Consider the following 136,021-nt stretch of genomic DNA (forward strand, 5'->3'; position numbering starts at 1 on the left):
CTAGCCCACCAGCTATGCACGGGACCACCCTTTTCATCTCTGCTTCTAAGAAAACCACAAGTTGAAATCCCATGCTATTTATCACAGCAGATATAAATAAGCACGACTCCCACAGTGTTTGTGCCCTACGGTGGCTTTATTAAAGGTTTAGAGTTTAAACCTCCTGGCATTTTCGTACTGCAACACAAAATTAAGAAGCACATACCCCAGTCTTGAACTGACTCATCTGTGCACCAGATTGGCTCACAGATCCACAGTGATAGACTACAAGAACATTACATCAGTGCGTCCAGAGGCTCCTAATTTGTTTGAGGGGAAAAAAAAAAAAGCATAATGGTTGCAATCCCAGAAAGGCAGAATTAAAAATAAACTACCAAAACCATGAAATTTATGATGATGTTCTTATTACCTTAATAGCTTTCTACAGCAGAATAAGACACTTAATATTGACCTCACTTGCTCTGCTCATAAAAAAAAAAAACCTCTCACATTTCTTTTAATACACATTTCTACTGAGTCACTTCTACCATGCCTGTAGAAGAGTGCATTTACCCTTTGGGGAACAGAGCTATTTCCAGAAACCCAACTGAAATCAGTGACAGTATTTCCCACTTGCTTCACTTAGACATAGCATTCAGGCCTGCTAATCATAATATGTATCATCAGCCTCCTTCAAAGGAATCCTTTTTGAGTCCCTCATCACTTTTTCTGTCTTGACTGCAACAGCTGGAGAATCCAAATACTTGCTTCTTTTTCAAAGGGAACACGTTTTCATCACAAATCTTCAGTTCCTCATCTGAACTTCTGCACAGTTCTGATGCCTTGATAGGACTGAGGTGAGAGTGCTTCAGTCTTACTTTGCATAACTTCTTACTAATTCTTCAGTATATTAACTGCTGAACGAAAGCCAAAGAGTGCATTAAAGTCTAGAAGCAATTGGGAGTAGTTCCTATAATTGATCCAATAAGTTATCCAAAATGCATAGAAGTACATCAGTGGAACATCTCTTCTCTGAAAAAGCTCAATATTAACTTTACAGATCTTTAGAGTCAGACCCCAAAAAAGAAGAATTTGAATATGGGAGCTGGGGGAAAGGGAAGGGAACCTGTTGCAAGTAGCCACATCCTGAGCACTTGCCAGTGCCACCGTCATCCTGCTTCCGGAGTGGGGGGGGGGGGGGGGAAGAGGCAAACGGCTGCTTCTAATCTTTTATCTTTTTTTTTTTTTTTTGCCTAGCACATATAAAGTTGTATGTGTATGAGATCATAATATTTATTAATAAGATGAAAGTGCAAGTGAAAAACTAAAAATTGCAGGTAATCACTCATTCACCCTTAGTAACCTATGGATTCAAGGCAACATTTTTCAGACTTTCCCATAGTAAAGCTGTTTTAAAGGAAAAGTCCTGTGAACACCTTACTTACTCCTCCCTCCTCCTCTGACCACTTCGTTGACAACTGCATAGAACTAAGGCAAATACAGACAGCACTTTAGGGAGATGCTTAGTGAAGTACTTGGCATATTTTAACATGCCCGGGAAACAGAAAGTCCATCTACCAGGCAATGCCTCTACTAGCTCTCAACAGACCACCAAGAAGCTACCACCAGCAGCCATCAGATTTCACTGTGGAATCTTGCTTCATGAAAATGACACAAGATTAAAGGTTTAAAGTGTGACTGAAAACACCTTCCTGCCCACAGGAGCGAACAGTACTGGTAATCCACAGGAAGAGCAGTGGGGCAGGAGGGGAGAGGAATTCCCTATGCAGTGAAGGGGGCCTGTCACACAAGTGAAGGGAAGCTGAGAAACCAGGGTGCACCTGCAGCCCGCTGGTCAGCTAGCATTGCCCTACATGCAATCAGAGACCCAGCACACTCTGGAACAGAAGCTCTCTTGCATTTCTGTACAAAAGGATAAGGAAGGAATCTGCTGTATGCTTTATGGTTCTGCTTCCAGCATAAATATTTGCATATCTTTTTAACACTAGAGTTTACAGTAAGCTTCTGTTCACAGATGCCTGAGCAACCACTGAACTTGCAAGCCCCGCTGATGCTAAATGCTATTGCAGAACTTGGAATCTGGATAAACTGCAAAGCCGGCTGCTTGTTTTTAACTATGAAAAAGGATTTTTGTTTGATTGCATTAACAGAAACATTTTTTAAATAGTGCAGACACTCCTCAGTACTAAGTTTGGGTGGCTAAACCATCTTCATCCCTCAAAGTATCCAAAAATATGTCTAGGGGCACAAACCTACCTTATCCTTGCACTTTGCACTGGCACCTCTGTCCCACACATACTCCTTCCCACATCTCAAAACCCAGACGAGTATCACTGCGGCAGTTTAAGAGAAAGGGAGCCAGAAGCACGTAAACATTAAAAGCTTGCCCCACATTGCCAAGCAAATCATAGGTAAAACTTACACACACAGAGCCCACACTTGTCCATCCTTAAGCACGTGATTACAGTTTACACTAGTATTTCTGAAATACTGCTGAGTGTCAGCAAGAAGCAATGATCCCTTGTAATCAGAGTATTAGAATCAGGACTTTCTGCAGCACTTTCAGCCAAAGCAGTGTTATACTTGAAACGTCAGTCTGGGGCACAAGAATTATGGATCATGAAAACAGACAAATTATGCCTGAGTTTCTGTGGTTAAACTGAACTTTCCCAGTTCTGGGTCCCAGATGAACGGTTTCTTTTTAAAGAAACCTCATGAAACCTTGGGGCCCGATTGTGCCAGCGGGGCTGCACAAGGAGCTCCTGCTGAGGCAGTGGGGCTTTGCGCAGGGACAAGTCACTGTTCCGAAAGAACATTTTAATGGTAAAACTTCAATTCAAAATAAGTAGGAAAGGAAATAGTTTATTACCAAGTATTTTTTCCACAGTCTAAATAATATTAGTGAAAGTAGCAGTTTAATGGTGCGTCATCATCACTAAATCGTTACAGGCCAACAGATAAAACTAGGGGAAGCTTTTTGCTTGATCTAGGAGCAAAAAACATTACATTTAAAGGGGAAAAAAGAGACATCAAAAATGACTCTTCAGAGATTAGCAAACATTTGAATGTTATAGAGGAAGAAAGAGGGCCCACCTTCCTAATTCAAAACTGGACACCCTGGTGAATGCCATCTTCCTTAGCTTCCTGAAAGAACAATTTCAATAACTTTCGGGATTATATTAATCAGCATGAGAGGTGGCTGCATAAGTTATCTCAAGGCATTATCAAGATTCATTGCAACATGCCTATGATCACCAAGTACTAGACATTTTTCCATTTCTACTTTCCCTCTCCATAAAACGATATATTATCCATAATGGTTATGCAAATCCACACCATTAGCATAAAGAAGCAGAGAGATGAAATCAAACATCACCACCAAGTTATCAATTGTCTTCTGCCCTGACTCACATTGCATGCGTCTATTCAATTAAGCTTCTTGAGAATTAAAGGTCTTCAGCTCTGCACATATGCGTGTAATCATTACTCCACCCTATTTTGGCAGTCTTGCACCACTCTTCTGCTTAATCACTCAGCTGTGCGGAAGGAGGACCAGACAGTAGCACCAGAGCTCTTCCGAGAACACGGACAAGACAGAGGGCCCTTCACCCGTTCTCTTCAGCAAGGCACCCTCATTTTGCCTCAAAAAGGTCACACCTACCTCAGGTACAGCAAACCCAAATGCAGCCATTCTCATCTCTAAATCAAAAGGCACCTCTGCAGACTGTGGATCAAGACAGAACAATGTGCGCCATGACCTGTAGTTTCCAGAGGTTCTAGTTAAAAAACTAACTGTAAGGCACACTGCAGAGGGCACTTGGGCTGCTGTCCATCCTTACTTTACAACCTGCTCATCAGAGAGCAAAGCAACCTAAATAGCTTACCACAACCTAAGTTACTTCAAGCTGTGGTTAGCTAATTACATAGCACAGGTTTGTTCTCATACTGTAATTGTGTTTTACTACGAGGAACAACATTCCTTAACACCTCTGTAACGCTTTGAAGATGAAAACCCTTTTACTCCATGCAGTCCTTTTCAGAGGGGGGAGTAGAGGTTCTGGCCTCTTTCACCTGAAAGTTAAATGAGCTCCACTAGGTCTCTCAGTAAAAATTTCAGCAGCTTTTGACTCAAGCTGTCAAGCCGCGTTGTCCCGGTCCCAGAATGCCAGTCTTTAGAACAGTCCTGGTCATGGATCACCATCTTATACACTTCTTGTCAATCATGTCTCTGCTTTAAAATAAAACACAATTATGGCAGATCTTCGAAGTTCAACCCAACAGTTTTGTAGCCACCGGTTTCAGTGTTTAACACCCCCAAACACACAAGCAAGTAACAGAACAAATGAATACAAAGAACCTCTGTTTTCCAGCTGAATTTCTACAGAACGCAGCTGTATATTTTTTACATATTTTCTCTTCCAGACAATGATTAGTAACTTACTCTCTGAACATGCCCATTAAGACCTTAATCCTTAGAGCGCCGGGAGAGTATTAGTCTATTAACTCCCCACTGAAACCCACACTAGTTACTGTGCCAACATAGGGTAAGGCTGTACTAGGAATTTTTTCAAAAAAAGGACAGTTCTCCACCAGTTACTACTTTCCTTGTTTGTTCCTGAAAAATAAACTAGAAACAAAACATGTTCTAGTCTCTGATGGGAAATCATAAGAAGCCAGTTCCAGTTATCTCCCGCAACGCACGGTCACCAGCACGTCAACCGCTTAAGATGCACGCAGGAGTTGGCTACCTTTACTGCTACTGCCACACGCTTGCGGGATTCTATAACTAAAGGTTGCAATCAGTTTCCATCAAAATTCACCCTTTTCCAACACATACAGCTCTTGAAGCAGGCATTCACTTTCTATATGGAAGTGTTTCACACAGCCGGGGGGAGGGGGAAGGAGCGAGTAGCAGATATGGCAGACCAGGAGCTGAAACACAGAAACACTCGTTTGTTTTTGCTATTTAAGAGATTTTTAGACAAATCTGTTTTCCCTCACAAAATAGCGCTTGCTCACCCCTCCTGGCGGCTAGGACTTTCTCTCCCAGCTCGGGAACACAAGCGTTACAGAGAGCACCAGGATCTCGGCACAGGCTCCCCCCCAGGCGGCCCCGGCGCCCTGCGGCAGCGGTGAGGGCCGGGGCAGCCACGGCTCCTTACGTGCTTGAGGCAGCGCTCCTTGAGCTTCTCCACCGTGGTGTCCTCCGAGACCTCCTCCAGCCACTCGGCGCCCTCCACGGTGCACACATGGAGCCTCAGCACCTTCCCGGCGAAGATCTTCTCCTCCTGCACGAACATGGCCCCGGGCCCCGCCGCCGCCGCGCAGGCCCCGCGCCCCGCGCTACCGCCCGCCCATGAAGGTGACCCCCCGGGAGGCCGGCGGGGAGCCCGGCCGGGCCCCGCTGGGACAGAGGCAGCGCGCTGGGCGCCCCCGGCGCTGCTGCTGCTGCTGCTGCTGCCGCCGCCCGCGGCGCTCGGCCCCGGCCCGGCCGCGGCTCCTGTCACCGCCTCGGCACCGGCGCTCCCGCGGGCGGGCCGGCCGGGGCGCTCCGCCGCGGCCGGAAGCGGAAGGGGCGGTGACGCCGCCGCCGCGCGGCACGCCGGGAGTTGTAGTTTTCTGCCTCGCCGCTCGGAGGGCGGGGCAACAAAGGCTGCGCCGGAAGTGAAGGCCGCAACGGGCTCGGGGGCCGGAAGGGGGGGTTCCTCTGAGACGTGCTTTTTTTTTTTGGTTTGTTTGTTTCTTTCCGCTGTTTAGTCATTCTTGCCGAGCGCGCCCGGTATGTGGCGGCTCGGCCTATTTCTAAAAAAAAAAAAAAAAAGTGGGAGGTGCGGTCCGTCCCGCCGCCGCAGGGCACGCCGGGAGCTGTAGTCCGCTTGCCGCGGTGCACGCCGGGAGCTGTAGTCCGCGTGCCGCGGTGCACGCCGGGAGCTGTAGTGCGGGCGGGCCGGGGCCCGGCGGCGGGGTGGGCGGACGAAATTCTCCGTTCGGCCTTTAGAGGGAGACAATGAACTGTGTTTAGGGCCGGGGGGCCGGGGCGGGGGGGGGGGGGGGGACCGACGAATTCCTCACGGCATGTGGGTTTTTTGTTTTTAAGGACAAAAACGCCGTTTCCCTGCCGCTGGTGGCCGGGTTAGGGCAGGGATGGGACGAGGGAGGCGGCTGGGCCTCGCCGCTGGGGCCTGCGCCCCCCACCCCGGGCCTCGGGCCTGGTCCCTGCCCGGGGAAGGGCAGCTCGCCCCAGGGGCCTCCAAACCGGCAGGCGCTCCTGTCCGCGCGCTGCTGGCGCCCGTGCACGGAGGGACCCGAAGGGCGTTCGGGCCCGTACACGGCTACGTCCCATCCTGCTGCCCCCCTCTAATGAGGGTCTTCTACGTCCAGGCCCAAGAGGCCCGTCCAGGCTCGCTGCCGTACCCCGGGCCCTTCCGCGGGTTCGTGGGCGCAGAAGGGCGCCGGCGCGCCATTTTCCTGGGAATATGTGCTGATGTTCAAGACTAATTGGTAGCAAAGTGCCGGTCACAAGCTTTCCACCCACTTACTGAGTCAATATATATATATATTGGTTTGCTTTGCCTTCCCAGATTACTGCCTGCAGCCCGAGAGTCTGATTTTTCATGTTCAATGTACTGTTAAAAGGAGCCTGAAGTGAAAAAAGGGCATTGCAGATATAGCTGCTGTTTATTTATGTATGTATTAAACAGGGCTGTACTTGGCTGGAAAATATGAGGAATATGTCATCGTTTCATCTCTGAGAGTGAGCGCTGTAATATTCATGTTACACACTCAGCCTGGAGTTGGTTGAAAGGCAGATAAAGCTCCCTGGGAGAAATAAATCCAGACAAAATCAGAAGACCCAGAGACATTAGCAGCAATACAGCGTTACGCGAAATGGAACTGAGAGCTCCGGAGAATTAAAATTTGATCACCCCAAAAAGCAGATTTAGCTTGGGTCATCACCAAAGAAGTAAGTGCTACTCAAGCCCCGACCCACGGCGGCTGCTCGGAGATGCCCGCTTATACCCTGCAACGTCGGCGACTGCTAGCCGTCATCCTGGAGAGCCTCACGCGCGGTTCCCCGACAGGAAGGCAGCTCGTCCCTTCCTGCAAACCTCACTGGCGTGCCGCAGCCCTTGCAGCTCCTTGGGCGCCAGCTCCGAGGGACCACGAGAAGGAGCACATTCCCCCTTGGCGAACCTCTTGCCCCCACCCATCGACGCCGGGAGAGCCTGGCAGCGATGGCCCTTGTGATGGTGCCCTCGCCGGGCCAGTCCCTCACCGTGCCGGTGCCCCCCGCCGCAGCGCTGGAGCAACCATGATCTCTGTGGCCAGCCCTCGGGGCAGTCCCGCGGCCGCCCAGGGACACCACGTCCCAGGCGGTGGCCTTCCCGGTGACGCTGAGCTCCGGCTGCTCACCCACCGCGCGGCTGCTCTGCAGTCCTTGCAAGATCCGCTGCGGCTGCCAGAAAGAGGCCGAGCTCCCCGCAGCAGCCGTCAGGCTCGTTTTCATTCTCATTGCTGGCGTTAGCTGTTCAGTGGGGCTTTTACTGCTTCACTGGGGGAGCCGAAAGGCTGCCTGCCAACTCGGGAAGGCGACGCTCTGTGACCCCGGCAGCCGGCGTCCCTGGGGGGAAGAGCAACAATAACGTTTTGTTAGGAGATATTTTAAAACAGCAAAGAAACACTCAGGTGATTTCCAAGGCAGGCTGAATTCAGCTGTGAGCTCTTAGTGCGTGGAGGATGCATGGATGTTACATAGCCATAAAGCAGGCTCTTGGCAGTCCTTACTGCAAGTGGAAGCAATATTTGGAGATGAATCTGGAACTGCTGCAGAAAAAAAAGAGATTTCTCCTGGACGGCCGTATCTTGCATCTAAACAGTACTTACCTAACACAAGTGGAATACTTTATTTTTGTGCTTTCAGTGCGGCTCCTGTGTGCTTGATAAAATGTACCCATAAAACTGCAAATACAAGGCAATTTGACTACTGATGGCTAATGCATCATAACGGCTAAGGAAATGTGGGCATTAAAAAATATCCCATTTAAACGCAGGGCATTACCTGCTTTACTTGCACTATAGCAGAATAAATAAACAATGCATGTTTGTTATGTTAATATTGTCCAAAGCCAAAAGAATGAGTGCACAATGTGTTACTGGCTTTTCATGACTGATACATTATGCCCAGAGACCAATGTGTGAATGAGAGAAGGTGGAAATCAACATCTCTTTTCTTCTGAGAAATGGCTTCTATTGTTTTATGCCTCCAGTTGAATTATTTTATGTGATTGCATCTAGCAGCAGGTATCTCCTGGATTACTGAGAACAATGCAAGTCCCACTGCAAAACTCCCACTGATTTAATGATTGCAGGCCTTGGCCTGAGGGCTGCTCTGCATTTACAGTGGGGAAAGCAGACTGGCTAGAGGGGGGCACGAAGCTCAGTCCAAACCCCTTTGCAGCGTGCAAGCCTTGCTGGGTTGTGCCCTAGCTGGGGGGCAGAGGAACCGAAGAGGAGATGTCGGGGAGCAGGCTGCAGCTCCTCGAATGCTCGGTACAAATCAGAGCAGTTTTGGGGCTACTCTCACCCCTGCAAGCTGCCTGTGGCCCTCTAGGGAGGTCGCACATCCAAGGACTCCTCCGCAAGCGGCTGTGCTCCGGCTGTGCCTTCTCCTGGGCCCCGTTTCTTCTATTGCAAGTCCTTCAAGGAGCTTGTTCCAGCCCAGCTAGCGCTGGAGGAGCAAGGATCCTCCAGCTCAGGGAAGGCTCCACCAGGAACCTTTGAACAAACCCATAATCTCTTTTGAATTGTCTGAGAGTGGGAGGAATGAAAGGGAGTGGAGATTACCCCCTCCCCCTCCGCCTTTGCCTGGGCACTCTCAGGATTTATCGAGACAGCTCCTGGGGGATGCTACATCATGTCATCCAAGACTCTGGTATTGACTCTTCTCCTGCTGCTGCTGAGTGAAGAAATATGATAGTGGGAAGGATAATGAAGCAGACGTGTTTTCTTCAAACCAAAGTGATTCTTTCTTAAGATGGGATAAAAGGGTAAAGAACTTTCCCTTCACAATATTTTTCTCGGTAATGTGTTTTGACAATTTAATTTAGAAGTCATAGAGTAGCGAAGACAAAGTCACCTGGTGGGTGGACATTGGAGAGTTCAGTTGCCTTTGTGATGAATTGGTGATAGTACAGAGATGACAAAACAACACAGGGGGACAAGGAGGAGGCTGGCAGCACTGTCGGCAACATGCACAGGATAAATTGAACACTACACTTCATCCAGGATCTTCAATAGTCCCAGGCATCCCAATATAATTTATGAATTGCAATTAGCATTTTATTACGGCTAGCACTTGAGCTGTGTACCTATCGCTTTGGGTCAGCTTTTGCAGAAGTTACAAGGTAAAGTTTGTGTAAATTTAAAATACCTATTCATTTAAATTGAAGCAATAAATATGTCCTGGAAGTTGCTTTCCTGCTGCTCGGCTGCAGAGGTTAAGAGTGTGAATTCCTTGCAGAGGCTCCCCCGGGCACAGGGGAGCGCTGGACCACGTCGTGCTTCTCCTTCCCCCGGCTCCGGGCAGCGCGGGCCTGCGGCCGTCTTGCGTTCGGCAAGCTGTTCCACGGGCGCCGGGGCACCCTGCGCGGTGCTGCTAGGAGAGCAGCCAAGGGAAGCAACAGGATCCGTCTGCGCCCAGCAGCTCCAGCCTGGGATGTTCGCAGGGCCGCGAGGGCACCGGGCTCGTGGCCGATTCCCGACTGCGGGCGCGTGCTCATCTGTGTCCGATTTAACTCCCGAGCCGCTCCGAGAGCCCCCTGACTGTGCTCCAAATTACTCCGTCAGCTGTTATAAATATAGACAGCGTTTTGCGGGGATATTCATGCAATTCTATCAGTGCTTACCCCGGCTGGTAATGGCCCTGTTTAAGCACGGGCTCTATACGGGGCTTGCCAGCCTCTCCAAACGCGAGTCTATTATCTCGCTTAACTGCTCTATCAGTGCGGCGCTGGGCTCTCCGCCGCAGCTCCCCATGGCCAGGGACGGTATTAGGTGCCGCTACCTGCGAGCGTTCAAAAGAAAGTCCCAACCTCACAAGGTCTTCATTTTAAAATTCATGGAATTTCTAAGTACTAACTTTAAGCTGGGACCAAATAGCCTTGGGAAAGGAAACCTTTCAACTCTTCAGTTAGAGACTGCTTCCCGCGCACACCAGCGGAGAGCAGTAAATGCTCACGTCCACCCTCCCGGCCCTCGTCGGCCAGGTGGACCGCGGCCATCACCGTGGCGGCTGGGCAGCGGGAGGCACCCGGCAGGCGTTAACATCTCTCTTCAGCTGATCAGGAGGGTTTTCCAGCTTCCTCGTGCATTTTGGCAGGATGTCACAACGTAATTGTTGGAAACGAGAGCGGGAAATATTAGCGGCACCAGCACAATAGGATTTTAATTTCGCTTTGGGATAGAAATGGGTCTCTAGCAGAGGGCCGGGCTCCAGCGCCGCCTTCGCGCGCGAGGAGCCTGTCGTTTGCCTAATGGCTCGCGCAGCCGGGGTAATTCTGCAGGGACACGAGGGACTTAATTGGGCTCGAGCCTAAACGGCCTCGCACTGCGCAGCGCACTGCGCGCTCCGAGCGCTAGGATTGAACAGCCCATTTCACTTTTTAATGATCATCTCGGAGCGCCGTAACAGCGATCAGCAAATAATCGTGGACAAACGAGCATCTGTCTGCAGCACGAGCGCGGCGCGGGGTGCTGCGGGGCTGGGGGCCGGCCGGCTCCGCGGGGAGGGGGCCGCTCAGCGCCCGCCCCGGCATCGGGGGAAAACACGGGGCAGCGCTAAATTATTCAGCCGGTGAGAGGGGCTCTCAGGATGGCGTGTTGCTCTTCTGCAGTGTAATTAATAGTCTTTAGATTAAATATGAAATCATTCGCCGTCATTAATAATTTAGCCGCAGCGTGGCGATCTGCAGAGAGCGGCAGCACTTCATATTCTCCGCGAGTACGATGCGGGAGACGCGCTGGGGGAAGCCGGGCGCCCTTGCATCCCTCTCAGTCACAGCCGCTCCTTGCTCGTCTCCTTCCTGAGCGGTGCTTTGCGAAGGTCTAAAACTCCTTCGCCGCCCTGTTTTCGTGAGCAGCTGTTGAAAAACACCCGTGTCGCGGAAGCGAGGGGACGGTGTTGGGCATTAACAACAACTTGCATTAAGGTGCCGTCGCTCACCTGCTCCCGGCGCAGCCCTGCAAGCCTCTCTCTGTAGTTTCCCCAAAAACCTGAGCTGACCCAACTCGCCTCCTGCTCTGCCCGTCCCCGGAGGGGCCCCGCGGATCAGCCGTCCCGTTGCCTTTCCCCCTGGACAGCAACCTTCGCCGAAGCCCCAACGCGCAGCAACAGGACCGGGGAGGGCAATAAGAAAAGCGGCGTCTGCACCATTTTTGCAACACTCACCCCCAGCAGTTTTACACGCCGGGGGCCGCCAGGCTGCACGCGTCCCGAAGGGCTGACCGGCCCCAGGAGCGCAGAAACGCGGCTCCCGGGGAGCCCTAAATAACCCCGCTTCTGCCGTAACCTTTATTCAGCCCTCTTGATTCATGCCTCGGCTGTTACAATAGCATGAACTTGTTTGCACACCTGGCGGTATTTTAAATAGGTTTAATCCCTTTGTGCCTCCCCGCAGCCTCCTCTGAGGACTAAACGACTGGTCAGCTGCGGGGGGCTGGAGGCTGCCGAGGTCGGCTTTCCCGCGGGGGCGCGGGAGCCTCCGCCGGACCCGGATGGCCGGACCCGCGGCCCGCCTCCGCAGGGCCGCCAGCCCGTGCCCCCGAGAAACGGCTCTTCCCGTGGCGTCGGGGCGGGGAGGGCCGATTGAACGGGACGCGGGACCGGGAAGGGATTGCGGAGCGGATTTCCGAGGCCGGTTTCGTTGTGGGGCAACCCGCTCGTGCGCGGCAACCCGCTTCTGCGCGGCGCAGAGGGATATAAAAATAGGAACCTCCGGGAGCATATTAATGAATATGGAAACCTTCTTTTCTGGTATTGCGCGCTCATAAATGAAGCCACTTTATAGAGCCATAGCAGAGAGGAAATGACTATTCGGAGCCTGATTTATCTGCTCAAATGCTTTGTAGTACTTCAGATTAATAAAAATATTTAATAAAGAATCAAGATGGTTTATCTGTAATGCAAAGAGAATCACATCCCCTGTATTTTTATTACTGAAAAATTGGAAGCGGGAAGAAATAATGATATAAGCTACTGTATAAATGACAAAAATACCCATTCTAGTTATATGCATTGCTGTACAATCTCTTTCTATCCTATAAACATAATATATTCTTATGCCTATTTCAACTGATTCAGTAGTCATATGCTGCATTGTGCAGTTTAATACCATCCTATCCTCAACAGCTCCGGCAAGTGATTAAATAAGAAATAAATTTTGCTGTCATTGCATTTAAAATCAAATCAAGGATCATTTGTTACCCCAAACGAACCAGTTATCCTTCTCTGCTCGTAAGTAGGCTGCTGTTTGCTGAAGCATTTAGAAATGTATATATAGTAAACTCTTTGCATAATGGCTTGTACTGTAATATGATCTTTATGAGCCTGCCGCTCCAGAGACACTTGGAAGAACCAATAAACAGCGCATTGCTTTTTTAATTTAAAGTTATAGGTATGAGACATTTCATAGTCTCCTTATACTCGTCCGAGCCTCGTTGGCCGCGCCGCAGAGCCGGGGGGCGAGAACTTTGCTTTCCGCCGGCGCTGCCCAGAAAGGAGGCCGGGGGCCGGCGGGCGCTCGGCGCTGCCGCCGAAGGCCCCTCTCCGTCCCCTCGGCCGCGGGAAACGCGGGCGCCGGCAGCCCCCCGCTCGGCCAGCGGCCACGCGCTCGCGAGGGAGAGACAAACCGTCCAATTTGCCAAGTATATTAAATTTAATATCACTGCCTTGTTAATGGCCCTTCGTGTTATAATGTGTAATATAAACTTAAAAATTAATTGCGGCACCTTCTGAAGCTTCTTTAACTGCTTCTGAAATGAAACCTGGCTAATAACCGTAATTTTAAAGCCCGTTCTTGCTGGAAGGCTGGGCTTGGCCAGATTTCTTTCGTTGGCTCGTTATTTTAATCCCTCGCCTGCCCTAGAGAGTTGCCCCTTTTAGAATATCTACACGTCGTCTCTGGAAGTCACTTAAGCGCAACTGTTATTTCTTACGGGCCTTCCGGCTGGGCGGACGACCCTGCAAAACCTGGGCGAGCGATCCGTCGCGCCAGACACGCGCAAAGAAAAAACCCCGATGGGGACCCCGTCTCTTAGAAAGGTTAAAAAAAAAAATTACCATCGCGAGCTTTCTAAGAAAAACGCGGCTGCCGTCCGGTGCTGGCCGCCCCTCGCCGCCCCGGCAGCCTAGCGGCCTTTAAACCTTTCCTGCTCCTCCTCGGTTTTCCGCTTTTCCTAGAAAACAGCCCTCGGCCAGGGGGTTTTGCCGGAGGCTCGCTCCGGCCCCCCGCGCGCCGCCGACCCCGCCTGCTCCGGCGGGTGAATTATTTGTTGCAAATTATTTGCTCAGCTTTAATTATCAAGTTTTGGCACCCATTAGTTAAACCGGTTAATTTTATTACCGAGAAAACAACAAATCACAAGGCTGACAATAATGAGGATGAACAGGCATTTAATTATCCTTGTTCTAGACAGAACAATTATTAATTTTAAATTGCAAAAACTCATTTGAAAAGTTTGGAGTCTGGAGAATTATCGCGGGGAGCGTAACGTAGCTGCGGGAGAGCTGCGGCCCGGTGTTTCATTAGAGCCGGTAACTCCGGCAGATCGGTTCCTTCAGCAGCCTCTTCCTCCCCGTCGCAAAACGCAGAAATCAAACGAGCAAACTGCGGCGCTGGGGCCGTCTGCGTCGGCTGCGACGGAGGTGCCCGGGGGAAGCGCGTTAACCCGGGCGCGTCGGAGACGGCGGCCGCGCGAGAGCCGCTTCCCCCCAATTTGCTGCAGTAGGTGGAGGGAAAAACTTCGTAAAATGTGTTTGGTGGCCAAAGAACAGGACCGGGCTACCCCGAGCAGCCGGGGAGAAGGACGTGCCTCCCGGCCGCGGCGCAGGGCGAGCGAGACGGAGGGCAGGGGGCCGGCGCAGCCGGGGACGAGCCCTCCGGCTCGCCGGGATGCAGCGAGGGGCTGGCGAGGTTGTGGAAGGTCCTTAGGTGGGGACGAGGAAGGTGCGATGTCCCTAGGAGGGGACGAGGAAGGTGCAATGGCCCTAGGTGGGAACGAAGAAGGTGTGATGGCCCCAGGTGAGGATGAAGAAGGCGGTGGCCCTTGGCACCATGTCCCTAGGTGGGAACAAGGAAGGCATGACGGCCCTAGGTGAGGACGAGGAAGACGTGACAGCCCTAGGTGTGGTGTCTCTAGGTGAGGACGAGGAAGGTGGTAGCCCTACACATGATGTCCTAGGCAGGGATGAGGGAGGCACGATGTCCCTAGGAGGGGACGAGGAAGGCGCAATGTCCTCAGGAGGGGACAAGGAGGCCCTCACTAGCTTGCGCCCACCTGACACACAGCGGCACCGATTAGCTCAGCGTTGAAACCATCTATCGGCAAAAAAGGAAAAAAAAAGTTAGGGAAAAAAAGATCTCGGGCTTCCTTCTCTAAGAAACAAATGAAATCTCATCATTTATCCCCAGTGGTCAGTGGCACAGATAACATTTTTCAAAGTGTAATTGCAGTCAATTGTACTTTCCCCTCAGTGCCCGTCAGCTCATCTTAGCTGCCGTGATAAATGTTAGCTTTTAAGCAAGAATGGATTGATTATTAATAGCTTAGATACCAGTTACAGGAACTGCAATAAAACTAGATTTTAATTTCCCTCTCTATTAAGGAATCTCATGTTTCATTCAATGTAGAGAGAAAATAGGGTTTTTTTTGGTGAAGATATTAGATTTACTGCCGCTATAAAAGACCATTGATGCACCTAACTGGTTTTTATTTGACCAATTTTTAAATAACAGCTGGTCTGGTGGGTCGCGCTGTCTCACCTGCGCCGGCTGCAGCCCTCCGGGCCGGGACAGAGCCGCAGCCGGGGGACCGTCGGGAAGGGACGTTTCCACCTGCAGGAAAGCGTCTCCTCGGCAAAACAGCGCTTGGTGGGAGCAGTCGTCTCCCGCCCTGGCCGCGCTGGCGGTGAGCGGTGCCGGGCTAGCGGCATCCCCGCACCGGGCAAGTCCAGGGTGTCGATGGGTCGGGTTTCCTGCAGCAGAGGCCGATGCTGATGTCTGATCCGCTCCAACCTCCTCCTTGTGCCTTCCTGCTCACCATTAAAAGAAAAAAAAAAGATCCCTACAGAAAATCACTTAATCAGGGTAGAGATGTTTCGGGTGTGATTTGTGTCTAAAGCAGGAGAAAAAGCATAAAAGCTGCCTTGACTGAAGAACGTAGCTGTGCATTTTAATCTCTTATAACTTACTTTTATGATGTAATTCTGAATTATGTTATTGCATTTGTATTTAGAGAGCACACCAGATGGTGCATGCAGTAACACTTTAAATTAGGGTTTCCCAAATACACATTAAATTTAGATTTAATAAGACAGTTATCGCATGGGGATTAAATACCAATTGATTATTTATAAAATATCACAGCTCAGCAAACTGCGCAGCTCAGCCATCTTATTGCACCGTAACTGATACAGAGCAAATGCGCCTTTAACCACCAGCTGGGATTTCTGCTCCGGGCCGTCTCCGCTCGGGCTCTGCGGATGAGCGGCTCCGCGCCGTGGCGGCTGCGGGTTGCCGGTCCAGGCTAGCAGCAATCCCTGCAGGGCACAAGGAGACCGGGGTACCTGCTCGCCCACAGCCGTAGTCAATCTCCCAACCTTTCCGCTTGATTCCCTCCCCTGCCCGCACAGCCCAGAGCCCGGAGGCACAACCACATTCGGCCACGTACAACCGTGCACACCCCCTTCAGCCACGTGTAACCATGCACATCCCCTTCGGCCACGTACAACCGTCCGTGCACACCCCCTTCAGCCATGTGTAACCATGCACACCCCCTTCAGCTGCACACAACCATGCACACCCCCTTCAGCCACGTACAACCATGCACAACCCCCTTCAGCCACATACAACCATACTGATCCCCTTTGGTCACGTATAACCACGCACAACCCTTTGGGCATGTACAACCATGCGCATCCCCTTTGGGCACACACAACCACGGGCGTCCCCTTTGGGCACATACAACCATGCGCATCCCCTTCGGCCACCTACACCCATGCACATCCCCTTTGGGCACCCACAACCATGCGCATCCCCTTCGGCCACCTACACCCATGCACATCCCCTTTGGGCACATACAACCATGCACAGTCCTTCAGGCACATAAAACCGTGCAGGTGCTGAGCTCACGCGGCAGCGCCCCAGCCGGACCGGGCAGGTGGCTTCGAGGTGACGCTGGGCCGGCGCGGAGCCGGGACCGCGGTGCAGCTCTGCCTGCGCGGGCGCCGGCAGCGGCGAAAGCGGCCCCGGCTCTGTCCGCGGAGACAAGCGCAGCTCTGTCACAGTGCAGCGGGCCTGTTCCGCAAAAACATTTAAGATCCTTTCCTGCCACCGATTCTTTTATATTATTATTATTATTCAGAACCGCAATATGCTGCTCATATACTCTGGGTAATTTACTTTTCTAATCAAATTGATTTCCATTCAAATGAATTCCCTTGTCCATCTCTATTCCAGTAATGTTATTTTAAGCATAAGCTGTGTCTTGGTACAAATGTATAATCAAACGGCTAGATGCAGAGGGCATTGTGGTACTTTACGGTGAATCAAATAGAAGTTAAATTATAGAAGCTTTTAGGCGCAATAATTTATGTGTTGTAACTTCTGGTTGGGCCCAGCGAGTGAGATTACATTCCCCTCCTGGATTTATCTGTCTTCTCGGCTTGTGGCTCTGCATTTCTGCTTTTTTTTCCGAGTTTGTCCTTGCATTGGATAAGATTGATCTAATTTCTCTGCTGGCGGGAGCAGACCCTGCAGCGGCCCCCGTGCCCGCACCTCCCGCCCGGGGACACAGCCGCGGGAGCAGCACGTCCCGCCTGGCACCACTGCCCCGAGCACGACTCAGGTGCCACCATCGCCTCCCATCCTCCATCTGTTATCCAAAGCCACGGTATTATTATTATTACTATTTTTACTATTGCTCTTAAGCTACGCTACACTAGCCCCGCGACGGCGGTGCCCACAGCCCCTGCCCGCCTCGGCTGAGCTACGGGCCCGGCGGCAACCCGAGTGCAGCGCCGACGCCTCCGAGCCTGAGAACAGCCCGGGCACGACGGCGCGCGTTAGGAAATGATGCAGTTCCTACCCTTCACCCTTTATTTGTATTTTCTGTCCTGCGCGACATATATCAGCCCGCGCCGGGGCTGGAGCGCTGCTCCGCAGTCTATTAGGAAGCGGCTTGGTGCAAAAGCTGCATATAAATAAGGCAGGCCGTGAAGCGCTCCGCAGCCGGGGCGGCAGCGCCGTGATTTACAGCATCTGCTCGCCGCTCCTCGCGCGCATAAATCTCACCCCTCGTTCGGGCGCGCGGGGTTACGGATAGCACCGAGCGGGCAGGCGGCCGGGCCGGCCGGCCAGCATGGCAAACCTCGGCTTTTAGCCAAACCAGGCTTTTTTTTTTTTTTTTTTGGGGGGGGGGGGGAACGGGAGCAGCTGGCGGCTGCTGAGCCCAGAGAAGCACGAATTCCTGTTCCCCCCTCCTGGGGGCCGCCTCGGCCGGGGGGCTCGAGCCTGCGGCGCCCCGGGACGCCCGAGCCCGGCGGCAGAGCCCGGCGACGCGGAAAGCGGGGGCATGGGTGGCGCTTTCCGGGGGGGGGGGTGGGGGGGCTGCTTTGCCGGACCAGCCCTGCCGCCTGGCACACGCCAGCTCCTCCCCAAAACCCCCCAAAATGGGGCTCTCGGGGCAACTTCTAGCGAGAGGAAAGTTAAACTAAATAACTAAATAAATAAGTCCCAGCGCTGCAGCCCCCGAAGAGCCCAAGCAGCTGCTCCGGGCCGCTGCTCCTCTTTGCGTGGCAACCCCTGGGAAAAACCGACAAAGCAATTTGCAAAGGTGATTTTTGTTTTGTTCCCCTTTCCCGGCGGCGGCGCCTGCAGCTGGGAGGACACCGGGGCGCCGGCGCCGGGCAGCGGAGCGGGGCCGCCGGGGCCGCGGCCGGAGCCGGAGCCGGAGCCGGAGCCGCGGCCGGAGCTGGAGCCGGAGCCGGAGCCGCGGCCGGAGCTGGAGCTGGAGCCGCGGCCGGAGCTGGAGCCCCCCGCAGCCCCCCGCCCGCTTTCCCTTTCCGCATTTCTACAGCAACGTCGTTTACGTGGTTAAATAACTCATTTATCTTTTTATACTCTCTGCAGATCATAATACACCCACTCTGACAATACCGCACACCAAAGACCTAATTTTAGAAATGGTGTTTATAAGTAATCAGTTTGAAATATTGGAGCAGTCGTACGATGGGTTTTTTTTCCCCCCCCCCGAAATACTGACGTTTGCAAGAAAGCTGCTCATAAGGAAAATTCTGATTATAACAACTCATTTAGAATAAATCAGTTTGAAATGGTTTATATAACACAGCGGTATGTGTTGTACATGAGGATCCAAGTTTCTGAGCTTTTTTTTTTTTTTCCTCCTTTCAGTAAGATGAGATTAAATGAAACCCCAACTGCTAGCGGTTTTGGGCACTTCTTTTTTTTTTTTTTGGATAAGTGGAGGAAATGCAGCTTCTCAGCAATTTTATGGCCAATTGGGTTGGGAAGAAAAAAAAAAAAAGGCAAAAATTACGGCGAGCGGAATTACAGCCCTCGCAGCCCGTCCTGCTCGCCCCAGCTCCTCGGCGGTTCGGGGCCAGCGAGGCGGCCCCGGGCTCGCGCTCGCCGCCCCCCTGCGCCGCGGCCTCGAGGCTGGCGCTGGGGCCCCGCGCAGCAGCGGATGGGGCCGTCCTGCCCCTGCTCAAGTGATTCGCGCATCCGTATTTTGGGAGAAACGCTGGACATTTTCCTTTACGGAGAGGCACAAAGCGCTCGGTGAAGCAAAGCCGCCGATGCCGCATCCTGCCTGACCTCAGCCGTCGGCTCTGACGAAGGGAGCGGGTTTGGGGGGCTGTGAATTAAATAAAGGAAAAAAAATAAGGGGAAGGGGAAAAAAAAGAGCGCTAGCCGGGCCCCGTGGGCCGCCGGCACCCACCTCCGGGAGAAGCCGGCCGAGCAGGGCGGCGTTGGCGCTGGTTCCCGCGGGGCGGCGGGAGGCGATGCCGGGATGCGCTGGGCGGCCGACGGCTCCGGCTCGACGCGGCACCTGGGAGACGGGTAGCGCTTTTGCTGCCCTTTCCCAAACACCCCTTTCCGGACCCGCCACCTTGCCGGCCTCCGGCTCTTCGGTGAGCGCCCCGGCAGCCGGGTCCCCCCGGACAGGGGCACCCGTCTCCCGTCAGCGCCTCCCGCCTGCTCGTGGCCACCGTCGACTCTCAGCTTCCGTAATCCGGAAAGAAAGAAAACAGAGCAAAAGGGAAGCTTTTAATTGGAATTTACTTTATTATTTTGTAAATGTGAATTTTACAAAGCGTTTTACAATTAATGATCACATTGGGTTTTTTTTTTTTTTAATGGATTTTTCATCATATGAAAACAGCTATGAGCACAGTTCCAACTGGGGGGGGGTGTCTTAATTTTTTTTTTTTTAAGTTACTGATACATTGTGTCAGCCATGGCTACAAAATAACAGTCTTAACTATACAGAGTAAGAGCACATAAATACTAGTGAATAATGCACGATAAAAAAAAGCTAGCATCTTTCGTGGCTGAGACAGTTGAGAAACATAATTCAGTGGTACTGTGAGATTCTTCTTACAGCACAGAAAGTATTTTTAACAGTCATGAATTACAGTACTACTTAATACCCTATGAAGACGTTTTAAAAACAACCTTGTACTTTAAGTCCTTTTTCCCAAACATTCTGTCCAAAGGATTAATGTTCTATTTGAATCAAGTGCCATCCAAATGTTCAAGTCAAAAATATTTATACATTTATACTTAGTTGTTTTTTTATTTATTTTTGTCTGCTAAAAATAGTATTGCAAGTTTTGGCTTTTCTTTTTGACATAAAAATCACAATCGTGTGCAAAACGCGTAACAGTGGAAGAAACTCGTCAGAACACTTGAGGGTTTTCCAATTTGAGTGCTTTAGACTTCAGCATATCCGGGTTAGTTACTGTTGGGGTATTTTTGCTTGTTTGTTTGCTTGAAGACCCTCGTTTTTAGAGTCACTTTACAGCAAGCCCTGAATACCTTGGGCCCGGAAACGTGCGCGCTTGGCGCTTGCTTGCTGACATAATGACAAATTTATACAGCAGGAACACTTTGAAACAGTAGTTGAAGCCCAAGACAGCTATGAACTCTCAATTTGGTGTTTCGAATTTACTGCCGGGAGAAGCAAAGCGGGGCTGTCTCTGCGTTTGCAGTTGGTTAATGGGCCATACACCCTTCTCCACTCGCAGCAAGTCATTTCCATAAAAATAAGCAATCTGAACAAAACCTTAGCAGTAAAAACGACTGAGGAAATGCATCAGTCCTTTGCCGGATACCACGTCTACGATGCTCTGGTCCTTTAAACGAGTGTTAAGCCATGAGCAATTCCAGTTTTGCGCTTGCTAATAAAGCAGCACTCGGTTAAGTCGGACCCTTTTTGCTCCGCCTGCACCAAAGCGCTGGGCCACGCGCGAGGACCCCAGGGAGACGAAACGCCAGGAGCACGCCGGCTCAGCGGAGGTGCCCGGGAGCGGAGCGTGGCCGCCTCGGCCCCGCAGGACCAGACCGGAGACACGGTTTTGCCAGCTGGGAAATACTGAGCCAACAAAGTGGCTCAGGACCCATTTCTACCGCTTGGACTCACCGTGGTCCAGCTGGCATCATTGGGAACCGCTGGCCCCAGAGGGACCAGGGTGCCCCGGCATCGCGAGAACTGCTGGCCCCAGAGGGACCGGGGTGCCCCAGCATCGCGGGAACCGCCGGCCCCAGAGGGACCAGGGTGCACCAGCATCGCGGGAACCGCCGGCCCCAGAGGGACCAGGGTGCACCAGCATCGCGGGAACCGCCGGCCCCAGAGGGACCAGGGTGCACCAGCATCGCGGGAACCGCCGGCCCCAGAGGGACCAGGGTGCACCAGCATCGCGGGAACCGCCGGCCCCAGAGGGACCGGGGTGCACCAGCATCGCGGGAACTGCCGGCTCCAGAGGGATCGGGGCACCCCGGCATCACGGGAACCGCTGGCCCCAGAGGGACCAGGGTGCCCCAGTATCGCGGGAACCGCCGGCCCCAGAGGGACCAGGGTGCCCCAGCATCGCGGGAACCGCCGGCCCCAGAGGGACCGGGGTGCACCAGCATCGCGGGAACCGCCGGCCCCAGAGGGACCGGGGTGCACCAGCATCGCGGGAACCGCCGGCCCCAGAGGGACCGGGGTGCCCCAGCATCGCGGGAACCGCCGGCCCCAGAGGGATCGGGGTGCACCAGCATCGCGGGAACCGCCGGCCCCAGAGGGATCGAGGCGCTCCGGCATCGCGGGAACCGCTGGCCCCAGGGGATCGGGGCATCCCAGCATCACAGGAACCGTTGGCCCCGGAAGGACCGGGGTGCCCCCACATCGTGGGAACCGCCGGCCCCGGACGTTTGCTGCAGCTCTCAGCCAAAACTGGAAGTGCCGGGCACTAACACGAGGCGGAGGGAGGCAGAAGGACATGCTACCCCTCTGCAAAGCAACAGTCGTCGGGTGGGTGTCGCAGCTTGCGCTAAGGCCGAGGAGAGGGTCTGAGGTCTACGCTATATGGCAGCTGCATGTAACTCGTATGCTTATGCTCCGTTTTCTTTAAAGGTGCTTGGTATAACTTTAGATATATAATATACATGTAATATTGCTAATAGTCAAGCATAAGAATAAAGGTGCAGACATACCATAAATACTGATGCTTCGATTTTTTTTTTTTTTTTACACTATCAGACCTAGATGAATGCAATTTCCTATTCACATTATAAAGCAGCCCCAAATTCTATAATTTAAAATAGTGTCGTAAACAAAGAGGAGGAAGGAGTTGGTTATGATCTGATTTTGCTTAATCCGTTTTCCTTGGAAAAAAAAAAATGATCAAAAAATTCTAAGGCACTCAGGAAAGCCGCATACAATCGATGGACTGCTCTGTTCTCACTTTACATTCAATATTTTAAAGGGGTTACTTTTTTTTTTCTCGGAAGAATACAATCATTATCCACATAACATTTTCAAACATATCATTAATCCTCCACACACAGGAAACATTAGTGCAAAATGCTTGCCCTCATCTACCAGATAAGGAAAAACCCAACGCCCTTTCACATTTTAGAAGTTTGCCTTCCTAATAATAATAATTAATAAAACAAACAAACCTAAATCGAAAAAAAAAAAAAAAAGGAAAGAAAGAAAGAAAAAAAACCCCCAAAATATACAGGAAGTTGTGCTAGGTATAAAAATATATTTTTTCACTGTGCAACTTGACTCTCTTCAGATTCTCTGTCCTAAGCCATTCTACGTCATTCAAGTACTTCTGCTGCTACGTCCACCTCGGTCTCCCCGTGCGGCCGTGGGGACATCTGCCCGGGAGTCGGTTTGGTCCAGCACACCGTCAGCCACCCGCGAATCCCGGCGGCGGACGCGCCAAAAAGGAGGAGGAATCCCTTTTGGGACCATCACGGCTACCCACGGGCACAGGCGGGAGGGACGGCTCCCGGCGCCCGGCTCCTGCCCCGGCTCGTCCAGCCCCGGGCGCAGCAAAGACGACGCCAAACCTTCGGGGAGCACCGGGGGGGACGTCCGGCCGGAGCGGGAGGTTCCCGGCACAGCGCTGAGACCCCTCGGGCCCGGCCACGCGCCAGCCTCTGGCCAACCCGGCCGCGAGCCGGGCTCCACGCGGGCGTTTCATGGGGGCTAAAGACCCCGATGCCGAACTCCTGGGGAAAGGGGGGGGGGGCGGACGGGGAGCCCCGCGCGAGCCGAGCCCTGCGGCGCCCAAGGCGTCCTCTGAGCGGGTCTGCTCGCAGGGCCGCGGGCGCTGCCGAGCCATAGGCGGGCACCAGCCTGCTACGAAGCTCCAGAGATGCCTCCACGCCGGCGAGCAGCCGGCACGGCGCAGGCGGCCCGACGGGCCTTTGGGGCGGGAGACGACGAGCTTCGTTTGCCCACGTGGGTAAAGTGCAAATATCGCCCACAAGCGCCGCGCTCCTGCACACCCCCGAGGCTGCCCGTCGGCCCCGGCCCTCCTTTGCATAGGTCTAACGGGCAGCGCCGGGGCGCGCAGAGGACGCCCCGGCCCCGGCCGAAGGCCGCCACGCGGGGCGCAGGGCGGCGCGCGGCCCGAGGCGGGCAGGACCCCGCGCGCCGCGCTTCTCCGGGCGGGCCAACGCACCGCGGGCCGGGCCGCCGCGCCAGCACGATGCAGAATCGGCTTCAAGTATCGAAGACAACCACGCAAACGGCCAAAAGTTGGGTTACCCTCGCCCCCCCCTTCTCCTTCCCACCCCCTTCCTTTTTTTTTTTTTTTTTTTGTAATTTAAATACAAAGAAGGAAGAAAACCCTGAGCAAAGCGCTGAAGTCAGGACCCAGGAAAAGAGGGGGGAGGAAAAAAAAAAAAACCCCAAAAGAATAGCCACGGTAGGCTCTGAGTGACTATTTGTGCACTTTGCACTTGTTCATAGTTCCAAACTTTTGAAAGAACAAACTGTAAATGTCTTTAAAGCAGGCATTTCAGGCGCAGTAAAAATACCCATAACTAAAAAAAAAAAAAAAAAGGAAAAGGAAAAAACAGCAACAAAAAAAAACCCCAAGCCACATATTTGGCTGTCACGTCACTGTCCCCATCCCACCCAGGTCCTCGCGAGCCGGAGCCGCCGCGCTCGCCGCCGGGATGGGCTGGCCCCTGGGGCAGCTTCCCGCGCCGAGCTTGGCGAACGCGCCCCAAAGGGGGCCGAGCGCTGGGCAGGCGGCCCCGGGGGCACCCGTGCCCGTGCCCGTGCCCTCCCACCGCGCGCCAACCGGCAGCCGGTTCGCTAAGGGGTTCCCTCCCCCCCCCCCCCAGAAAAGGATGAGCAGCAAAAGCCTTCCTCCTCCCCGAAACCTCTTCGCAGAAGGGCACAAAGCTAAACTAGTTTTGCATCGCTCGAAACGGTTAAAAGCCCGTCGCAGCCCGGCAGAGCCGGCAGCCGGCCCGGCGCGAGAGGCGGCCCCCGCTGCCGGGAGCCCGTCCGCTCAGCCGGCCGCTGGTGCAAAGGTGCAGCGCGTGCCAAGCAAGAGGCGGCAAGCTACGAGGAGCAGCTCTAAGGGAGACAGAGAGAAACAAACCCCCCAAAATCCAGCTCTGTTTGGAGAAACCAAAAAGCCGGGGTCTCGTCCTGCATCCCGTGCAGCCCTCCCTACACAGACCAGTCTGACCTCCAGAGGAACCACCGGCGAACCGAAACAGCAAAACTCAACCTAGCCCTCAACGGAGAGACGCTGGAGAGCCCTCGGACCGCGGCTACAGCACTCTGCGTCGCAACGCTCGCGTGACGGGTCTTCCCGTCCTCTGACCTTCCCATAACAGCAGCGTTTAACGATTTCCCCCACCCTATCCCACTTGGCTAGAGCCGTTCTTGCAGAGAAAAACATTGCCAGGCAAACCACTTGCACCCTAACACATCTTGCTTTCCTGTTAAGTGACGGTAAAACGTTCTTTAGAGGAAAAGGTTAACGATGGCTTTACTTCTGAGCTGAGTAATGGATGGGGTGGTGATGATAGGGTGGTGGTGGTTGGGGGGGGTGTCTAGCTTTTCTCCTCCCCTTCTTAAAAAAAGAGGAAAAAAAAGAAAAAAGAAAAAAAAAAAGAAAAAAGCTACAATCTTATAGACTAACCTCAGGAATATCAAAAAAGGAGCCCAATATTTTTTTTTAAGTAGGTCGCCACAGACCTAGTCGTTTACAGTATAACGAATGCGATTATTTCCTTCATAAATTTTAAATACAAGCAGAATAAAAATCACATTTTTTTCAGGCAACAGTAGCAGTTCAGTAGGTAAGTGGCTTGATCACATTTTTGTTTTGTATTAGTAATGCATGCAAGCAGCTTTAGTATTACAGATCCCTTATAGGTCACAAAATGTTTGCTCTCTTTATAAAGTCCCTCCGTAAGTACCATCTTGTCTTCTCACCGGAGTTTCTGGCCGGCTAGTGGAGCCCGAACCTTGTTCAAAAGGTTGTGGAGTGCTTTGGGTATCTGATGCCATCGCATCCGTGGCAGCTGCCTCTTGTATAACAGAGCCAGCCCCTTCGGCATCCTCGCTCTGTTCAAAGGACTGGTTGGAGCCATTGCTTAGATCTACGTTCACTGTATTAGTTCTCAGAGCTACTATAGTTCCTGACTCGCTCCTCCGTTCTGCATAGATGCGCTGCTCAAAGACCTGAGCAGTGTTGGGCTGGAACTCGGGATCCAGGGGGACACTGTTTGTGGTGGAGCCCATGACTGTGCGGTACATCTCCATCCCTTCCGGCAGCATGGACTTAATCTTCGGAAGCCAGCGCTTGCGGACTCGGCGGGCGTTGGTGCACATATCGGCTGCTATGACATTCATCTCGCTTTCCTTAAAGCTTGGGGCAAAATTCTGACAATACACTGCAAAGACAGGGATAATTACAACTGAGGATTCGGAGAAAGCAATACAAAGACGGCCGAGTGATTGCAGCCTTTGTCCCATCCTAGAAACATGCCACCACACTTATCATATGCAGGTGCTATCAAGCCGAGGTTCACAAGGGTGGCAGAGCTCTCTCAAGGACAGACTTACAGAAAAGGACTCCTCAGCTTGGAAGACAGACAACCGGGAAGGGATACAACGTGAAGTCATAAAAGTCTCAGGGAAGGGGGCTGGAGAACGACCACTCACTTTGCGGGGAACCACTGAACCCAAGAGGTCACGTCTTCCCAGCCAGGGGACACAAATGCCAGCCAAACTGTGGCCCTGTTGTGAGGACCCCGAGTATAAACGGACAGAGAAGAGGTCAACACAAACTCCTCAGAAGTAGATCCCCTAATGGCTCTTAAAAACAGTGTGGTGCAGGCAGAACGCCGACAAGAGGAAATCTTAGAACGGCTCTCTGCCAGGAGGTGCACCCGCAGGACGATCCCCTGCACGTCCCAGACTATCGCCTGCATGTCCCACTTCTTGTGTTGGCCACTCCAGGACTAAACAACACGCCACGGACCTCTGGCCTGGCCCAGAACGAAGCCTTTCCATCCTCTGAAACTATTCTCAAGCCTTAGCTAGGACAATGTTTCAGACATAGTTTCAGACTAAGCCCAGTCTGAAACTCCAGCTACACCAGGCAGTGCCCGCGGTGGAGACGTCAACTCCAGCACTGGTGCAGCGGTGCTGGGCTGCATCCAAGCCGGGAGCCAGAGCGAAACAGGCAACTGAATTCAACTCCTGCTGTGTATCTGAGGCCTCTTTGTTATAGCAATGAATCCGGTAATATACATTAGTGATTCCCAGATTTTCCTTGGCACAGGAGACCATCGAACTGCCCCAAAGCCTGTACTGTGATGCCAGCGCATATGTGGCAACTGGAGAATATTACACTGGGAAAATGAAGTCATGCCCTACAAAAGCAGCGGAAGATGCGGCGCGTCCTCACGACTCAGCATGCCCCGGGGGCAAGCTGCTAACAGGGAGGGCTTTCTCTGGAGACCACCATACGCAAACTATGGGCAAGCACCATTAGCACGTTCTAGCGAGCTTGGCTTTGTATACTGAACGTGTGCCATTTTATCCCTTTTCTCCATGTGCTACAGATCTCAGTCTGGCTGGAAGGCCCCAGGAGTTCAGCAGCACAGCAGCAATTAGGGAGAAGAAAGATTTATCTTCCAAATCTTAAAAAAAAAAAAAAAAAGAAAAAAAAAGGAAAAAAAAAAAAGAAAAAAGCTTAAAGTTTCATTTTCCAGTGCAACATTTACATAAAGATTTACTATCCAGGATCCAGAGAGGGTGAGAGAACATATTGCTTTCCACCACATATCAAGTATGTATTAAATAGGCTTTGCTGTACTGAACTATCAGTGTTTCCTAACCACCGAGCTCCTCATGGCCACCAGCAAGCACCTTTCGCCCTATAATACACTCCTTGTATTCAAAAGAGTGACTGCAATAGCCAAATATTTAACCATTTGTTCTCTTGTGCCTGGCTCAGAGAATAGTTATCTTCATGGAAGTAAAAAACTTTTTATTTTGTACACTCTTGCTGTTGTTCTGCCAAACTTTCAAAATGAGGGGTCATCCATCAGCTAGTCCTACACACCCCAGACCTTGCTAAACTTAAGAGCGCCATTTAATCACCAAAACACAAGGGATCTTACCTGTAGGACAGCAGTTTTAAAACAGCTGAATCTGTTACACAGATCAGATGCTCTGCAGACTAGATGAACTGCTTGGTATGAAGCAGAACTTTGTTCAGAGCTCAGAGGTTAAAAACAAAAACTACTCCTCCCATACAGAATCCTTCTTTAAAAAGATTATGCACAATTATTTGCAGCAAGGCTTCTATTTTACTTATTTAAAAAAAGAAAGGAAGTTTATAAAACATATTCAATGAAATAGTCTCTAAAACTAACAGAAATGTTGACAGTGAGATCACAAAAGCAGATTATTCCACGTTACGAAGTTTGAAGCAGCCAGCAGAACTCTTGATTCCCGGAGGCCCATTTACTACCTAAGAGCAACAACAACGAAAGCCCAGAGCGCCGCAAGCACCGCGGCGTGCCGGCACGGCTGCAGCCAGGACGCAGCTGCGCCAGAAGGAGCAGCGAGAGATGCCGAAAGGACACGGTTGGGAGATGGATTTGAGCTGTACGCTCTGATCTTGTAAATCAGTGGATTTGGCAGATCCCTGCACTCGCATGAAGCCGAACGTGCGACTGAGCCCTAGGCCACGCAAGCCAGCGCACACCGAGATGGTCTGCTTCATCAGCAGCAAGCTCAGAGAGCTGCCAAATGCCTCACTTCGACTCCCTTCTTCCAACAGCTATCAATAATTAACTGCAAAATTAACATTTTAAAATATGGCAAAATAGATGAGTAGCAGTAATGTTTTACATCAAGATACTGCCAAACAACAACAAAAAATTAACTTCAGACAGAAAAAAACTGATGATGCAAAAAACAACAAAAAAATTTCCTATAGCCTGATTTCACCATGCCTAGTTCCCACTATTAGGCAACAGAGCTGGCCTTCCCCGTTCACGTTTCAGCTGTGCTCTCGGCATGCTGCTCAGTGCAGCAGCAATAAAGCTCTGCTTACGTTTCACGGCGTTGAGGACCCTGCTGTCCAGGGGCTTCCTGCTGGGGTCGCTCGTGGACGACCGGATCCCAGTCCCACAGCTGTTGGCGAGTGTGTTCCTGCAAGAACGGCACAGAAAGAGCCTTACGCCAGGGACAGCAGCCGGCCCAAGCGCTGCAAGGAGACACTGTCCTCTTCTCTTTATTTTCTTATGGAGGAATCACCCAGCTACGTGATTTTAAGACAAGGAATCAGAAAACCTGGTGTTCAGGTTGAACCATCACTGAGAAAAAGCATAGATACAAGTAAAGTATATGTGGAGGATGAAATGTTCACATACACATTACATATTAATAGACTTAAAGTACCAGAAAATAAACAGACCCCCTGGAGACAGCGTAAGCGGCAAGAGGACATACCGATCAAAGAAAGTGGCCAGAAGACGTCTCAGAAGAACCTTATGCTTGACGCCAGCACACAAGTGGCAATTCATCAGCTGCCCCCGAGTGATGTAAACGCCCGAGCCTGCAACGGGTGAAGAGGCAGAATCCAGAATTACACCCTGCACTGCTGACAGCGGCCCTCTGAGCCAGGAGCAAACTATTTCTGCTTGGCTGTTTCACCACAACTACAAAGCTGCACAGTAGAAAGCATGTTCTTCAGGTGCTGTCAAAAAAGCCGCAGAAGGCCAGCAGATTTTTTTGGAGAAGCCTCGTGAGGACTGCTATTGCAACCCTTCAGGGTTTTGGGAAGTCCCTGGCAGTAATAAACCCCTCATTTTACCCACAAAGCAAGGATGTCTAGGGAAATCCGATGAAAGGACTCAGTTTTTATAAAGGCATGCAGCATAAGGCTCTATTCTATGATTTTATATATACCTATCAGATTATTCATTCTTTCTGAAAAGAAAGTCCCAATCCACAGGTCCTTTTCTTTTCTTAGTGAAAGATTGCAGAACATACAACCAAAAGAAAAAAAAAAACTGTCTAGCCCAGAAAAGGTACATATTTATGCTACAGATCAAACTGCTTCCAAAAATCCTGGTCCATAACCTCTTGATACTTCTGGTGAGCTGGGAATTTTGTTTCTATTGCATAGGAACTGCTGACTTTGAAATATATTGACTTTAAGGATGTTCTCAGGAAGAAAAAGCAATCCTGCCAAAGCAGCTTGATATGTCCAGAGGTTTGGAAGCAGATCCTCAGTGCTTTACAGCAGGTTTCTTATCCGTTCCTTATCAAATACTTCTGCTTTGCGCACAGCTTATAAAAACAAACCACTCTATGCCTCCGAACCTGCTTGCACAGGAAGGTTATTCCATTTTTTAAGCATACTGTCGTATAAGAGTTGTGAGGGGTTTGGTATTTGCTTTTAATTAAAAATAAATACCGGGTCATATCTGGATGCAGAAGACACTATCTTGAAGAAAAAAAAAAATCTACTGGAGAAATAAAATTGCCTCCTGAATTTCCAGGAAAGCTTACAGATTGTTCTTCTTAATCTTGAAGATAAAGAGAGAGCTGAGGAACATTAGAAAGCCGGTGGACTCGCGCCTGCGGAGACGCAGGGTGGCTCCCTGCAGCTTGGCACCTGCTCCCGCTCAGAAGAGTCCTCACTTGCTCCCTGCTCGTCCCCAGGCTCGACAGCCTGGTCTGCTTGAGGACGTTAACAGGTCCATCTTTCACCAGGTGGTCATTAACTCAGTCTTGCAGGAGAGCGGAGGGTGCCGAGCACGGAGAAAGCAAGCGTAGCTTTGGATTGCAGAACATCCTCGCTTATCACCACGCTCTGCTCATAATATCTATCCATCAGTTTTACTATGATCGTTTCAAGGCTTGTTTAAGACCTTCTTAGAGAAAGCTGCTGAAGTTTGCAGAATCAATTAATGGCATGAAAAATTCCGAGACAAAAGGAAATCCTCAGATTACCCAGTTTATGGAACTTTAGGAGAAGACTCCTTCCGTGACAGATGCTGCGTTCAGCCACCTCCATCAGGTTTCACCACATCTGAAACTGCAATTAGCCACTGAGTCTTTATTCAGTAGCAGTATTGTAAGAGATAAGCCATCAGAGAGAAAGCCAGACTCTACCAAGGGTAACTTCACTTTAATAAATAAAAAATAACCAGGGCAGCCACTATCAGTTAGAGATATTAATCTACTTTTTTTCCAGATTGAAAAATGTAAATCAAGCAGAGATGCCTCAAGCCAATTTGCAGCTCTTACTGTGAAAATAACCCACACCACTTGGTGTTTTTAAGAAGCCTCACATAAAATGTAAATGGGTACAAAATGAATATTCCAGATAAAATAAATACTCGTGGTTTTATGCTGTGTTACAGTGTGCGCATTTTATTTCTGCCTTCCACTGAAGAAAGCTTTCCCTGATCAGACGGAAACCTTTCTGGGTATTTCTTGAGATTAAGATTCCTTCTAGAGACTGAAAATAAAACCAGGCTCCTCACCAAGAGATAAATGACCAGCAAGAAAGGACAACTGATTTGGATTGATTGCACTGCCACATGTGCTTTTTGCTCCAGGTGCTTTACAGGTATTAATTAGAGCTCAACAGTCTGGGCAGCAGGTAAGGGATATCGGGCTGCTCACAACACGACGGGGTATAAACCGAGAGGACTATGGCAGCAAAATGAAACTCGGGGGAATTTATAGATGCAGAATATGATTATTCAAACTGGAATTTGATCTGGACCCACAGCTGAACATTTGCCGGCTGTGCGATGCTCTGGGGTACGCAGGGGCTGCAGCGGGGCCAACTGCGGTTTTAAGGCCAGTGCATTTCATTCTTTATCCAGCTCTACAACACCAGGATCGTTAAAGGCTAAACAGCACCACCTTCTACCTCAGGCTGGCCATAAATCCTTTAGAGATGAGTAAGGGAATTTTCAAGTTACTGTAAATTCCTCTAAAACTGAAAATAAAGATAGATGAAAGGACCAATCAAAACTGATTCCTTCTTTTCCTTCCTACAGAAATGTTTGACAGTTTAATAACACCTCCAATGTTTAGAAAACTTTTGAGGCTTTTTTAAAGCTTCTTCACTGACACAAATTTTAGATCCACTACTCTGTAAATCTTATAGTGTGAGGACTTTTTTTTTTTAAATCTAGGCTTCTAAATCAAAACACAATTGTGATGCAGCCCACACCAATCAGGAAGAATACAAGCTGAGGAATTCAATTAAAATGCTAAATTAATTCAATTGAATAAATCCTGCTAATGACACGTTTTTCTATCAGCAAATTAAAGGAAAATTTAAGATTTTTTTTTTAAGATAATTAGCGATGAATAATCCAAAAAGACATAGCAAGGACATACAATATCTATGACTCCAACAATGGTGCAAGCAAGATGAAGAACACATTTCAAGAAGGAAAACATCAGCAATCTCCAGTCATCCTCAAGCAGAGGAAATTTACCCCCTTATTACCTGCGACGAGCTCAAGTTTTTCTCCAGGATCTCCCTCCGAGTAGAGTTTTGGGTGACAACGATATCCGATTTGACTGATGAGACTGGCTGGGAGAGCAACTAGATCCCTTCGTATGAGGACGCAGGAACGATTCTCTAGTGGAATCTGTTCTGGCTTTTCTTGAGCAACTTAAAAGTTAAAAGGGAAAACCATTAAAAGAGTTTATTACTGGAAACACAACATTAACAGAAGATCAGATTTCAACTTTTCCACGTTGCTCTGGGAAACACTCAGCCCTGCAGAAGCACCATCACTGGGCAGGCGAGGACATGCCCGCGCTGGGCCAGGGCAATTGGTGGGTTTGAAGGTTTCTACACACAGGGCCTTTCTTCTCACGGATCTCCTTCATGGTCTACAGCAGCAGCCTTGCCTTTGTGCCTGCATTCCGGAAGAGGGGCTCTTGGAACCTAATTACGCTTTAACTTTTTCCGAGTTAATCATTTGTGAAAACAGGCAGCTCTGAACATCTGACATCATTCTCGAAATGAGGCATCCAGAGCTAGCCTCCTCCAGACACCTGAAGAGGAGCGTCATGCTAACTCAACAGGGGTTTCTAAACCAAGCAATAAATTAACCAGGTTTGATAGATATCTGCTTCAGTACCATAACTACTTTTGCTGTTTTTTTCTGCTGAGATTAAAAGTCAGACTTTGCAGATACACACTACACCAAGAAAGGTCAAGGTAGGCAACTCGCTACCGTCACATCCACCAGTCATCTCCTGCAAGCTGCAGCACGTCTCCTGGAACGCCTTCCCTTACTCTAGCTTTTGGAGGCTAGCATTTTATCTCAATAACAAGAAAAATCCCAACCAACCGACCAAAAAATTTCATTAAGCTGTGGCTTTAAAAACAAATTACACTGCACTACTAGGACACAGCTGTGATTTCACTTAAAACGTTCCCTTACATACTATTAATGGAGCCTGCCACTGCCTATTAGCAAACGTTAACGTTGAAAAGCTAAAACAACTGAGTTTTACTACTAACACTGCACAATTCTGGGTTATGTGAGCATACGGAGGATTAGCTTTCTAAAGCACATTTACAGTGGAAGTCCACAGGCATGCCTAAAATTACAAATCACAGCAAAATAGGACCGACACAGGTGTATATCGACTCCAGTTGCACTAGTACGTATTGTGAACTTTTACAGACTTTGAACTGCATCCCAACTGTATAATGATCTTTTTCCCAAGAAGGTTTGATAACGCGGCAAGTGCTACTTGTAAAATCAAATCCAGCTCTATGCATGAATACAGATCTAAGAAAGGAAATATAGATCTAAGAAAGGAAAAAACAGCAAGCAGAGTTTCTGAACTCAAAATGTTTCCTACTTAACAGGTGTCTTCTCCTGTAGCTATTCTGATATTCTGGAGGTCATTTTTCAATTCTCTAGATAAAATAACAAGTTTTGCAAACTTGTTGCTGCAGTAACCAAGCGGAAATGCCTCTGTTACAAAGGGATTAGTGTTCTAACTAGGCCATGCCCTGCAACATTGCATTGTTCTGCGACTTCGTATGGCAAGGCACGAGGCTGGAAACATCCTCACCCTCATCACTCCCCTCCTTCCCTAGAAAGTTAGGGCTGCTCTAAATACTGATATTTTGCAAAATGACAGCTAGGCACAGAGCTTTTTGGAGCAGACGCTTCAGAAGAACCATCACAGCATCAGGATGCCTCTTGCCTAGCCAGACCGCACGGTGCCCGGACGGCTTGGCGCGTTCTTGAGCAGTTAAGGACCAACGGAGCCAGAACAGTTCGCATGATGTTTTAAAACTAATTTCTCTTGCCGTCACAGCCCAATTATCTATGCAAAGTGGAAGCGCTTGGTAGTGCTGATGGAGTCCCATTTACAGAATGGGACATGCAGAATTCTTCACCAACTGAAATATTTCCCCATTTAATAGCTCTTACAGGAAGCGCTTTGGAGCACTTGGATGCGTTGCATTCGGGGGGATGGGAATCTCGTGCTCGCACAGGGGAAGCACCTAAAAGACTCGTGGTATTTCTGGTGCTCTCAAACAGTGAGAAGCAAGTATGAGTATGTCAAACTAAACGCTAACGTTTTCCAGAGTAAACAAACGCAGAGGGGGCACTAGAAATGGTACAAATACTGGGACGAAGAAGAGCAACAAAGGGCCTACTCTGCTGTCCCTCACAGACCTTTCAGTTTTGGCAAAAGATGTTCACAAAAGCAGGCTATAATGGTACAAAGGCCACTGTGAAATAAATGCAAATCTCGGGTGGGAAGAGGAAAGAGTAGCTACTGGAGGACACCAAATTAAGTGCCCAGTTAGAGTCCTCCGCCGCTTTCTCTATTACATACAGACTGAACTAAAAGTTAAAATGACATAGGCCGTGCATGACCTCTTGCTCTGCCTATCAGCCACAGAGGCCAGACCAGGATGTCCAAGGTCTTTAGTGGAGGCTATGAAAGAACGGTAAACCATGCTATTAGGGGTACACAGATGCCAACATTGGGCAACGGCGTTCTGTGCTAAATGCATGTTTCTGAACTGCGAGGTCACAGACAGAGAGCAAGAGCAGGCCATATTATTTCATACGGCCTGGGTTAATTGCCGGCGAGCTTGGCAGGGAAAGCAGTCCATTTATCACCACTTAAAAAACTGGCAGATCTTAAGCTATTAAAAGAGGAGGGCTAGAAGCTGAGCACACTGGTACTGATACTCAAAGAGTTATTTTAAAGGTCTCCAGTTATTCTTTTTTTAAAGGCATAAAGGCTGTACGTCTCCAGGGAAAGCACTCTTGAACAGTTGCAAGCCGCACACCAAATGATACATTTCACTGTAAAAGTGACAGGCGGTGGGTCCTCTCTACTTGTTATCTAATATTTATGTATTCTGAACCAAAAAGAATTTAGACTTGAGACTGAAATGGAGATTAGTCACTGTTCTGATCACACAGACGTGTCTTCAGATGGTTTTGCTGGACAAAAAGCAGCACTCGGAGGAGGCAAAGCTAACGTGGACCCCACACAGTATTAGTAATAGTTTAATTATCCTTCGCACTTGCACCGAGGTTTCGGGCTGCAGGTTTCAGGGCACCTTGCAAACCCAGCGAAGCACCATGGAGCTCTGGGGCTCAAGAGTTTGAGGGGCCTTTTCTAGCCCAAAGTTGCACATTTGGAAATACTCCAAGTTCAGCTGTCCCTGCCTCGACCCTCACCACATCCATGTCTTATCCACTCCTTTATCAAAATGACTGAAACTGAAGAAATTAAGCACCTGCAACATCCAGCCAACAAATGGCTACAGGCAGACAGGGACAAATCTACCCACTTTACCGCTTGTCATATGCAAACACTCAATAAAACCCAAATTTGGGGCCAAACAGATCCCGATCTAGCAATAATGACGCCTGCAAGAAAAAGAACAGAACAACTACTGTATTAAAGCTAACTTCCTAGGGAAATTTCAAAGAATTTGGTGTCAAGCCTGTTTCCTGAAAGAAAAGCAGCTTTTCGGGAAAACAATATTGATGTACTGAACTCCGCATTGAGAAGAGCCAGGGACAACTCCGTCCTGAAAAAATTCTTTGCTTTTGAAGACGTTTCCTTTCACACATGTGGGGCCACAGAGAAGTTAACATTTCATCTTCTGAAGTCAAATACTTCACGAGATCAAAGACAACTTGGACTAAAAAAGACCAAGCACAACGGAATCCGTTACTATATTTTGGCTACGTCTGTCCTACTGGCCTGCTGTCTATAAATCGCTCATTAAACATGGGCACGGATCATTTTGGGAATTTGTTTTGATTAAAGCATTAGTACAAACTCAGTGGTACCGAACAAGAATTACCAGAGATTCAGGCCTTTCTAGGCTACGTCAGCTCAGCAGAGACTAATCGCTGCACACAGACCGGTTACATAAAGAAGCAGGATACAAGAGACACTTTGCTCCCATGTTTTCAAAGAAAGCAAGTCTGTTTGGCCTTTATGCTCTAAAGAAGAGGATAGTATTCGCTTCTAATTAATTTGTATCTTGGGAGGGCAGCAGCTCCTTTCCTTTGAATGCAAGGGCAAACAATGTGAAGCATTGTTTAACGCAGTTTTGTTCCCGACTAAGAAAGGAGCCTACCAGCTACCGGAGAGGCGGGCAGGAGAGCATTACAAAGCAAGCAAACATAGCTACAAGTCAAGCACTAATATACGTTGTTTATTCAAGCATATACTTTGATCTGAAACCCACGCGGATGCTGCAGCTCGCAACAACCGATTCGGAATGGGGAACGCGGCAGGTTTTTGGCCAACGAGGCAGTCGCAACGCGGCTCAGGAGGCGGCTCCTGAACGAGCAGCTCCCACTCGCCTGCGTCCTCCTCTTGACTATTTACTCAACATAAACCTCCCGCGCGCGCCAGGAGGTAGGGACCGAGTATTTTTGCTTTCGCGACGGGGGGTCTGAAACGCAGGAAGGCCAGAGGGACTGACCCTGCCGGCAAAGTAAGCGGCCGCAGGGCCGCAACACGAACCCGCTCTGAGAGCACCTGGAGCAGACCCGCCGCGCGGGCGGCTCTGCCCTCTTCGCCGCGCAGCGAGCGGCTGCTGGGCAAACGGCGACGTTTCATTTCATCTTCTGCATTCCCACGCGCCTGCCACCAAACCCGCATGCTGCCGCGCGTACCTGCCGGCTGCCCGGCCCTCGGAGCGCGGGCCGCGCCGCCCCAACCCCAAGGGTTCACGTTGCGCGCGTCGCCCGTTTGTCACCGCGGGCCGAAGCGCAGGGATGTGATTTGTGACCTATTTATACACGGCGGTAATCTGGAGCTAGTACAGGAAAAATATTACCGCTTTATAAATACCCCTATCTTGCCTTCGCCTCTGATCTCGGCCAGGAGCGAAACATCTGCCAGGCTAAAATTAAACATCTGTGTTTCACTGCGAGGAAGCAGGGACTGGACTTTTTAACGCCAAAAAAGGGCCGGCGCTGCGCGACCCCGCGGGGCGCTCGGGCCTCCGGGGGCTTCGCCGTCCAGGCGGGAGGCAGGTCGCCCACCCGGCCGCTTCCTCCGTCCCGTCCCACCGGGACGCCGTCGCTTCGCAGCCCCTCGCGCCCCTCAGCGAAAAGCCAAAGGAAAACCAAAAAGCCAAAGGGTCAATAGACAGGCTGTGCCAAGCTGGCATTTAATTTCCTAAAAAAAAAAAAAAATAATAATAATAATAAAAAAGGACTAATCCTTAGCCGGCGTGCGTCGCGTGCAGCAGAGCCCGCCCACCACCCGGGTGTCGGGGCGGCAGAAGACCTTTCCCCCCGCTGAAACGAGCCGAACTCTTCTACCACGGCTGTTTCAGACCAGCTGCTCCTGAAGCGTGCTCTTGTCCCGTTTGGTGTTTCGTAACCTCCCGGCCCGGCACGCGGCGCCGCAAACCTCAGCCGAGCCTCCGCGGCCCCGAGGCCCCGGCCGCACCGCGAGCTCTGCCTTGTTCTTTCTTTCATTTTGTTTTATTTTTATTTTCTTGGCCTGCCCAGAGCGGTTTATAAAAGGGGGGCGAACAGAAATAAACCCAGACTCCGTCCGCTCCGTCACCCGCCGGCATGCCGCGAGCGCGAGCCCGGCTCCGGCGCGGGAACGAGGAGGGGGAATAGATAGATATATAAATGAATGAATGAATAAAACCCTCCCTGAAACGGGCCGCTGGCTCCGCCGCCCGGCTCTGGGGCCGTCGTCGCGAGCGGGGCTCTCGGAAACCTTGGCCACGGCTACTGCAAACCGCTCCCAGCGGGCTCCGCTCGCCTTCTCTCTCCCATCTCACCGTGTTATTATCGGCACCTTTCGAGGGCACGGTTTATCCCCGGTAATTAAAACGCAGTTAGCCGTACAAGTCCAAACCATCATGCAATAGCGTCGCTTTTATTTTTATTTTTTTAAATCTCTCTTTTTTTTTTTTTCTGGGGTGCGTGCCCTGTTTTCCGGGAAGCCTGACGCTACAGCTGGGTTATTTAAAACTGGAAACTGCCTCGCAGCGTGCCTTGAACCGTACCAAAGAGAGATCCTCGGGCGAAGACGGGCTGCGGGAGAGGCCGCCCGAGGGATGCTGCGGGGCTGGCTCGGCCAACGCCAACACCAAGCCAACACCAACCCAACGCCAACGCCAACACCAACGCCAACCCAACGCCAATGCCAACCCAACACCAACGCCAATCCAACGCCAACCCAACGCCAACGCCAATCCAACGCCAACCCAACACCAACCCAACACCAACGCCAACCCAACACCAACTCAACGCCAACGCCAACCCAACGCCAATGCCAACCCAACGCCAACCCAACGCCAACCCAACGACAACGCCAATGCCAATCCAACGCCAACGCCAATCCAACGCCAACGCCAATCCAACGCCAACGCCAATCCAACGCCAGCGCCAATGCCAATCCAACGCCAATCCAATGCCAACGCGCGGCAAGCTGTCCCGCGGCAGCAGCGGGGCAGGGAAGCGCCAAGCGGCCGAGCCGCGGCTGTCCCTCCCTCAAGCCGGCACCGGTGCGCACCCTCCGGGCAGTGCGGCGGCTTCTTGCTGGGGAGGCCCAGGAGGTCGCTGGGCTGTGCCCAGGCCCGCTGCTACATAAAGCGCAGTGTTAGGGCACAGAAGAGGTCCTTTTAGTCATTTTTTCCCCCCTCTATAAGAACAAAGTTAAAAGGCTTTGAGGAAAGCATGCCAGCTATTCAACAAATGGGAGCTGAGTACTTGCAAAATTTAGCCCAGCAATGACAACTGAAAACAGCGGCGGTGAAAACCAGCTCCGGACCGGAGGAAAATCCTGCATCGCCAAGCTCGACAAATCTCACCAAACCTGGGGAACGCGCTCCGGCCCGGGAAGCGCACGCCGCATCCCGGCGGCGCCCGGCCCGCTCCGACTCGCCGCCCGCGCCCCTTCCCCATCGTCCCTCCGCCCGGCACAAAACCTGGGAGCGGGGCCGGCGCCGCGGGGCTACGCTGCGGAAAGGGCTTCGTGCGGCAGCAGCCCAGGGGCTGGCGCTGACCTCGCTCCCCGCAGCGGACCCAAGGGGAAGAGCGGGCGTCACGTTAGTTACGGCCACGACGCCTCTGCTACAAAAACCAGACATCGCCACGGGGCCCCCAGATTGCTTTTCCCTTCTTGACGGCAGCGTACCAGGCAGGAGACTTGCAAGGTGAAGGGGTGCTATGCACAGGCGGTGGGGACGGACCGTTTTTTTGGAGATACTCCTAAATTACACCGTCTGTGGAAATGATGTGATGATATTTGGAAGGAGGGAGAAAAACCTACTTTTTTCTTTTCTTTTGAAAGGACAGGACAAAGGCAAAGGTGCTGAATAGAGAAAGTGCACTGCACCTAGCTGAAGACTAATTTCCAAAGCGACTGATCTACCTCGGCCAGGCTGGCGGGGCTGACGCTTCTTCTGGTGGCCCTGGGATGAGCCAGGACATGTGAAACCAGCTCTCGCTGGCCAGCCGCTGGAGGACAGGGGTCTGCGCTGCAAAACGCACCTCAGTCTCGGGCCGCCTCTTGGCAGCCCTGGGAAAAAGGGGGAGGACTAAGGAGACCGTGGCCCATGATGGAGCCTCTGTCACCTACGGAGGAACCTCTAGTTTGGGGACAGGGCACGTGAGCAGTGACACTGTGGGGAACAGCCATGGGCTGCCTGAGCCACACTGGGCGCTTCCATTGCCCGGGCTGGATGCAACAGTTGTCACCAGCACCGAGCTGGTGGCATACAACGCTCTGAGCAATAAACCATGCAAATCACCAAACAAAGCCCCGGAAGACAAAAGCCTGATGAACAGCCCAAAATTAACTTTGCTGGATGGAAAAGGATGAAGCAAAACCGTAAGGAGAGCAGAAAAGCAAAGGGTAGGGCGCACGCATTACCAGAGTATCCTCCCGAGGACTTGATGTACATCTGCCCGTACTGCTCCTCCACCATGGTGTCGTAGGCCTCGTCATCCTCCTCGTCCTCCTCATTGTGGTAGGAGGTGGGGCTGTCGGTGGTGGGGAGGCTGCTGGCGCCGGGGCTGGTCCGTTCGCCCTGCGAGTACTGCACCTGCTGCACGGTGGGCAGGAGGGTGGCCAGGTTGGGCACGCCGTAGTAGGAGACGCGCGAAAGCTTGAGCGGGCCGGCGGCGGGGCCGGGGCCGCCCGCGGCGTCCCGGGCGCCAGTCTCCAGCGGCCGCTTGGCAGGGAGGCCGGCGGTGGCCTGCAGCTCCAGGCTCTCGTGCTTCACGCGGGTGAGGAGCGGGATGGGCATGGAGGGGGACATGACGTAGGGTGCTGAGGCGGCCTGCAGCTGGGTGCAGGGGCTCTGCGGCTCCGAGCTGGGGTCTTCGATCATGGCCGTTTGCGAGTCACAGTGCGGGGAGCTCACTTTGAACATCAGGTCCGTCCCTTTCTCGACGATGTGCTGGATCTGCAGGAAGCCGGCGGTGTACATCACCACCAGCTGCTCGCTCGCGGCCATGGTGAGCTTCCCGGTGTAGCAGAAGGAGAGGATCTGCTGGAAGCACGCCGGTGGCACGGTACCTGGCAGCTCGAAGGCATTTTTGCTGTTGCCGCTGAACAAGTCTCGGAAGTAGAGGCTGCTAGCAGCCAGCACCGCCCGGTGTGCCTTGAAGGCCTGGCCCTTGACCACGATGGAGACGTCGCAGTAGAGCCCCAGCAGCCGCTGCTCGTTGAGGCAGCCCAAGACGGTGTTCCCAAAGTTGGGAATCTCTATGTGCAACATCTGCGACATGGCTCAGGAGTAGCTGGAGCTCCTTAGACATTCAACGCAGGGATATCCAAAGTAGGGCACATCTGAAAGACGGAGAAGGCAGGGAGAGAGGAACAGCATTTTTAAGCAATCCACGGAAACGTGCAGAAACAAACGAGCCAACCTAACAGTATATCAAAGGCTCGGACCCTCCGAGCTGAGGTAGGAGAGCAGTTGCTTACAAAATTACTTATCAATGTTTCTAAACAACGTTAAAAATGCGATTGGTGGATGGCAAAGGATATTTCAAAATTCAAATATTTTCTTAAAGTTGTGGTTTGTTTAAATAAACACTGCTGATTTATTCCCTCTGGGGTTTACTTTAAGCAGGAAAATATGAACACCAAGGGGAGAAGAGCGAACTGTACGACACGTAAAATAGTCAGGCAGATCTGTGGTAACATTATATAAGAAACACAACAACAACCGGCTACGCCGAAACTACAGAAGAGACGTTGCTAAAACAACGTGCCCCTTTTGCCTGAAATAAATACAGAACCCTGTCGGAGCAACGACTCCCGCGAGAACGCATTTTCCCAAGGAAACCTTTACGCTGGCGCTAGAGAAAAGCAGCGTTTCAACAGTTAAACTACTTCTCGGCCGAATTATCCTCCAACAAAACGAAGCTTGTCTCCAAACTAAGCCAGATCTTTGAGCCCCAATAAAGCAGAGCAGGGCGCTGCAGTGAGCTGACTACCAAGTTGCCTGGTTATTTTCCTCCTCCAAACACAAAGTAGGGCAGCGGGCGTCCAGCGGGCAGCCAGGCGCCCTCCGCTCCCTTCCGGGCACATGCAAAGGGGCGCTGGGAAAGGGCGCGCGAGCCTCGTCCGGCCCTGTCGCCCCGGACGAGGCAGCATCGACCCCCTGCCCGACGGTCTCACGTCAAAACCAGCTTCACGTGATCGCTCCGCCAGGCTTTGCACTTTGCATCAGATTACAGCGCCCGGTACGCAGTTGAAGGACGCGTGTACCTTTTCGCCACCGGCATAATTCCTTCTTTACCCCACCGAATAAAGGCTCGCCTTAAAGCAGAACTAAGGCACCAGCGCTGCGCGAGGCCGAGCGAGTTAATTTTCGTGCATCCGACGCGCTCAAACTCCAGAGAAGCAAATCACTGCACGCTCGCCAAAACACGAGCCGTAGCCCAAGACCCTCCTCCCCCCGCCCCGAAAGCTCCACGTGCAAATCGAGCAGGTTTAAAATCTTACTCGCCTTCAATACGACTGAATAAAAACTAGTTTTTAAGTAGCACCCAAGGCTCATCAGAACAATACAAAAAAAGAAGTTTATCTGAGAACGCTTACAAGAAGAAGAAGGAGAAGAAGAAGAAAAAAAAAAAACCTGCTCCGAACAGAAAATAATAACCCACAAAGAGCTGCTCTGTTCCCAGCGCTGGGGAAAGGGGGGGAAGAAAAAACAAAAAAAACCCAGTCCTATCTGCAAGGCCACGGGGTAACAGGAAGAAAAGCGAGTGCGCCGTGAGCCAATTTTATTGCATCTGCCTGGCAGAGGGGAGGGGGGGGGGAAAGAAAAAAGAAAAAAGAAAAGAACAACCCCACCCCAAACCCACCACCCCTCGGAGCAGGCAACTTCTCCGCGCGGCCCCTGGCCGGACCGGCGCGGACGTACCTCCGAGCGGGCGCCGCAGAGCCCCGCGCCGCAGGATCGCCGCGTCCCTCCTTATCGCCCCGGCTGCTACACTACACGCAGCAGCGCGGATTGCTCGGGGACGGGGGGGGGGGGGAAATAGTATCAAACCCTGCGTTTGTATCTGCTGTAGCTCAAGCTTTTACCAAGTCCAAGCTCCACGGCAGTGCATAGCATCCAAATGAATAGGCCGGATGCAGATTAACATTCAGGCTGCTCGCGGCAATGAATAGAGCCCTTTGATTAGGGACCTGAAGTAAATGCCAGTTTCGAAGCGAAGCTTTAAAAACAGAGGGATATCAGTGCCAGAGGAATGCTCCCAGTGTTGGTACAAGACAGACTTTTGATGAGTCACTGCAATGCAAACAAAGATGGCAGAAATACTGTACTGTACGCGGACGAAACGCTTGGCGGTGCCACGGCAACTGCGACAGGTTTTAAATTTATCGCCCGCTTTTTGCATATGAATTACGCCGTAAGCCGCCTCCCCTGCCATCCAGTGCCGGCGGCGGGAGCGGGGTGCCGGCCCGCCGCCCCCCGCGCCTCCAGCCCGGCCGGCCGGGGCAGCTCCCCCCCCAGCCCCGGGGGAAAAAGCCTCTTCCAGGCGGCGGCTGCATCCGCTACAAGCAAATCCATTTGCTTAAAGCAACGAAACCCCCGTGGCGTTGCCGCCGAGGCTCCGATCTGTAAATTGCCTCGGCGTTTATTGAGCAGGTTGGGTGCTTTCTGCGGGGAAGGAAGGGGGGGGCTTCACCCTTCTTACTTATCTCTTGCCCGGGACGCCTGGGTTGGGGTCGCTGCCCCCCGGATTCGTTCTCCGGGGAGGGGCGCGCACGGCCGAAACGTAAGGGGTGGGAAACGAAGGCGCCCCTGGGCGAGGGCAGGCAGGCTCCGCGCTGCTCCCGCTCAGCCCCTCCCCGCGCGCCATCCTCTGTCTTCACCGTCCAAATCTAAATCTGGTGCGTTAACTTCGACTCCACGGGATGCGAGCAAAGTGCTGCCCCTCCGGAGGGCGCGGGGGCCGCGAGCGTGCCGGCCCTCCCTTCCTTCTCCAGCCAAAGGCATCGCGCGGTCGCCCGACATCCCCTAGGACCTGCAAGCTCATAACGACGCCTGGCCGACCCGAGAACCTCCAGCTGAGGACCTCGGAGCAGGCTGTGAACGTTTAAGAGTTTAAGTCAAACACAGTATGAGGTAGAGGAGATTTCTGTCTCAGGCTGATGAGGAAACCAAGGCACAGCGAGGTGACGCAGATCAGAAAACGTTTCTACGGGGAGGTTGGAGAAGACGACACGACAGCCAAGCCCTTGGCTTTGTCCAACCACAGCAGTGCCAACCTCTGTTTTAAAAGGCAAGGAATCTCCTCCGGCAATCTGAGATTTATTCCTGATCTCCCCTAAAAATCCCCGGAAAACAAAGCGCTTTCTGCTTGCATCCCGCCTGCCGAGGTCAGGAGGAACCTGCGTGATGAGGTTCTCCAGAGCGTCGCTGCCCCACGGAGGAGGCCCAGCAGCCGCTGCTGGAGCTGCTGGCCAAGGCCAGCAGAGTCAGCACCCGCGCCGCGCTGGCTCCCACCCGCGCGGGGCACTCCCGCCGCCGAGGGCGGAACCAAAACTTCACCGCTCGGCCACCTCACAAGGAAGCCTCGTCCAGAAGGAGAGCAAGCCACGGGTCAAGAAGGACCTCTCTCTCTCTGTTCTTGGAGTACGAGCTCCCTTCGAGAGGGGTGGGAGTTGCGGGAGGCACCAGATGGGACGGTTTTCGCACTCGGTCACGCTCCTCTGCCTCCGCAGAACTGGCCAGGGCAGCGCGAACGAGAAACGCTGCTCTGCAGAAGAGCGGCCGGCGAGAGGAGACCAGCGCGCGGCCGCTCCTCCGCGCGCCGGGCACACCCCGCGGCACGGCTTTGGGGAGGTGCTTTTTTTTTTTTTTCGGTTTGTTTTAAAGGAGAAATTCAATACAAGTTACGGTAAGGTGAAGCCAAATCTCCCAAAGCAGAGGGGTGCGAGGGGCTCCCACCCTACTGCGGCTGCCCCGAGCCCGCTGCAGAGCAGCTCGCCCACCCTGCGGGACCCAGTCCGCCTCGCCTGGCCGTGGCTTAAGAGAGTCAAAACGGGCAGCGCAGAAGGAGCTAACTTAAAATAGATGCGAATTACTAATAGTGCTCAGAATTTTCTGTATAAACAAAGCGGTCGGGCCAGGAAGGACCCACGTCTCTCCCTACAAAAATCAAAGCTGCCCTGGCTGGCGATGCGTTCAAGCCTGCGAGGAGCACTGCGAGGGTCTCCTCGCCTAGCAAATCATTGGCAGATTTCGTTTGAAACTTACCCCGAAGCATCAGAGCGGGAAGGAGGCGCTTTCTACCAGCGGAGGAAGACTAGCCCGGCCTTGCTCTGGCACGCTCCGCCCGGGATGCAGCTCTCGCCACGCTGATCCCCGAGGGATCCAACCTCCGAGGCTGCATCAGTCCAATCACCACTCTGCCTTTCCCCCAGTTGCGGCAGATTTCGGTGGCTGCTCGTCACAAACCAGGAGGGTTGGCAAGCGAGCCTTCCCATTTCACTAGGTGACAGTTTAAACCTCTAGTTTTTCTGGAGGAAAAAGGTTCTGCAAGGCACTCGCAGAGAAGGAGTAAAAAGAGCAATTGCAACACAAATCGTACTTACTGTTTGAGGTCTTGGTCTGCAAACGCTACTGAGGAGCACAATCAAATCAACACCAGTGAGATTTCAAAAGCACAAGCCATTGAAATAAACTTTAAGCCAAGACTGCTGACTTCTTGTCCCCTCTCCTCTTTTTAAATGCCCCAAAACAAACAAACAGCAAAAAAAAAAAAAGGCTGAGAAGTAAAATAAGGTAGTCCTGAAAGACAGGGAGAACCTGTTCACCGTCAGACCTCACACCCCTAAAAACAACAGCAACAACACACTCCGGGGACTAGACTGTGCCAGTAACAACCTTTGATACGCCTAACTTAAAAAGCTCCTCTAGCGCACGCGCTTTTCTAAAGAGAGCGCCAAACTACTTCAGAATGGTTCAACACGGTCTCAATCCCTTAGACACGGGAAAAAAACTGTCCGGCAAAAAAAATGACCTTAGCGCTTAGAGCTGTACACCATCACGTTTTGCAACCCTGCACGAGGAGCTGAGCCGCTCAGGACGTCCCAAAGGCTGCAGGGGCCCCGCAGCTCTGCCCCCGGGCAGAGCTCAGAGCGAGCCCTTTGGGCTGCCTCGGTCCTACGGGTGCGGGGCCGTCAGCCTGGCGACTCCGACCCCACGGGGAAAGTTAAGCACAAGTGGGATGAAAAACAAAAACAAACAAAACCTCTAATTTTGACAGATATGGGACAATTGAAACAAAACATCATTTTATTTTCTAAGGGAAGCCTCTTTCCTGAGCCTCCAGACACGTAAGGGCAATTCATACACTTACGCATGTTTCTTGTAAAGTCACAGCCACTGTCACGAAATGTCCATTAAAAATGTGGCTGTTACTCGATATAAGTGGCAGAGTTAGAAAATAAGTGGAGTTTGAGAATTTTCAGTTTTTGTGTCCGTATGCTTTAGGGGGGCGAAAAAAACGTAGCCTTGCTTTTTTTCTGCACAAATGCCTCAAAGGTCTGGGCTAGACAACGGTAAAGGAAAGAAAAAAAAAAGAAAAGACGCATGGACTGAGAATAAGATGCCGGCATCCGAGCTCCCACGGGAGTAATCGGAAAGAATTAGATAATTTATTGAAATCGTCCTTTCCTTAGCCAACACACAAAGAGACTCAGCGACCTAACCAAAAAAACAAAAAAAATTATTTAAAGAGGGTCCTTGGCACGAGTTTCTTAGAAGTCAGGTGCGCTGGACAGCCGGGACAGCGCGGAGGGGGCGAAGCCCTGGGCCCCCCCGGCCGCGCCTGAACGGCCCTGCCCTTGCAGGCCCCGGCGGTCCCAGCCCAACCGCAAACGTCCCTTTCTTCTGCAAATGGGGGGGCCCGGCGGGCGGCAGCAGCAGGGGCGGCGGGGGGGGACACGACCCTCCGAAACGCGCCCTTTGCACCCGCCCCACTGCCCCCGGCGGGCACAGGGGCATCGCCCCCGCCTGCCGAGGATGCCCCACGCGCCGGGAAGGAAAACCTCCGCCAGCACCCCCTGCCAAAAAAAAGGGGGGGGGGGAAAAAAAAAAAGGGGGGGGAAAAAACAAAAGCGAGCGAGAAGCCCCTCCGCCGGCCTTAGAAGTCCCTGTCCGGGGTAAAACCCCAGCAGGGAGGCGAAGGGAAGGGGCCAGGGACTGGATCTCAGCCGTGAAGCGCCGCGAGTGCCTGCACAGCGCTAGGCTTGGGCAGCAGAGACAAAACAAGGTTAAGTTTGGAAATCGAATGACAGTCCTATGGAGGCTGGTTTTTTTCTTCTGCAGCACTTGTTTCTCCAGCTCCAAAGTATTTTTTTTTTTTTTCTTCCCCCTAATGCTGCAAGCGGCAGGCAGCAAGCAGTGCTCACGCACCCTATTTATAGCGCGGCAGCCAGCGGCAAGCGGTGAATAACATTATTCCTGCTTTATTAAGATAGCAGAAACAGAATCCGCAAACACGAACAAGTCACACCCAAGCGAGGCACGTTTGCTTGGCGAGCCTGAAAGTTAGGGCGGAAAGCGAGGAACCGGCGGCTCGCGCAGGCTGCCTCGGCGCGGTCGGGGAAAGGAGGACAAGCTCCCGAAAGGAGCGCTGGTGAGGCAGCCTCGCCGGCGGGGGCAGCCCGGGACCGCCGCCGCCGGGCGCTTCTCCCCGGGAAGCACGCGGCGCTCCGGCCGCTGCATTTAACAAGGGATCTGTGCTGCTGCAAGGTGAGTCGCTCGCCGCCTCGGTGAAGCGCCCGCGCTCGAGGTCACCAACTCCAGCAGGAGCCTGCCCCACCAAGCGCAGCCACGCGCGCCAGGCAAAGCCCGTCATTTCCATCGCTGCTTAATTGCTGCTGCTTCCTTCTCCGCTGCTGACTTTAAGAGCTGTCAAAGCAAGGACATGCAAACACAGAAAACGCCACACTTAACTGTTTGGGCTTTTTTTCCACCCCCCCCCCCCCCGGCTAGCTACAAGAAAAAGGGTAAAGGAGAGAGACATGGATATAAAAACATAAAATACAATTATTTGGCAAGCTTGAATTTTTACAGTCTAATAAAAGCTCCTGGAGAGCCGGCAGACCCCTCAGCGCACCGCCGCCATGCCTTCTGCAAAACCGTGCCTTTCCTGCGTTCCCTCGCGGACGGTAACCCGCGGCCAGAGCACATCGAAAAGACAAGTGTCACGCTGAGCCGCACGCTCCTCGCTCCCGCTACGCAGCGGCACCGCGGGCAGCGCACAGCACGCGCGACTCAGCTCTCCCGCCGTGCCACCGCGGAACAGAAAGCCTGAAAATAAGTAAACGGTCTTAAAAGGTCAATTAAAAGGAGCTTACAAAACATCAGACGCGGCTTCTCGCTGGAGCTCATTACCTAGTATGGTGGAGCTGCCTGCGTGGTTTTTTTTTTTTTTTTCTCTTGTGCAAGTTAGTCTGTGAGTCAGCACTAACACACATGAGAACATCAGGAATCCTGCCTAGTTCTGATGCAACGCAGGTTGTAAAAAAAAAAGAAAAAAAAAAAAACCGGGCTGGCTTTGGACAGGAGCCTGTAATTCAATTGCCTTTACTTCTCAATTACTGCATAGCCTACCGTTAGCAAACTGCACGGGGGGAGGAAACTTTGCTTACATCTCCGTCTCAAAATTACGACTGCTTACTTACACTTTATTCTCCCTGCTTTTTTTTAAAAAAAAAAAAAAAATACAAAACACGCTAGGCAAACCAGGCATAATATAATCAACCCTTCCAGGGCAGCTGCTTATTCGAAGTTATCTGCACCTCCACCTTCCCGTGGGGATTTCAGGGCTGCAGAACAACGCTGCCAACAAGCTTTGGCGAAGGAAGACATTAAACGCGTCACGCTCTAAGCAGCGAAGCTGCAGCCGCGGAGCGAGGAGCCGGCCGGCAGGGCAGCCGCGGCCGCAGGCGTTTGCCCGGCCCCGCGCCGCCAGGTCTGCGGAAGCGCGCAGCGTGTTCCCCGCTCCCGCAGCGGAGGCAACGCCAGAACTCGACGCGGGCGGTAAAGCTCGCGCCAAGGCTTCAGCCGGACCGCCTCGCCTTCCGGAGAGGCCGCCCGGGATGGCGCGATGCCGGCGGGCCGAGAAACGAGCCGCGCGACAGACACCTCCTCGAGGAGGGCACGTCCGCGCGCCGGCCGGCTGCTCTAGCGCAGCGCGGGGCCGGGGAGCCCCCTGGGACCACGGCGGGGAGAGCGCGGGAGCGCCGCGCGCGGGGCCGGGCAGAGCGCCCGCCTTTCCCACGCTGCCTGCGTTTTAGCCAACGACCATCTCTCCAACGAGAAGCTTTTTTTTTTTTTTTTAAAAAAAAAAAGCAGAGCTCACAACAGAAAGCCCGAGCGGCGCTGGGCACCGCAGCCCCCCGCGGCTGCTGCAACCCCCCCCCCCCCCCGCCGAGCCGCGCTCGGAGCTGCGACACGGGAGCAGAAGCGGGAAGGAGAGAGCCAGCACCAACTTCCCATCCCCGACTTCTCTGCTCTCGCAACGGCCCCCCGCGGGCCAGGTCCAGCCTCCGCAGCTGGAGCTGGCCGGCGGGGAGCGGGCGTTTCCGCCGTGCACCCGCCGGGAAGCCCCCGGAGCTGCTGCTGCAGGGCCGAGCGCCTCTTCGCTTCGGAGCCGGCTCACGCGGGCTGAGCTCGCCGCTCGCGTCCCGACCCAGCGCTTCCCCAGCCTCACGCGCGCACAAGGCTCCGTCTGAAACCTGGCGGGTTTTTCTCGGAGGCGTGCGGGATCCTGGAATACAGATGAGTTTTAAAGGGGGGGGGGGGAACCCATCAACGTCTGTCATTTAAATAGCTCAGCCGGGAAAAGCACGCTCCGCTCCCCGGGGCAGGCTTCGCTCGCCCGCCCCAAGCCCCCTTCGTTCGGCACCAAACGGGCTCTTTGTTTTGCACCACACGGGCTGTTTGGCACCGCACGCGCTGTTTTCCGTAGCGCCCTATTTTGGGCGCTTCCCGTCTTAAGCCGTTAAGCGGCGCCAGCCCGCGCCGGGCGGCTGCCATCTAACGCGGGGCCACGGCGCTTCAGGCCCAGGTGCCTTGACGTTCGCTCTTCAGATCAGCAGCGTTTCCAGTCGCTCTACACATTGCAGCACCTCCAAACCCCCCCCGCGTTTCTGCTACGAGGGGGACGCTCCTTTAGGGACAGACGCGGGCGGCCGGGGCTGCCCAGCTCCGCGCAGCCGCCCTTTCCCGTCCTGGGCCCACCAGCAGATCTCATCGGCCGTCGAGCGACTTCCGCTGCGTCAACAAACCCCAAAATAATTCTATGCAAATAAAGCCTAATTGGCGAGGAAGGGCAAAATTAATTTCTCCCGGTCTCTGATTTTGCACGGAGCAGTGCCGCTCGGGCTGGAGCGCGTTTAAGATTCCTTCCCAGCGCCGCGAAGCACCTTGAAAGGTCGCCGAGCGCTTTCATATTCTCGGATCCATCTACGACGCTGCAGCAGATGAAGCGGATTGACCTGTACCAGAACCGAAACAGCCCCCGTGAAATAATCCATCAACGCTCCTCGCCGGCTGCAGCAGCGTTCGTCACGGGCACGTTTCAGAACAGCACCTACCTATCGCAGCCGATCCAGGGCTCGATACGTTTTAAATAACGGCCCCGCTCTCCCGGGACGCGGCCAAAGCCGGAATAAACAGCTGCAGAGCAGCGAAGGCAGCGCGCAACGTAAAACACGTCCGTATTCAAGTGTGCGCAAAGCCTGTGCCCATTACTGAACTCATTAAAGACAGTGATACTTTGTAACATACTCTAATCTTTAATATTCATAGCTCGCTTCATTTGCATAGCATGCCATAAATAGTTGAAGCAGAGGTAAAACACAAAGCGCTCCACTTGCATTTCTAATTATGCCTAAAATCAAATGTAAATCACAACACATCCAAGACAGAAAATACTAAACTTGCCGTCTCTCAGTTAAAAGGAAAAAAAAAGAAAAAAAAAACCCAAATAACCCAAACCAATTATTTCGTAAAAAGAAAAACATCAAAGGGGCTCATCTGCATGTGCAGCAGGGAGGAGGCTGCTCTGAGAGAGGCGCCCGCAGGTCCGGGGCCGCGCGCCCGGGGCCCTGCTCGGCCCCCGCATCCGCCCCGCTCGATGCGCCCCGGCCGCGTTTCTCCCGCGCGCGCGCGCGAGCAAGGGGTAAAAAGCAGCCGTTTCATACGCAGACCTAGAGTAAAGTCACCCGCGCCCTCCAGAAGAGCCCCGGCGGGCCTTCCCGGCGCCCTCGGTCCCCGCCGGCCACCCTTGCCACCTTCGCAGGGCCTCTGGGAGACCCGACGGCCGGACAGCGATCGGCAGCCTTGGGCGAAACGCGTTATTAGGGCGTGAGGCATAACGGCGCAAATGCTTTCCCCGGCAAAGCGCTCCTTTCCTTGCGGACGTGACCCTCCGGGCAGCCGGGACCCGGCCCGGCCACCCGGTGACACCTCGCCCGCTCGGGGCACGTCCCTCCTCGCCGCAGAGACCCGACAAACAGCATCGCGGCGCTCGAGGAGCTGCTCGCAGCAGCAAACCGCGGCGTGCCGGGCGCTCGAAACAGGGCTTTTACCGACTTGCGTGCAAAGATTTAATTAAAAGCCAGTCTGACTAAATTTCAGAGAGTAGGGCAAAAACGGGCTCCCATCGAAACCCGCCGGCCGGAGCGGAGGAGGAGGAGACGGGCGGCGCGAAGCTGGGCGCGCCGGCCGGGCCGCGGGAACCCGCTCCCCGGCGCGCTGGGCCTCGGCGGGGAAGAGGGCCCCCAGGCCCCCGCACCCGAGACTCGCGCCGGGGAAAGGACAAGCTAAAGGCTCCCGAGGGCAGCAAGGCAGGCGGCGGAAAACCTGAATCCAAGCGATAGACCCTCCAGGATCAGATCTTCCCGTCCTACGAAAGACTTTCGAGGGACTTCGGAGACTGAAACGCTAAAAGGGGGAGAGGGAACAGAAAAAAAAACAAAAAAACCCCAAAATCTCAGCAGCGTGGTCCGCGCCTATTCGTGCGCTGAGTTTCCAGCGCCTTGAAGCCTCCTCAGCTCACGGACTTGGGCCACTTTTTTCCCTTTCGGTCCCCCCAAGCTCCTGCATTTACAGCTGTCACTCACTCTCCTCCCGCCTCCTTTTGAGACTTATGCTCCGCTCACCAGAAACACTGTCGCAATTGCATTTATTCTGCTAAAGAGTTAAACTGCCTTGCTCTGTAACGTCGGCCTTCAAGGAAGTCCACAGAGGTAATTACATTTAACCCCAGAAGGTGAGCGCTTGCTCCCTCTTTCCCAGGGAATGCAGCCGGGGCTCAGACAGAAGTGAAAGCGAGCTGCTCGGAGCGTGCAGAGCTTTTTTGCTGTTCATATGTACCCTGGCATTTTGCCCGGACCTATTTTTAAGCCCATTTACTAGAAATCCCACAAATTAAAGGAAATACGGATAATGTTGTAAGAATCCTTTGGGCCAAATAAAAGCTACACATAATTTTCCTTGTGCATCAGAGTAAGATCCTGAACCACAAAAACCAGATTTCCCCAAAGCTCTTTTGCAACAGTGAGAGGATCTTGTTTGGTAAAAAGTTGCTTTGATTCGCGACTGGATTACAAGGGACGACGGCAGCCACCGCCGCGGCGCCTTTCAGCCAAACGGCAAAAGGTAATTACTGCTACGAAACAGCAAGGTGGTAGGAGAACACAAACGCGTTAAACAGCTACAGTCCTTCGATGGTTACTATCAACGCCAGCGAAGCACGCAGAAAGCGCCCGTACGCAGACGCTCGCGAGCGGGTGTTGCAGCGGTGACAGCCGCGTATTTTTATTTCCCAGGCTCTCTCACGGGGGCCAAAAATCCAGCCGAGCGGCCGCCGCCGACCCTTCTCCGTCTCCCGGGTCCCGCCTCGAGCGCGGCGCCCGGCGCTGCTCCCGCCGGGCCGCCGAGGGCCGAAGGCGAGCGGGCGCGGGGAGAAGGACGCTGCAGGAAGCGCGCCAGCCGGCCCGCAGGGCTCCTCGCCTTGCAGGCGGCAGCGCCAGCGCGCCCGCTTGGGCCTCGCTCCGGGGCCGGCAGCGCAGGCGCCCGGCAGAGCGAGGCAGCTGGTGCTGCTGCTTGGAGCCACGTGAAACGGCTGACGCGGGTGCGAGTCCGCGGAGGCGTTTCCAAAACAGCGATTTGTATGCAAAATAAAAAAATTAATTTTTTTTTTTTTTGTTAAAATCTCTCCTTTTTATCTGCTCTCTCTTCCGCGTAGCAGAATGCATTCTGCTGCTCAGTCGGGTGCCCGCGCGCCCTCCGCTCCCGGGGCTGCCGCCGGACTCGCCGCCCGCCGGCCCCGCCGCGCTGGCCGCCCGCAGCCCTGCGGCGTCGCAACGGGAGCTGGCGCGGGGGGCCGCGCTCAGCGCCCCAGCAGCGGCGCCCGGCCTGGGCCAGCAGCGCTTAATCCAAAGCGCGAAGCACATCCTGCGCCGCGGAGGCTCCTCCGCGATGGACTCAGCCCACCGTGCTACTAAAAACCGGCTGCAACTCACTGGTCCACCAGTTGCAATATATAACGGCGTTATTCGACCGCAGCATCTTTTGCACCGGCGGCTTCGGGAAGGAAGGGGAGAGCGGGCGCTTTAATGCGACGTCTGCAATTTTAACCATGCAAAGATACTGTCGCATTAAACAAATTGCAATAAAAGCTATTAAATCTTGGTGGGATGAAAAAAAAGAGGAAAGAAAAAACAAACTAGCAACCAGATACGTATTTCAATAAAATCCACAAAACAAGCGGGAAATGCCCAAGAAACAGCAGTAAAAGCCGCAGTTGTGGTCAGCTCTCGTGGGAGGGGACGAGGAGAGGAGGTGCGGCGTTTCCAAGAGCCATAAAGCACAGTGAAGCAATCGGCATTAAACCTGACGCGGCCTCCACTCGAGTTCATACCCAGCAGCCACTTAAAATGTCCTCCTCGCCAACACGTCCACTTCCTTTTAAACAGAAAAATAACTATGCGGGGGAATAAACAGTTCTCTTATTCTGCAAACGCACCGATCTGAACAGCTAAACACGTAACTTGGGGAACTTCTCCAAGATTTATATGTTTTGCATGAAAAGCAAATGTTTTGTTTCCTGCCTGGGAAAATATGTAAACGCTACGTTTATGAAGCTCAGGCCATTTATTCCTGTTTATGTTGCTTCTCAGATGGGACCTAATTAGCGAGCTAAGCGGCAGCGTAAGGACCGGCGCGGGCCGACGACGCGACCCGCCACCGGGCCAGCGCGTGTCGCCAGCCGACGGCCACCCGCTTTCGCTGCAGCTGGCGCTTCCCCCAGCCGTTACCTATTATCCCGTTTCGGGGGACACGGGCTGCCCGAGCCGGCGGCGCCGGGACGCGCAAGCTCCCTTTTCCCTGTGCCCCGGCCCGCAGCGCGGCCGGGCTCGAGCCCCGAGGTGGGAGCGCGGGAACGGCCGGAGCGTGGGAGCCTGGGCCACGCGGGAACGGCCGGAGCGGTTTCTCGCAGCACCCACGCAGCCACCGCGGCGCGGCAGAACTCCTTCGAGGCAAGAAACGCCTTTTCCACAGCGACGTTACCAGCAGCGGAAGCACACCATTTGCGCTTTGTTGCACACCTGCCTTCCTTACCAAATTGCTGGCCTCACTGTGCACAAATCAAAGCCCTTTTCGCCCCCCCCCAGATCGGCTCGGCTCAGCTCGCTCCCAAGCCTGGGCACCCCCGCTGCCGGGGAGCGATCCTCGCGGCTCCCGCCAACGGCGGGAGCATCCCTCATCCCACGGCTTCCAGTATTACCTTGAATCAATTAAAAGATCCTAAAGTTTTGCACAAGTTGCAGATACTTTAATGGGGTTAACGGAAGCCGTGTTCGGATACCTGGAGCCTTTTCACCGCAGAAACAAAGTCCCTTCTGCTTTTTGCAGCAATAAGGCAAGTGATTTGCCTCTTCCCTCCCCCCTCACTTATTTATTTATTTATTTTTAAATCTTCCTGGCCAGTTAGACAAGAACCATCATGTTGCGAAATCCAGGAAATTTGCTGCAACACTCTGTAATACTTACAAGGCAATTAGCCAAAAAACCTCACACAAATAAGCTTTCTTTCTTTCTTTTTTTTTTGCCCCACCATCCTAACCACCAAGCATTAACCCATTTCTTAGGAAATAGCATCTGCTGAAATAACTTCCTAATCTAGGAGCAGGCACGGCAAAAAAGTCCCTGCAGTATCTGCAGCCCACAGTAAACAAAGTCTTCAGCTGGCCCTAACCAGGGCTGCGCGAGCAGCACAAAACTCACTCAGGGCAGCTGAGCACAGGCCCCTCTCTGCAGAAACTTGTCCAGGTGGGAACCCGGACGCTTCCCACGCTTTCCTGGGAGCGTCCACCTGCTTGGGCAGCAGCCCCGACATCCTTAAACGCTGGAGCTTCCTCGGAGAAGCCTATGGAGGAGGTGGCAAGAAGCCACCTGGAGCTTTAGGGCATGAATTTGCAGGGCTGGGTTTGGCTTTTGCACAACCTGAGCTCGGGGAGACGTCTACGGCTTCGGCAATAAATCCCAGCGCAGGCGGGACAGCTTCTGGGCAGCGGTCAGGAAGGCTAAAGGAAGCACTGGGCGATAAGGCAGGCAACCTGTTTCCCTTTCAGCCCCCGGCAGCAGCTCCTACCTGCCCTTGCACAACTTTTTCCCCCGCCTCGGGAAGATGTCAAAATATAACAAATAAATAAGTAATAAAAAAAAACCCCACCAGGCTTCACAGCTTGATGGAAAAAGTTATCGCATCCAGATAAACCGAGGCAGAGCGTGATAACGTAGCCAGCATCACGCACCACACTGGGGCTGCTGCAGGCAGCTGGGCAAAACCGCGTTCTGATACCTTTCCTTTTCTCTGATTTAACAAGCCGCTACAGTTGCTCGTTACTTGGTGCAATTCATTCGCTCTCTCATCCCGTGTCCCTACTTTCCCCTCTCCCCCATCCTGAAAAACAATAAAATAAACCAAAAAGCTTCCTTTCGGGAATGCGGTGCTAACACCACAGCTCCCATGGGCTGATAAGCCCAAGGACCTGCGCAGGGAGGAAACCGGCTGCAGGGCTGAAAGGCAGTCCAGGGTTTGCAGGGTTTTATTGAGAAATGAAATCCAGCTTTAAACACAGTAAATCGGAGACTATTCTGAATCACCTCTTGAATTTTTCAATGCTACTCCTGGGAGCACTGAAGGTAAATATGTTAATTTGACTTCAATCATGGCTCAGGAAAAAAAAAAAAAAAGCAGCACACTGTATTAGTTTAGGGTACCAAGTCTTAAAACTATTCATGCATTTCTGCATATTTTATACTCAGCAAATAAAGTTCCAAGGTTCTATGAGGAGGCTGCGAAATTATTACGAGTAAGCAATAATGAGGTGTGCACTATATAAGGCTGATACTAATGGTAATCTATTATTAAAATTTAAGAGTTATAGCAGCCACATTTCAAACAGTCCTACAGCAATTTTTCGTCCTTAAAAAGGGAAAGCGGCACGTGGAAGAGGGAGGTTGGAGACACGGCATGTTTCATACGCGCTGCACAGAGCGGTGGCCTGCAGCGAGCTGGGCCCCGGCCCCCCTGGGGAAACCTCGCAGGTATGTCTCTCTCGAGCTCTTCTGCAAGGTACCACTTCTCCCGCCGCGGCTACCGGGAGGAATCCTGCTCGGCTGCCAACAGGCGGTAACAAGCCGCCGCAGGTTCGAACTCACAGCCTGTAGCTCTGCCGCAGGCGGCGGTCGAGGGGAAGGCGGTCTTCCCGCGCCAGCGAAGCGCGGTGGCCGGAGACGTGCGGTCGCCAGCGGGTGCAGCCGCGTCCCACGTCCAAATCCGTGCACAAGTCCCCAGCGAGCGGCCGCCGCTCCCGCGCGCGCGCCGAGCTGCTGCCGGCCGCCCGCGCCGAGTTTGCGCTTACTGCGCAAGCGCCTTTCGTGGGGCCGGGGCTCGTCCCCCCCCATTGCAGCATTTAAGCGCGCGCGGCCCAAACCACCCCCGAGATCGTGCGAAAAGCCGTGTCACCGCATCCACGTCGGACACGTGCACGAAAATTAGTATTTAAATGCACCACCTGAAGAATGCAGGAATCGTACCCTAGCAGCGCTAATGAAGCTAACGACCTTTGCTGTAACCACTCAAACGTTTCCCAGCTGGTCTGAGCTAGACTCGCTCTCCCTGTTGCACAGTCCCAGCCATGCCGTAGGCCTCATGTTTTCCAAAGACGACGATTTGACCAAGATCCCCAAGGTCAAATCTCCGCACGGAGCCCTAAAAGGCCGCGCGACAAGCAGCTGGCCGAAGGTGGGCACTGCCAGGCGCTGCGGGACCCACCCCGGGAAAGGGTGCCAACTGCGCGGACGCGGCGTCTCGTGCAAAGGCACCTTCCAACGCTGCTGCGAGAGAGACAAACAGCAAACACCACGGAGTTTGGCTCACAGTCCCCTTTCAGACATCTTTTGGTGAGAATCAGGAGTCGTCTCCGGGGGCTGCACATCTGTATCTGACAAACGCACGCAGAAACGGGCCCGTCAGCGAGGGAGCGGGAGCTGCAACGCCGCCGCTTAACCCGTTAAAGGCTCCATCTTGCAGTGCTCGCGATCCCCGAGGACACCGGGGCACGTCGGGGGATTCACTGCTTTGTACGCCCCTTTCAGGGAAAGACTCCATCAGTTTGTATGCAATGCAAACTTAAATTTTAGCTGTATTTTAAAGAGCGTTGCTACTATACTGCAAAATTATTATTTTTTAAATGGAATTTCTAAGTAAACTCAGATCCCAAAGGCAATGCTCTGCCCAAAACAAGGGATAACGAAGTGTAATAATCCCCAGGAGAAGCAGTCTTAGTTTGAGACCTTTCTACACGCAGAAGGATCTCAAGTAGCGATGAGATCTCCACTCTGGTCCCAGGGCACCGGGAAACGCACCAGAAGCGGGAAGGGTAGACGGGACACACGAAGTTGGCCTTTCCCGCGTTTTTAAGAAATGTAGTTACTCAGTTCGCCCACTCATGGTTGCCCCATGACCTACCTGCACTGAATGAGTTAACGGCTCTTCCGGAGTAGAGTAACAGGAGAAGGGAGTTAGTCACCGAGGCATGTCTGGATTGGTATGAGCGAATAGCCGAGAACTGCCAACCTATGAATGAAGTTACCTTGGAGATACAGCCAAGACCAGTGACCAGATATTAACTTTTAACAAGAGGCTGCCAAGGGAGAGAGAACATGTGAAACCAGCATGACAAGTGCTTCAAAGGGGGAAGCGAGCGGCAAGATGCTGCGACAAGCGCTCAGCAGGCCAGGCGAGGCGAGAGGTGAACCCCTGCTGGCTTCTGCTGCCTCGGCAGGCCATGCCGTCTGCTGGCTCTGCTCTGCCACCGCGACCAAGGCGACCGCCTTGTTTCGGAAGGGCTGCGCTGCGCCCACCACGCGCCCAAACCGCTCCCAGAGGGGCAAAGTCGGCGAATCCTGCTGCATCCCTTGAAACAGGAGATCCAAGAGCAGGGTCCTGATTCGGAGCAGGGGCGTTTCTCCCCACCAAGCCGGGCAGGCCGAGGGCTAACAACGAACGCGGCCTCAGGCTGCACACAGCGGGCAAATTACGCCGGGACGCGAGGCACCGTCTGCCCTTGTTCCGATCTTAATGTTGATAGTGAAGATGCCAACACCCAGCTTCTTCCTTCTTTCTGGAGCCAGCTTTATACGCAGAAAGATGAGCTATGGGGCACCTTGCACAACGCAGTCCAAACGAGGCACAATTACACAAAAACACTAGCAAATATTTCAAGGCTGGGCTAGCGAGGGATTACATGACAGCAAACACGCTCCTCTCCATGCAGCCTAGGCAGTTTATCTTCACTTCCAAGGGCAATTTTGAAGGTGGATGCAAAGGAGCGACTAGTCTGGCCATCTACCCAGCCTGGCACCCTGGCTCCGCCGCTGGAGCCACGCGCAGGGTTCAATCTCAGCGCAGAGCAAGGCAGCTTTCTACGGAGCAGCTCGTCTGCACCATCAGCCTGATGCCGGTGGCTGCCGTGCTTCTGGGGGAGGCTCTACGGGGAGCAGAAGCAGCGACTGACCAGAAGGCAGCAGGGGCAAAGACCACTGTCGGACCTCAGCTCACCTAGACCTCAACCCCCTCCAACCTCGTCGCCACACTCATCCGTGGAAAGAAACAGCTTTTCAACCAAAACACAAACAAACAAACAAAAAAAGGGCTTGCGCTGCCTGAGATAGATTGGCGCATCATCCACTCCGTCCCCCAACGGGAGAAACATCAGATACTGCTGAACAAGGAATTCTTTCAAAGGGCAACACCACAAACCCCTGTTTTCTAACCCAAAGTACGGTCTAATCTCCGAAGGGGGAGATGCTTTTCCTGCATTGCAATTTTGCCTGCTGACCTCACTTCGGCTCATACAGAGAATGATTTACAGGGGACGGGGGGGGTGCAGAGGAATCAAGACCTCCACAGCACTGCGGTACTTGACACACCAGACTTCAGCTGGAATCAGACCACCACCACCACCACCGCTCCTTCCAGGGGCTAAACCTCTGCAGCTCTAGCTATTGTAGAAACCCATTGTGCTCCGGGCTACTCTGTGCACCGCAGAGCTTAAAAGCCCTTGCTATCTTTCTCTGTAGCAGAGAGAGAGAGATGAAACGGACCTATTTGCACGAGTGTCTGAAATGCAGAAAACGACCATTCTAATTCACATGCCATTCCCTTGATATTTTTTCCCAGAAGGAAAAACAGAAGATGCTTTCCATAAGCAGACGATTTCAGCAGCTAATTTTACCATCACTTATGGTCGACTTTATGACTAAGATTTCATGCTGACTATATTAATCCTGTCAAATTTCAGAGTGAGAGAGAAATGATACTGTATATTTTATGGCTGCAATAACTTCTAAGCCATTAGACATGCATGCTGACATGAAAGTAATCAAATTGATTTTTTCCCTATTACAATGAAGAACTTTGTATGAGCAAATAGTCTTTCTGGCACAGGAATGAAACCCCAAGAACCCTGTGCTCACTCAGGAAATTAAGAAATCACCACAAGACATCGTTCAGAAATTTGGGTATTCTGCTTACTCACGTGTTATTTTCACCAAAACAGAAAGGAACATATTAGTCAACCAAACGAGCAACAAAAAGACAATGCAAGGAATAACTTGAGCTTCTCAAAGCAACGGAGAAATTACAGAAGTTGCAATTAATTGTTTTCCCTAGTATCGAAGGCTCCGTTATGCCTTTTTTAACCTCATCAGCCACCCTGAGCCCCTTGTATGAAACAGCAGCTCACTTGCCACACTGGAAGGTCTTAAACGTACATGCAAGAATAGATGAGGTGAAGTTCGGAGACTTCTCGAGAAGCTAAGCTACACTGTGCTGAAGACCTGGAGGTATCAGTGGCTATATTAGAGATGCCAAGATGAAGGGCTTAGGCTCTCCAGAAATAGGGGGGGTCACGGGCTCGCTGTGCCCGAGACGCACGCGGGCAGGCTCCCGCCTGGAGCGCCGGGGCCGCCTGGCAGGAGCTCCCGGGCCGGAGCACCGGTGTGTGTCCCTCCATCCACACGCGGCTGGTATCAAAGGTCAGCGGTAAGCAAGAGAGCCTGCAGCTCAAAGGTCCAGTCGGGAAAATAAGCCAAGTTGTCAGCTTGGCTTCCCCCCTATTTCTCCGAGCTAAATAGCTCGCATGCTGGCCCTAAATTCCACCTGCTTGCTTGTTTTTCCCTTCTTCTCCCCCTTTTTCTTAAAACCCAATTCATAATCACATTTGACACTAGGAAACCTTTCCTAAACTTACAGCAATTACCTAAAAGTTACAATTTTAAAGCCCCTAATCAGATGCCGACCCCACGCCGGGCGGAGGAGACGGTGCCCCCCGCCGGTCCCCGGGTCTCGCTGCCGCGGGTGCCTTCCCGGCACGCGGGTGCCAACCTGGCGCGGAGCACGAGGCCGGGCCGGCAAGCCCGACCGCGCGCAGGGAAGGTGGAACAGGTCTGAAAACCTGTTTTCTTCTCCTGAGCCATGAGGGCAAGTCAGGTAGGAGAGGATAAGATCTGCTAGCTTCAAAATCGTGAAAGCCGCGGTAACCACAAACAATTAGCTGGAGATAATGCTTATTATGTAATGAATGTTTGACATGTCACCCTGATTGGCTTTAGAAGGATTTTTCTATTAAACATGGACCTGGCACCTTTTTTCCCCCTGCTAAACTAAGCCAGAATATGATACCAGCCATTGAATCATACCGCCACTTCCAAACCAAGTAACTAGCGCACCAAAAATTTGAATAAGCACGTGCTAAGCCTACATAATACGTTAAATAAATAGGTATGTGGATAGCCTCTTGGGGCTAGCAAAAGAGCTCCAACTTCAACACCTATTCAGTTGCAAATCAACTTGCTTTAACCGTTCTCTACTGATAAGAATCAGCTATCTTTTCTTTCCGAAAATAACTTAGAAATATAAAAATCTAACCACGATTACATGGATTACTTCAACGAAGATTTGCTAAATGCCCATTTCAATTAATTAATCCACCCTACTACAAAAGATATTTTTGAAGTCGTCGGTGTTGCTATCATGTTCAGCGTGTTATAACTCATCCAAGGTATTAAACAAAATAAACTCATTTTGGATAACTTTTGCCCTGATTTTTTGAAAATTTAGCTTTTAATTCAAATTTAAGGTTTAGCACCTTTCGCAACCCGAAGTCCAGGAAAGCACGGAGACTTATCCTTACACCTCTAAAGCCTTCTTTCCAGCATTCGTTCGTATTCGCTCAGTTATGCGGTTTCTTTCTTTCTTACCTGCCTACTGAAACCAGCCTGTGCCTCTGCTGCTGTCTCTGCCGGGACAGGAGACCTCGCTCCAGCCACGGGCAACGAAACGTTGCCTTGCCGCCTTTGCCACCTCTCTTCTCTCACTGTTACTATTAGAAAAACATTTAAATGAATCCACGACTGCATGACGCAGCCCCAAAACCAGCCCCGCACCTGGGATTCGTGGCGATCCCACCGACTGCTGGACCTCTAGGAGAGGCTTCGGACGTGGGATCCGGCGCGTCCGGAAGACGCCGACTCGTCAGAGCGCGACACGCGACGCGCAGCCCGCGGTCAGGTTCACCTCAATCCGTGGAGCTTTCGGCTAGCGAGGAGAAGAGCGGGTAATTTGTGCAGTCTTCAGGAGGCGTAACTGGGCCACGACTGTTGAAACGCCGCGATTGTTTTGGGGCACTGCTGTAACAGTATTCCCAAACACCCCAGCTGGTTTGGCCCTAACAGCCTAGTTTGAAATACAAGCATGTTACTCATCAGCAAATCTGTCTAGTCGAGTTGTGTCAAAATTATGCTTTAAAGTTATTACACAAAACACCAAAATCCATAGTTTTGCAAAGGTAGAGGAGGTCTCCTGGGAGAGGCGGTGAACAATATCAATGAGTTCCTCCTGACCTTACAGAGATTGCCATGACAACACGGTTTCAATCCTCCAAACATGGATATATTCATTTGCACTCATGTGATTGAGAATAATTAGAGGGAGATTCTCCGAGCTGGGGAGACAAGGAGCCACAAAGCGCGCGCAGACACCACCGCTGCACGGCGGTCCACGGGAGCCGCCTCGGCTCGCAAAGCGGAGCGGAGCGGCCTCAGATTTGAATGCTGGATTAAAAAAGAAAACCCACAACACTCTTCAGAGCTGTGCGACCTAATTCATTACAAAGAATGTCAGCTGGCAAACCTTTTAAATAAAACATTAAGCTAGAGGTAATTTGAAGCCTTGTGGATTTTGCTTTACTCAATTATTTTCTAATGCTTCAAATTCAAGAATAAATATGCAGAAATAAAAAAATAAAATAAAAAAAACATACCAAGGGTTTCATTTAATTCTTTTTCAAAAGAAATGAAGACATTCCTACTAAAACAAAATGCCCTCAACCAAGCCAGATTTTTAATTAAAACTTTAAGTCAGACAAGATTCTTCAAGGCTGTAATATCTGCCTCCGTTTCTCTGGGCTTAAGTCTTTAATTTGGGGCAATTTTCTAAGTAAAGACCATTTGGCTCCAGCCTAAGGTGCTGACCCAGGATCTCAGCTGAGCGACCAGCAAGGGGCCCACGCAACCCCTGCGAGAAAACCCCCTCGAGAAGGCACAAGGTGGGCAGCAAGGCACGGTGCGACCTCACACCGTCGGGAAGGACCCTGCTCCCGTGGTCCGAGCGTCCCTCCTGGTCCCGCGCCAGCCCCTCCGGCACCCTGTGGCAGCTGCCTAGTAGTTTGGCTGAGGTTTCCACCCAGATCCACCGGATTTCCACTGTGCAACATATTCTCTTAACTTAAAGTAAAAACAAAACTCCCAGAAGCCCCAAAAACGTGCAGTGAACTAACAACGTACTCGCAGAAGGGCGATCCTGCAATTCACTTTTGCATAACCTGTGCTAAACGTCAGCATAATTCATTTCCAGGACACCTTTTATTACACATACTCACAAATTACACTGGGTTGAACAGTTATTTTTCTTGCTCATAATTTACGTAACCCATTGCAACGTTGACTCTGTTGGGGAAGAGTTTTCCTCCTCCAGATACTAAAAGACAGAAAAAAAGATCATATTAGCCTCCACTTTGTTTTTTTGAACACCTGATGATGGAAATGTGGTTGCAGCGCAGCAAGTAGGAATTCAAAACCTATAGGAGAGCAGCAGAGGATAAAAGACATTGTTCATATGCGCAGTCGAACAGGAGGTTAATTGGGAAATAGGGGGAAACAAAGGCAAGGATCTGGAGGATTAGTGCTGCAAATGCTCTCCTAAGAGATACTATACAATCAAATGAAATTCTCTTTCTTTATATGATGCCGAGGTTTGACTTGCCTACAGAAAGGGTAATTCAGAGTTGAGAAAACATCACCTGCATTTTCAAAGATTTGGAGATCTTCCTCCAATCCGGGCAAGATTTTCGAGGCGTTTTGCTTCTGTTGCCTCAGCGGGTTTCGGAGCGGAGCGACGGGGTTCACGCGAGAGGCACAGGCTCTCCCAAAGCGCGCGTCCCCGCTCGGCGCGCTCCCGGCAGACCCCAACCGCACCGAATTTCCGCGCTTCGGCTCAGCGTCCCAGCTCAGCCCGGGGCTCCCGACGCTTCCCTTCCTTAAGCGGTGGTCGGCGAAAATAAGAAAAACAGTTATTTATATGCAGGGATGCTATTTTATTTTCTAACTGCTGCAGCAGTCGAAAGGAACGATATTCACTCTACTCCGTTTATGGAGAATATTCCCGGATAAACGCAGCCCGTAGCGAGTGCTCCCGCTCTGCGGCACCGCGGCTGCCGCCGTCTACGGCGGGGAGAGACAATCCTTGCGTCCGCCCGGAAATACCGGGGGAAACACCGGGAAAGAGAAATCTACTGTCCAACGCAACAGATAACCCTGCTGCCCTGGTGGAAACCCCAGTATCTACAAGATGCCCAACGGGGCAGCGAAGAAGGGAGTCCTCAGCGCGGGCACCACCCCGAGCTCACCTGGAGGAAGGTGCCCACCCAAGGTGGGCATGCGTGCACACACACACACACACACAAAGTTTGGAGCTACAGATTTGCTTCTCAGTTGGCAGTGGCCAAGAGAATATCGGAAGAGATTTGCAGAAACGTGCTGAACAGTGCTCCTCTAAGAAACCTGCGCTACAAGGAACCCAGAAGATAAAAATACTCCTGGCTGCCACCGTGCTTAGAGTAAAACATCTCACTACTTTAATTCATCCTTCTATGCAAGCTTTAAAAAAAGGAAAAAACCCAAAACAAAACAAATAAACCCCACCACCCTTTCACTACAATTCGTTCAGGAGGCTGCAGCGCGCAGATGCACGTGCCGGCGGGGCCGCCGGCCGGGGCGAGCGAGCGGGCACCTGCAGTCACTCGCTAGGGCAATTATCCCAACCACACCCCGGAGCCACTTTTAGGGTAATAAAGTTCTCCTCTGTGCCACCAAAACATGTATTTCGTGCTGGCACGAGGTACAAACGCTGGCACCCAGCTGAGCACTGTAGTTCGCATCACACAGCTGGATCTGCCCCGCTCGGGGTGTTCCCCGCTGCGGCCGGCTCGCTTGGAAAGCGCTTCTTTTACAGACTGAAAAATACCGGTGGATCTTTCTCTGCACACTGCAGCAGAGAATAAACAAGGATTAGTATTCACCCGTTAATAACGGGGGAACCCTGCAGCTAGAGGTGGAGCGAGTCACTGCCCGAGCATCCAGCCTAAGTTGCTTGATGAATGCTAACTATGACTTCCAGCTTATTTATCCTATTTGGCTTGATTTTTAAAATATTGAGTTATCTAGCTAGACGCACAAAAATAGTCTGAAAATTGCCCATGCTAGTGAAAACTATCTCTGCTTTCATTTAATGCTATAATTCAATATATATAATCTGAATATTACTGACCTTTCTCAATCGCATTTATATTGTGAAACACCTAAAGATATTCCAGCACAAAGGCTACAGTTTTTCAAAACAGTCTTAAGTGCCTGAAAAATTGGGTTTTACAGTGAAGGAGCCTTTTCACCCACGGCCTGTAAATGGTTTAGTAATTTAAGCTGGTTACAATATTTATCAAGCTCTGTTTTCATCAATCTATCCAGAATAAGAGCAAACTGGCTGATACCTAAAGTGACCCTCTCAATTTTAGCAGTCGGGTTGCCATGTCAGGAGGCGCAACTCTGAGCTGATACAGCTAGTTTTTACACCCCTCCACCCTCCAAAAAAAGGAGGCGGGATGAAGTCAATGGCAAAATTCACAGTGACTTCAGCAAGGGCCAGGGTTTCCCCTGGGAACATGCTGATGCTCGAGATAGGGAGCGGGCGACGCCAAGCCCGGGGGACCCCGGGCAGGACAACCCCTCTCCCGGCGGGCGCACGCACCAACATTCGTGGTCCGGTCCCCGACCAGGATCCCTCGTTCAAAATGGTCATATTGCTAACGGAGACATAGATTATTAACACAAAAGGAAGGCAAAACATTGGAAGTTTGGGGAGCCTGATGCTATTAACTTTGTGTTGTTTGTAAAACATCAGTCTAGCCGCATGCACGCCGCTGCTCACGGGTACGGTGGTGCAGTGGGCATCTGCCCCTTGCAAGCTTGATAGAAAACCACTAAATAACTTCAAAGAGCGATGAACAGCTGAAAACCAAACACAGCTTATAGCGATTATTAGTACAGATTTGAAACAATGATCTAAAAATGAAAACTCTGCTCCTGAACCCAGGAGGTACAGTGTTTCTCCCCCTGCCCAAGCCTTATTTTAAAATTCATACTTTATCAGCTTGAGTTGAGAAAAATCCAGTAGAAAGGCACAAATGGATTGTGCTAGTAAGCAGAAAAACTGTTACATCTTCTGAATGTAATTTTGCCAAAAGCTTCTGCACAATTTTTTTTTGTCACGCTTTGCATTATGAAGGAAATTTCTTTTTAGAAGAACAGGAGAATGATTTGCATAATATTCTTTGCAAGTTAATATCAGCCTCTGATAATGATCTCTGCATAATGCAAAAACGTTTGAGAAGACTGTTACAACACTAAGTAATCATATTTTAAATTATGTTTCCCTTTATAGAAAGGTGTTGCAAAAACACACAGACATGAAATCTGTCTGTTGAAGTCCTCAGAACCACCTGACCATCTTCCCACTATTCTACTGTTACATATTGCAACACTGGCTTTCAAAAAATCTTACAAAACAAATTACCCTGCAACAGTCTGGCTTCACAGAAGGCAGAGCTTTTTCCTGTGCTGGTGCTCTGGCACATTAGATTTCACAAGAGCTTCTGGTGCACGGCGCAAGTTAAGCAAGCATCCAGAAATTAAGATGTAACACAATTAGACAGGCCGCGCCAATTACGGCGGATTCTTGCACCCGCAGTCGCGCCGCGCGGCGTCACGCGGCCGACTCGCGCTGCGCTCCTCGCGCGCTCAGCCGGGCGCCGAGACCGAGCAGAGGTGGCGGCAGCCGGGCAGGCACTAACTGCGCCCTGGTCCCAGTCTTACTCTTTCATCCAGAGCTGCTCGTTTTGCCTCGCTGACGGCAAGGCCCGTTACAGGTACCGACCGTACGACCACGGCCACCGCGCCGGCACCTTCTCCCATCCCCGAGCAAGCGGCGGTGCCGCGACCAGCACATGGAGAAAGCGTCCCCTCCGGTAGCAAAACCCTTCATGAAACCTCTCCGAGGGGATTAGGCGTTGTCCGATGCAGCACAAGATCTCACCACGTTTCTAACACCCAGCTGGGCCAGGAACCAAGGTGACAGAGAAGAGCTCCCGAAGCAGGCATTGAACCGAGCACGCATTGCATGTGGGCAGAGCCTGTGTCCCTCAACCCATACCAAAAGGGGGATGGGGGTAGGAAGCCAAGGCACTTCTGTATTAAATGCCGAATATGTGACTGAGACTTAGTACAACCAAAGTGGTTTAAAACTGAACTAACCTTCCCCAAACTGGAATAAAACTGTGAAAGAAACTCGGACGGGTTCTCAGGACAAAGTCTTGCAAAAGACAATGAGATTCAAGAGTCACGTACTTCACTTAAGCAAAGAAAGTCAACATGCCATTGAAACAAATCTCTCTCTAACCGTACGAGTGACACGACGGTCTCGGAGGTGGAAGAACGCGCGGCGCGGTGGAGCTGCCGCGCAGGCTGCGCTCCGCAGAGCGCGGCCACGCAGCACCAACGCCAGGAAAGACCCTGCAAATCAAGTTCTCCCACCTCTGCCCATACCATCTTCAGGACCAAAAAGGGAACGTGTGTAGCCCAGCTAGCGCTACTCACATCCATAAAACACGCAACAGGGTATAATTCGATTTGGATGGTTTTTTCCTCCTCACCTACAAAGCTAAATCTAAAATTCCAGCACCAGGTCTGTGCGGTCGAGGCACAGAGAAAACAGCCTCTTCCACCTCCGAGCAGCTCTGCACGGCAAGCTGCCTCCATTCAGCGGCTGCACATACAGGCTAGGAAGTTTCTAGGGGAGCATTTTTGCAGACGTTCATTTCTCGGTGGCATTGGCTATCGGCAGCGTTGCACCCGCTCGGGCATCTCTGCAGAAGCTTCAGGGCACTGAATCTCTGAACAAGAGACTGCAGTTGAAAACGCTCTGGCACCGGGGCTACGCGTCGCCCACCCCGCGCTGCTCAGCACGCCGCCTGGCAAGGCGTTCGGCAGCGTCCTGCAAGACCCCAGCACGCCTAACGGGGAACTGCGGTAGCTCGGGCTCATACTCCAGCAATTCTCCTTTCCAGCCCATGATCGTCTTTCCATAACTTTAAACAAGTTTTAAACAGTTAAAACTCAGTACTCTGAGTACAAAATTAAAACCGATCCTTTGCCACGATTACACACACATTGTGGAGCGCAGGGATCAATTCACTAACGCGCTGACTGGCCGGGGAAATAACTGCAGCAGTGCGAACACGACGACTTTTTCAATAATTGCAAGCAAATACTGCTCCTTTCCTTCCCCAAACTGCCATACCCACACCGGCGGGTGGCACCGCCAAACGCGGCTCTCCAGGGCGCCCCCGCTCCCTGCACGCCCCGTGCAGCTGTCCCTGGACACCGAAGGCCACGCGAGCGCTGCACGTCTTCTGCACGCGCGCTCGGTAGATCGCACGGGTGCTGCAAAGGCCTCAAGGCCAGGCTGCCCGAACCAAACGTTTCCATGGTCAGTGCTGCACGCGGTGTTTCACGTAACACTCGGGGGAGACAGAGGGAAACGTCACTGGCAGGCTGGAGCGTAGGGGAGGTGGACAGACGGCCGAGTCCTGCGCCAGGCACGCCAGCTCCTTCGAAAGCGCGCGCCTGCACGGGCGAGGGAGGCTGTAAGAGCGCGCTTCCTGTTGGATGGACGCTCACCGTTCACTTCAATTGCATTTATTTATAAAGCAAGAGAAGTGAATACAAACTGCTGTATGAACCCAGGGAAAAGCTCCAGTTTGGAGGTGCGAGGGTGGTATTTCAAGATGGTATAGAGAAATCGTGACTTTTGTGCACAGGGGTTTCCCCGCCGTGCTGGTGGCCAAGGCAAGGAGCAACGCCCGCCGGCGGGCTGGTGCCGGGGCGGCGCGCGCCAGATCATCTAGCGGCGGCTTCGGCTCCGGAGGCAGACGGGAGCACCGTGCCCAGGCGTCAGGCGCGCCAGAGCTGATAGCCTGCGGGAGAGCTTTTCTCATCTCTTGGGCAAGAGCTGCCACGAGCCGGCAGCGCTCCCGGCTCTAAAGTCATTACTTTAGGATGACTTTAAAAGGATCCAGTGGAGTTTGGTGGAGGTTTAGCGGTCTCCGTAAGATCTGCAGGCCAGGTGAAAACCGAACGGCTGCTGGGCGAGGAGCGACCGGCGCAGGGCAATCGCCGCCAGCGACGTTCAGCTGCAAAGCACGGGCGCTCGCCGCCCCGGAGGACGCGCACCGATTTTGTCGCTCGGCTCTTCCGCGTCTTTTCGAGCGCGTGTTCCCAGGCGGCTTCCCAGGCCCTCCGAAGAGCAAGAAGCCGAGTCCTCCCTTCTGCCCCGCACACCGGGACGACCCGTCACGCGCGCCCCAAAGACCGTCCCCAGAGCCGCCTGGGAAACCTTCAAGGCGGGAGGCCCAGAGAGCTCACCGGCGCCGGCATCCACCGCCGGCTCCGCGCCCCTGCAGGCCCCCCCCCCCCCCCGGCGCCCCAGGGGCCCAGACCTGCCTCGAAAAGCAAAACCAAAGCACTACGCGTAGATTGAGGCCAACGTTAATTTTCACAGCGTTTCACCAAAATAGAAGAAGGGGGAAAAAAAGAAAAAGAAAAAAAAAAAATACTCGGGAGCGGCGCCGAGCGACGCGTTTCGGGGGGCGGCCAGAAAGCGAGTCGCCCTTGCGGGCTGGACGGCACCGAGTGCCCCAGGCCGGGGGCTCGGCGGGGCCGGGCGGCCCCGAGGGGCGAGAAGCCCCCGTCGCTCCACTCGCTGCCCGGCCTGCGAATTAGTCAATCCTTCTCTTCCGCCTACCCTGGAAACTGGGGGGGGGGCTCGCCCCCATCCAAATATTGGGTCAGCTGCAGAAAACCCACTAAAAAGAATCACTTAGCCTCTAGAAATACTATTTTGGAGAGATGGGGGGGGGGGAGGAAAATGAAGCCATAACAGCAAATCCTTGCTGTTCGCCCCTGCCCCGCTTGCAAGGGCCTTAAACCCCCCCCCCGGCCCTCCGCGACGCCTCTCGGGTTACACTCGCGTGCGCGGCGGCAGGGAAGCGCGGCGCGTCCTGCCCAAGGTCACGGCGCGGACCGGCCGCCCGGGGGTCCCTCGCCCCGCTCCGGCCACCCGGGTGCCCCCTTTTTCCTCCCCTTCCCCTCTTTTTTTTTTTCCCAACCCCCTTGCAGCACCGCGCTCTCAGCGGGGCTCAGCACAGAACAAGAGTCGCCAGAGCTAATGGCGGCGGGGGGGGTAAAGACGACCGCCTAAACGGGCCCCAAAGTTGCCCGACGCAGATTTCATTAACATTTTAATTGCCCTCTATCTTTTTAATCTTCTTTCACACCGACGGTTTTATATGCGTCAAAAAAGAAAAAAAAAAGGGGGGGGAGGGAAAAAAAAAAAACAAACCCTGCTGACAACACAAGCCATCAACAGGCGAAACCTGAGGGAGGGGGCGGCCCCGGGGGGAGGCAGGCAGGCAGGGTGCCGCAGCGCTGCGGCCGGGGGGGGGTCTCCCGAACAAGTACTCCGGGCGACAGCGTCACCCAGCGCACACCGAGACTCGTCGGCAGGCGCGCGCCTCGAGCTCGGCCGTTCGGACCGCGGTGACAGGCTGGAGCAGCGGGGCCGGGGGGGCTTTGCTGCCGCCCCGCGCCGGGGGGGCGGCCGAGGCTCCCGCCGCTGCTCCGCGGCCGCGACAGCGTTCACCTACACGAGAAACGCCACGGGGCAAAGCGTCATTTGGCTCCTTCACTAGAGGATGCCGAAGGCCACGCTCGGCCACGGCAGCGACAGCCGCCCTGCTAAATAGGTGCCCCCCCACTATACATACACATATATGTGTGTGTGCGTGTGTGTGTATGTGTATACACGTGTATATTTTTATATATGCATATATATATAAAACTGGGAGGTCGCCACGTGCTTCCCGGCGAGCGCGGGGCTTGGATGCAGCGGTGCACACGGGACAGGACCCTTTCCCAGCGGCCCGAGCGCGCCGCGGGCTCCCCTGCAGCCTGCTGCCCAGCCGCCCGCTCCCGGGGCGGGGGGGACATCTGGCTCCTCTCCCCGAATCGACCGAGCCCTCCAAGAGCCCCGCGTGCGGCCGACGCGCTGCTGCAAAAAAAAGATGAATCCCCCCCCAACTCTGTTTTTTTTTCTTTTTCTTTCTTTTTTTTTTTTTTAAACAAATGATTAATAGGCCCCGCTACTGGCTTTATAGCTGCGGGGATGGCACGGGAGGTGAAGTATTTAATCTGGCCCCGATGCCTATATATGGCCACGGCGATGGAGTCACCTCCCTCCCCGGCCGCGCTGCCCTGGCTCCCGGCGCCTCCTCCGAGCCGGCGGGCAGCGCGGGAACCGCGCCAGCGGCCACCCGCCGCACCGCGCTCGCTGCCCCCGGCCCGGCTTCCCCCGGCGCCTTTGGGGAGTAACCCGGGCCGAGAAGACACTGGCACACAAATCCTCCGGGGAAAAGAAAAAAAAATGGTGGTGGTGGGGAAATAAAGAGTATTTTATCACTGCACAGGGAGGGGGGGGGGGAAAAAAAAACCTGCCAAGTTACTTATGTTTAACTATATGGTTCATAATCACTTAGGAGTTTTAAAAGAAATCAATCTCTTTCTCTGAAAAGCATATCCATTTAGTCAGCGCCAGCCGTTTGCTGGCCTAGGGCAGCTTGGGGCCGCTGACGTGGTAGCAGTGACTTTCCCCTCCCCGTCCACCCACCTATGGTGGGGAAAAAAAAAAAAAAAGCGCTGAAATATTTGTCTCGATAGGAAAAGCAACGCACAAAAAAGGTACCTGCCGCGCGAAGCGTTAAGCAGCCTGCTCGGAGGCCCTCGGACAAGCCTCAACCAAAACGCAGCGTCTGTGAGCACGCAGACGCGCCAAAGCGCTGCTGGTGGCCGCCGCGGAGGCGACGGGGCAAAGCGCCCCCGGCGCCCCCCGAGGCAGCGCCGCGCGGCCCGGCCCGGCCGGGCGTTACCTGCGTCCCCGGGCGACACGGAGCGCGCTGCCGCCCAGCCGGACCCCCTGCCGGACTCCTTATCCCGCCCTGGCACCGCCTCATTTTAACCAGCTTTCCCTTCGCGGCAGCGTTTGGGGATACGCACGCTGTAGGATTTAATATTTTTTGTTTTTTTACGTGTCTGCCCTGCCTCCAAACATTTGCTTAAAAAACAAGTTGTACTTAAAAAAAAAAATTTGCTAATGAATCACAGTTCCTAGCAAATGAGCAATTGCAGTTGACACAATGAATTATGCCTGAAGCAAGCTGGGAAACATATTTTGCAAATGATCTCATCCACAGGCAAACCTGGCATGACACTTGATTTGCTAAAAAAGACACAAAGCCTGTCAAAATTCCTGTCACTTTGCAAATAAAGTCAGGTAGAGGAAGCCAACAGCCTCGCCCTCTTCAGCACGCTCAACCTATTTCTCGGTTTCTGTATAGGCCTGATTTAAAAAACAAACAAATAAATAAATAAAGCAAACCCACCCCCCCACCCCCTCGAGGTGTTCCCATCCAAACTAGTCTGTCTAAACGCCAGCCAGAGCCTGCCGGGGACCCCAGCTGCGCCGCCAGGCCAACGGCAGCACCGTGCCATGCTCTCTCGGGCCTCGAGGTACTCCTGGAAACTTAGGAGCTCATTTAATTCCCTCCAGTTAACTACTTACATTTTATTTGCTTAATTTCTTTCAACTATATTCAAAGAAATGTGATTTTTTTTTTTTTTTTTTTTTTACAATTAAAGTGCAGTTTTCCCTTGAAGTACTTCTGTCCCCCTGCGCTTTAGCATCACCAGGGCTCTCTGGGACCAGCCCAGCCCAGCCCCGCCGCTTTCCCCACCAAAGATCCTGCAAAAAAGCCAGTCTGGCTCATAAAACCTGGGAAAACACAAGCCTAGAGGCTGAAGCCTCTTTCTAACCCCATTTTGTCAGGCCTGGGTATTTTTAAGCGCAGGCATTGTAGGGAGCAAGCCACCAGCACAGCCGCATCATCATTTTGCCGGGCTGTTTTGCTATGTTTATCCCCAATCCAATGGTCCCGTACAATCCTTTATATCCCCCCGCCTAGCGTATCGGAGAGCCAGCGGCCAATTCAAGTACCGCGGCGTCAAAAAAAGCCGCTTTCAAACAACGCACCTCCCCGCAGAGGTGCGGAGCACAGCGCAACCCCTCCAGAAGGCCTGGCAGGGAGATCTGACTTTATAACAAGACGGTCTAAAATAAACATTTCCATTGCAAGCAGAGACGGTTTGCATCCCGAGCCGGAGAAGCACGCACACGCCTGGAGGCTTCTCGGAAGCAAACCCAAGCGTCTCCGGGGCTGCAAACACCGAGCGAGCCGACTCTCGCAGGACGGGTCTTGGCACTCCTTCCCCAGCGCCGGCTGGCACGGCCGCACGCTGCCTCATCGCTTGGCACTTGCACTCCTCGTTTCGACTGCAACCCCCCCCCCCGACGGGGCTTACCTGACCCGTGCAGAAAGGCGTGCTCAAACCCAAGGAGAGAAGACTTTTCTTTGCTGGATCAGCTTAAGCAGCCGCTATCGAAGCGCATTGAAGGAAAGCGCCGGGAGCGGGAAGGGAGAGCCCGACGCCGGCACAAAACCCGCCGGCTTCGACACCCGAAGGGGAGCCGACCTCTCGCGGGCACCAAATCACCCGAACCGAAACCTTCCCTCCCGCCCCGAACCCCAGCAGACGCCGCCAGGAGAGCACGGACGGAGCGAGCCGCCACGGCGTGGCGGGACGCGGCCAAACCGGCATACCGCGTGCACAGGAGCGGCACACGGCTCTCATCGAGACGCACCCGCCTTCCCGTCTCGGGGAAGCTGCAGGAGACCCAAACGCCCCAAACTACTGAACGCCACCACAAAGGGGACGCCTGGCCTGGATGTCCTTACCTTCACCCACGGTGACCCGCTGCTACAGCGCCGCGGACCCCGCGCGCCCTGCTACCGTGAGCTTGAAAAACCAAGGTCACCTTGATGCCAGGCCAGCAGAAACCGCTTGGCCTTTGCTTCTTTGGCTTTTTGCTGAAAACAGTCTGTATTTGCTGTGTTTACAATTACGCACCGTGCGGCAGGGCTAGAGCAAGAGAAGCAGAAAGCGAAGGCTCCTAAGGAAGGATCAGTTCGGCGACAATGGTGGGAGTTTAGTGTAAAAGAAAGCAAAAAGGCCAAGGAAGTGCTTTCAGAGACCTGCAGCCCAAGACGCGGCGGGGAAAGCTGCCCTGCGCAATTACAGAGCCTACGCAAAACACAAACGACGCGTTCTGCCAAAGCGGGCCCCTTAAAACTACGTGCAGCCCTTCTGTCTATGTATTTACTGAAACTTGATTTTCCTTCAGCCATTTGTATTATTTTAGTGAGTGTTGGAAGTTTAGTTTTTTTGTTTTTGAGAAATTTCAAGTTCTATAAATCCATTCTTCCCCTTTAATGTTAAAATATTGCAACTTTTCTCCCATGAAGCCTTAATTATACAGTCTCCTCTGGAAAAGAGAAGTACAATAGTTATATCCATCTTTGGTGGACTACGGAATTACATTTCTTCTCAGAATACGGATGACAGCTTCCCTAATTATTTTATATTTGCGGCTTACTTCGGATCAAACTATCATTACCTCCATTACCCGTACCTCGAGGTCATGCACTTACTGTCCTAGGCTGGGCGAACAGCATTAATTCAGCTAATAAGGAAAGGTTCGGCTTTATTCTTTTTAGTTGGAAAGTTTCACTTAATAGCAGGCTTCCAGCAGATTAGCAAGGCGCACGCTTTGTTTTTAGCTACGCCTGAATACGAGGCTTTTGAAGAGGGCAGGCACATCTCCCCCAGTCACCCCCAGCGTGCTTTGTATAGCAAAACCTCTTCTTCATGCACAGGAATATTAACTTTGAGCCGCCAATATACCCTTGAGCAGACAGCAATAATTCAGGTTTGTTTACCGATTTCGACTTCTACTACTGTTTAATATTTTAGTTGGAAAAGGTAAAACAGCATGCCAGAGCATCAATTACGCAGGACCCGAGCCCAGCATTTGGCAAGCCGGGAGCACATCAGGCTGCCCGCAATCTCGCAAATGCCTCTCGAAAAGGAGGAAATGCACAAGCAAATATTCAAATTAACGAAGCAGCACGTAATGGAGACTTCACTTTAAGTGATCCTGTACTTTGCTGTTAATACGTATGGGCGAGCCTCGCACAGCTCAGTACACAATGTACCGCTGTCATTTTATTTCCCTACAGCAGGGAAGATGTTTGGAGAAGTCCTTGAGCACAGCAAATGTACTTTAACTACAGCATGCTGCATACTGCAGTATGAACTGTAACACGCCAGCATTTAGAAAGGCACTTATCCAATAAAAACCCAGCAACGGACCCGAATTTTTCCACACTTATACATCAACGCACAGATTAACATCCTGCATCTCGCTGACAGACTGATTCAACATAGGACGCCGCCGGAATAATACGGAGCAGGCGCCCGTCCCACGCCAGCCCCCGGCTGCAGCCGCGAGGGCAGCGCGCGAGCTGCCCTAACGACCTTACAGATCATTTCTAAACGCTGAATTCAGGCAGTTAGGGTTTGTGTGTGTGCCTGTTCTTTAGGATCTCCCCTTTCAGCAGCAGAATTTCCCTCCTTTGGGAGAGCAAGCACAAGCTTGGGCATGCATCTAGCCATTAAAAAAAAATAAAAATCAAGTAAGCACTGCGGCCTCTCCGGAAAGGTACTGCTATCAATAACCCGATTTTCGCGTTTATTTTGCTCGCCTCCAAAAGACAGCAGAAACTAACCGCATTTATCACAGGAGCCGGCTTTCCGCGCAGAGGGGCGCAGAGGCGGCCGCGGCGCCCGGGCGCGCCCTGCCCCTCCGCCCGCGGCCGCGCACCGGCCACGCAAAGGCGCCGCGCATCCCCCGTCCCGGGCAGGGGGCGAGAGCAGCCGCGCCGCATTGTAGGGGGCATTTCCCCCAGTTTGGATGCGGGGGGGAACGGGGACAGCTGCGTTGTCCGAGCCGGGGGGAGCCGGCGCGGCGGGGACGGGCGCGACGGCGCGGGGCCGTGGGAACGGGCGGCGGCCTGCGGCGGAGCGGAGCGCGGAGCGCAGCGCAGCGGCTCCCCCCCCCCTCCTCCTCCTCCACCGGCGCCGCGCTTACCTGCGGGCGCGCTGCCCCATGGACGGGCGGCGGCGGCCCCCGGGGCCTGGCGGCGGCCCGGTCCGGCCCGGCGCGGCTCGGCGGCGGCGGCAGCAGCGGCGGCGGCAGGAAGTGATTCCAGCGGCTCCTCACATGGACTTTCCCTGACCTCGCCCAGCAGCGCCGAGCGCCGCAGACAGGCGGCCCCGCCGGGCCCGGCCCCGCCGCCGCCGCCGCCGCGGGGGGGAGCGACGGGCGGGGCGAGCGGCGGCCGCCGGCCCCCAGCGGCACCGGCAGCGGCAGCGGGGCCGCCGCGCTCGGCTCGGCTCGGCCCGGCCGGGCTCGGGGCAGCACACGCGCCGTCCCGCCCTCCCTTTATTATGACTATTATTTCCCCAGATTATTCGCTCCCTGTTACTGTTGTTACTGGTTTTCGCCCCCGCTGGAGGGGCGCGTACCTGCTTCCGCGGCCGCTCGCGCAGCAGACGGGCCCCCGCCGCGCAGCCCGCCTCAATCGCGCCGGGCGCCCGGCACCCGCCTCGCCCCAGCGCTTAAGGGGCTCCTTCCGCTGCGCCGAAGCGAAGCGCTCCCTGCGAAACGCCTAAAACGCTGCAAACGCCAGCACGTACGCGTGAACAAAACCGCCGGAGTGCCGGCACCGTGCTTCGCGCCAGGCACGTGCGTAAGTTTTTAGAGGACCGTGCTCTAAGCCTCTTTTCCTCCCCTTAACTTTAAAATAGCTCTGAAGCTGCCTGCAACGGGGTATGCAATGTTGCTGACAGCAGCTGCATCACGTGATGTTTCAAATTCTCGGTTACCCACTTCTCTTTCAATAAAAGGAGAAAATTTTACCCTTCTCTTAAAAAAAGGAAAAAAAGTTCATTCAGCATAGTAATAAATTTTACCCTCCCCTTAAAAAAAAAAAAAAGTTCATTCAGCATATTAATTTCAAGAAAGGCACAGCACAAAAATCTTCGAGGGAGGTGAATATTTTCATATTAAAAACAAACCTCTCATGCCATTATCTTGGCTAGGTAGAGCTGGCATTCATGCTTCAGCTATGATGCAAAAACTAAGATAAAGAAAATTACAAAATTTAGCACAACAACACAAATCAGCCTGTTTACAGTAGTTAAGCAGCCATTTTCTGTGAAAACAGTCCTGTTTTAGCCACGGTTTTAAAATTCAGATAGTGATTTATGAGACTTCCTCGCCGGCGTGCCACACGCGGAGTATTGCTTCTGCTCGCAGCCCCGCTGCTTCCAGCTCCCATCTGAGACGGAAACGATGCGACCTCTGCGTCGTCCCAGAGTCTTTTTTGAATAGTCCCAAAGTCAGCGGAGTCCCGCTCAGTGACCGGGGCTTTTCAGTACACCTTGGTGCACGGGCTACCAGCCAAGGGCTGTTAGCAGCTGGGGAGAACCGATCCAGCAGGATTTGGCTTAAAAGTTATATTAAAAGACATGATCATGTATACCTGTATGCACTTCCAGATTGCATCTCCGAGTGTAATTATTGACTCTGAACTATCTGCTTTGTCTGTAGCTCTTCCTTGTTTATTAACACCAGCAGGCCAAAGCCAGCTAAGTGATTTTTTTCAGCACCTTATCAGTTTTATTTTGTATTTCATTAGAGATTGCCACCTACAACTTCTTGTTTTCATTTCCTGTTGACTGTGCAATCACAGGAGTCAGTCCTGCAAACACTGACTAATTTGGGCCCAGATTTTATAAACATTTGTGCATATGCTTATGCCTGCCTGGGCGAGGGGACGACTCGCCCGCGGGAATCGCAGGGGTGCGGGGAGGACTGAGGCCTGGTGACTGGCATCTGAAGGGATGCAGCCTCGATTTTAAGGTCACAAGAAAGTGTCCCCACACAGTAAGCTGATATCTCTGCTGACCTGTAATGCTGCAAACTCGAGACAGTGTTCAGCCCGGGAGGCCCAGCCACCGCGCGCAGGACTCTGCCACTGTCCCGGCTTCCCTGAACTCTCCTTTGTTCTCCTATCCCGTTTCCCAGCCTTTTAAGTGCCCCCCCCCCGCCAGAAGCCGAATCGTCTGAGGTGGGCCTGCTCAAGGCTTGTGAACGGGGGCAAACTTTCCTTCCAAGTTTCACTCCGCAGTCTAGGGAAAAAAAAGTTCACTTTGCTTTCTTGTTTCCCTGAACCCAAAATATTAAATCCCTGAACCTGTTTGCGTGATTAAAGTGAGTGGTGTTAGCCCTATGTCTTCTAAATAAATTTCAAAGGGGTAACGAAACCTCTTTAAAGTATGAGCCTCCTTCTGTCTGTTTTGCATGCAAGATTGTGTCAGAACTTCTTTGAATCTGGAAGTTTCTTTTCTCTCACACTCTCAAACATTTATCATTCTGAGGCTGCTTTTAAATCTGCAGAAAAATATCCTCATATTTTAAAAATCAACATTAGATGCTTAGAACTGCTTAAGGCTGAGGAATTTCATTAGCACTTGACACTTTAAAAAACAGTGTCAGGTCAGGACAAACACATTTTCTTTGGCGTGCAAGATAAAATCACTTTTTAGAAATGATGCATGAGAAATATGTGCCCAAACTGCATGCTGAGATAAAGCACTTGTGCTACCTCTCAAATGTGACGTTCCCCCGCCTTTCCTTGTGTTGTGCATTCAAGAACCTCAACATTATGCTACAAACATTTCCACACCTGCGTGGATACCTACTCTCTATTTTGCAGATAGGGAAATTGGGTCAACGGGGACTAATGTGGCTGCTCTACGCCCCAGCGGAGGAGCCGAGGTCGATTCAAATAGCAGCCTGTGCCCGGCTCCCGCACCTTGCCTCGCTGAGCAGATCGGGGGATACGGCATTGCAAGGGAACCCAGATTTCAGTTAATCCTAGTTTTCCAGGTCCACATCACCATATGAACCTCGTGGAGCTGCGGTGGCCGTCCGAGGAGTGGGGATGGCAGACGCCGTCACGGGTCCCCAGCACAAGAGCCAGGGCGCTCCGCGGCGCTGAGCGGGAGAAGTCGCGCTTCGACGCCGCTGCGGAGGGGGCTGGCAAGGGGCAGCGCTACCAGGAATTGGTACGGCCCCGAGACCGGCCCCGTGGTGCTGTTTATCGGCTGCATTTTCAGCAGGGCTCGGCCCCAGCGTCGGCCGGGCAGTGGGCGTCTTGGCTTGCAAAGCCGCTCTGCCTCCCCGTGGGAGCGTCGCTGGAAACGCGACGTGCCGTGTGCCGGGCCGTGGGGAGCTGCGAGCTGCCGCCCTTGTCCTTATCTGGGTGCTTGAGCAGGACAGAAAATCTGCCCTACACAACCCGGCCCGGGGCCTCCTGTAGGTTTGGGAACAGAAAGTGGAAAACCAGCTAATGCCTCAGCCAAAAGACCATCTTCACTCCCTCCAGCCATTTAAAAAAATGCTCTCTGCTGGAGAAAGAAACATTTCTTAAGTACCGGTTGATGGTTCAGAATGGCTCCAGGGCTAGAGAAAACATGTTTATTTACTACTATGTTGAATTTAATGCAAAAGATTGGTTCAGAGACTAGAGGAAACAAAATAGGCAACATTTGCAATAACGTCTGCAAAGTATTCCTGGGCTGATGAAAATATTTTCTTTCTCTCTCTTTTCCTTGCTTTTTATTTTTTTAATCTAGCATTTCAAATTGAAGAACAGCTTGAGGGCTGAAGAAATCACTGGCTAAAATATCCAACAGTTACGCTCTTGCAGTGGAGAAGCTAACTTTTTTTTTTTTTTTCCATCTGAACAGTAGTTCAGTGAAGCAGAAGAAATAATCCTGCCATGTTACAGTCCATTTTAACACTTTCAGGGCGCAGCTCTTCAGTTAAATGTTAGCCATTCACAGGCTTTGGAGAAAACTTTGTCCCTTCCCCAACTGTCAGGCATGAAAGACATTAAAGATGGTTGAGATATGTTGCTTGCTTTCCGGTTTTATTTCTCAATGGCTCTGGAGATGCCGGTGTTGTGGACCTGGGCTGGCCGGGTACCAGGCTCGGTGCTGCCAGGGAGCCTACGGCAAAATAATATTGCACTAAGTGCTCTAAACACAACCTGCGAATAGAGGACAAATTTATTTTGTACACACCTGTGGCTTTCTAGCAACCTCGGTAGCAAACAAGACCTACAAGATCTTTTTACTCTTCCTGCCTCAAGATACATAACCACGCCGCTGGCCGGCACGTGCCGGCGCCGTGCAGGTCTCCAGCAGCTTCGCAGCGAGGGCAGCGCAGCCCAACGGCTCCGGGCTGCGGCGCTCGGCACGGGCACGCTCGGAGAAACGCGGGGCTGGGAAGTCAGTCGGTGGGAGAGGCTTATTTTTCAGAAGCAGCTCTTCAGAGGACTTTGAAGAACAGATCAATGGTCAAATCTGGGCAATTTTTTGTAGCTGGGATGCAAGTTGTCTTTGTAAGTAGAGAAAATATTATCGACCGAGTGCAGTACGTGTACGCAGTATTTGTACTGAGCTGTGAAATGCAAGGCAGTCTGGTAAGGAGAGAGAATCACCTCCTAACAGAAACCTTTGCTTTGATGATACGTTTTGCTAAGGCTTCAGCATAGCTGGTATTCACATAAGCAAGTCCATACACGCCTGCCTGGTGGATGGCATTAAATGCTCCGATGGACTCGGAAACCCTTACGAGCTATTTGGTCGCAGCCAGTGGGGCACGGGGCAGAGTTACTCCCGGGCTCTCGGAAGCATTTCTCTTTGCTCTGGGCGGTCCACGGCAAGGAGGCTTGATGCGAGCTGGGTTGTTGCGTGGGAGGACGTACAGGCTCTGGCCACACAACGTGACTAGCAAAGCACAGGCGGTAGCACAGGCATCAGGAAGCATTCAGCCACACGGGGAGCACATGTCGTTTATGCCAAACCCTGGGCAGAGGGCTCCCGCTTTTAATAACGTCGCCTTGTTTTCTTTGCACTCAACCACGAAGCTCAAAATGGGTTTGAAGATAGGTATTACACCTGCCTTTCCTTTCGGAAAATGGAGATAAAGAGGTTAAATGACAACCTGTGGCCATCACAGGAATTTATCTGATTGCTCTGACTTGTTAGTCTTTTGCTCCTCTGCTCCTTGACCGTTTTGTGGTGTCTTCGTTTCACTTCCCACTCTGGAATTACACTCTGCTCCCATTAGGGAGTCTTTCTGGCATGTATTTCACTGGGAAAGCTTTAACCCTGCGGCAGTAAATCTCTCTTGGGTCACAGAGGGTCTCATTCCAGCCCAGAAATGTTTTTATGTCAGCCTTTGAGAAATCTCCCAGGAGGCCCAGGATTCAGAAATGGCATTTTGACGGTGTCTAAGTTCTTTGAACCAGACCGTGACCCTGGGAGATAACTGCCATTTCAACCGGCTTGTAACATTAGTAATTGCTATTGTCAGACGCAGTCAATCATGATGGGACAATAAATGAAGCGGATGCCGTACCCCGTACCTTGCTGTTACAGACCAGTCTGAAGGAGGGACTCAGCGGTAACACCATCGCTGAGCTTGCGGACAAGCTCCTGAGATCTTTGCTCAGCTGAAACTGCAGAACACAAGGAGACAACGTCTCACACAGGAAAGCTCTCATCTGGTGGCTTTGATGTCTACTCGGCTCAGTTATTTTTGTCTCCCTCCTGTATTGTCCTTTCTTGGCGTGAAGGCCCCAGCTACCCTAACCTGTGTTTTGGTCCAGCTAAGTTAATGTTAATCAGAAAATGGAAAGTGTATCCTACCTATCTTCCTCCTCTGGGTAGGGCCTTCCTACATGAATGTCACTATTAACATAACAAAGTTACTCATGGAATAGGACAATCCTCAGCATGAGCCGGTGAACAAGACTTGGGTTGTAATGGCTGTTAATTTTTATAAATCAAGTCACCAAAGTCAATGAAGTTCTAAGTTCTCCACAATAGGCATTTGTGTAGGGCTCAGGCGTCTCCATGCCACACAGTTAGCATGGTGCAAATGGTGGTTATTTTGACTACAGCCAGGCTTACTTTGGTTTACATTAAAATGATTAGGAATAAGTTAAAATAAACAGCAACGAGAGTGTCTCTAAGGGGGTTGCACCGTCTTGACTAAACTGGTACAAGGTCGTGTGTTAGAAAGGCTTTCCTTATTTGTAAACACAGAAATCCTTGAGAGCCTTTCATGAGAATCGCTCCAGAAGTACAAGGCGCTGTTTGCTTCCATGCTTGGCCTCCCATGAGATGAGAGTATGGCAACAAAAAAATAATGCATCATTGGTGATTTTAAATAGTTATTTATTACATAATTGTACAGTGACCGTGAAAACAAGAGGAGAGAAAACCCAGTCCTGGGAGGCATTTTCACTTTGGCTATGTGAATTCTCATACCAATGGCTACATTTCTTGGCTTAGCTGAATTTCCTGGGCTCTGATGCTGGAAGGAACCACTAAGGCTCCTGACCTCCCTATAAGCAGACAGCAGACTTTCCCCAGGAGCAGCACTTAAGAAAAGATTTTAAAAAAATATCTAATTTCATCTTAAAGACTCCAAGTGTCAGTGGGTAGATATCTCTTCTTGTAAATTATCCTGCTATTTAATTGCCTTTACTGTTAGGAAATTGTACTTAATTTGAATTGGCAGCCAGGGCATTTTGTCATGTCTCTCTTCATGAGATTAAAATACCTTTGCTCTCAGATACTTTTTCCATGAGCAAGGCTCTATCTGCTTCTCAGCTTTCTCTTCACTTAAATGAAAAAATTGAGCTTCCCTTCTTCCTCCCCTTCTCTGGCTTACAGCTTTGTCTTTAAGGTCTGGCTGTGCGCTCTGGTTCCCAGATGCATTATCTTTAATTTGGCTGTGTTAGAATACATTTTTTGGGGGTATGACTATTTTACCAAGCAATCTGGGTGACTGTGCAAAGATTCTCGTTAGGTTTAGCTTCTGCTGCATTGCGTTGTGGTCGAGGCCATTTATTAGCTTTGAAGCCTGTGACACTCGGGAAAGCAGCATCCCTCCCCGGTTTAGCAGAAGGTGTGAAACGGGGCTCTGTGTTGCCCTGTGAATGTGGGGAGATGTTTGCAGCCAGCCTGGACGATTCGAGGCCGCTGAGCGGCACCATGTCATAAATCCTCTCAAAGCAGAACGCCCTAAAGGCCAACCACAGTGTTTTCACTTGTTACGTCTCATTTTTCAGAAATAACGCAACCTCTTGAAAAGTCATCACTTTTTCAAGCTCTTTCCAGGATGATGATTTTACCTTACCTTTAAAGGGCCCAAAAGAGGCCGCTGAGCACCTAAACGGGATCTGGCCTCTCCCAACAGCTTCCCTCCAATCTCTTACTGTTTTGTGACTTTGATGCAGAGAACCACAGTTGAGACGCCTTAAATCAAGCTGCTCAGGACACCTTTGGACGGGCAAACAACTTGGGATCACCCAGAGAGCAGCAGCGCCCCAGCCGGGTCCACGTCCAGCGAGTGCCCGTGCAACTGGGGTGGCTTTGGGGTGTCAGCGCTGCCGGGCCGCTCGCTGGGCCAGGGGGACACGACCGGGGGGCTCAGCACGGCGAGAGACAGCGCTGTCGTCAGCAAGGACGTAAAGCTGCCTGAGATGAAATCAGACACTTAATTTGTCCAAGTTTAGCATGTAAATGAAAGACTGGCATAATTAGGCCATGCTTCCCCTCGGCTTCCGCGGAAGCAAGTTTTGGTTTGAACTGTCTGTGATGTGACTGATACAGCCAGGCACTGCTGCCAGAGAATGGTCCATGAGCAGATATTTCCATGCTGGAGGTGGAAATGGGTAACCTTGAATTCCCTGATCAGCCCAAAGAGGCCAGCCCTGCTGCTCGGCGGTGCGGCGGCTCTGCTGCGCACAACAGGGGGGCCCAGCCGTGGCCCCAGGCGGTGCAGGACACTGCCACGGCGGATGACACCTTCTTCCTCTCTCTTCTCCACCCAGAAGGCAGACAGCACAGAGCCTTGCAGCACACTGGAGTTACACCCAGTGTAGATGGCTATGCAGATCTTTTTCCTTAACGGCTTGTCATAAAATTTGTGAAAAGCTGACTTTTGCACAAGGCCAGTTGACTTTTAATGGCTCCATTGGTTGAAATGTGGTATCACCAGCAGGCTCTGCTGGGGAGTGGCTGTTTTGCCACTGGAGATGGATCAAACCAGCAAAGCTTCTGTGCGAATATTGACACCCCTTGACAATTTTATTTATTGATATTGGCATGTGGAGAGCTAAACCAGTGGCCCTGGGCTCCCTCCCGTCTTCTCTTGCACGGGCCAGTGATGGCTTGGTGACAACAGGTCGCTGCAGAGGGGATGGAGCAATCCCACCTTCCCTATAGCTTCGAGCTTGACCCAGACATTGCCTTAAATATTTCTGCTGGACATGAGAATAGCCAGAATTGTTATTTTGAGCTATTGAGAGAATCTTTCAAATGACTAAGGGATAACTTCATGATAAGAATTTTAATGTCTTACGACTGTGAAATTTCCTAAATATTTAGCTTCAGCATACTGTGAGAATGTCTTAAAAAAATAGCGGCTGATTGTCAGCTCCTCGCTTGGGCTCTTCTATCTATTCAGCTAACCCTCCCCTCCCATGCGCCCTCTCCCTTTCCCTGTGGGTGTTCCAGTGAACACCATACTGGGGACACAGCTTGGAGTCAGCAAGCCTCTGGGTGGGCTAGCCACCTCCGGCAGAGACTATCTAGTCTAAAAATCAGCACTGCACAGTGAAAGGAGAGATACTTGTGAAAAGAAATTAGCTCATCCCTAAATTCCATAAATCCTTGCAAAATGTAAGGCAAACTCAGGGAGGATCTGTAATCACGCACGGAAAGGATGCCTTCCAAAGGCGGTTGGCACTGAAAGTATCTCTTGACCTCATGCAAGCGGGAAAGTGCTCAGCAAATTACAGGATTGGGCCAAACATCTGTATTTTAGCATTGAGACAAGTAGGGCAAGAAACGATGAGTGGAAAAAAATGTGCTGCCTTGTGGAGTGCCTCTCAGCATCTGCATAACTATACAGGTAGAGGACTGCTGTGCAGGGCCGGCCCTGGCTCCTCCAGCCCCTCGCTGATGCAGTCCCAAGCACTAACAAGGGCCATCAGCTTCGGCCAGACGTCGCTGCTCTTCACCCACGGGTGTCTTTGGGGAACAGGCTCCGTCCACCCCCTCCATCCCCTCCATGCACAAGCTGTGACCATTTGCCATGTTTGTGCAAGCACGGGACAGGCCCAGCATTGCTATTAGCAGCAAGCGCTCGACCTCTGCATCAGCATGTATAGGGTGACCCAAAGGGGTTAATGCGAGTGTGGGGAAGGGGCACCAGCGTGTCAGAGGTTCGAAGTGACAATCTTGCATATTAAAGTTGCCTTAGAAACTATGTTTAGTTAAAATCACACCAAGTTTCTTCCTAGGATAAATGCTACATAGAATTTCTTCTGCAGAGTTAATGGAATATGGCAGCTAAGGCAAAAAGCAAATCTGGAAGATGACCTCTTTCATAAAGTTGGTGTATTGCACACAGGAGATCTCCAGAAGGACTCCTGCTGCTGAAGTCAAGCCAAAACTCTTAATATTTTCCACACAAGTGGAGTGTGATCTTATCACAGGAGCCGCAGCCAGAGCCCAAGCACTGGCACAGCTCCTTCGCTGTTGTTGAGAAAGCCTGGATTCAAGAAAATTTAGAGTCATAACGGTCACTCCCAAAGCACACTGTTACTCTGTATGCTGTATTTGCCCTAAGAGTTTCACTATTAAAAATGGAGGGGACAACTGAAGAGAAGGTGTCACTTTGAATCTCCCCGGACAATGTTATAACTGATGAGAAATTGCTCCACCATCCTAAGATCTATCGGAAAGAAGACTTTGGCCCATTAATTTTCCAGAAAATTTCCCACAACAGTTTTGGGAGCTTTTGTTCCCCATTGTTATAAGATGAATTTCCAATTCACTCTTCATTAGCAGCTGTGCAGCAAGATGACGTCCTGTCCAGCCCCAGCCCTATCCACTGCGTACCTGCGCTGAGCTATTCCCCCCTTCGTTGAGGCAGGATTGCGCGCACGGGAGCTGGAATGAATTAGGAATTAGAGTACCAGCTTATGCACACAAAAGCATGGAAAAACCCTACTGTGATTTACCCACATGGAGTTCAATAAACATTAGATCTGATGGCATTCATCGTTTTTTCATAGCATGCTCGATTACTGCTTCAGTTATTGCTCAAATGACATCATTCCTGGCACAGGAATTGATTGATTTTTTAATGAATATTCATATGGCATTTCAGCCAGGAGTAGGCATTAATATTCTAAGAAAGAAGAATGAAACGTACATCCTAATTTAATGAATGATTGTAAATATGTATCTGATGGATAATGTGACTGTGAACATTTAAAAAGGCATCCATAGTCACTTCTGAAGCTTTTTGCAGGAACAAAGGAGAATGCGGGATGCCAGGAGGGCAAAAGGGCAGAGGTGGGACAGGGCCACCCCTTCAGGGGCTCGTGCCCAACTCGCCGTGGCACCAGCTGCCTGCGGCTGCAGCCGGGCGACCGGCCGATCCGGACTCTGCTCGCAGCCCAAGCACGTCGCTGTGCTACGAATTCAAGGCTCGCGGTCCCCAAATGCACATCTATTTGTCAGACGCTCTTCAGATGCCTCCCCGTTCTGGGCACTGATCCTCTGGGAAGGCAGCGGTTGTAGTGCTCCAACAGCAACAACCGGCTCAATCCTCCCCCCCCCCCCCCCCCGGCTTGTGCCAGTCTCAGCCCAGGAAAGCGCTAAACCGCAGGCTCAGCGTGTCGCTGCCGGAACCGCTTAAACACATTTAATTTAAATGTGTGCTCAGCCCCCACAGTGAGAGCACGCACCTAAAGTGTCTCCTGGAGCCAGAGCTTAAAGCAGGGGCATCACCACCGAAGTCACCAAGGTGACAGGCATGAAAGGCTATTTATACCCAGCAGCTTTCTGTTATGCAAGGGAGAGAACTGGCCCTTCTGCTGACGAAGCACAAACGAAGCCTCATCCCCACCAGAAATGAAAAAAGTAATACCCTAAATTCATCGCAACCTTCTCAGAACTGCAGCCACAACTGCACCAAAATCTCCCCTGTACTAAGAAGCAGAAGCGGGGACCCCAGTAGGTACCAAACTTGTTTTTCTTTCCCTCCCTAATCAAATCAACCCCGTGCTATTCCTCCTAGCAGCTGGCAGGGAAAAAGAGACACCTTTGCAGGGCAGCTCTCGAAAAGCTGTCTGGAGACAAAAGAGCCAAGGAAAATGGCTGTGCTCTCTAGAAGAGCAGCCCTGCAGCCAGGGCTCTTGTTTGCACATCAAGATGCGTGGGACCGAGTTTGCCGATAAAAATATATACAAAGTTATGCTTGGTATGGAACAAGCAGGCAGCAGCTTCTGAAGACTTCACAACATCTTGCTCTTGGCTTGCCTCCAAAATACCAAAACAAAACAAAATTCAGTTGGCATCTCTGCAGATTGAAGCAAGTTTTCTCTTTGCAGCAATTGCTGAACAAACGTTTCAGTCCTGTGCCACCTCCCCCGGCCCTCCTTTCTCCCCCAAAGCATGTGCTGCAGGGAGTGTGAGAGCTCTTCAAGGTCACGGGCAAAGCGTGGAGGAGCGTCGCTGCGCCCCAGCTCGCGGCGTCACTGCGTCGTGTTAACTGGCAAGGAGGAGAGCGAGCCATGGGCGATCTGGCCCTTCTCCCCCATGGGACCCGCCGCGGTGGGGTGATTTCTCTGAAGGGGCTGAGCAGCATGGGTTAGGCCACCTTTGCTTCTTCTCACGTTCCTTGCTTTTGAGCCCCGCCAAGGAGTTGCGCCTTGTGTACCACAGCTGAATGCAAGCCACGGTGCTTGCCTCTCACGTAGGAAAAGCAAAATCATTTTCCTCCTGGCGGTCCCATACACACGCTACTCTCAAACGCAGCCGCATATTTTTGTTGCAAGCCAGGAAGCACAGCAGTAATGTGAGAGTTAAAACAGCAGCAAATTCAGCCTAGGAAAAAAACAACAACCCAGTGGTGGCCCGAAATAAGGGACTTCAGGATTTGGCCTCATATTTCTTGTGCGACACACTGACACGAGTCAATGTACATCTTCTGTACGTACGCACATTGCAACTTGACCTTATGAGCATCGCTTTCAAATGTTTTATTTATTTCACTGAGAACAGGCAGTTTTGTTTGAGAGGAATACAAGGTGAAATTCTGACCTCGCTGAAAGCATTGAGAGTTTGCCATTGACTCCAGCAGAACTAGAGATTCATCCAGAGCTATAATCAGGCTACAAGTCTTGGTTCTTGCTTCAGCTCTTTGTTGATGCCTGATGCCTTAAAGGAAGATACCAAAAATCCCATCGCCCCTTCATGCATGCCCAGCATTCCCAAAGAAGGGAAAAAGCACTATCGCTTCCTTCCTGACCCCTTGGTAAGCAGTCATGGTCTTTGAAGCACGAAATTTGTTTGCCCTTATTGTAGCACATTGCTATCGTGCTGTTACTGATCATAAAAATTATCCTGTGTTTTGTCAAAACCAGGCACATTCATCCCTGTTTGAAAGTGTTCATAATGCGTGAATATCGGCATAATTTAAACAAACAATCTCTGTGGAAACCAACCCCCTGCTATTGCAAAGAAAAGTACATCCCACTGGCTTTGGACAACCAAATTTCAGAAGTACATTGCTTAATGCCACGGCTGTGGTTTAAACCTGGCTAGCGACGCTAAGCCTAGAACGGCAGCCTCCTTAAGTGTAACAATATCTACTTTCCTACTAAGCCCTCGCATGTACCCAGAGGAGCTCTCTTTGTACAGTGTCTTAATCAGAGCATAAAATGCTTTCAGTGAAATGCTGCCTTCTTCTGTTTATTTGTCACAACTGATGCTCTGGTGAACAGTAAATAGGAAATCTGTTGGCATGTCAGCACTATCAGCTTGGTTCATTAGGAAAGTCTAGAGTAAAAGAAAACGCTGTGCAAGCCCCCCTTGTAACTCACGCTGCACCCCCAGTCCTTAAAAGCTCAGCATGTTACACAAATCCTGAAGATACATAACTCTCCTCAAATGAACCTGTCAAAACTGAGAGACTATTTGTTTATGCAATTCTCAGCAATAAAGACTGTGTTGTTATAAGGACACAGGCTGACTAAATACATGTATGCTCAAAAAGAATTTCTATCTGCTTTGCTAAGAAAACCTCAGACGGTTAAAATCCAGCGCATTTGAACTGCGCACGCTGCTCTGCACTTACCCCCAGCCCCATTGCATTGCACAATCCTTAGTTTCATGTTTGCTTCAAGACAGTTTGCAGTCAGCTTCATATGGAAAAGAAGGAAGTAACAGTATCTAGATTGCACATAACTGCAAGTAAATGCGATTCCAAGAAACTATTAAGCAGTTTTCATTTGAAGTTTAAATGAAAAAAGAAAGAAAACCTTGGAAGAATTGTTCTTGGCTTGGAGCTTTTTATGAAATTCAAATTTTGAGTGAAACGCGTCTAGGCAACACCAGTGATGCAGCAAAGCCAGGCTCCATACAGCGTTGAGGCAGCTCAGGCTCTGACAGATGAAGCAGAGCTCCAAGCCCGTACGGGTGCCAGCTATCTGCCCCGGCCCTCTCCTGGACGGTGGCACCCTTCCAGCCAGGGTGGCAGGGATGAGCCACCCCGGGTGGCTCGAAGGCGAGGCTGCCTCCAGCCTCGGCCCGATCTCGCAGAGCCGCGTGCAGATACCTTTGCCCAGCCGAAGGCCAGCTCCACCAGCCCCTCGCACCACCGCCCTCCGCCTGGGCCTGGCTTTGGCCCCGGCTCGCGGTCAGCTCTTTTGAGACGGCGTTAGGATCTGCCCCCAGCTCACGCAGGCTAGGCTGTGACCGGGGTCCTGACGCTGCGTGGGGCCCCCGCTCGCGTGGACGCTGGCAGGAGCCTGGCGAGGACACGATGGGCTCTCCAGGAAACGGCTCCTTTAGGCAGGGTGCGCCTGCAAAAACGGCTGCAGCACGCAGGAGCCATCGTTCCTTCAGAGGTTCATACATACGAGGCCACTGTCCCCCAGCAGCTTCAGACATCCTTGATGTCAGAATAAATGATCAGGCATCGTTAAAGCAACAGCACTAAGCTTTTAAAATAGACTTCACTGTAATTTATTTTTTAAACCATGGCTCATTTTTAGAGACAGGGAGATAAGGCTCCCATGAAAAAAACCTCTTTGCCCATCTAAATTCTCCCCATTACTGAGCAAATGGGTTGCAACAACAAATCCATTCCACAGCGTCTCCTGCGCTCTTTTTCGTTTGAGAAAGCCACAAACAGATTGTGATTTTCTCTAACGAATTGACCATCTGGGAAATTTTTCATGCAACTCCTTTCCTCACTGGGAGCAAGTTACTCGGAGGGGAATTCCCAGCAGAGAGAAGAATCCGAAGGGATGGGTGGTTCATTTAATTAGCATGCACAATCTTGACGTCCTTACTCAGGCAAAACTCTCACTAGGGCCAATGGGAGATTTATTTTTCTGTAAGAACCAGCTAAGGACTTTGGTATTTGTCTCTGGGTGTTTTATATGATGTTTTCCATGCAGGGGAAAGCTGGCTTTTGGATGTGTTAAGAGACTGATTTACTACAGTCTTGTGCATCCAAGGTCAGGATGCGGCCCTGCGATCCTCCGTCACATGGCTGAGCATTGGCAGGAGGAGAGCTGTCAGCAGGCGAGTACCTCCCTTTTGCACAGTTCCCCAGTTGGGCGAGCATCACACGTTTTCTGACCACAGGCTCTGCAGCCAGCGGAGGGTGGGGTGGAGGTCAGCAGGCAAAGAGCCTCTCTAAGACCATCCATGCATCAGTTCAGAAAAGTGTAGGGCTTACGCAGCCCTTGTGCAAGTTACTTGGTCTTTTTCCCCTCCCAGCGGGCAAATTTATTGCTTGGGAAAGATGACAAAGTGGGACCCCGGTAAGATGAACAGGGACACGCTATCAGAGCATCTGCTGTGTAACTCCCCTAGCTGCCGCGCTGCCTCCAAGGCCTTTCTTTCTCCACGACCTCTTCCAGGAGGCTGGGAGGCTGCGACCGGGCAGCACGGTTCAGGCACACAGGTTTGCCATGCAAAGGTCACCCTCAGGGAGCAGCCAAACTCTTCTAAAGGCACAGCAGGAGAAAAGAAAAAAGCTCTGCTTCCAAAGCTGTTCTCCAGGGGAGAAAAATAGCAACACACTAAGTTGCTACACCAAATCACAGGTCTCTTTTCAAACACCCCCTCACCTCTCTTCTCTGTGTTTTGCATTTGCGCATTTTTTTTTTTTTTAAATCTTCTTTAATCTTCTGGCAGGATCTTTCTGGGAATGCACAGTCCAGTGACAGCAAAGTGACAACGTGATGTTCCAGCATCCTCCAAGGGAGGTTGCCCCGCAATCCCAGGCACTTGGAACGAGGCCCCTGCTAGCACAGGGGAGCTGCGCGGCTTTCCCACGCGCCTGCTCAGGCAGGCGCGCGAGGCCCCCCCGGCCGCAGCGTAACACGCGCTCCCTTCCACGGCCCCGACCGCCCGTGGCCAAAGCAGTGCTGGCGAGCATTAGAGCGCAGCTCTGCTGAAACAGAACGAGCCATTCTCAATAAACATCATCTGAGCTGAAAGGTGAAATTTATATTGCTTTAATGCAGTTTACCAAGGCACGGTATGCTCCTTTTATCTCTGTTAACTTAAACCGGCACGCAGGCAAGGCTCAAAGTGCACCGCACACACAGTCCTCCTTTCAAGGCACCAGCGCAAAGAGCTCAGAGCAGACCCCGACGGCCCAGCTCTGCTCTCACTCGAGCACGGTTTTGATAGCTGCACAGAAAGATCTTACACTTAGCAATTTTCATGGGCTCATTACTGGACAAAACTTTGCTTTGAACTGACGTTTTCTGGGCATGACAACTGCTTTGAAGCAGGACGACAAAATTAATGTAGAAAGTTGGCAGGTGAAGAAATGAGAGACTTTTTTTTCCCCTGCAGCAGAGCTGTCCAGGAGCTATGGAAACCTTGTTTGGCTAAATAAAAATGCTGAAAGATAACAAGGCTTCATATTTTCCAGCAACGTCTTCACTGGAACAGCATGCTATCTGTGCATGCTAGAGCCTCCAGAATAGCCAAAACCGTTCCTGAAAGTAAATGTGCTGTGTTACTTTCAGCAACTCATAAGAAATGCTGTTTCCTATCTCCCTCAGGAGGGGAAGAATCATCAGCTCCCCTAATGTACGTATATTTTTCCGTTTAAGCAATGTCAGCTTAGAGCCCCCAAAGACCTGCCCTCCCACTCACTGCTTAGCCTTTCTTGTTTTTGTTGGTACCCCCTTGCATCAGTACAAAATCAGTGATTTCATGAGAACCTAGGGAAGAACTAAGATGAGCTTTTTGCCAGGCAAAGCCCTTTTGGTAAGGGGCTAGTCTCTCTTCTATGATCTTTTTCCGGTGCCTTTACAGCTATATTACACCTATATAATTAGGCTAAAATCTGAACTGAGCTGGCTTTCACATAAGAAAGCAATCCTGATCCTAAAGCTGGACACAGAGAGAAGCAAAATGCTCAGCTTCGGGAGCACAGTTGGAGAAGGCTCAGCTTTGCTCAGATCAGACAGTTCCCAGTGCCTGATTTGGAATAAACCCAGAGGGCTTCCTTGAGGTCCCACTCACGCTTGGGCTGAGGTGTGCTGGCCTCCTGGCCTGGGCCACTTCCACTGGCATCCTGAGGTGCCTGGGGTAGTAAGTGAACAGAAATTCATTCTAGGAACTGGGCATATAAGTCCCTTCTTCCCTAGGGGACAGCAGAGGCTCAAGAGATGTGCTTAAAAATAATATTAATAATAGAAAATGCACACTTACAAAATACTTTCCCAAGGCTTTTACCACTGAGTCCAGTTCTCCATAGCACTCAACCAACATTGCCATCTGCCATTGTGCAATAGCGCTAGTCACATTTTTGAGCGTTGCCTACTGTTTCCTACGCAACATCAAAAAGGAAAACGCATCCATCCTTCCCCAAATCATTCTCTGTGTTGGAAACCTTCTTCCCCTTTCTTTCAAGTCCTCCGCTGTGATTTCCCCAGCTGCTAGGCTGCGATAATAGCAAGCACAGGAGCACTTCTTACACGCAGGGCAATGCAGGCTGCCCTACCCACACAGACGTTTCCCTAGGAGGCCATGTCCAGCTCAGTCTGCAATGGTCCCCTCTGTGCCGGCTCTCTGAAGCCAGTGCCTCTGTTGGCTCCAACCTTGTCAATCACCACAAGCAGGACAAACCCTGCCCAACATCTATTTTAGGATTTTATGCTGCTGCACATCATTGCAGTACTTTTCACATAAGAACAATAGGAATTATAAAGTCCCTCATAGCAGGAATATTCCTCTTCACTCTCCATTGGAATAACAAATCATCACAAGTGTGTTCTGAAACAATAAGCGCTACACCCCAAATTCAGCTCTGCAGAAGGAGGAGAGCACACACAGCACTTGTACTAATTGACGCACACCTCAATATGAAGCAACAGTTCCTCCAAATCACTCAAACGCACATGATGGGTGACATAGTCTGCTTATTAGAACAAAAGACCAAGAGTCAGAAATCTGTGTTGAACTCCTGGCTCTCCCAGCAAGTTGTTGCTGAGTGACTCTTCTAGGAGGTCGAGAGAGGCATTTTACCCAGCTCTCAGCGATGTTTCTGAGGCACAACCGCAGAGGGTCTGATTCTCCTCTGCCATGCACTTGCTACAACTATTTGCACCAGGGCAAAGGCAGGAAAATGAGGATCTACGCTTATCATCACTTCAGAAAGATAACAGCATCATAAAACAAAAACGTTCCTTTTTCTTCATAAACAATCAATCCATCCACATGTTAAAAAAATAAGTTTAATGTAAGTGGCATGTTTCATACAGAATTTAACAGGCACCCAAAACACCAGCTGTTTTCACGTTCCAAAGAGTTAACAAGGTGAAACCTGAACACTTCAGTCTTGTTCGTACATTCGCTGGCCAAACAGCAGGCCAAGGCAGTTTTACCGCCACTCATACAGTCATCCCTGTTCGTAAGGCCATGTAACAAAGCTGGAGGTCCTGTGTGGCTTAAACACCCGGAAGGCTTCAGAGCGTGCAGGGGTCACTGGGGAAGCTCTCCAAAGGGGCAGGCCTGAGTTAGCATGGGTCTGGGATGGACACGTTCTCCCAAACTGGTATTTCTATAATTTTTCTTAATTACACTTGAGGTCATTTTTAACCCCCCACCCTACCTCCCGGTAAGCATAACTGGAGTATTTAAAGCTCAAATATGGCAAGGGCAGGGGGGAACAACCCACAATCGTGAAAAGGAACAAACTAGCTGCTCTTGTCGTCCAGAACGGAATCAGCACAACGGAAAGCTAAAAATGGAATTTTCAAACGATTTTGAAGCCGTGGTCATCTAAACAATAAGATAGGGCAGTTGCAGCAGATTTTGGAGCCTGATCTATCCCTTCAGGCAGTGGTGAATTTGGAAAGAGTAACAAATCTGAAAGAAAACGAACTTCCCCAGTGGCCACAGTCTGCAAGTACCTGCTTAATATGAAATATTTCTGGCAAATAACGTAAGCCACTTTTTTGACTATTGAAAAGCAGAAAGTCCAGCTTCTGTCCCTGTTTTCTTATTTGTTCTATTCTACTAAGTTTGCTTTCCCCCCCCCTCTATTAAAAATGCCAGGTTTTCAATTAAAAATATATATATACAGGAAGAAAAACACACCTTAAGCACATATTTAATATAATATGTATTCTGTCTCTCCTTCCTTCTCTCCATTGTGGCTTGGCTCCCCTTGAGCTTGTAAGAAACCTTTCGAATCTCAACTCCTTGAGAAAAAGTATTTTGGCAAAGTGATCTTAAGTCTTAAAAAAAAACTTTAAACTTAAAAACACTGAATTTAAATTCTGAATCATTATCCAGATTTACTTATTCTGCAGTCTCCTGGGAATGCTGTGAAGATTAATTAGCTCTAGCTGGAAAACGCTCTGAAAAGGGCCATAAAAGTGCCAAACACTGCTCTAGTCATGTAGATCTAAAATGTTCAAATTATTACATCGTAAAACAAATCATTTGAAAACTACCTCTTCCACCTTGCCAGCATGACTTCAAAGGGACCTCGTTTCCCCTGCTGCACTGGTAGGATCGCACCACCTGCACACTGCTAACTATCCAAGTGCTAGTAATGACCAACAATGAGAGTATTTTAAACTTCATAGCACCTCCAAGGCCTCCTCCTCAATTATTTAATCTTCAAGTTGTCTATCTTTTTGTGGCACTGCAGACTCAAATAAAAAGATTCAGGGCATTCTGACAGTAGACACTTGGCAATATTTATTTAAAAAAAAAAAAAAAAAAGGGGAAATCAGTTTCCAGTCTCCTCTAAGCAACTTTTCTGAGCCCTATCCTTCTTTTGACTTGGCAAACACTATTTTTTCTTTTATGATTTGATGAGGACTTTTTTTCTTGGTATGCACTACTAAATCTGGATGCAGAAAGTATAAGTTGCAAAAGCAGTGCAACACAAGCCCTTGTTCAGCCCACCACTGCTGGAGGAGCAAGGCTGGGACTGCGGCTGATAACACCCAACAGCTGAAGCAGGCAAGGGTGGGGAACATAGCAGCACCCATATCCACCACAAATCACCCTTTCACTCATTATTCAAAGGAGCACTGAAATACAGCCACTGCAGGGTGAAACAAGGTCCTACCATCTGACCCGCAATCGGTTTCCACGCTGCGTCTTCAAAGACGACACAGCCTGGGAACAGGGGGAGGCGAGGGAGAGCTGCTCTCTGCTGTGCCGTGCTGGGGTTCTGGCTGGTCTCTCCCTACGAACCAGAGCAGTTCACAAGCCAGGTGTACCTTAACGTTACTTGCCAAAATTTTCCAGCGCAGCCACCCCAGAAATGCCACAGTTAGTGCACCCAGAGCTTCAACACTTCAGACTGACAGCCATACCGGGGAGGAGGAAAGTACTGGGCTGGGAATTACCGGAAAGTCTCTCTGTCTGCAGAATAGGCTACAACTTGGACCTGCAGAACACTGACCCCTGAATTTGGGAGGCCCTTCTGTTTACACAAGTTGATACAAGAAACAGAAGCTATTGATACAACAGGAAACCCACCAAGGTGATGAGTGCAGGACAGCTGGCAGGGAAAACAGCAGTCCAGAGACTGCTCCCAGAACAAAGCTCTGGGGAACAATGCTAGGGAGCTCCACAGTTATGAGGAAGCTTCCAGACAACACAGTTTGAGACATATCACTGATACTATTTCTTTCCTGCAGAAACAGCCTTCAGTTCTCCCAGGGCTAATCTAAAGATCACACCAACGTGGCCCATTATTTGTTTAGCTCTGTGTGTTCAGTCTGCAGTATCTGTAATGTTTCATAATAAGATAATTTCTGGATTTGCTTTAGTTTAGAACTTTAGACAGAAGCTTCCTTGTTTTGCATCCAGAAGCCAAAGTATGTCGGCTTAAGACCCCAACGCTCACAACCTGCAACATTAAGCATCATTTTCTGTGTACATACTGGCTTTGTTCTCAACCACATTCACATCTCAGATCAAACAGATCATAAAGGAATAGTCATGCATTACCAGTCTTACTTATTTCACCATGATTGCTGACACCAGTGATTTCAGGGGAAAAAAAAAAGTCCCTATCATTTTGATCAACTTGTTTTTATCAGTGCACAGTTCTTTAAAGAACATGGGGAGAGGGACAATGCTCTATCAAAAGAAAAAAAGAGAGAACCGAAGCAAACTTTAGGACAGGTTCTGGACTCCATAAATAAAAAATTACTTAACTGACTGCAGAGCAATCGTCTGAGATCGAGACCAGTAAAACCAAGCTTAACACTTAACCCTCTCCTCGATCTGTTAGTAAAGCTCTCTGACGACCCAATTTTTGTTACTGGAAAGGTCAGAGAGCTAGTGTTTTCTATAACGACAGAGAATACATGCTGCCATTTCAGATTTTGCTCCATTTCAAGCTCTCCTAGGTAAGACTCATCTCATCATAGTCTGGCAAGACAGAAGTAACTCTGAAAAAAGAGGAACAAACCAATTTAGTGACGAGTCAAAACCAAATGACAAGATCTAAACACTACAGAACGCTGCAATGGGTTCCCCATAATCACTGGGAAAGGATAACTTATTTGCTATGACTGGGAATTTCAAGAGCACATGACACTGAACTCAGCTCCCATCACTCCAATGGATTTGTTCTGTTAGGGTGAGACTCAATTACTCAGCACTAACTGCCTGAAAAGAACAAAGCCATTCAAAGCTATATAGTCATGTTAGAGTGAACAAAATGATACAGTGGGTAGAATGCACGTCTTGCACAAATTTAGAAAATAAAAAGTGGTTCAATTTGGCCCCATATTCTTAGTAGAGGATATGCAAAATGCAAACTACATAGAGAAGGGATGGCACTGGCAAGTGGGATACATACTACATGCCTAAAACACTAAGGAACATTTTCAGAAAAAGCGTGAAGATGGAGTAAGAGGGTGGGGTGCAAAGTTATCTGGCTTGCAACCTCCAGATAAATCACTGCCTTTTTTCATGCCCACAGGAATCAGAAACAGCAGCAAGGTAAGCTCCTATGGACTAAAAGAAATTTATATTAACTTTCACTGTGCAAAGAAAACAAAACACCCGATCAAGTGTTGCACTTTGATAACCAAAATGGCACCTCAACCCTCAAAAAAATACAAATTCCAGACACGTACATTAATTTATCAATAAAAAGTAGCACTGATAAATAAATTAATTTATATAAAAAAGGAAAAGAGGATATTGACACATTTGGGGACAGAAGAAGAATCACCTTCTCAGCCCACATGCGCTTGTTTTATTTACATATCCACAAATACCATGAAACACCATCCCAGCCCCCCCACTAGCAGCATGGTCACATGAATTCCATAGATGAGCAGTTCATTCATGAGGCTGAAGTCTACTCGCCTTCGCCCCAGTAAGAGGAGGATGATGGAGAGTTTGTACTGGAAACGCAGAAAGATCCGGATGCCAAGGTACTGAAGGCAAAACAAGATAGAGAGTGCCACCCAGAGGATGGAGGTAAACAGGCTGCAGCTGAAGTACAGCAGGAAACGAATGAATCCATACATCCATCGGGATTTGAGATAGATGTCGAAATTGTTGTACTTGGTGCGCACCAAGTGAGTGGTCCTTACCGGGCCACAGGCCGAATGCAGGCAGGTCGTGTGGGGGCCGTGGAAAGAACGGACCCGCCGGGGAATGGGGATTACAGGCATCAGGCACCCCACCGGTCACAGAATCCCAGGGCAGGATTTACAGGGCACATATCAAATATCATCCATTAAAATGGAAGAGATCCAGCAGCCTGGGAACACTAACTCTCTGCTGAGTTTCCAGGAAGGAAGAAACCTGCAGGAAGGCAGAGAAGGAAAATACATGTAAATAGCCTCAGCAGGAAGATACACAAGCAGGGTGGATACTCTCCAGCGAGATGGCTACTCACAGCTGCTTCACAAAACTTGGCTCTGCTTACAAAAGTATCATTTACCAGGCAGACACGTAGAAATACAATTTTGTTTCCATCATCACCATGCCAGAATCCCAAAAGCACCTTATTAGCATGCAATTTCAGTGCTGGTCATAACCTGTTAACCCTTGTACTGTTAATGCAGCTAAAACAAGAACTTTGCTCTGGAATTATCCCAGCTAATTCAGAGGTCCTCCTCAATCAAACAGGAGACAGGCCTGCAACAGTCCTTGCCTATGCAAGGAATAATATTAATGTATGTGCTTGCATTTGACCGAGTTTCATTTATTTAACAGAAGCTCTCCAAGGGCTTTTACAAATGAGTTTTACAGTCCAGACACAGTGGTGATTCTAGATTGCTGCTCATTTCAAAACTTGGCAAAGCTTCACCAAATAAACAAACTGAAAATAATGGAAGGTTTTGCAAGAACAATGAGGCAATAATGTTTTTGCACTCCACAGGATGCACCTCCCCTTGCTTAGACGAGTCTTGCAGTCTCACGGTCCTTGCATCCAATTGCAAGGAGCGTTTCAAAGGTACCTACCATTTTATTTCTCCCTTTGTGACCTACAGAAATAAATTAAAGATCTTGATCTTCTGGAGTGTTTAGGATTTATAATCTTAACATCCTTCCACACACCCATTGTTTGTGATCTGACAGGGATGAGCAGTAGCCCGTTAGCTGCTCTCTGCTTCACCCCAGGCTTATAATGTGCCAAATTCCGGGAATTATGAAATGACAATACACTCATCAGATAACCTTAGGAAACAACAGGGACCTCCCCAGCCTCCTCACACACCCAGGCATTCAGACCTGGGCAGATCTTCCCTTTACTGAGCAAGAAATACTAATACTATTAAAATTAAAACCAGCATATTTTAAAAGTGACTTCAATAATTTTCATTTTGTTACTACCAAAAGTATTTGCAGAGTAAACTGTAAGGTTACAGGAAATTGTATTTCGATATCAAAAATGTTTTCTGATAAAATTTGTATATTTGAATAAGTCTCTTCCTCAACCTACTCCTGTAACTGGAAATAACCATTCTGACCTCTTCTGTATGGCGCCAGGTTCTAATCCCTTTTCTTTAGTATAGAAATTTTGCCTGTGATCTGTTAGCTCTATATGAATCAGAAGCTAACGAAAAGGAACGTGGGTGAACTCATGATTAAGGAATTAGGAAACTGAGGTCTGTTCTCCACTAGCAAAGGCCCCATCATAACTTTATCTGCCTCTTTTCCCATAATTTGCGGCCTGTAAGAAGGAAATACTAAGCAGAAGAATATATTTTGCAAGGCATACAAAGTGGTTAGATACTAAACAAACACTACATAAAAACAAGACAGTTTTGTGTCTAAAGCATGCAACTGACCACACTTTCCATACGCTGTGCATATACCTTCCAGTATTTGTTTTCAGAGTTATTTTTGGAGGAATAAATTAGCAAGTTAAGTTAAAATTCACATGCTCTGCATTTAGAGCATTTCATTTCTGATGGCACAGCTAGTCTTCACAACCTCTTTCATCGGAGCACGGAGATACCTAATAATCTTCCAGTAAACTCTTACATACCTACTTAACCTGATTCCCTGAGCAGCCACATCAAAATCAGCGGGATCACTGGAAGAGCACTCAGGAAGCCCAGGCCTAAGTAACAGAGCACAAACCCCACCTGCATATCTGCTTTCTCCATAAGCTGCAGTTTGCTGGGGCAAAAATCAACATATTGGCTTCATGCCTGTGCCTTACTGTACAAGAGAAGGTGTAATTCTCTCTGACAACATCATAATCAGGTGAATCTGAGAGAAATGCTCAAACTGCTCAGCTGATGAGACTTACTTGTTGTAAACAGTAGCAGCTTGTTCTCTTTTACTGTACCTCCCCATAGAAACAAACAGCCTTTAGTTGGTTTATACTCTTTAAGTAAGCTCAAATACCAACAATGCAACAGCCACAGAGGGATGCTGTCAGAATTAAAAAAAAAAAAAGAAAAAAAAGAAAAAAAAAAGAAATATTACATTTTTAATGGTGTTGCCATCCACTCAGCAGAAGGTCGATAATCCGCTACCTTTTCTGGATGCTATTTAATTCTTGTAATAACAAAAATATGAAGTTTTCCTGTGACACCTGGCCTTCTAGGAAGAGTGAAAGAGATTGCTAAGGTGCTTCATAGACTCGCAACATTCTAGATATGAGTTGATCTAAAAGATAAAATGAGAGATTAAGTTTCAATTTGCTAATTTTATGCAATAACAACTTGAAAATTACAAGGTTCCTCCCCAAGCAGGAATTTGTAATCCCATAAAGATTTTAAATGACATTCAAACACCCCAAAAATATATGTATTATAGCTTACTGATGCATGCCAGAAAGTCACCTAGCTTGTATTCAATGCCATAAACAAAGAGGGGTAAGAAAAAATTATATATAAAAGAACTCATGTCAGTCATTTACTTTAATCATAGAACCCTGCACTGTTCATCTAGGGCATACAAAATACAATGGAGAGAGCATACACAGCCAACGTTTTCAAAATGGAACATTTGACAGTAGGCCCACAAATCTGTACGTTGGCTCATGACGCCTAGAAATGGAGCTGGAGTCCTTCTCCTGAAGGTCTTCTTTTAGGTCTTTCTTTTTCAAAGCGCATTACTGAGGCTGGAAAGCTGAGTCAGTCCCGTTCTAGATACCCCCCTACAGCTCTAAGGATTTCAGCTCTGAGATACAGACACCTCCATGTCAACCACGCTGCCATTATTCAGAGCATCACATGCATCTTTAGTGAGGGTCTCATCAAGCAGTTAAAAACGTGAGTAATTGCTCATACCGGTGAGTTTTCACTCTCTCCTTCAAAAATGGACTGTATGATGAGAAAGCTATCCAAAATACAGTGCCGTTTCTCTTTCTATATAAACACACTCCAAGCAAGGTCTGCTGTTGCTCTGTGTGCTCATAAAAGGAGGAGGACCATTGGGACCAAAGTGTTCCAGAGAAACCCAGACAAGGTTAGGAGCAATGACAAATAAAGGTTAGGGCTGATAAATGAAACAGGGAGTACTGGAAGGAGGGGAAATTCAAACTCCTCCTACATCCTACAAGATCCTAAAATAAACTACATCAAGTTGGGAAAGGAATCGAAGGCAGGAAACTCAGCGAGGACTTCCCCGTCGCGTGCTACCGAGGTCGAAAGTACTATCAAGATGACCGGGAGCCCAGCTGTCACAGCAGACAGGAACATCACTGCACAGCTACCAGTGTGCTGCTACCCGCTACGATGGGGAGAGAACAGAGCAACTCATCTCCAAAAAACCAGAAACATTCAGAGACTGGCACTAAGGAGCTATACAGCACCCGGGAGGCAGGGCTGGAGCTAACTTGGGGGATGAGCCCCAAGCGGGGAGCACTCACAGGGCTCACCCGGTGCTACCCAGAGAGCGACCACTGAACCCAGCGAAGGAGGCTCTGCCCCTGCGGGCTGGCCAGGCCGGAGCTCTCACTGCCAGGCGGGGCCCAGAGGCGCCGGAGGCCCCGGGACAAACCAGGCCTGCAGGCTCCGGGCACAGCCGGGCCCACCCCAGGCCTGCAGGCCCCGGGACAAACCGGGCCCGTAGGCCCCGGGGAACAGCCGGGCCCACCCCAGGCCTGCAGGCCCCGGGACAAACCGGGCCCGTAGGCCCCGGGGAACAGCTGGGCCCACCCCAAGCCTGCAGGCCCCGGGACAAACCGGGCCCGTAGGCCCCGGGGAACAGCCGGGCCCACCCCAAGCCTGCAGGCCCCGGGACAAACCGGGCCCGTAGGCCCCGGGGAACAGCCGGGCCCACCCCAAGCCTGCAGGCCCCGGGACAAACCGGGCCCGTAGGCCCCGGGGAACAGCCGGGCCCACCCCAAGCCTGCAGGCCCCGGGACAAACCGGGCCCGTAGGCCCCGGGGAACAGCCGGGCCCACCCCAGGCCTGCAGGCCCCGGGACAAACCGGGCCCGTAGGCCCCGGGGAACAGCCTGGCCCACCCCAGGCCTGCAGGCCCCGGGACAAACCGGGCCCGTAGGCCCCGGGGAACAGCCGGGCCCACCCCAGGCCTGCAGGCCCCGGGACAAACCGGGCCCGTAGGCCCCGGGGAACAGCCGGGCCCACCCCAGGCCTGCAGGCCCCGGGGGCACCGGGACAAACCGGGCCCGCGGGCCCCGGCCCCACCCGCTGACGGGTGACCGGCAGCTGCCGCCCCGCGGCCTCGGCGAGGCCCAGCCCGGCCCGGCCCCGTCACCGCCCCCCCTCCTCCAACCGCCGCCGCGCCGCACTCACCCTCCTGCCCATGGCTCCCCGCGGGGCGGCGGCGGCGGCCGAAGCCGGGCGCGCCGGGCCCGGGCTGCTGGAAGGCCCGGGCCTGCGGGCGAGCGCCGCAACGCGCATGTGCGGGGGGCAGCAGCGCTCCGGGCCCGGCCGGTGGCGGCGGCGGCGGCGGCGGCGGTTGGGGAGCGGCCGTGGGGGGCGCGCGCTGATGGCGTCATCCCGCGGCGCCGCCCCCGGCGGGCGGGCGGGCGGAAGCGGGAAAGGCGGGGGGCGCGTTGCCAGGCGACGCCGAGGCTGCGGGGCGCCATCATGGCGCGCCCGCCCTTGCGGCCTGCCGGGGCCGCCGGGTGTCTGGGAAATGTCGGGGCTCAGGGGTGGCGAGCGGGCAGTAGGGAAGGGCGGGGGCAGCTTCCCGAGGCAGCCACGTTTCTCGTCAGCCCAGGCCGAGTTTAAAAGCCCCTTTTGCCGGTCGCTTCGGCCTGGGACGAGCCCCGTGGGCGGCGACGCCGGCTGCCTCACACCACGGGGGTCGTTGAAGCGCGTTCGGAAAAGAAAGGTTGTTAATCACGCAGGGAAGAGGCTCTGGCATCTGGGGAGGCCAGAAAGATCCAGAAAGTATCCAAAAATTAAAAAAATCAGAAGCGATAGAAAAGGAAAAGAAACCTCCTTCCTATTGTTTTCTCTTGGCTTTAATTGGGGTTCACTTTCTGTGGTGGAAAGTATACAAAACTTCTGTTGGCCCCCTGCCCTGCTTGCCATCTAGGCACTGCCACGGCGGGAAAAAACATTAAATAATAATAACTCCAGCCATCTGCCTGTTGTCAGAGGCGCTGGGCCGGGCCGGCAGCGCCGGGACAAACGGCTCCCAGCGGGCGACCCCGCCGCGTGCTCCGTTCGGGTGGCTCCAAGCTCGCGTCCGGGGAGGAAGGGGCAATGCCAAGGCCTCCTGGCATCCAGCAGGATCCTCTGCCGGGCGGAAGGTCTTTCCTCGCCTCGGGAAAACCCGGGCAGCCCTGCTGAGCACCCTGCGCGCCGGCCGAGCCAGGGCCGAGCCGGGAGGCAGCGGTATCCGCGCCAAGACGGGCAGGCGATTTTAATTTCTTAGCTCAGGATGACCAAAAAAAAAGAAAAAAAAAAAAACCCAAGACAGTAGCATTCACTTTTCTGCCTGAAATATTTTGGCCGCTTTTTCTGTTTAAATGAATGTGTGCCTTTGTGAATATACTGCCCTTGGGCCAAGCATGAATTGCAGCTTTGACATTGGAAGAGATAAGATCCTGAGCAAACACGTGTAAGTTCAGCCCGCAGAGCGCCCGCCCGCCCGCGCTCCAGCGGGGCTGTAGCCGCTGTGTTGCTCTCCTGCGCTAATTTTACTAAAGACACAACTCATATTCCTGTTGATTGAACAGTTTGGTGTTGACAGCAGTGAAGATTTGTGATGAAACTTGTCATCAGCCCAGAGAGCGGGCCATTAGTACTAGTCACAGCGGCCAGCTAGTGCTGATATATTTTATGGCATGCTTCGCAGACAAACATACACATTTATATGTCACTTGTTGCCATATAAATGCTAACTTGTACTTCTTTCAAAACTTTTAATGAATTGTGTACATTTCAGAAGATTTATAGCATAAACCGAATGGCTCAAAATATTGCTTTAAACATATTTGTCACTTTGGCAACAGAACAAAAAAAATCTGGAAGATATTACATTTAGAAATAAATCATAAATATATGCATCTTAAGAGAGTTTATTTTGATCATTAATAGTTGATGGGCCCCCCCAGTGCAGGATTTAAAGTTAAATTATGCAAAATCAAAAACAAACCTTATAATACTTAATCAAACATGCATAAAACTGTCAGGGCCAAATAAATTCTCTCAATTAACTTGCTTCAGATTGTGATTGCATTTACTAATTTAATCAACACTAGAATAATTTGGAGACCGGGTAATGATGAATTACTATGGTGCTGCACATGAAGGGAGGCTAAGGTAGTGTGCTGAGACAAGAATGTAAGAAACGCTTTCTAGGCTGAGGGCAAAAAAGTAACAGCTGAGTTGTCACAGTCATTTTATAATGTAAACATTTTTTAATTCCCATTTTGGTGGGGAGGGGGGGGATTTTTTCCATTAAAGGCTTTAAATGCCTGTCATGAAGAGACCTTGTTTGGATGAATGACTTTCATGTTAGCCCATGTAATCATAGTCTCATTTCAGTCTGGGATGAATTAAGAAGTGAAACAATTCTGCGTAGGTGTTCACTCTGTATTTTTTACTGGGTTTGTGAATGTGGCCTTTTGCTTTGAACACAAGGCTAGGAACTGCAACTTCCAGTCCTGTTTTCTGGCATTGATTCACGCTTTGGCTGGAGCCAGAGTAACAACACTGTAATATCCAGATGTTTTTTCATTCAATCTTTTTGCATTTGGAATGGACCCACACTTACACTAAAAAGGGTCTGACCTCTGTCTAGATAAAACTTTCAATGTTATGACTTGTGGAGAGTTAAACATCTGATTTTTGCAAGCGTAAGCTATGGATGACTGTTCAGAGAGGTTCTCATATACAGGTTCATGTGAAGGAAGCTGTAAGGTATTCAGCCCTCTGAAGTACTAGATCTCTGAAAATCAGACCCTTATTAGGTCCTTAACCTTTCTACATCTGTTTTACAAGAAATAAAAATGCCCATATAGCTGTTGTGGGAATTAAGTCATTATTGCAAAATTCACCTTTCTTCTCTCCCCAAAACATAGTTTCCAGAGGCTAATTTACTGCTTTTGTCATCTCTTATTTGGAATGGGGTTTGCACTTTATAAATGTACAGGACCTAACACTTTTTGGGCACTAGCAGAAATCAATAAATAATAAATCTATGTGCTGAAAAGTATATCCAGAAAGATAGCTAACAAGTTTCCTTCGGCGACCCAGAAACAGCTACTTGAACAGGAAGTCTATAGCCATATAGGAAACCATAATTCTGCCGTAACAATAATAAATTTGTTAACATGGTATTTTTCAAACTTGCATTCATTGCTGGCTATGAGTAGTATCTAAAACACCATCCAAAACCAACAGCATCTTGTGCAGAGACCACTGGGTTTTGCTGAGCCAAAGTCTATAAAGCTGAAATATGACAAATTGAGGAAGTAATTCTTCCCCTTTTCCCTTAAGGAGATTTAGGGTCAAGTCTGGGCCTTAAATTTTAAATGTAATCGATCCTCCCTGCAAATCTAAAATGCAAAAGCCTGTGAAATAATTTTTCCTTATTACTTTTTCCCAAATCTCATCTCTTAGCTTAAATGTCAGCTTTAATCAGTATGAAGAGATTTGCATGAGGTAAATAATATAATGCAGTAAATTAGATTAATCAAATCAAAAAAATACTTAGCAGAAAGTGGAGCTAATTCCCACTTCTGCAGCAGCAGCCTGGCAGAGTGCAACCCCTCGAGCAGCGCTCAGACACACGGGCTCTTCTGCCTCCCCGGGAAGCCAGCGGGACTGCAAAGGGGGAGCCTCGGCTTGGGTTGTCATCGAGGGGTTTAGGGTCACTGTAAACTGAGGGAGTGAGCGATGTACGTGCATCCCCACCACCCCGCAAACACCCACCACGCACAGCAGACTTCCAGGACGTCGCTACAACGCTGAAAAGCAGCAGCGCCAGGTACAAATGAAAAAGCCGGTGCAGCTGGTAAGGCTGTAGTGCCCGGTGAGAGCAGACTGTCTTTTCCCTGCTTGAGTCCTGGCTCCTGTAATGCTTTTATAGATATATATTTTACAGGTGACTTGCGAAATATGCAACTAGACCAGTCTGCAGTTTCTGAAGTAATAAATGATACGCGGTTAGTATGAGGCATGGTGAGAAGGTAACGTTTGATGTATTCAATATATGTGACACATCAGCATGTTTTCTGGCATAATAAAAAAGCTACCCAGTGCTGCCTCCAGCCTTCACCAGGCGAAAGGCAGCCAAATCCGTGGGATTCACCGGCGGGGTTCGGGGCAGCCGGGAGCTGCACGAAGCGGGAGGGAAGGAGAAAGACGGGGGCCAGCGCAGGTGGGATCCCGGTGAGACCACGAAAGGGGGAGAGGAGAAGCTCCGCCGCTGCTGCAGGCTCACGTGCCCGTGCTGCGCGATGCCTCGAGCCCTTCTGCCTGCAGGCGCGGGACTGCGGTTCTGGGGAGGCCAGGCAGCGCTCTTTGTATCCCGGATAGCGTACTGAAGCGCAGCTTTATCTATAAAGCTGCAACTAGCCCCCCCGAGGGTCTAGCGAAACGCGCAGCCTCCCTAGCCCGGCTCTTCACTAGCCTCTCGAGAGCTGGGTAGAGGGTTACTCCAGAGAGGCCGGAGTCAGCGGGCAGAGTCCTGCCGACCCGCAGGGGCTGGAGCCGGAGCCAGCTGCACCCATACGGCCTAGCGAAACCGTCTCTAAAACAAATGGAAACAGACTCTGGCGCTTTGCCGGCGGCAGGACTCCTGCCAAACCTTGTTGCTGCATCACGTCGGCGAGCTCCGATCCAGCTGATGTCAGAAGCTGCCTATTCTGTAGGAGAGGGGTCATCACCGCCTCCTGTTCCTTTCTGGGTTAGGTCTAGTGTAAGCACGAGCCTTTTCAACTGGGAAAAGTAACACCCTCACTCTGGGAATCTCATTTCTCTCTTTTTCCATTCTTCAGTAACGTGTCCCAAAGAGGATGTTGGTAGCAGCAGGCAGGTCCTCTTCAACTGGCTGCACAGATGTGCCAGCGCTGCGCCGCAGGCAGCTCTTTGCCCTCGGACCATGGTAGCAACAGCAGCCTGCCGCCGGCACAGCGGCAGAGCGGGGCCTCCTCTCTTCTCTAGCATTTCCAGTCCTCCCGGCTGTATTTTCAGAGGTGTTTAATACCAGGGCCAGGATTAACGCCCAGCACCGCGCCGACACTCAGATCAGACGGGCTTTGGGCAGGGAGTTGTAGAGCCCCGTGCAGGACAGCAGGACCCTCGGCTCCGGGCGGAAATAGCCGGCACCACCGGCGGCTGAGCGCTGATAACCGTCCTGGCAGCGGGGCAGAGCGCAGGATAAGAGGACGGCTCCTTCTGAGCTCTTCCGAAAGGGAAACACAGGCTGGATCTCACTCCAGCATTCCCACAACAACTTCCTAGGGCAAAAACAGGCGGTGAGGAGCAAACACAAACGCAGACCCAGAACCCAGATATCCAGGCTGAGTCTAGCTTTTGCCCCAGGCGCTCTTCCTTCTGTCCGTACTAAATCTTGGCCACCCAACACCGCTGGCAGCGTTCAGTCGCCCAAAGGCAAGCGCCTGTTCCCTGCTGGCTAGCAGGCGAGCTGCCGGTTTCGGTGCCTCCGTTCGGCAGGTCTGGCCATCGGAGCGGTGCTGGGGAGGCCAGGGCGCGCGGGGCGGTGGACGTCGTGCTTTTCCTTCGGCTCTGGGACAGGGCAGGCGCTGCTGGGGGACGGGGAGCGACGGGGCGAGCGGAGACCACCCTTCGCTGGCCAAAGGTGCGTCTCCCCGAGCTCCCCCTGCCCCGCTCGGTGAAGCCATCTGCTTCCAGCGCTGGCAGAACGTTGGATTTAGAGACAGCACTCGTTTTTCTGAGATCAGTGGGAAGCAGGGTTTGCCAAGATTTCTTAAGTATCACTAGGGAACATCAGTCAGGGCCCGAGCCCGGCAGGTCCCGGGATTAGCTGCGATGGCATCGGTTTCAGCACTAGGGGGTTCAGTGCGTCACGAATCCTACTGTGCTTTGCATTGCCGTGCACAAAACATATCCTGCACATTTCAAGGTAAATGCCCAGAAGGGTTGGTTTTTCTTTCTTTTTCTTTCTTTTTTTTTTTTTTAAAAAGAACCATCAGGGAAAAGCAGGAGAGTAAATCGCAACCTGAAACCCCTAGCAAAGCACATTACATCTTCCAAAGGCGATTGCAAGAGTTGCACCGCGGTCCCCGGTGCCAGCCGCGGGGTGCTGGGGCTCGGCGGGGGCTGAGGAAGGTGCCTTCAGCAGAGCCCTCGGGCGGGCGCCGTGGGTGCCGTGCCGTTCCAGCGCCACCCCACGAGGCGGTGCTCCTGCCCTAGGGATGCCACCGCCGCCGGCCGCCCCTCGGGCCCCCGTCCGCGGAAGGCAGGCTCGGCTCCTGGGAACCGCAGGGTTTGCTGCGTGTCAGAAAGGCAAAAGCAGGGGAGAAAACAAAAAAAAAATAAATTCAAGGCTGAGGAAAGCTTTGCCTTCAGGGCGTTACCCTGTGCAAACCCTCTTCTCTTCCGTTTTGCAAAGCCCCTGCAGCGGGAGCTGTTCAGCCAGAGGCGCTCCCCGCTGCCCTCGGGCCCAGGGTGGCCCTGAGTGTCCTGTCTCGTCCCCGCTGACGTACCAGAGATGGGGAGGCGGCACAGGGGAGCGTGCGGGGAGGCGCCGCGGCGGGATCCCCCCGGCCCTGGCAGGGGGCTGAGACCCACACGTCCCCGGCCGCTGCGGGCGTTGGCACTGATCACGTTCAGAAGATCTAGCGCAAGCGACAAAATTACTTTTCAGCATCATTACAGCGGCAAAGTCCATATCAATACGAATGATCAACAGGAAGAAATAGAGGATTAATAAGATAAAAGGTCTCCAAATATATCCACATTTAATAGCAGCATCTGTTTTCAAACTGAAGGAAAGCCACTGCACTCTATTAAGGCTGATTTTGCAGTGGATCTAGGCACTACCCTTCTCCTAGTTACCTCCAAACTGGGAAAATGCAGCACCCCATGACAGTGTTGCGCCTCTGCCAATAAGAAATATCATTTTTATCACTGCTGGGAGCATAGGAATAAGACCTGAGACCGTTACTTCCACAGATCAGCACTGTGGGGGAACATTAACAAGAAAAAGTCCAGTGAATGGACATACTGTGTTTTCAGCTACGTGTCCGGGTTTTTCAAAGGTTCCTGTGTGAGTGCCAGTACTGAGAAATTAAGTGACCCTGACTATCACCCCCAAAAAACGCCGAGGAAGGAGCTCGCCACTGCCGGACTCCAGCACTGCCAGAGGCAGGGCAGCGCAGGGAGACCCTGCGCCCGGCTCACGCGGGGTGCAGCAAGGCACCTTGGGCTCCTTTCTCCCTAACTTCAACCCATAACTTAACTGTGCAACGTTTTGCTAGCAAGAACATGGAGAAGACAAAAACCAAAAGCCCTCATCAATCACAGCCTGGGCTCCTGCTACAATTAGCAAGTTCTATTATCTTAAGACTGACACTTGTAGCACAGAGCAAAGCATGGCGCACCTAATATTATAATACTGCATGTAAAAAAGGGAAGGCTTGAATTGCATTAGCATTGCATTAGATTCCCGTGACTTTTTATATCAGCACTTGTGAGTTATTTATGAATTCATTTATTTACAAGGACAGCCCTTTCTGCATTCAGTTGCCATGGTTGCTTTAACTCCTGTATCCTATTAATTCTGGATGTTATGAAATAAATATAGATCAGACAATCATTGTGTGCTGGGTTTTTTTTTATTATTCTTATTTTACAGTTTGATTCCTTGTGTCCTGGCCAGAAAGGCTTTGTCACCTGGCATCCTTCTGGAGCATCCATTGCTGGATCGCTGAGGAAAATGGTGCTGGGGCAATGCACATACCCCTTCCTCCTGCTAGCCCTTTCTGCCACAGAAACACAGCCTGGGCTGACCGAAATGCAGTGCCTGATGCCTAGCACAGAGCCATACATGCTTTAGTTTAAAGCAGCAAGTGGAGAGCAGAGCTGAAGAAGGAATTTAGCAAGGCAACGTGATAGTGTGCCAGCACGTCTGGGCAGCGCGCCGAAGCATCAGCATCCCTCACCTTTGGGAACTGCTGCAAAATCCTTCATAATGTGGATTAGGGCTTCCTACCATCACCATGCAAATAGTCTACTTCCAAAAACACATTTATCCAAGAGTGTGAAAGTAGGCATGGCCCTAGGCAGACCCAGGAGGGTTTCTCATGTCCCTGCTGAAAGGTCTGCGCGTGCCTGAGCACTGGGGTGTCACAGGCAGCTGCTGCCCCAGCCCCAGCTCTGCCCAGGCTGCAGACCCGGGACCCCCCATGCAACGGCTGGTGGGGGACAGCGGGTATGAACACGCGGAGCCCCAACGCGGGAGCACCAACACAGGAGCCGGCCACCCCGTCCTCGCTGCTTGCGAGTCACCTTCATATGGTCTTCATGACTCTGGGCATCATCCTTTGCCAGAGCCTGTCCACTTCAACCGAAACAAATTTGGACTGTTTGGAGCCACAGCTCGAAGCAAAAGCAGGAGAGGACTTCGGCTGCCCAGACAGCAGAGAGAAGGGGAGCATCTTAATTCTGCAACGGGGAGAGCTTCGAGGCTGCTGGAAGAGCCGTCAGACCCTCTCCGAGGCCCCGCGCCCCGTGGGGCTCGTGGGCTTTGCTGGCCAGGCAGCGCTTTGCGCCTGGCATCCGCTGCCCGTCGGAGGGGGCAGAGGCGCCATCACGGAGGAACGGCGTCCTGCAGCGGCGTCCAGGCGCCGGCGTGCTGCAAGTGTTTTGTAATAGAATTCCACAGGAAAATTAAATCAATTACTGAGTCTAATAAAGCGCTCAAGGTTTTTAATTAAACTAAGTTTTAATTAAAGCAGCATGAGACTGTGCTCTTTTGGTATTCTGCATCAGACCCCAGAGGATTGCGACTCCTTTTTGTAATTTACATGGGCTGGATCAATCACTCGAGGCACGAAAATGGGGGACCTTGGTCAATTTTAAGGAATGAAATACTGGGCATCAGCCTGGAAACTCCGGCAGCTCAGGGCTGGGAGAGGTGTATAGACTGGGGTGACCTTTCATGCCCTGGGCAGAGGGAAACGACCATAGGCCTAAGCTGGTGCAGTGCTGGGGGGAAAAAATACCTCTCCGAAGTGAAATACCTGCAGTCTAATCCAAAAGGCCGGCATCAGCCGGGCAGTTGAGCAGACACAGCCTCCGACACCTGGCAAAGAGGTGTCAGCCGCATTGCTTCGGCTGTTGTCAAGCGTGTGCGTGCAAAAGCTTAGTAATCCCCCCATGCTCTGTCAGAGCTGGCAACTTTTCCTCTTCCAAAAACACGTTCGTGCTTCGTCCCGGCAGCGGCTGCCACGACGTGGGACAGCGCTGGCCCAGGAGGCAGCCGGAAAAGCGAATCGAAAGGCAGGTCCTTCAACCTGGACATCTGGTAAGTGGCCCCAGAATGTTCTGCCTCTATTTTAGTCTTGTTTCGTACACAATATGCCCCAAACATGCTTTATTTCTTAAGGAGATAAGGATCTTTATGTAACCCATTTTTCCTTAACGCTAAGTCCTTTGTCAGGATTAAAGAATCCTAAAACATCTGTACGGGCTTGGGTGGCAGATGCATGGGGAAAGCGGCCTAAAATAACATGGAATATTAACCTACTAAATGAGGTATTTAAAAAATAAAATAAAAGGACCCTCTAGCATTGCTAGCTACGGCCTACCGCTGACCCCGGCTGCAGGTGGGTGATAACCGTGCGCCCTCCTCGGGTGATTTGCAACTGAACGGCCCAAGATTTTTTACCAAACCGAGTGTGATTCCTCCTTTCCTGAGCCAACAGGGACCGACAGAGAGGATCGGGTGCCTTTGCTCTCTAAGACTGGCATTGCACGTCACGGGGGAAGCCCGACCTGTCTGTGGGCCCATCCTTCACCTGGCTCCGCAGGTGGACACCTCTGTTGCAGGGAAATGCTTTATCTCTGACTGTCTCGGGCTTGTTGGGAGGTAGGTTAAATCTGTGGTGCTGTGAACAAGGGTTTTCTCTGCTCCATGGCATGGGAACTGGGCTACCTAGAGGACGCCCAGCACTGAGCAGGATGTAGCCCAAGTGATGAGCAGTGGGGGTGGCAGGAAGGGAAGGAGGCATTGGCTTTGCCAGTGATGCATTTTTCGGGAGGGGAAGGGGATTTTCCCACACATCCCATCTCAGCTGGGTCCACGTTACCAAGGGCTGAATTTTGGAACGACGTCCTTGTCTGGGGCAACGGCTGGCTGGCTCGAGCACAGTGCTGGGGAGAGGCAGCTCAATCTATAGCTCCAGGTGGTTGGGTTTTTTTTGGGGAACTATCATTTGTTTCAGAACAGGCGGCCAAAACACCTCCCCAGCAAACCTGCACAAACTCGCAGCCCGAGCGCGGCAGGGCTCGACTTTGCCGGGCGGCTCGGCTGCGCCGGGGGAGCAGAGCGAGCTGTCTGCGCCCCTGCGAGGTGTCCGTCCCCCTGGGCCGCCCCAGGGCTGCGGCTGTCCGTCAGGAGACCCGGAGCGGCCGGCTCATGGCACGCTGCCTAACGCCTCCGGACAGCAGCAACTTAATTTAAATTTATTCAATACTACTTAAGAATCAGTCCTTTGTATTAAACAGGTTGATGGACGGACGCTTCAGATGAGCGGGAGGTTTGCACAGGCGGGAGGACGGAGAAACTTTTCTCTTGGCTGCATCGGCGTGCAAAGGCAGCGCCGCGGGCCCTGGGGCTGTCGGACTCCCAAACCCTTTCCTCTCCGTTTTATAGGAAGAGCAGCGCTTTTTCTGCCCGGATTTGCGAAGACTCGCTCAGGGAGGTGTCACAGGTCCCTGTTTGCATGCAGGAAAATAAGGAGCATGGGGAAGCTAACCCAGGGCTTGCATTTGCCATCTCGCCATCCTTTTTTGCCCAGCGGCACCCAGAGGGACAGACTAGATAAAACACTCCGGCTGGGCAAAGCAGCCGGTCGGCACAACCCCTTCGCTCACCTCCCCAAAAACGGGGCATCGCTGCGTGCTCAAGCTGCTGCAGGGCCATAAATAACAGGGCGCAGGCTAGCCCAGGCCGCGGTGCCAGCCGGCCCAGGAGAGCCGGGAGCTTTACTGCTTGACTCATTGGTTGGCCTGGGAAGGTCACGGCGCTCCCAGGGCAGCCCCGTAATGTATTGCAGGCGAGGAATAATATGTTTTAAATTTTTCCAATTTTACAACCCATAGACAAGTCTATAAAACGGAAACGCTTTCGGGGGCGTGAGGGTTTTTGTCTTTATGGAAGGGTCTCAGCCCCAGTACACCCGCCTCAAGGTGAAGGTTTTTGAACTAGGGCTGGCGGGCTGCCTGGGCAGGTCAGCGCCCGCTGCACAGGGCTGCATGGGGTTGTGTGTGTGTGCGTGCATATGATTTACATGAGCTTTCTAAAATCAGCAGCAGAAAACATCAATAGAGAGAAGACAGGGCCTCCCATGCTCCCTGTGAAAATACACTGATGGTCTGAAAATAACCTAGGATAAATGTCTGTAGCCCCCTTTAGGGAAGGAAAGTGCTAAACGCTGAGCAATATTGATTCAAATGCTTCAGCCTGGCAGTTAACATTACCTGAACGGGGCTGCTCAGGGCTTGGAGGGTCGGGTTTATGGTCGTGGCTCTGACATATTGCGCTTCTTCGCCTCTCATTTTTAAAGACTACAGCAGGGAGTAACTCTTTTGACTAGACAATTTGTCCTTCCTTTAAGAAAAGAGTTTCTGCAGAGTACATTGGCTGTGCGTGGCCCCCCCCAGCTCAGACTCTGCAGAGGCCAGGAAGCAGCATCTGCCTTCGGCTTCGCCCCGCGACAGGCCATCCCCGGCCAACATCACAGCGGAGGGAAGCAGCATCCTCGTGCCCAGCTTCTCGCCGCAGGAGGACGAGGTGCCGGAGAGCGCGATCCCCCCGGCTGCTCCTGCCCGTGGCTGGGCAGCCCCTGGGGACGGCAGCGCCGGGTCCCTGCGGGCTGGCAGGGAGCCCTTCTCCAGGCTGACCCACCGTCACCGGTGCTCAAGGCACACTGCCGTTGTCCCAAGAAAGCGGGAGCAGTCCCGGTCTGCTAGTCCAGGCAGTGCACACCGGGGATTGCCTGGAGCTAGCCCTGTCCTGCATCTTCTCTGCTAATCGGACAGATCTATGTGCGCTCGTTGGCTTTAATAGCTTGGCATGGATGGATGGAGGCACGGGGGCACGGGTGGATGGATGAGAGCACTCAGGGGACTGCTTTCCCAATGTCTTTGCCAATACCCCTGATCAAACCTGATTCAGCTTCTATAGAGCAGGTCAGGAATAACCCGCGATGCCTTGGCCAGTTAGAGCACAAGGTTAGCAGCCTCTCCGGGCCTCATCTCCCAGCCCGTTTCCAGCGATCCATACAGGCCCATCAGTCCTGGATACAGCCAGCTCCCTCCCAGGCAGCCAGCTAAGGCCATTAGTGTGATTACTGAAGGTCGTGAAGTTCAAACCAAAATGTCAATTTTCATTTGGAAGAATGGTCCCATTTTAGGAGCAAAGGGACTTTTTTTCTCTCTCGAAGAGACCCCGACGCTGAAATCATTGCTCCCCAAAGACTTGCAAATTTCCGGCCAGCAAAAGGTGCCAATAGCTGCTTGAGCCAATAAAAAGATTAACAAGGGTCACCGATGCTTTCCTCTCTCCCCACGCTCTGAGGCTCTGGGGCCTATTTTGAAGATATTAACCACTGCCTTTTCCTTCTGCACGTTCATCACAGGGTTTGGGGTCTTTATGGATTTATTGACAAGACTTTGCCATTAATCGTACCTGCAGAGTGCCAGCCTGGGAGTCATCGAGGGTTACATCAACCCTTCAGCTGGGAGCATTTAGCTAGAGAAGTTTTAAAAGGAAGATTGAAATAAGATAAAATAGTGGGTAAACGACAGCGCTGCCCTGTGAGGTCCCTGTGACCGGGTGACCACCTCGAGCAGGGGCTCTGCCTCCAAACCGGAGCCTGTGGAGGGCAAAGGCCTGACCCCGGGGAGGCAGCTGGGTTTTGGCCATTGATTCAGCGGGGTCAGGATAGCACCCGGCGCTCGGGGTTGATGGCTAGCGTCCTGATCCCCCTCTGGGGTCGCTCTGGGGAGCAGACGGGAGCAGCCCCCCAGCTCCCCCAGGTGCGAGGAGCCGCCCTCGAGGAGGTCCTGGCGGGCGCTGGGCCACGGCGCTGGGTGCCTTCTGCCCGTCCACGGGGTGTCACGCTTTTAAGGTGGGTTTTTTCTTCTGTGTCATCGTGTTAAATAATTAAGTCTGTTCCATCTTTACCTACTGACAATGTGGCACTTAATTAAGTGGTTTAATTAGAAGCTGGCAACTTTAATTAAGTTTAGGACTGTGGAGGTGACGGGGAGCCTCCAGCTGAGTTGCAGAGCTTCTCCCTGGGGGAGCGCCATGAGCTGCCGGGGAGGGAGACCTTCACCGCAGCCACCCGTCCCGTCGCTTCTCCCAGCCCTCGCTGCCTCCGGGGAGGTGAGTGGCTCGGGCACCTTTTGCTCAGGCGTTTAAGGGAGATGAGGTCTTCACTGGGACCATCAAGTCCCAGCAGAGGTATGGCCAGGCAGGGTGCCGTTTGCAGGAGACGGGTGTCGGGAGCCTCCGGCTCTGCCTCCGGCAGGTGCTTCGGGTCTTCTCGCTTGGGCCAAGCCTGCCGGACACTGGGGATGAGCTGCCGCGAGCAGGACCCGTATGGGGATGAAGGCTGCGGCAGGTTTAGGAACAGCATCTGCAATTCCAGACGACGCACGGGGCTGTCAGAAAGATGTATTGCTTTTTAATAATGTAAATATGTAAATATTACTGAGGTGCCATTAATCCTCGTTGCCTCAACATGATACCACTCTTAAGAACAAATGTAATAAGATATTATTAATATGCAAAGTAATAGTACATTAACCTGACTAACACCAATAAATTGCAGAGCTTAGCACAAAGTGAGAAGTTCCTAGCGGAGCGGCCTGCGTCCCACTCGCCTCGGAGCCGGCTCCAGGTAGCGCGCCAGCCCTGCCCTGCAAATCCTACTCCTCCTTCTCACAAGGGAAACTCAGTGAGATAAGCGGTACTTCAGCAGCACGCAGACTTCTGGAGACCCTCACCTCAGCACCTCCAGAGCCCAGCACCCGGGCACAGGCCTGGAGAGCAATTCAAGCAGGAACCCAGCCATGGTTTATGCAAAAATTAACCTGCTGCCCTTACTTGGGTCAAAGTAATTCCGTTTAATTCAGTAATCCAAGGCCTGTATCATTAGAGAGTCCTCTTGAGGGGGATCAGAGCATCTCTTTTTTGGCTGAAGAGAACAGCACAGATTATTGTTAATATTCAGGCTGTTCAATAGAGCAGAAAGACCTTGTGCTATTGACAGCACTGCTGGTTTTCACCTGATTGGTGAATGAAAATTGCCAAATTAATCTCTCATTAGATCTGAAATGAATCCTCAATTTCATGATTAATGAACCTCAGAACCACAGATTTACCCAGGCAAAGTGTATTGAGAAACTGTATACAGTAGATGCCCGCAAATAATCATGATTGTATGCAAGCAAAGGAGTAGAAAATAATCATTCTCTGCACCCCTCTGTACTAGAATTAAGTGGCACACAGTTCAATCATCAGGCAGTGGGCTGAAAAAAAAAGCATTTTTCCCCCAATGCATTATTGAACTGCGGAACTCCCTGCAGGAGGATGTTGTGTAAGTTATTATTACGGAGAAGCTAAAAAAAGGCTACACAAATTCATAGATTATGCATCCATCTGCAGCTTTCAGGGTGGGAGGTGTCTAGCCCGTGGGTTGCTGAAGGCTGAAGGGGAGGCAATGAACAGCGGAAGGACTGCCCCGTACATGCCTTGTTGAGCAGACTCTTCCCCTATGCATCTGCTGGCTCCGGGGCTGGAGACCCCGGTGTGGCTACCCCGATGGGTCTGGCAAACAGGACAGGTTGCACTATCTCGTGGAGGTCTTAATTAAATCATTCCAGACTCATGTAGACAAGGCTTTAGGCCAACCAGAAGAGCTCTGGTTTATTTGCCTGGGCTGTTTTCTGTCTCTGTCTCCACGTGCACTACTCATGTACTCTGTCTGAGCCCTGGTGCTCCTCTTTCTCCTCTTTCCCAGCTAATTGGAGCAGCCAGTTGGAGCTCACTGTATACAAACTGTGTTTCCCTTTTCACAACGTGAACCTTGCCTTTCCTTTCAGGGTTTCTTTTATGCATCATCATTTTAGGAGGCCCTATTGTACTGGAAATCTGTTTGCCACATGTTAGCTGCAGCTCATCTGCTTAGATCCTTGGTTAAATATTCATGGCAAGGTAGCTATTAAACGAGGGGCGAGAACTCAGGTTACACAGTGGAGATGAGAAGAAGGGTGCGCTGGCAGAGGAGACCAACCCAATATCAAGTTAAAACCCATGTGGAAGCGACTTACCCCGTGTAAGAGCAGGAGGAAAAAATCCCGATCACACTGCGCTATGAAAGCGCATCAGTGACCTTGGCATGTTCAGTAAAGTGGAGCATTGGCCAGACAGGAGCCTTAAAACACTCCTCAGGCAGCAGGTGAGTCCTGCTGGACAACATGGCCGTTGCAGAGGCAAGAGGGGATTTCCAGGCAGGTCGAATTTTTAAGGGGGAGGAAAAAAGAGTGTCCTTGCATGGGATGAGGGACCATGGTTTCACCTCCGTGCACATGTGCACGGCACAAGGAGAGGGGTTTGACAGGCGGTAGCGTCAACTCAGAAGCACTGCTGAGCGAGGAGGTGATGCTTGGGTAGGGCAGGGTGCAGAGGGGCCAGGTCCGGTGCCCGGTGCCGTTGCAGGGGGACACTGGGGGCAGACCACCCAGCAGCCCCGCTCCGCTCCACCGCCGCCTCCCTCGCTATTGACTCACACAACCCGGAGGCAGGAACAATAAGGGCAAAAGGACAAGGGAGCACAAGTCAGTCTCGGGGTGTCAGGTAACCGGTTACCTGAGCCCTGCCTAAAGGTAACTTCCTCATGAATAGCCTGCAATTGCTCATGCGAAGGCCGACATGCGAAGCTGGTGAATTATGCAGGGCACCGGGCTGCGCTGAGCAGATGGCATTGCCGATGTAACGTGAGCAGCCACACTAGACAAAATGTAAAGCCCAGCAATTAACCTTTCTGAAGGTTTCCTCTTGTCTTGGGGATTAAACCTCCTCCAACCTCCCTGCGCTCCACTTCTACCTGAAAGAAAAGAGTAATCCCCCAAACAAATACGGGAAAGAGGCTTCTATACCTCCAGCAGCCCCACGCGGCTGTCACGCTGGCTCCCCAGCCTCCACCCTCATACCAGCGGGGCTGGAGCGCACGGGCAGGAGCAGAGCTCGGTCGGCGCCGCTGTCCCTGTCGGCTGGGGACAGCGGGGCCGCACCGGAGGGAGCGACAGCAGAATCAGCCCCGAGCCACCGCAGTCGTAGGACTGCTCGTGCAAGCCATGCGACGTGACGGCTCGGGAGCTCGTCACTGCTCTGAACTGGCGCCATCCTGTTATTTGTCTTCGAGATGAATCTTTGGCTCCAGGGGATGCCTGGAGTCCGTTTGGGATGCAGTTTTTATTTACATGACCAGGCTTCAGCATTTTATTTTTCCCAGAGCCTGCCCTCCTGAAGCCTTGGCCAGCGTTGATTTACGAGACGGGAATAAAAGGAGAATAAATCATTTTTTAAATGAAGAGAACAAATTGATCTTTTGCTCTTAAAGTGAAAAAGATCCCACTGTTCCCAGTACAAAAGGTCTACGGCCACGATTACTGGGTTTGCAAGAGGGCAGGCAAAAGAGAAGGGGCCAGGGAAACAGCAGCCGTCCCCAGCGCAGCATCGGTAAGGGTTTTCATTCGTGAGCCTGTTCTCCTCTGGGCCCAGACTTAAAACCACCTCACCAGAGCAGGTGAAACACCCAGAAACCCTTGGGCCTTTGGCCTGCACTCAGACAACAAACAGGGCAAGGTTCGTTCAACGTCTTTGGAAAGCAATTCCAAGGAAGGCTTAGATGGGCTCGGGACAGGGAAAACTGGAGCAGATTCATGTTTCCCTTTCCCTCCCTCTGCACTCGACCTTTTCAGCAACACGGTGACCACACAGTATGGGGAAGGAGAACATGAGCATGGGCAATGGTTTACTATTTGGAAGAAAAAATGTCTATTACATGCCAGGCTCTCACCTTGGTGTATGACAAAAACTATTATTTTAACTATGATACTTAATCCTCATCATAATTAAACTGATTAATTCACAACAATGGAGTCTATATTGCCTAATACTTTTAATTAACAAAGTGTTGTACATATACTGGCAAAGCATTACTGGCGTGGTGCCTATGCAATACACTTAATTCTGTAATAAATTATTAGCACAGGGGACTAAGATACATTGCATCCTGGAAAAGACTGTCAAGAGAGGACTTCAGACTCCTGGTCACTGGTTGAACCATCATGGAGCAGAAGAGATGTCAGACCATCTTCTTTTCTCCTCTGCTGCTCTGCAGTCAGAAAAGAGTATCCGCTCCTACGTGGGGCATCGGTGCCTTTACAGGTGGCAATTCTGCTCAGGCAAAGCCTGCTCCAGACCCCACAGAAGGCCAAGACGGTCTCTCCTTTGCCTTCTGGGGGTCCTGCCTGAAGAAATGCCAGGCTGTTGGGGTGTGCTGCACTTCAGGGCTAATCTCGGGCAGAGGAGAGAGATAGCTGGTTTAGCGCCTCTGTAGGAGCTTTCCCTGGATGGGCACTCCGGAGCATCTGTCACATCTATTTGGTCCTCACACAGCAGAGCAGCGTGCGCACGTGTCCTGCTGTAGAGCTGTGAGGTTAGAGGTGACCGATGTTTTTATGAACGGTCATTAGGTCTGAGAAGGAAACTATGTCTTGTAAAGTAAGGATACGGAGGTTAATGCAATGATTCTATGTTTTCCCAGGTTTCTTCCAAATTAGTTAAGAGACAAATACCCTGGGGCCACATGCAAAGCAAAATTCATTCCTGCAACTTTTATTGGATCACAGTTGAAGAACCTCACGGTCAGAGGTCATCAGTGTTGCTTTAAGACACAATCACTGGGGTCAAGCTAATTAGTGCCAGGGATCACATCGCAGGTTTTTCCCTTTTCTCTTTGTTTCTGAGTCCTCACTAACCCTGGATCACCGCCTCTCAGTCACCACTTGTTTGCAGGTATCTGGCTGTGTTGAGACAGCCCCGGCTTCCCTCAGACACACAGCTGAAGAGACCTTCAGTTTTCTTTCTGTTCAGTTTGCAACCAGCCAGAAAACAACCCGTAGCAAAGGCAAGTACATCCCCCTCTCTGAATGGTGCGAGCAGCGCCTGCAGCTCACACGACAGGAGGGAAAGGGATGCAGAGAGCAGGGAGGAAGTAAGAGTCTCCAAGCCAGCGACTCGTAGTGTGGCATGTCATTTCTTCATGGAAGTCCTCATACAAGCTTATATAGAAAAATTATGTGTATGGAGTTGACATCAAAGGGTTATGCTGAATGCTTAGAGGGCTGGAAGGGGAGCAGATTATGCTCTCCTTTCTTTATTGCATTTGTAGTGTTATTGCTCCTATTATGGGCACTTGTGAGCTGTTCCTGTTTGCTGGACAGACAGACTCATACCGGGTAGGGATGGTAAGACCCCCACAGCACCCTCAGTTGCAGGGTTCTCGGCAACACCCAAATGCACAGAAAGGCTGGATTCCTTCCCTGTACTTTCCCTGGGACGGTCCTGCCAGGGCTGCAGCCCTGCTGCGCAGGGGCGTTGCTTGCACACCAAGCCAGGGCTGAGCACTGCTCCCTCCTGCGCGCTGCGCGGCCAGGCAAGGTGGTCAGCACTGCTTCCCTTTTGACTGGCAGATTTAGCCCATTGTGCTTGGTCAGCATGTCACAATGATGAGTTTCATGCAAAAGCTGAGCCTAGCCCCAGTCTCATAAATTTGTTATGCATTACATCCAATTAATGTAAATTATTACAGTGACTAAATAATGGCTCTGCCATCAGGATAAGGGAATAATCATAAGCAAGCCTGCAACTTCCTGGGGTGCCAGCTGAATTAACCCTTTCCCCTGACTCCACTGGCTCTGGGATCAGAGCTAGGTCCAGCCCTGCTCCTTTTCACCACAGGATCCAGGTTTGTCTGCCCCGGTGCCCTAACTGCCATCCTGAAGGGCTGAGCAACACCAGGCTGACTGCAGCTGCCTCCCAAGAAACACAGCGTCTGCCCTGCCAGCCGTGAAGCAAGGGACACCCAGCTTCCTGCATCCAGGTATTGACCCTGGCACCATGAATTCACCAGCCTGTCTTCCCCCTCTATGCAATACATCCCGGGCCCCTGCGGACGGAGAGATCAGGGTAGGTACGGAGCACCACCTGGCAGGGGCAAACACGGAAACGTGGTCCTGTCTCTGAGCCAGATTTAATGCATATATCCGTGGGCCTGTGGCCAGGCTGCCCCAGGCAGAGCTGATGCTCATCAGAAATGCCTCCAAGTGCCTGTGCTGGAGAGACCTGGAGAGACCCCTGGTGTGTTTTTCAAGGCAGAAGCGATCATCGATGTTTGCAATAATTCCTGGGCTCAGATTAAATGGAATAAAGGCATGAGTTCACAGCAATAAATAAATAGTCCTCTGCCTGCCTCAACGTGCTTCTCTCAGATTCATTCGCAAGCTTTCCGGCATTGTGTTCCTTCTTGGCTTGCTTGTGCCCAGCTCCTAGCAGTACCCATTTTACCTTGGCAGAGCAGCCCACAAATCACGCTGACATACCAATCAAGAGATCTGGAAATTTTTACACCACTCTGCCTCTTGAAAGATGAGTCACCTTCTGCACCATGTTCCTGGGCATCCAGATAAATCTGTCACAAACTTTTCCTTCCCTCAGGGTGCAAAATTCTTTTCCTTTCTCACTAGGGCTGAGTTTCCTCTTTTTAACCTCCTCTTCTGCCCCAACATGCGTGCACACCTCTCAGCCATCTCAGTATATTTCTCCCTTTGTTCCTGTTTCACTGACAACTTCATCCTAACAGTCTCCTCAAAGGGATGATGAATGCATAAGCTGCATATTGATCACTGCAGTGATTGATTACTAGATCTCTTTGACAGATGAGCCTACTAAGGTAGTTGCCAATATGGAGGTATGGATGGCAGGGCCCCCTTGTACAACAGTCTAATGGTATCTGACCTGATAGGGCAGAAAGGCAACTCCCTCATTTCAGCAGGAAGAAAGGCCTCTTTATACTCTTTATAAAATAATTCATAGGAAACTTAAAACACTCAGACACAGAGAGATTGCAAATGGGGAAATATGATGGATTATGGGTTGAAAGGAGCCGACTTCTGGAAGCTAAATTGATCCCCAGGAAAATGTTTTTGTCTGCTGTGAAAAATGGGCAATATCTCAGCAGCTCTGGAGGGCTATAATCTGGAAAATAATTTGCTTTTGATTTCCTTTAGTTTCAGGCTTTTTTTTTTTTTTTTTTTAAGTTGGTTCCTTGCAAGCTTTGTTGCTCAGCTGGGGGAATCAGTGATGAAACAGGCAAGGGATTAGCCATGCCGACAATACGAGCTGATCCTTACTTATGGTTATAAAGCTTCACCCCACCCTTTGTCACTTGTTCCACGGGAAATGTTAAATCCCCTGCAAGAGGAAGTCCTCTGCCAACCAAAAAAACAGAAAAGCCAAGCGCATCATTAAATATGAACATATACAAGAGAAGGAAAAGAATTTCAGGCCATGATCCTGCTGAATCCTGCAACTGACTGATGTATGTGTTGCTGTGAGAGGGAGTAACACTTGGCAGAGCAGTGCTAGAGGCAGTCAGCCGCAGAGGGAGAGCGCATCCCACCAGCCAGGGAGGTTACTGGAGTCTGCGCTTCACCTGCTGAGCAGCTCCACTGCAGAGGCTGGCTCTGTCAGACCCTCCCCAGAATTACAAAAGCGCAGCGAAAAAACCCCAGCAAACTGACTTTTTTCTATCCCCATCCAAAACATGCTTAACTGTCCATCAGTCATGCTGTATAGCTCCTCGCTGAGCCAGTTATAGCACCACCCCATTTGTGGATAGGGAAACTGAGGCACAGAAAAATAATGAGTATCCTCAGATCCCAAGGGCTTAGGTGGGATGAGGTCACAGAGCCAGCCAGAGTCAGAGCTGGGGCTGAAACAGAGTTTCTTATTTACTGCTCCTGCACCCTAATCATCCCTGTAGCTTAGGGGCTGGTAAGAGAGAGAACACTGGATCAGCCTAAAACATATATCGTGAAGCTTCCCTTCACAAAAGGGGGAGTCCTCTTACTCTCACTTCCTAATCAACTTCCCATTGTACTGCTAACAACAAGAAATGTTGTTCTGGCAACAGTTACAAGAGTTTTGTCTGAGTTCAGTGTTGAGAAGAACATTTATAGGCAAGTAGTTACAGCTCCTGGTGCCTGGAAATTCCTTGGCAGAAAGCTTTTGCTCCAGAGAAATATTGAATCAATGGTTTGCTAACAGCTCAGAGGCCCATTACAATAACACGCATACCTTGAGTTCAGACAATCAATAACTCAGCAGGATGAGGCTACCAGAAAACAACAACTACCTACCTAGCTTTCCATAGACTACACATTTGGTAATAATCAGTAAATAGAAATGAAACTTGTGTGAAGAGAACACTGAGCAAAATGGAGATTTGTTATTCGTGCCTGATTCACTGACTTTACGATGTTTGTGGAGGGCTTCGACATTGTAAATATACATATGCATGTTTGACTTTACACACAGTCCTACTGAGCTCAGTTATTTTATTCTTAATAGGACTCCTGTTTGTAGAGTATTCAGTATAAACCAGTATAGAATCCATATATGGAGAGACTGTCAGGCTTAAATTTAATGCATCTTATTATTTGCATAATCCTACTTCGAGATACAGCCTAAGATGCCCTCTGCACATCAGTAAATTCAGTGCAGAGGTCAAATCTTTCTCCACTTACTGCTGCTGGTTTACATTCTTGCTGACCTCTGGCTACATAAAGCACCTGCAAAATAAGAGCTCTCAAACAGTGGAACCACAAATCATTAAATATTAATAGCTTTGAGGATACTTCCATGGTATCTACACAGCCAAACTGTTGTTGTTTCATCAGGTTGCAGAGATCCAAGTTTATTTTTCTCCCCTTCTGGAAACAGAGAGTGTTTTTATAAACTTATTTACTTTAAAACAGCAGATACCTATCAAGAGTTGTGTAGTTCTTTACTGCTAGAGCTTCATTAAGTAAAGCTAAACGATAAAGGAAAACTTGCAAACGTGCAGCTGAGATCCATACACGCCAAATGAATTCATTCAGACCACAGTTGTTGCTGTCTGGCTCCTCATAAGTTTGTGTCTCAGAAGCATTTTGCCTGATACCTTTGCAGAAGAGGGGACAAATGATGATTGAAATTACATTTGGCTAAATTCAAAGTAGCTCAACTTCTTCACCTTAGTGTTGAATTAGAATAGAGAATAGTTCCAGTGCATTAGATTTTTAAATGGTTCTCACGTTCACTTGGTAGGCAGTTTCTGAGGAGCCAGATTTCACAAGCTGGTAGCTGATTTTTCTGCTCAACTATTAAAGGCTCCTACTCTTGACAGATTTTAAGGAACCTTTCTCCAAGTACAGAGTTTTAGTTAGTAGCAGTTCTCCCTTTAAAGCAAACTACAGCTCAATCTACTCAGATCCCTATAGTTTGGAGCTTCTGTAAAATAACATAACTTAATCCTGCCAGCAATATCTAGGCTACCTACCTGTGCTCCTTTAAAATAAGTACAATTCTTGAGCTCCTTCTACAATCATACCTTCCAGCAGAACCAGCCCCAACATCTTCACTAATACAGAGAATATTTGGTTTACTTAATATCTGATCCAGGAGGAAAAAAAAAATCTCTATTAGCATCTAAGAGAAGAAAAAGCTGCCATTACCTGTCTGTCTGAAAGGGACCACCCTGTCCTACCAGCCACCAATATAAGGCTAGTGGGAGGTGCTGAATGGGATTCACCTGGAGGTATTTACACAGTTCTCAGCTATCAGGAGAACAGTGAGTCTCTGGTCTAGTCTCTCCTTTGTGGAACAGGCAGCATAGTCTTGCTTGGTAGCCAGAGGTCTAGTAAGTGCATCTAATAAACTACTTTGTACCAAATTTATTAGAACTCTTCTAGAGTAGATAGGAAAAGCTAGATAGGAAAAGGCTTTGCATCTGAGTGTTGCTGTGCTTGCTCTAATCTGTATTGCCAGCAGAAGCTCAAATAGGACATTTTATAGAGATTTATTAGCTTATTGCATTTACTAAAAGCTAAACGCCTATCACAAGCTCTCTGGAGTAAGGACTTCTGATTGGAAGTATCCTTTTTCAGCAGGAGAAACTGTTCATAACTTACGACATTATGGTGCTGGATAAAGCTTTTAATTGCATACTCCTTGTTTCTGACTAGATCTGGTGAGCGGTTACGTCTGCAGATGATACCAACCAGACTATCAAACAAGTTTATACCTGTGAATCTATTTTGATTTCACATACATACCTAGGTTTTTTTTAGTTTATAAGAAATACAAATTTCCAAAAGAAACAAAAATCCCTATATCCCCAAACTTCTGGACATTTCAGACTCATCCCTGCACCCCAGTCTTGTCCAAGCTGAGAACAAGCATGAGGAAAGAACTGTCTTAAATGAAGGTCTTAATGATAAAGCTGTGTCTATCAGAAGAACGTACATTAAGTGGCTCCAAGAACATATGTACTCCTGGGATGTTGGGAGGGGGTCCAAAACTGTGAATTCCTCAGAGCTTAGTGTTTTTCAAAGAGGTATTTTCACATGTATGTTGGGAAGCATTCAGCAGTATCATGCAATGATCTATTTCTATTGCCATCAGCAGGGTCAGCACAGTCCGGTCACTAGCACTGCAGTGAACCTACAGGCTCCTGTGCGTGGAACTATTTTTCATGGAATGGATGAATTCTGCAGTTCATAGCAGTAGAATACATTATTGCTGCAATACGCGACTATCAGTAACACCCACAAGTCTTTAATATTCTGCAGCTCAACTGTAGAAACAGAAGAAAGTTGCTTGTAAATGACTAATTCACAGTTTAACTGGGCTGTTTATCAAAATAACTCTCAGATGTGAAACTTCATCTAGGTAGCCTAAAAACTGCAGAAATGTGGGGAACTTCTTGATGAACCTTAAAAGCATTTTAGAGAAGAAGAAAACTAACAGAATAGTTTTCCGCTTTCATTCTCATCACTGAGAGTTTCAATTAGCTCTGTCTGTATAGCTATCTAATCACAGGCTTTCCCAGAGTCTTAGCAACTCCATTATCGGAACAGTAAGCATAGTAGTTTCAAGTGACAGGGCTTTGTGGGCAGAATATGGCAGAATGGATTCTGCCTTTCATTTTCTCACTATAGGAAATGTTTCTTGCTTACTTCCATTTCACAGTTCACTTGCTTTGATGGGGAGTGCTGGTTAACTGCACCGTGCTTCAGGATTCACAGCTGCAATCACTGTCTCCGTCTTAATCTCTACGGGTAAAGTTGCTTTCTGTCAAAGTACCCTGTCACATCTCAGCTACAGAGTCCCAAATCTACACTTCTGAGCAAGCATGTAGGCTAGCTGGTGGCAGCAGAATCCCAGACTTTGAGCAGGAATGGACAGAACAGAGGGTCTGCAGCACAAAAACCATAATCAAACATGACCTTTTTGTGTTACATGAAGGGATTGTCTATCCCCCTCCTTGATCCAACTGCAAGCCTGTTGCAGAATCAAGGTTTTAGCCTGTGAGTTCATCAGGCTTGGCCTGTCTCCTTCTGTACGCCTGTACTGCACCTACCACAGCACTGTCAACACGCGAACAGTGAGTAATAGCTGCAGAAACAGCAGCACAAAGCAAGTGGTCAATGGCTTAAGGGAGCTCCCCCTCTCCAGAAACGCAGTGATCCAGCAAGACACATCGTAGTTAGCATTCCCATCGTTTGAATCACCTGATAGTTCATTGCATGAAACATTGTCCAAGGCTTTGGCAGGAAGTTGTGCTTAACGGCAGACTCTCATAGGAGGCACTTGATTATATTAGACAGATAATTATTGATCCAGCTATAGTTTATCCTTGCTGCCTAATTTCAATAAACAGCAGCTTGGGAGAATTAGCAAGGGATTCTGTTTCCCCCCTCCCCCTGCTTCTTCAGGATTTGTCAGAAACAAGATGATTTATGTGTATTCCAGTAAGATTCTCGTTTGTTGGCAAGCTGCGGGAATTGTTTGGGGTTGGAAGTGCTAAGCTTTTATATTTAAATGCTTCCATGCGAGTATTCATGGGTCTCACTGCCTTGCATTGTAATATCTGAATAATAACTGTGACTTATGCAAACCAGTTTTCAGCTGTTCACTGTGATCAATTTTTCATTTTCAGCAACTCCCTGCCATCCTAGGAAAAAAAAAATCTGATAGGCAAGAAGAGTGTGATCCAACAAAGGTAGTAATACTGTTCCCTTTTTAAATAATGCACAACTCATTTCTGGAGCACTTTCAAATGTGTTGCTTTCTATTAAGCGTGTCTAATATTCTCAAGATGTTCCCTCCTCCTTTCAGGTGAGGCCTTTGGAATAACAAAGTGTGTGAATGCAGGCCTGCCTGGTACAGCAGGGGCCAAGGCCTGGCTGGATGAACATCCACAAAGCACAGGCAGGACTGCAACAGCTCTGTGTTTGACCCAGGGCAACTGGAAGAATTATATCATGATGCTGTGTGCTGGTATAGCAGCTACTCCATCCCATTCAAGAGAGATCTCTGTTTTTACCAGTGACTAAGCATTTCCAGAACTGGTAGCGCCTGAAAATCACTGCACAAACATAGACGTATCACAGCAGGCTCCTCTAAAAAGCCTCTGAAGTACTGGACTACCTCTCTTCCAGGAAACTGGTTTGGCCTAAAGAGCAGTAATTGCTGTTGAACTGGGGAAGGACTGGGAAAACTATCCTCTCCCTGACAGTATTCAAGTAGATCAAATCTATTATTAGGGAAAGGCTCACGCCTGTTAGCAGGAGAAGTGGTGCTTAAACTGGTTAACTCAACTTTAACTCAATTCTCAACATTAATAGTTAGATCTCTGTATCAATGCCAGTAAAACAAGCTTTAAAAATTCTGGGTTTTGTTTTATTTCTACTTCCTCCCTTATTTGCGAGCCCAAGGTGCTGGAAGATTGCTAGGGATTTAGTTCTCTCTTACTAGTACAATTTAGAAACTTGCTATATAACAAATACTTCATTAAGCATCAGACTGATGCATTCTGACAAGATTTACAGGCGAGCACTTGGAAATACTCCACTTGCTTCCAGGCCAGGACTTCCCAGTGGGAACCAGATTGCTGCTTGTGGTTTTCTAAGGCCAGTTAGATTAATGCTGTGGTATTTTATCTTACGCCCAAGAGTCACAGTAGCCAAAAATCCCTCCTTAGCTGCCAGATATAAAGGTCACATAGAAAATGACTTTCATGTGCATCCATGAAATACCCCTGAATCAGCAATATTCATGTACTGCCAGTGTGAGACATGAGCTCTCTGGAGTTAGGAGAAGCCAGGACTTCTTGCAGGCTTTAGCAAGGAATCATTTTGCCAAGCAAAATAAAAGACAGACAGATTCTACACACCACATACAATATTTTATATTGTCATTTGATTAGTTACTTTACTTCCAGGAAAGGTTTCAGGACAATCCTTTTATTGCATTAACCTTTAAAAGGCTAAAAAATAAAAAACGAAAAAAAAAAAGAAACCTCTTCTCATTTTAATCTCTCAGGGTCCCTACTCCTGTCTGAATCATATCCCTTGCTGTTAATTCTAAAAGTTGCCTTAAATAATGACGAGAGGATCTGCTGTAGCAGGGGATCCCACAGCAGGCCGTAAAGCTGTAGAAGCTCTGGTTCCTGCTGTGGGTCTGAAACCCACTTTGTAGGTCCTGAGGGCTGACACGGCCTATGCCCGTTTTCTTTGACCTCCTGCAAAAGGAGTAAAGGCCTTTCCCAGATTCTAGAGCACAACCTTCTGACAGGCACCTGGCCTTGTTTTCAAGCCTTCAGTGGTGAACGTTACCACAGCCCTTGGGAAGTACACCCAGCAGTGAAATACCCACAGGAGAAAAATCTGAACCTTTATTTGTTTTTAGCCTCATCAGTGAAAGCACAAATTCCTAAATTCACGTGGGTTGTGGGAAGCAGTACGTTTTTCTACTACCACTTTCAAACTCAGGCTGCTGTTTACTGCTGTCGTGAAGTATGCATTTACCTCTGCTAGAATTTGGATGGGAAATTAATAACTATCTAGTAACTGCTTGTGCCAGAAAGTGGCTTGATCATCAGCTGGTGTCAGGGGATGCAGCTCTGCTGAAATAACATGTCCGAGGATTTGATCACTACTAGCAGAGCGCTGCTTGAGAAAAGGTAACAGGTTAGGTCAAGCATTATTGGAGTGAGACGGTTTTCACAAATAAAACATTGCTGCCTTTTCTTTAGAAAAGATCCTGTTTTATTTTTCACTCTCTTCCAGCATAGGAGTCTAGGATCTCTTTTGCTGAATATTTAGTGAACAGCATCTGCAGCATCTTAATTACAGTAGCTGTTCTCATCTTAATCTCTTGCTTCAGAATAAGGTTAAGTGTAATCTGTCCTAGATTCTTATACAGATGGTTTGTTTCTTAAATACTTGAGAAGAGTTTAGTTGATCTTTAATTCCTTAATCTGGGAACCAAGACCAACCAACCCGATTCTGAGTGATATTTTACCAGATTTTACAAGAAAAATGCCCTGTTGGTTTCTTTTCTCTATTTTTTTTTCATTCTAATGCAAGTTTCTGGAGGCAATAAGATCCATACATGATTCTCCCTGTATTCAGATTTTCTTTCCATCTATAGCCAGATTGCTGGCATCACCAAAAAACTACAAATCCTGAGTGGATATATATTTCCCTTCTGTAAGAAATCTGCTCTTAGCCAGTTATGATTCTGGTAAGGAGCAAACTAAGACACATAATTGTGGTTTTGAATTAGGTTTATATTGAAACACAAAGTGATTACAGCTGTAGGAGCTGCTGATGTAAATTTTTAAAACAAAAAGATGAGAAAAATTGCTTTGTTTCAGTTTTTTGTGTTGCTTATCTGAGTCTTGAACAAAACTTCTTGACCTTTGTGCAGTTATGAACAAAGAGGGAAGGATTTTTCAGTTCAGTTAGAATAAGGGGAAAAAAACACAAAGGTTTTGACTACGTTTTTTCTTGTCTGGTTCAGTTGGCCTTAATGAACTGACTTTGTCTCTTTTATTCATACTACTGTAGCAAGGGAATCCCAGCTGATATTAGAGAACAGTTAGCTAACTCCTGAAGTGATGTCAGGCCCCAAAGGCAGCCGAGGAAGCTGTTTCAAGCCTCAGTTTTCAAAGGAGAAATCACAGTCCCAAAGTCCTGGGACACAGCCAGCCCAGGGCCTCACATCTCTGGAGGCTCAGCCCATTGTCCGGAGCGCACAGGCATTCTTTTAGAGGAAATAACTGTGTGTTCACTTCTTTAAGCTAATAATCGCTTCCCTATTTTAATTCCCCAGCTCTTGGCTTGCGCTTATGATTTCACGCTTTGCATTCAGTAAGACCCTAAAGGAAGCTCAAGAAATGAGCTCCCCAATACAGTCATTTCTCTTTGTAAATTCTTCCAGAAGGAGCTCCATTTATGCTGTCCTTTGGCAGGCCTCCAGTAAGGGCATTTGGACATACTTTCTAGCAATTCTGGTAGCTCCATACAAGACTAATTGAGAAGTTTTACTTCTGGTGACATAAAAGCTGTATTTCTTTTGTAGGCATTTATAAAAATAACCATGATGATGCTCGAAACACTGTTCTATGTTAAAAGCAGCTGGCTCTGGAGGGCTCTTGAGATATTCCTGTTAAATATGATGGTCACAGGTTTCTGCTGTATACCAAAGTGGCACATGGCAAAGGCACACTGGCTGCTGCAGGCATGGCCAAGTTTCCTAGCCAACATCAAGAGGACCAGCAGGTTCTTGTCAGAACCATGTTTAATCTCTCCTAGGACAATTCTTGAGCTTCCCTTTCCCTGCGGTGTTGGTCTGAAGCCTCGTACAAGAATCTGAGCAGACATGAATTCCAGGGTGCTGTGACTGAAGAAAAATGAAATGCATCTACTTAAATGGTGGCTCAAAGGCAGCACTTAGAACAGGAGAGAAATCGATGCATAAAGGGGGTTAAACTTCCTCTTGTCTTCATTATCCTGATCTCAAGCACTTGTAAAGCTGAACTCAGCTTAGCCTTTCTGTTCCTTGTGCGCTTGCATGTTTTCAAGCAGCTTTCCTCTTCCAATATTTGCCCAATTTCCCTCTCACCAGCCTGGAGGTTATTGCACAGGCTTTTCAGGCAAAATGCGTGACACGGAGATGACAACGAGCTGCTCTAATTTGGCTGAAATCATTCCTAGATGAAGAGAGCCTGGAAGGACCCAAGTGAAGGAGCCCAAACACTGACCCCTGTTCCATGCAACGCAGTCTGGCGCACACCAAGAGCCACCGCAGCTGTCGCTACAGCTGCCTGCACCCTCCATCCCCTCTGCCGAGGTTTCCCTCTGGCGTGACGGTCCACAGCAGACTGGAAAAGCCTCCTCACAGGCACTACATCTCTGCAGGAACGCTCGTACGACAGGTCTCCAGTCCTGTTTTTTTGCTCCTGGATGCTCCTGCAATGCAGCTAATGGCAGTGAAAGCAGCACATGAGAGAAAGGTGGCCCAGGACACACTAAAGGTGCTGTCCTTTCATCCTGCGCTTTCGAGGGGCTTTTGGACACGTGCACAGCTCATAAAACACGTGTATCGCTGAACAACCCTGCTCATGATCCCCCGGGTTTGAGAAAGATTATTTATGCACTCCATTTAAATGAGAGCAGTTGGGGAAGCGGAGCACAAAAAAAAACATTTTGGAAGATTGGGGACATCGCCCAGAGGGATGCGATTCGTTCGGGGGGGATGTCAGCGCCTGTCCGCACACAGTGACAAATTTGTTTTGTTGGTTTTTTTTTTTTTTTGGCCGATTGACTCACGCGCGGCTGTTGTATGACCGCAGCAGCCCCGAGAAGCCTCCAAGCAGCGTGTATTATTAATACATTGATCTTTGATTTAACTGTAGTCTTTATTTATCTCTCCTCGATAAATCAGCGGCTCCTCGGGCCCTCGCGGCCGGGCAGGACCCCGGCCGCGCCGCGCGCGGGGCCGCGGCCCCTTCCTCCCCCCCACCCCGCGCCCTCCACTTCCCCAACTTCCTAATGCGCCTCTTGGCAAGCGGCAATTTTTCTCCGAGATTATAAATTTCAGCCGTTGCCCTGATACAGCAGATGTCGGTCTTCGAGCTCTCCTCGATTGCTCCCCGGTGGCAGGAGCCGATCGATTTTTCCGCCTCAGACCGCGCGGACGGATTAACACCGTGATAAATGGCTAAGGATTGATTTGCACTTAATTGACAATTTGGTGAACCTGTTTTAAAAACCCCGAGGTTTGGCCCCGGCAGCCGGCATTCACGGGTAATATATAGCCCGATCGATGAGGCCTGGCCCGGCCCGGGCGAGCGGCGCCGCGGCGGCCCGACAGGGGGCGGCAGAGCCTGCGGCAACGGCCGCCGGGAGCCGTTGGAGCCGTTAGAGCCGTTGCGCGCGTTTAAACGCGGCCTGTGAGGAAGGGCGGGCGGCGCGGGCCCCCGGTGCCCTTCCCGCCGCGCCTTTCTTCCCCCTTTTTCATTCAGCGTGAACTCCAGCTTCCCCCTCCTTTTACTCCCCTCTGAATAAACTCCAGTCCCCGACGGGCAGGTCCGCCGCCCGCTACGGCCCCGGCACCAGCGGTGGTGGCCGGGTGGCTCCTTCCTGAGGCCTCGCTGCCGCCATTTAAACACGTCCCCTTTACCTTTGTGTGCTGCTTTCCCTGAGGGTCTCAAAGCCGCAGTGCACACAGACCTGCTTCCCCAAGGGCAAGGAGGGATTTGGCAGAGAGGGGGGTCGGCAGCGCCACCCAAAAACGCTTTCCGAGGGCTTCAGCGGGGTGCGGCGCTGGGGGCCGCTGCGCTCCCGAGGGGCCTGCGCCCAGCCCTGTGCCCTGCCAAGAGCCTGCCGTGGGGCAGGGAGCCGGCGCCCACCCCGGCCTCCTTGGCGGCCAGAGGCCCGGCCGTCCCCGGCCCGGTGACCGCGCCACGCTCCCCGCCGTGCTGGCGCCCACACCGCAGGGGGAAAGCTGCCCAGAGAGCCCCGAGCCCGCATCCCCACGCACAACCCCCCCCCCCCCCAAGCTGCATCTCCTGCTCTCTTTGCCCCCTGTGCTGTTCACCAAGCCCCGTTTTGTGTGCTCCTGGCGGATACTCTTACCCGACCAGACCCAGCGGTGGCGGATCCCTCGCCCGGCTGCTCAGGGAGTGGTTCCAAACTCATTACCGCTGGCTTAGGGGTACTCTTGTGTTTATCTTAACTGTAACACAAACTGCCCTCCGGATCAGTCACCTGTGACTAGGAGGCTTTACGGACAAAGCAGTGAATTGGACTGCTGGCAACAGTGAAAGTAAAGGCCACAGAGGAAGTTAATTAACAAAAACTATAACCGCCACTTGCTTTTTCTTTTATCTTTTGTTCTTTCCTCCTGTTGTGCCAAATCCCAGAGCTTTTATCCAAGTAATACTTCTGCTACACAGTCTGCATTAAGAGATGATAAAGGCCCTGTGCAATTCATGACAGCAGAGCAACAGTATCCTCCGGGATTTATCTATTATTTATCAGCGAGTACTTTTAGAATTGGCAAGCGAAGCAATATGCAGCATGAAGTCAACCTGTTGAACAACTCCATTCAGAGTCACATCTTGCGGGTCTGGATTTTCTAAAGGGCTGTGTAACTGTATGCATGGCTCCAACCCCACAGAAAGCAGGACCTAGTCATCCCCCAAATATAAAGGATGCTTGAGTTTGAACTTTTCAGATAACTTTTCTGTTGATCACATCCGACTAACCTGAGCTTCAGCTCCACACACATCATTCAGAGCCACCTCTGGACTTCAGTCTTTAGGTTATAGCCATGGTTCCTGAATCTGGTAAGATAAATTGTGAACAGAGCTAAAGCCTTCATCTCGAAGAATTATTTTAGGCATCATACCTCTGCTTCCTGCTCACCCCAGCCCCACCTCACTCCTCTGGGGCTGGCACAAAATCCACAATGAGTTTAGGCTTCTGAAGCAAATGCAGGATACCAGACTCGAAGAGCTAACAGTTGGCTGCAGCTCAGCATTCCCATAACCGTGCTGCGCACACACGGTGCCCCTCTTCCTGGCATCGCCCGACTCCTCTGAGTAATCGAATCTCTGAAACTAATTACGGGGCCCGCAGCGCTCATTCCCCTCGCGATGGGCTCTGACACCGCCACACCGGCCTTCTCCTAGGGCAATTGGACTTTGCAGAGCACACAGAAATGAGGTAGTGGTAAGGCTCTGATTGAGGGCAGCGAGTTTAAATTACATCTGCCTGCTGCATGCCTAACTTGCAAGCCTGGGCTGCTCACCAGCCGCAGAGTCTCTCTTTCTGCATGTCCTGGTTTTGAAATTGCCATTGCCAAGTACTAGCCATTGGCCATGCTTTGCATTTTTTTTCAGTGTGGTAAAGAGACATTTATCTTGCACAAAAAAACCTGAAGGTTAAAGCAGATACAGATTTCACAGGTTTTTGTATGTTCTCTTTAAAGGCCCATTCCTTTTCATAGCTAGCCAGAATAGCCTGTCTTCTGGCTTCGGGTGAGATTCAAGCTAGCAATATGAGAGAGCCGGTGGGCCATACTAGCAGGAAAAAAAGCACTCCAGGTTGATGTAAAGGTCAATAGTGTGTCAGATCCTGAGCAGAGGTAAAACCAGATATGCCTGACAAGTCATCACTGCATCAGTTTACCCGCCCGCTAGGCCAGGGTGCCATGCTGGCGTGGTATGTCAGCAACTGTGTATTGATAAAGCTGTCCTCTAAAACAGATCTTGACTGAAACACAAAGCAATAAGCTTTGATTTTTGACAACTGCAAGACTTCTCTCCAGCTCATCTCTGACCAAGGATGCCCAGAGGTACTGAAAAATTAGGCCCATGTTTCCTATAAGGCACCCTCCTGGGTTATTTTGTTACACTGGTTATACAACAGAATGGAAGTACAAAGGCAATGAATTATGTGGGAGAAAGAAAAGTTCTTTTAACATCACCTGTAGCTTTGTGGTTTCTCTGTATTGATTACATCAAAGGGAAAATAGACAGATTACAAGCCAAGCTGGAATTCACTGTCAATATATTTAATTGGAGTTGAAGAGAAAAGTTTACTGGTTAATTAAGGACCATATCAAAAGGAGGCTAAAATTACTCAGAAAGAAAAACCTAAACTTTCTGCTCCCAGAACGACCTCTGCTCCTGCCCCAAGCTTTCTTTTTGTTTTAGAAGTGGCCAAACCTCTTTATGTTCTTTGACTGGAGAAGTAGGAATATAACTGACAGCACAAGTAAGCAAAATAGCTCCATATCCATTTAGGGTGTAAGCACATTGTTACAACTCCTTAGCATGGAGAGGGTTTAAATAATATATGCAATAATTTTATTTCCC

At 50.8% G+C, this 136,021-nt stretch overlaps 2 protein-coding genes and 1 non-coding gene across 12 annotated transcripts in view; all 3 read right to left on the bottom strand.

The window, feature by feature from the left end:
• Positions 1-5,400, bottom strand: part of UBAC1 (UBA domain containing 1) — a 25,466-nt gene extending 20,066 nt beyond the window's left edge. The window contains exons 1-2 of one of the 5 annotated variants that reach the window (XM_068914684.1): positions 5,163-5,288; positions 206-299 (exon numbers count right to left, since the gene is read on the bottom strand). In XM_068914684.1, the coding sequence (XP_068770785.1) occupies positions 206-226 (21 nt within the window). In that variant the 5' untranslated portion in view covers positions 227-299; positions 5,163-5,288. Of the gene's footprint in view, positions 1-205; positions 300-747; positions 1,120-5,162 lie in introns of those variants that run through there. The other 4 variants (XM_068914683.1, XM_068914681.1, XM_068914682.1 and 1 more) reach the window with 4 other exon arrangements.
• Positions 5,401-23,620: 18,220 nt separating this feature from the next.
• On the bottom strand, positions 23,621-76,451 carry NACC2 (NACC family member 2). 6 transcript variants are annotated; one of them, XM_068914730.1, is made up of 6 exons: positions 76,190-76,451; positions 39,736-40,656; positions 31,820-31,987; positions 28,792-28,897; positions 28,394-28,491; positions 23,621-25,715 (listed from the first exon to the last, which is right to left on the bottom strand). In XM_068914730.1, the coding sequence occupies exons 2-6, from the start codon at positions 40,592-40,594 to the stop codon at positions 25,216-25,218; spliced, it is 1,731 nt and encodes a 576-aa protein (XP_068770831.1). In that variant the 5' UTR covers positions 40,595-40,656; positions 76,190-76,451; the 3' UTR covers positions 23,621-25,215. The 6 variants fall into 6 exon arrangements, with proteins under 6 accessions (XP_068770831.1, XP_068770827.1, XP_068770828.1 ...); XM_068914726.1 differs by lacking the exon at positions 76,190-76,451 and adding an exon at positions 75,753-75,829; XM_068914727.1 differs by lacking the exon at positions 76,190-76,451 and adding an exon at positions 61,373-62,103.
• Positions 76,452-93,583: 17,132 nt separating this feature from the next.
• Positions 93,584-102,727, bottom strand: TMEM250 (transmembrane protein 250). The gene is made up of 3 exons (XR_011135642.1): positions 102,576-102,727; positions 100,295-100,477; positions 93,584-98,155 (listed from the first exon to the last, which is right to left on the bottom strand). It is a non-coding gene; the product is annotated as a transmembrane protein 250 (transcript).
• Positions 102,728-136,021: the final 33,294 nt, after the last annotated feature.

The sequence above is a fragment of the Struthio camelus genome, chromosome 20 (genome assembly GCF_040807025.1).
Source record: "Struthio camelus isolate bStrCam1 chromosome 20, bStrCam1.hap1, whole genome shotgun sequence".
In the NCBI taxonomy this organism is placed as follows: domain Eukaryota; kingdom Metazoa; phylum Chordata; class Aves; order Struthioniformes; family Struthionidae; genus Struthio; species Struthio camelus.

Excerpts from the sequence above, each read along its gene's own strand:
- NACC2 (XM_068914730.1), bottom strand. The coding sequence starts at position 40,594 with ATGTCGCAGATGTTGCACATAGAGATTCCCAACTTTGGGAACACCGTC. Across the intron at positions 28,492-28,791 it reads CTGGCCACTTTCTTTGATCG|GAACACACTCGCCAACAGCT; the intron begins GTATGTCCTCTT and ends CCGTTCTTGCAG. Across the intron at positions 25,716-28,393 it reads GGTCCTCAACGCCGTGAAAC|TGTATTGTCAGAATTTTGCC; the intron begins GTAAGCAGAGCT and ends CTGTCTTTGCAG.